The sequence below is a fragment of the Platalea leucorodia genome (genome assembly GCF_965183815.1).
Source record: "Platalea leucorodia genome assembly, chromosome: 4".
NCBI classification, from domain to species: Eukaryota; Metazoa; Chordata; class Aves; order Pelecaniformes; family Threskiornithidae; genus Platalea; species Platalea leucorodia.
The window spans coordinates 28857269-28968985 of record NC_138826.1 but is presented as its reverse complement, the minus strand read 5'-3'; the positions used below and the strand labels follow the sequence as shown (position 1 = coordinate 28968985).

Genomic DNA, 111717 nt, shown 5'->3' with positions numbered 1-111717 from the left:
CGTGATGGCCACTGCCCCGCACGTAACGCGCCGCGGCGGGAGGCGGCCGCCCTGCTGAGGGCCCTGCTGAGGGCCCTGCTTGCCTTGCGCTGCCTTGGCCCTGCCACCCTCCGCCTCGTCCAGCTGCTCGGCCCGGCCGGCTGCGCCTTACCCTCTGGCGCGGCCTGCTTCTGCTCCTCTCTGGGCACGACCACGCCACTACGCAAGTACGGGCGGGAGACGCTGCTGTGCCAGCCGTGGAGACCGACGGCTAGCAGGGGTCCCGCAGCAGCACAGCGATGCCGAGGTTCCCAGCGTTAACAAAACCATAGATGTGTGATGTAGCCTTTATGCTGGAGATGCAGGGTCTACAACAAGTAGAATTCACTAATAATTATTTTCTACTTACCCAAATATTTATTTACAGTTCTGTGTTTCCAGAACAACGTTTCATTATATTTTTTTTTTTTTTTCTGCAGGGCTTGACTTGAAAGGAAGCCCGGCTTAGCATCTCGTGCACTTTCCAGCCATCTGCATGAAGGGTGGCCTATACCTGCTGAAAAGGGTAAGGCCAAGAACAGCTCAGGAAGCGGGTGAGGTAGTAATGTTCTTTCGTAACTATATATCAAACATTTCTGGCCCCGCTCATCAAAACCGGAGTCGTATGCACTCAAAAGCAAGTGAAGGCTTATTCTGTAAAGACCTGCACTCCCGACTTGACGTCACTCTGCTGGTTTGCCCGTGACTGCTCCCCTGCCTGAAAGGTAGGCACTAAGTGCTTTCCAGAGTGGAGCCCCCCGATGGTCTCAGCAACAGAGGCTGCCTCCTCTGTCACAATACTGCTCTGTCAAGGTCTGCACCCCATTTAGCACAGAGCAGCGCTTTGTCTTCAGGCAGATGGAAACCCGTTTGTTCATAAATGGCTGCACTGCACAGCCTGGGAGGGAGCTGGGTGTCCAAGGACCTGGTCCGTTCAGTCTAGATTTCAAGCCCTCAGACAACAAAGGTCTTTCCAGGGAATACCTTAAATAAAGAGTGATTTTTAAACAGACAGGGTTTTTCCAGATGGACTGGGAACCCTCTTTGCTGTCAGGCTCCACTTCCCTGCTCTGGTCCATTAACAAACAGGGAAAGCACACTTGGCTGGTGTGACCAGCCATCCATGCGGGCACTTTCCCATTCTTTGAAGCTTGTCATGAGGCTGGATCGTCAAAGTTAGGTGCCCATCAAAAATATATTTGAAGAGGCTCATGGAGAAGAGAGTTATCAGAAGGTTTTAGATTTTCACGTATGCGCTTCTGAAACTAGATAAACGTGGGTTCATTCTTTTTTTTAAACATTATGTAAATATGCTACTATTTTAAACCTGACCTCACTCGAAGTTTCAGTGTTGCATATTACAGATGACTGTTGAGTACCCCTCAGCTCCTGCTTGTATTCTGTGTTCTGGTAAATGGGTAGAAGTTTACTAGACACCCATGTTATTTTACTGATACTGGAGACTGCAGTGTTCTGTAGACATAATATTATTTGGAAGTAGAAGATAACAGAATAGAAATAACTGAAATTACTGATTTCAGTAACTAATGCTACAATGTAGATCTCAAACGAACTCTGACAACCCTGCATCACCTACTGGTTCATCTACAGAGAGCAACCAGACTCTGAATATTGTCCTTCAGGCTTCCCAGGTACCGCCTTTCTGCACAAGAGCTAGCTGCCACTATGTGGGGAGACCTCTACAGTGCCTTACAGGAGATGGTACACAGAATACTTTTTCTTCTTCTTTAAGTGCCAGTTTCCTCTATTTCCCAGAGTTCCTTCCCTTCAAGAAATATTATTTTCTTTTTTTCAGATTGAGAGAAGGAAAGAAGAATGGGTTTCTTAAACTCTAGTAATAACAGCTTGGGTATTCATAGTCATCTCTGTATAAGAGGTCTACCACGACAGGAAAAACGATGTTTTTGCAGTGATGATGTGTGTCACTTCCTGACTCTTCTATCAGAATGAGCTATTCCAAGATCAGACATGCCTTCGTAACTCAGACCTATACTTATGCTGACAGATGTTGTAGTTCCTATTTAGTGTTAGTCTTACAGGCCTACAGAGGAATTCCTGGTTTGTTTGTGAATAAAGCAGGCAATAAAACATTTAGCAAATGTCTGTGTTTTAAGACACAATTCATCTTTGCAGACCTCCTAGCATCTGAAAGCAGTAAGTGTGTGTATATATATATAGGTGACACAGCTTTGAATTTTATTAAAATATTATGATAGGATGATTATTTTAGAGACATAGAAACAGACTGTAAAAATATTTTGCTAAACTTTGGTAAATGCTGTTCTCAAATTGGTACAGTTAGGGGAAAGGAAGTAGCTGGCAAAAGCTGATTTGAAAAAGAAGAGTTTTCCAGAACTGCATTAGCTCCAGCCTCTAGTGGTTTTTGGTTTTTTTCTTGCCCTTTTTTTTTCTTGCCCTTTTTTTTTAAGCATATGTGTGGGCTGGAAGGGAGGAAACAATAGAAAAAAAGAGAGAGGAGCTGATCTGAGAACATGATGCCGAAGTGAAGGAGTAATGTAAATGAGACCAAAGGAGAAAAGAAAAAAAAGCAATCCTTCAACAGTGGATATTTTTGTTCTCTTATCCTCTCGAGCCGAAATGAAATGTGTATGTGGAATAAGAAAAATGGTCTGTTATTTTGCCTGAAAATTCAGAGCTTTAATTGCCAAACAATAGTCATTAGTTTGCCTTGACACAGGGCTTTTTGTCAAATACCACAGCTCAGCCTTACTGATGGCACAATTCCAACACAATCCCATGTGAAGCTGCTTTCTTTATCCTTGTTTTAATTGTTGCAAATTATTCATAACAGATATCGAACAACACAACCAAAAGTATAAAGAATTTTTAATAGCTTGAAATAAACCATCCTACAGTATTTTAATCATCTTGATTTATATCTTCTTCCCTTAAAATCCTCATTTTGAGCTTTTATTGTAAATTATATTCCGTAACCCTTTGTCACTGGTCCTGTCCAAATACATCTTGTTGCTTTGGGCTGTGAAATAAGGGATCATGGGAGAGGTGGTGCGCTACAGTAGAATTAACTTATGTCTGGCTTGGGGAATGCTGACCTCGACCTCAGGCTCTGCTGACGACACTGTAGCGTGAGCATCAGCCGGGTCACCGGAAGGCTAACCTAGGGCTCGCTTTGTGTGTACCTCCCAACGTAAAAAGGACACCATTACTGTCTTATCATTACCGTGGGGTATCTGCGATGAGTATTAAAGGTACTTGGAAGGTCTGGAATTTTACTTCGCTGCTTTAGAGGCTCAAATAACCTCTTGACTTATGATAGGTTTAGGAGAGACAGTGCATATATAAACTTACTTTTTATCAACACACCAGGGCAACTCTACCACGCAGTAATCTTCCTATATTTATTGTTACGGTTCCCTTTATTTTGCATTGTAGCAACATTTTGATTTTGGCAATGCTTAGACTTTTGGCCTCTACGTCTTTGAATGTTGAAGGACTGCATTTATTTACGTAGTGGTTTGGTATCAAATAAATGCTAGTTCTTTGGTATTATAACGTACTAAATTTTGGACCCAGAAGCATATAATTTATATAATGTTTGGGAAATTAACTGCTATAGATTGTTTTTTCCTGCTGTTTTGGGATCACAGTTGCTAAATTACTTCCTTTCAGAAATTCCTGTTAGAAAACAGTCTGTACAGACTGTATCAACCACAGTATCAACCGACTTTAAATTTATATGGAGTCCTTTCTTACATTAAAGCAGACTCAGTGATTTTTATACTCATTCATGAAAACAGAAGATGCTCCTTATCGGAAAAGATAATCAATACAATCACAGCTGTAAGTGAATGTAAATAAGATTTAATTTTATCTACTATCTGAAAAAGCTTTCTTCTGGTAACAAAAATGCTTAGTCCACTTGTTTTTTCTTTGACTAGTGATCATTTAGTTTAACTTTATCAATGGTATTGGCATCTGGAAAAGTGTATGGAAGGATATATCAGAATTGTTTGGATGCAGTCTCTTAAAATAACTTTTCCTCTTTGAAATCAATATATAGTCGCCGTTAGCAACAAGTGTTTGCTGAGCTCTTTGATGGTAGCAGATGGATCCCAGAAACACTACTGTACAAGAAGTACGGGCGTCACTTTGGTTTGTGCCGCAGAGGAACAGGAACGCAGAAGGGGAATTGCAGGGAGCTGCGTTAAGTGCCTGGGCTCTGCTCCCTCCTCCAGCTGGGAGCAGCAGGCAATATTCTGCAGTGGTAGCTGATCATTTTTCCTGGCCACATGGCCTTATTTTTTCTGGCAGGCACAATGGGTTGTATGCCCAGGGGCTCCACCGCTCACTTGCAACTGCACCAGGGTATCACACCAGACTAACCAGTAACAACATGGATGGAAAGTAACCCACTTATTTAGTGCTGGAATTCTGTATTGGTTTATTTCTGACTATTCCAAGATACCTTTACTATATAGCACTTCTGTCTAATGACACCAAGAAGTGCTTTAGGCATTTTTCTAAAAAGAGAAGACAATTTTGTCACAAATATGTTGACTATAAAGCAGCTCTGAAATAAAAGCCAAGCAGCTGTACCCTGTACCTAGAATGGAAAACAAATTAGGAGGACTTTGACTAGAAGACTCAATGTTATGCAAAACATACCAAAAATGACACATTCCATTTTTTTTTCCTTCTCCAGTATTGCAGAGCAGTAACCTGTTAAAACTGTACAGTAATATATTTAAAATCAATCCTATTAAATTACTTTTTAAACTGTAGATTTCACTGTCTAGGATGCAGAAAGACAAATAAGTTAGATCATTCTATATACGAGATTTAAGCCAAACAATCTTTCATGAGCATTCCTTGTCTGAGAAGATAACAGTATAAATTATCAAGGTCTTTTGGTTGGTTATCTGTTTGGGTTTCCTTTTTGTACTTGAAAACCTCATGCACCAAAGCTCAAGTTATTCAGATAAATATCTACATTAAATACAGTATCTTTATAGAGCGAAATATTTGGGCTTCCTTAATCTGAGATGCTTCATGTTTTATACAACATATTCAGTATATCAGTATTTAATATGCCTTCCTGCATAACCTGTTGTACCCACTGGGCCTGTCCAGCAGTCAAAAAAACCACCACCACCTTCCACACAAAATAAAGACAAAGCTGTAGTACAGAGATGATCATCCGTACTGACAGATTAGCAAACAGTTAGTACAGAGTTGGTGGTCATTTCTTCGTACAACAGACAGGACAAGAGACAAAGAAACTTCTCGTGTTCATTTTCTGTACTGTGCTGGCCCATTTTTGGCAATATCTGTCTACTCCGCTCCAGTTTGGGGGTTTTTGTCGCCAGTGTTAGCTATGGGCTTGTCTCTCACTGCCCAAAAAACATCTCTCTCCCTTTGAGTCCAAACTCTAGTCAGGTCATGTTTGTTTCTGTTATTTCTGGTACCACTCGTTGCATATACATCATTAAAACGTTTTTTAAGTGCAACATTTTCCATATTTGTAAACTATTCCTCCCATAAAATGACATGGAAATAATAATAAAATCACATTATGACTTTGATTTTATTAGTAGTACTTTACTGTCACAGACTGAAAAATTCTCACAGTGTTGAAACAGTCTAAGACAGGGCTAAAGGAAGGTAGGAGGTACACTGTTCCCTCCTCAAGAGGGAACCCTCCTGGGTACCATAAAATATCAACAGACAACCAGAAAAAAATACCACACCTCAGTTGAGCAGTTGAAAATGCAGTGTTTAGATTTTCATGGAAATTGGCATCTGTTCCTGTGGTGCATAAAAACAGCAGCTGATTTTTGAGAAATGTGTTAAAGCGTGCTGTTGAGACTTCACTATTGTCATTGTAAAACCGATTGGTAAAGATGAACTGATTTGCAAAGTCAGGATCGAACGTCACTGCACTACCTTCCTAACGGTCTCACAAGCTCCTCTTTAATTTTTGACTAACAATTGTTTTGTCTTTGTTAAGAAAAAGCTTTACTAATAAGAATCTTGCAATGGCTCACATCTGTAGTAAAATGGAGCTCCAAATCAAATTATTTCAAAGCAAAATTTTACATTAGAAATGCAATCATAGGACAGCTGAATAGCAAGATGCTTTAAAATTCACTTGAATTTATTCCCACTTCTCAAGAGCAAGGAAAATTTGTTCCTGCTTCTCCTTTCCTGCTCCTATTTTTAGAACTAGAATGACAAAGACCTGATCTGGCAGTCTGTGCCCCATTTAAATTAAGGAATATCAGGTTCAGAAGTATTTACTAGAAGGAATTGAATGGTTTTATACATATATACATATATATATATATTCCATTTTTTTTCCCTCTGGAATTTAAATTTCAAGAATGTCAGTTACCAGTTCTTTGGCTGTGCTAGACAAGCAACAATTTGCACTATTTTAAAAAAACAAATCGTGTTTATGACAGGATAAGGACAGAGATAAAAAGTTATTAAAATTGACTGTTTCTGCAACGCAAGCATCTTAGAAACTGTGTGCAGGCTGTGTTAAGGTTACTGAAGCAGACTCAAAACATGAGGATCGTCATTACAAATGCAGACTGGCTTATAAAATTCGGCCATGTATAACAGGCGAAAAAAATGCCTTAACCTATGAATGCTAACAGGCCACTGATTATTTTGTGTATGTTTGTGTGGGGCAAATGTCTACACTGTTGATCTCTCAGTCACAAGCCTGCTGCTTGATAGCTGCAACTGGTACAGGCTGGCTGTAAGGTTTGGTAAGACGCGGGCTAAACACAAGCAGCATGCCCTGAATCCTCCAGCTAATAACGAGACGCGAGGCAGAACTGGCCGTTAGGGTGGTGCTTGCTTGTGCATCTGCGCGTAGGCCATTTACATGGGGAAAACCCGGGTGGTGCCAAAAGGAAGGGGTCCTTGGCCGTCCCTTGCCTGAGCTGGGTATCTGCCCGCAGCAGCCCGGCATGAACCGGCACAACTTTCTGCCCCAGCTTCCCAGGCCAGCAGCAATCTCCCTGCTGCAGAGGGAGGTCGGGGCACAGCGAATGTAACACTGGGGACGGGGAGCCACCAAGGCACTGCGTGCAATAAGCAAGTAGGCTAAGGGCTCTAATCTCAGTTTTTAATTTAACAACTCCAGTATCTAGATTAACTAGGGACTCTTGTTTACCTATGACACGTAAGGAGGTGCTGCTTAATTGCTGAGGGGGTGCCATATTTCTGTGCGCTTTCTGTTGTAATGTGGATGATAGGGTCGGTGTGCAAGGTACAGTGCTGTACCTTCTCCCTCTGCTCCCCTGAGCTGTCTTCAAATCTTGTATGACAAGGTCTTTGCTGTATGTTTGATGCCTTTTATAGCAATAAAGAGAACATGTGCTATTCATCTTACTGCATTTCAAGGTCTAATACCATGAATGGTATTCTGGTGTGCGTTGCCTAAGAAATATATGGTTATCATTTGAAATGGTAACTATTATAAGTAATCTCTAGTTTAAGGCCTGGCGTTTCAAAACATTCATTTCACATTTTGTAACATTAGTAAACCATAATGGAGGCTCAGTTAAGCAAGTCAAAATGATTCAATAAACATGATTTCTGTTTGGTTAAAAAGTTGTCTCTGATGACAACTTGTTGCAATTCAATTTGATTGCTTACTTTATCTTTGTGCATGTAAAAATGGTGATAAATGTCTTTCAGTATAAATTAAAATATTCTCAGCAGTGTTTTTAAAAAAAACTCGCATCATCTGTTTCTGCTCAGTATTTAACAAATTGTCACAGTTCATTTTAACAAATGATCCTGGAAGAGCAACACCGGGTGAGACTTCCAACTGTCATGTTTTAAAATAAAAATCCTTATAATGAGCATAAACTTAATGCCTTTCTATTTGCTGTGTCTGGACCAGGCCACTGTTCAGAAAGCCTCTCTGCACAGGAAAACCAATTAAGTGTTTGAATGATTTCCTGACTCAAGGCTAAAATCTTTCTCAATTATTTATACTCTGTAGCAGAAAGAATCATTATTGTCTTCTGCTATCAAATCAATCACAGACAGTCCTGACCAGACAAAAACTGTCTTGGAGAGCAGTGGACTCTGCTTGCTTCTTGCTGGCTGATTCTTGAAGCTGCATACACATTTAAAAAAATATACCATAAATCTGGTATTTATCTCCTGGATATTTTCATAGGCTTTTCCCACATCTCAGTCTTTACAATGCTCTTCCAAACTTTTCAACCATCCTAAGAAGATGAACCCATTAGCAGCTTTCTCAAGGAACGAGAGCAGCCCTCTTGAGCAGCCTCCTCGTCTGTCATATCAGCTACCGCTTACTTGGGATTCCACCCTTTTGACATTTTCCTTCCCAACAGGTGTAAGGTTGTAATGAAGTTACTCCAAATCTCTTCCTTTTCTGCAAAACACTCTTGAATAAATGGATAACATTCTTGTTATTGGTAGCAATTTGGTAAACAAGTAGGATCAGTGTATCCTGCTGTTTCATTGACTTGCATTGGGCTATAGCTTACTTCTTCACAAAATCTGAGAGAGGAAGTGGAATTGTTATTTTTTTCCCCAAAATAACCTTAAATATAGGCAAGCAAGATTCTTAGCAAACCAAATGCTTATAATACAGGTTCATTTGATTTAGTTTTATTAAAAAATTTAAAATACTTCCATCCTTAAGCACAGTAAATTCAGACAGGAAATTACATTGGCAGCTAGCTATGAAAACGGCACACGTTGCAAATGAAAATCAGTGCTCACATCAAACCCTTTCAACTATGATTATGTCAGGGGGCAAAGCCCTGAACAGCTGAAAAATTATATAAGGGCTTGAACAAGTACTTATGTGACCTGCGGAATGCAGAAAAATCAGACTAGAAATTGCAACATTTGATTGATATCCAGATCTAGGCTGAGTTTCTACAGGAATTCAAATCTGTGCCATATCATGGGCTGAAAAATTCAAGTTTGGCAGTCCAAAGCTTCTTGAGTTGTTCTAAATGAGATATCTACCAGCATAAGGGAAAAACTTAGGGAAATGCCTATGTGCTCCAAACTTGCTTTGTTTGCATCTGAACACACATCTCCGAAGCCCCTAAAGATGCAGGTTTATTTTGGCATTTCTAAACCTTCCTTTTGTTGCTGGGAATTTGTTGAAACTGAAAATCCCAATGTTTTTGGCTAGTGATAATTGCACATTTAGAGAGAATCATATGAACAGATTGGTTAATAGTGAGAACCCAGCGTTAGAAGTGTCAAGGGGTTTTAACAGCTACAGCTTTCTGTGGGAGGAGATGTGTTAGCTACAACCCCACGGATGTAAGGGTAACTTTCTCTTTTCGTAACAACCTCACAGCTCTGGGTGTATACAATCACAAACCACCCTATGTTTATTAGGTGCCAGCCCTCTCCTAATGTCAGGGGGTACACGTACATTAACTTCGCAGTTCACATCAGGACTATACTTTTAAAGTGAACCTCCGTTCTTTAACTTCAGATTGCTTTTGTTACATTGCAGGGTTTATGAACGTGAATGTGAGACTAGACCTGCGCTTCCCGGCGAGCCTCCCTGCGAGCCCGCATGTGATACCTTCTGCGTGGCCTGTGCCTGGGAGACATTTGTCTTCTGCCAATTCTGTCTGGTCGGCAGCTTGTCCGTTCACAAGCTTCCAGAGTGAGAAGGTAGGGAATCCCATCCTGCAGAATATGAATAGAAGGGGTCCCTGTCTCCTCACCATCTCAAATCCTTCTGTCCCTCCTGCAGACTTCAGCACATGGAAAAGTCTCCTGTGGGCAAATCCATGTTCCTACCCAATCAGATCAAATGGGGAGTAAGGGAATAGTGGGGTTATAGCAGAGAAGAAAGAGACCACACATATCTGCTCTTTGCAGTCATCTGTTGATTCCTTGTCCAACAGATGTAGTGCTAGTGTGGTATGTAGTAACTCCACAACTACTTTTGGCACCAGTGTTGTGAAAGATTAAAATCATATGTCCCTGCAGTGTTCAATAATAAATCATTTTGCAAGCATAATTCTAAAACTAAGGCCCTAGATGTGTTGGTTTACATTCTCTTCTGTCCTCCACTTAGAGGAGATGATGAAATACATAAAAACCTAGTCCCGCTAAAATGGACACGCTTTCCAGCAGGGGACCTCTATTTCTCTTTTGGGACATGCCAACAAATTTCTGAAGTTAAGAAATAACCATAATATCTGGTTCTGTTAATAACAATCTCTTACAGGGAGGGTGAGAAAATGAAGCTGATATATCAGCTTCCCACCCCCCCAGCCCCCCCCCAAGTCTCTAACTGTATGCTTTACTTGCATGTTTTGTCTTGTAAATTATAAGAGGAAATTTACACAAAATGCTGGGCTAACCTAACTTCCCATGGGGACTTCTGCATGTACCAGGCTGATTAGACCTGCCCCTTAACTACACACTAGGCAGGAACAGTGACTGCTTTTACCTTCATACCCTACTCACATTTTAAAACACTGTATCTATGCAGACATATTCAGTAATTCTGACCATGCAACTAGTGGTCCTTTCCACTACATCAATATTGTGGTAAAATAAGCATCTTTTTATATTGATATTTTGGGTCAAGATTTGCCCATTGGCTATACTTTCTCTCCATTAAAATCAGCAGAGGTTTATCAGGGAGGTGACCTAGGTCAAAGCTGAGTGCCTTGTGAAAACCCAATCCATTTTTATATTTGGGAGCCAATAAAAAAACCCAAAACAAACAGAAACACCTACTGTAAACATCACTATTTATTCAAAATATGCACATTACTTGCTATCAGTGTAATAGTTTGAACCTCTACAAACATCTGTGCTTAGCTGATTAAATGGAAAGCTTTTTCTTGTGGCAAGGTGAAAATGCACTTAAACCAGTTATCTTGTATGTTAATACACATTTGCTTATATCAGCAAGGATAGAATCAGACTCTCGGTCTGATACCTTACAACAACAATCGTTACATTGTCATTGATTTCAAAACTTACTTTTTTAACTACCTTGGAGATGAACACGCTTTCCTTTCATTCTCTTTTCTAATAGAGAAGCTTGGAAAGTTATTTCTTGACATGTAAAGTACAACTGCAGCGCTCTTAAATTGTTCATACCATTTCAGATTGGCCTGTAATCGATATGAAACAGCTTCCAGATGAGATGAAGTTGGATTATTATGAAATGCACCTTATTAGTCCAAAGCACGGAGTGAATTATTTCAGATGAGCTTAAGGGAAGGTGTACTTGTCTGTACTCAGGCAAAACTTTTTTACTTAATTTCAGAACGTTATCAGCAAAATGAACTTTCATAACAGCTCAAAGAAATACATTTTTAGCAAGAAATTTGTTGTGTTAAGATACCACGCAACCCTGCATAAAGCCAGGTAAAACCAGAAAACACACCATGAAAAGAGAGGAACTATTCTCAAAACATCTTCTCAAAATGCATTAAGAGCATATATATCTCTGTCATAGCTGGAAGACGCAGGTTGCTGTCCCAAAGAATTAGAAATGAGAAACAAATATGAAATGCAGCTTACGTGAACAACTCATCTTTACTGAAGAACTTGATAAATACCAAAAAATATTTCATTCACTGTCTCTTCTAGATATACATTAGAGATATATTTGTGTTTACCTGTCTTCTAGTGTCTAGCACCTGCTTCTAAGTACTGCTTCTAGATAGACATTTACAATATTGTGCTAGGGATGGGTAGACCTAGGCTATTGCTACTTTGTCCACATTTTGATAATATCTTTTGTACTTTTGCTAGCAGACTATTGGGATATTTGATTTTAGACCAGCAAATGTTTATGAATAATTTATTCATGAATGATCCCCCTAACTTCAGAGTGGCTACTTAAATTAGATCAAGTTAGATGCAGTGGACCTGAACAGCTTAGGTTTTCCTATTAAGATTTTACATACTTTTAATACATCTTTAGGGAATCATAGGGTTCCTTTTTCAGAAAGATAGCTTAGGCTGAAAAAGTCAAACCATTCATCTCACTGTGGACAATGTGCACCTTGTTTATGGGGAACATTGCCAGGTGCTACCTAGGAGCTGGTGCTGCTGAACGTCATCTCTAGTATTCTGTTACAAATTTACCATTGTAGCTGCAGAGAGAGACACAGGGCTTTTAGGTGGGCTGGGTTTTGAAACAAAGCACTTCAAAATTCTAAGTAATTTGTTTTGAACTTTCAAAAGTTACAGTAGAAATATCCTTTTTAGATATATTTTGGGGCTTGTATTATTCATATAAGATTGATTATAAAACATTAAGGAATAGAAACTTGCTTTTAGTATACATTTTTGAGAATTACTTCAAACAGGTCCAGTTGAGTGTACCATAGAGATTCATGCACATTTTGCATGACAAATTGTAGATAAAACCACAATTTAAATATTATGTACCTCATATTCACGGGACAAGATTTTTAAAAATTTCTATTATAGGAAATAGGCTAATGTGTGCAGATTAAAATCTGCAACCTCACAGTAGATTTTCTGAGTATCATACCTCGGAAGTTTGTAGAAATGAATATTACAGTAACTTCTTTGTGCTGCTGTAATGACTACAAGGACACATGAGATTCACCCTCTCCCCGATCCGTCACAACTCAAAGCACAGACCAGGTAAACCATGTCATCTCTGCAGATATTTAGAAAATGCTGGCAGAAATTTTTAGAAAGTTATTCCCTCCAACCTGTACATTTAGGTGAGTCATTTGTTCCCTTCAGATTCACTTTCCTCAGGGCAGCCAAGTGCGTAAGTATTTCTGGCACTGGTGGAAATAATCATCTGCAGTATTACTTTTTTCCCACATGGGAAGTACATTTACTCTCTAATGGGGAACTGAAACAAGCTTGTCACCATTCTGACTAATGGCAACACAGAACAAGCAGGAAACACTTCAAGGGAAATATTTACAAAAATAGCGTACACAGAAGACATAAGAAGCTTTCATATTATGAATGAATACTTGAAAGTAATAATCTATTTCTTACCAACATTCATGAGCAGGAAGGGAGTCAAAATTAGCTGGATTAGGAAACGCTTGTTAAAAATTATTAATTAAGCTGCACTTAATGCAGGTAATTGTGTTTGGTGACTATAATTATGAACTGTGTTTGCGTTTTATATGCAAAATCTATGCCCGGTAACATAGGTGACAATAACTATTAGTGAAATTCTTCACAGGAATTAATGGTTGAAACAACATTGACTCACGCTGGAAGTCTAAAATATACAGTGCTTTCTGCATCCACTCATTATTTCAGCATCACTTACTATCTCACTCACCTACTGTACAGCAATGTTGTCGCAGGGCTTTTCAGGTTAGAAACTGGGCACTTCACATCTCCCAGTTGAACACTGTTGCTGAAGATAGCTGATAAAAAGAAATTCTTAATTTAAGGAAGAATAAAAAAAAATAAACAAAAATCTTGATGCCTTGATTGCTCATGGCAAATAAAGAATTCCCATTTACAGACATAAAATACAGGGAAAGGACTGGACAAAGCAAAAAGTTACCACAAGTTCCATTTTTCTCTCCTTTTTTCATAGATGTCTCAGTGGAAAAAAAAGCCCATATAATGGGCTTAATTTTCAGTGCCATTTATTTTAAAAGTATGCATTCTGACAGTTGTGTCATGCCAGTGAAGCTCACCATTGTATCACACCTGGACGCCTTCTGTATACGTAGCTATATCTGTTTACTGTACATAAGCATTACACAACACAGCAAATGTTTGTACAAAGAAAAAGTCACTCTGCTTCGTGCTTGTCCAAAACCAGGACAGGATCAAGTATGATATCCAACAGTGAAGGTGGTCAAATTCCAACACAGGACTTTATATCCCACTTTTTGTAAAATGAAAATCTGTGTTCGGGTTTTGCCAGTCTGACTCTCTTGTTTCTGAAATCACAGACTTTAATGGAAACATAAAGCTGATACACAAAACAACATCTGAGAACAGCTAAATTGGATTGTAAGTGACAGGAGCAAGCTTTGGTAGAATTGGATTATTTAGAATAACCGTCACAACGCTAACAACGAGTCACTTGGGATTTACATCCCAACACTTGTAGCAAACAAAAAGTTATCTTTAACCATAATAGATTACAAATAAAGGCAAAAGTAGTGCTGATCATTTACTCTTCCACATAGAACACATGACCTACAGTCAGATCATTCTCCCAAGTATCAATTCAGTGCTGTAAGCACAACATTTTTATATTTCACCTTAACAAATTCTGATGACATTTTCCTTGTATAGTTTCATTAACAGTAGAGTTTTAGATGAATTTTGCTGTGCAAGTGTTGTTTACTCATGACTTTCAAGGTAATGGGTTTATTTGGAGCTATGTCATGGCAGTGTCCTGTGCACGGCAGTGCATCCAATTTGGAGCTGACAGGAGGACTCCAACTCATTGAACATGACTGCAAACAAAATCTCTTTACTGGAATTCAATCTAAAAATCCTCTACAGTCTATTCTGAACTCATAAGAGGAATTATGATTGTACAGGATTGTACGTTTTAACATTAGTAAGATGTAGGTGATGGAAAGTAAATTGTGTCAGATGAACACCCTTGATTGCCATCAGTCTATACAGCTTATCTTGTATCAAATTTATCTCCATTGTGCTAAAGGTAAGAGAAGTTAAGACGAATAAAACAAGCTCTCTTCTCATTAAAACAAGACAATACATTTTACAAGACTTCAAATGTTGAATCTCAAGTCCTCTATTGAGTTACTTAATGTTTGCTTCCAAACCAAGATACAGGCTTTGTTAGTGCCAACATCATCGTAACACTTCTCATTTGATAGCAAGCTCAGTAATTTGGGAGCATATTTCCCCCCTCCCTTCCATATATTGTTTGTGCTTCCTGCTCAGATCAAGTGGTCGTATGCTAACAGCCACTATAAAAGTAGCAGTTCAAGTACATTTTCCCATCCAAGAAAGTTGTAACACAGGATGGTTAGTCTAAAAAACAGTGAGAATGAAGTGCAGGGCCATTTGCAGTAAGAAGTTGCCAAATGGAACCGTATGCAAAATGGCAATCTAGAAAGAAGTACTGGAACTACAACTCTTACCCAGCTTGATATGTTTTCTGAAAGGGGAAATCACCAATTATAGTCTTCAGCATGAATAACACACTTTAGAAACTACCAATAAAAGGGTTTGCCAATTTAAAAGTTTGTTGTTGATTGTACAAAGAACGAGCCAATGGACTTTCCATTCTTTGCATCTTTGTTCCCCTCAGGAGTCCATTACCTTTGACAAAGAAAATTTTAGCTATCAAACTTGTCCATAAATTTTGCCGCTGAGTGTGAAACCATCCAGTTAGCATATACACTATCATTTGCATATCTTGAAAACACAGAGTTAGTGCCATCGAATCTTGTGAGTGGAACGGGGCTCTCCTCAGGCCAGTTCGGGTATGACATGCCTAAAAATGAAAACAGATAATTTTTTCTGCACTGAAGAACCATAAGTTCATGTGCAGACAGTAAGGCCCTTGGCAAAACTCCCTTCAATATTTTAAGCCAGTCCACTGGATTTTGTCCCAAATCAATTCATATAAATGATGTTTCGAAAGCCCTGAAGCACAAATTCAGATGTAGGCAAAAACCCTGAAAAAATAAAGTGCTTACTTGATAAAAAATTGTGTGCGTGCACACACGTGCATAATAAAAAGCTAATAATTTTTCTTCTGATGAGCCTCCAACTTTCCATAATTTTCTCTTTAAACAATCATGTAGCAATATATTGCTTTGCAAGAGGAAGTTCTTGCTGTACAGGAAGTGCTCCCAAGAATTCATAAACCTATTTGGGACAGGATCCAAAGTCCATTCCAATGACTGAGAGTAGTTCCATTTATTTAAATGGGCGCCTTTCCTTTGGCTTCAGTGAGGTTTTGGGGACACTCTCACACCCTCACCAGGGATCCCCTACTTAATTTTAGGAAATCCCAGGAGCACAACTGAATAAAGTCCAACAAAGTCCTGAGCACTCTTGTCTTGATTCAGCATTTAAAAGTGTATTTCAGGCATGTAATTATTTGCATTGAGTCCAGTAATTGCTTCTCAGTTTAGGCGCAAGTGATCACTAAAATGGAAGCAGAGTGCTTAGCACCATGTTGATCCAGCTGTACAAGCAGAGAACCATACCAGGGTCAAGATTTTCAAAAACAGAAATCTGATTTTTTTGCTCATTAAGCATTCAGCATCTGCCATCAACTTTGGTGGCAACTTTTTCTGTTACTGCATTCTTTTAACAATCTGGCCACTAAATGCCCCAAAGTGAACGTGAGTAGGGGGAACCCATTAAAGAAAATTATAGCTAGGGTATAGATCAAAAATAGACCCAAAGCCATGTATTAATGGCAACTTTTAAGCTAAAAGATCCAACTTTTCAAAAGTCATACTGCTTGAAGAATGAAAAAAAATATCTGTGATGTTAGTAAATATCTAAAAGCATGTAGAATATTTAATCAGGAGACAAAATGTAGGAGTTTTGGCAAGAACCGTTTTTACTGTCCATCTCACCATCACAATATGAAAGCATATGTTCTTTTTAAAAACACTTGCTACATCATTCAATCAAGGTTTAGTACTGACATTTTCATAGTAAATCAAAGGACGTGAAAACAGCTGAGTGTATTTTCAAAATGCCCATTGTTAATTCAATTTTCAAAGGACTTCACATGTTGATTTAATCTGTGTATAATACTTATATACAGTATTTCTACCTTCTGTATATAATACTCTGGTTTCATTCTATGATACATTAAATAGACATTTCAGCTTATGGATCCAGAATGCATTAACAGCAGCTGAAATTTAGAAATCCATCTTGAGAAACGAAAAATGTTGCAGATGGGTCCTATCATTGAACTATGGCAAAAAACAGTATTTTAAAAAAAAGTCTATTGCTTAAATTAGAGGTGCAGAATCTAACATACTTTAAATGTTCCTAGGCCCCCCCAACAGGATAGTTGAATTAGATACTCATTAGCATTTTATATTTCCCCTGAGAATACTTCCCTGATCTTTTTCTTTTTCTTTTACTGTATGATATCTAGTCATTTTACTTATTTTCACATCCTTTTAAAAACGTTTATTTTAAACACAGCTGCAAAATGACTAAAGGATGATCCTGATGCAAACTTTGACATTTACCAAAAGAAAAAACAAACAAACAAAAAAACCCAAAAGAAGCTTCCAAGCAAATTTTGATTGGCTTCATTCAGACAAGAAACACTGTAATGGGGTTACAGAGTCTGAGAACAGTGCAGAAGAAAAATCTTTTTTTTTTGTGTTGCTAGAATCTAGTAAATGCATGTGAAATTCTACCATAGAGTTTGTTTTCAATCCATGTGGAAGGGAGGGTTCGAGGGAGGGGAGCATTATTACAGTCCACGAGTGGTGTCTCCTCTTCTGAGAGCCCATCATCATAAAGTAAGGAATCGGAAGGTGTGGAAGCTGCAAGATCTAAGTAGTCCTAAGAAGCGAACACAGAAAAAGCTGTGTTAACGTATGTGGCAGTGTTGCTGGTTGGGTATAAAGGCTAAATGTGCATCTGGTTTCTTTAAAACAAGTAACTACAGACCCCTCTGCATTTGTCTTTTGACAGTATCTCTAGCACCTGAGTAGGCTCTCGATTTCTGCAACCATAGCATCTTTGGAAGTATCTGATTTGCCAGAACACTAGACGTGCTAGAGACAGAATAATACTTCCCTTACTTAATTTTGCACATCAGTAAAATAACCAAGAAGTTAAAGGGCTGTGCTGATTAGTTTGACATTCAGTTTCTGTCATGCCTGAAATACATAAATGTATGCCTGAAATATATATAGATAGATACATATGCATGCTTAAAGGAGAAGGTACTCGGATCTCATCATTTTACAAAAGGTATTACGTAGTCATGTATAAAATTAGCTGTGTAAATATTGCCAAATAAAGCTTTTCCTGCTGTTGTTCTAAAACTAAATACTTAGGTCAACCATAAGAATTCATAGGTTTTCATCTATGCTGCTGAATTGCTTCAATGCAAAAAACAAATGTGAAGCATTTTCAGCTAATCTATTTTTTCCTTTTAAAATGGCTTTTCCTTTGGAAATTTACTGAAATTAAATTTTAAAAAGGCAAAGTTGCCCACTTTTATAAATAGAAAGATCTTCAGAATTCTTCATTCAGAAAGGCAAGAAGAAAAATGACTAATTTGTCGAGCTCTATTTTGGATTGGCTTTGGTTTTAATTATGATGAAAATTTCAGAAAACTTGCCAGCCTCTGTGTTACAAGTCTGTCACTGGACATGCAGATCATTTGTATACTGATTCTCAGCAGCTATAAGTTAGTGGCTGACAAGTCAGAGTGATTTAATGTACAGTCTAGAACCTTCACTTTGCCATTTTTAATTTAGAACTTACTTTTACATTCACATTCTGAACAAAATTGTTCGTATTTGTTTATTAATTCTTTTTGCACCCAATGTAAATGCCATCATATTCTCAAATCTGATAATGGTCACTGTATTTTCTCTGTTTTTCATTTGTAACTGCCCCCCTTCCCATAACTAGTAGATTTTTTTAAAGAAAAATTATGTGTTTACGTGCAAGTAGGTATGTATACGTTTTATAAACACATGCAACTTGGACTTATTTTTAGACCTCAGCATCCATTCATTCAAAGAAAGTCTAGTTTTAAAGTAACTCATAATGGTGGAATCATACAGCTTTTGTATCTCTGTTGCTATCATCATATAACTAGTTCAGATTCAAGGAAATACTACATTCTTGTAGTTCTAGGCTTCCTAGGGTTATTTACTCAGGAGTGCAATTTAGGAGTAACTTTTCACGGTAATTTTTCTAATTTTTTTTTTTTTATTTAAGGAAGCTAGACAGATTAAGGATAACTCCTCTGCATTTAGGGATGAAGTCACCAAAGCCACTATATGAAGTAGTACTGCTTTCAAAAAGCTGGATGCATTTGGAAGAAACTAGATATTTAAATGCTTCAAAATTTGATTAAAAGTAAATGACTTTTCTTTAAAAAAAAAAAAATATCATTATTTCTGTATATTCAAACTCAGATGATCACAAAAACTTTCAAAAACTCATGCTTTCTCACACTTACCCTACTCTTTACCATCATTTTCTCTAGTTCCTTGCTGATCTCAGCAAATGTTGGTCTTTTATCGGGTTCTTGCTTCCAGCAGCGCAACATCAGGTTGTACCTGTGACCCGCCACAAGGTGAAAAAGAAAAAAAAATGTTAGAAGTGGGTCATGCTTCTGCTCAAATAATTTATAGTACTGAAGTTGAACTGTGGCATGAAGGCCATCCACAAGTACATCAATCTTTTTGTCGTGTGTTCTGTTAAATATTCCCTTGAATCAACAACTGACATTCACAAGAATGGGCTTTTATTTTCATGAGTCTTTATGAGTTTAAATGATGATGCACTTGGCTGTCCTTCAAGGACCGTAGTCTTAGGTTTCTTTCATTATTTTCACTTTCTCAGAGGACCACCTCATGTGTAGGCATCATGCCAGATTTCTAATTGATTTTGTTTGCATATGACTTGAAGAAATTTGTATATCACTGATGTGCATCTCTCAACCTGGAAAACTCTGCTGTTATATCACAAAGTAGAATTTTTTCTTAATTTGTTTAAATTCTGAAAAGTTTCTGTAAACTTTTCTTCAAAGTGAAGCCTAACCTAAGACTATTTGCACAAACTAACATTCTTTTGATTACTTCTGTTACTGTTATTTTGATTATGTCTATTCTTATTCCGTCTTTAACTGCCTTCCTTAGCATACAGTGTGGAAACAAAAGGCAGCAGAATTAAAGTTTTATAGTTGAGCGACTATCAGACAGACATTGGCCAAGTTCTGGATGTGTAACTCTCCAACCTGTGCAGTTCATGTTGTTTTTCTAGCTCAAGTGTTTTCAGGGCTAAGTGATCTAGTCACAAAAGTGTTCTAATTGTGGAAATAGTTGGCTACAAGAACTACATGCATTGCATTTTTTGCCCTCATCCATGATCTCTCTCTTACTTGACTGGATAAAGTGGAGAAAAATGGTCCTTAAAAAGTGGGCTCTCAAAGGCTGTCAGAAGAATTTCTGAGTAAAACAGAAAAAATCTAAACCAGTCAGAAAACCATGATGTGGCTTGAATAAAAAAAAGAAACTCAGACATGGTCAGCTTGCCTAATGTAATAATTATCAATGATATAGCATGGTTGAGGAAAGAAGTCTTATTCCCTGTTGAGATGAAACAAACAAAAAAAGATTAAAGTATTTGCTAGAGGATATCTGCCAGTGACAGTTGTAAACTTCTACCCTGCCCTAAATTCAGAAGCCCTTAATGTTTTTTCTCTGTATATGGTATTAAAAAAAAATAATTATATTATTTATAATGTATTTTCTCAGCCCGGATGTGGCCAAAGCATCCTTCATATTGAAAATCAGTCAAAAGAGATGTCATAGTGATTACAGCCTAAAAAAACCTGAGCAAGACCAGATTTGCAGGCTGAATGTAAAATCATGCCTCATCTCAAAATGCCGTGGAAGAACCTCATAGAGAAGATAGTTCACATTGAGAATGTTTTAATAAATCAGCCAATAAAATATGAACTGTCTCCAAATAGAAAAGAAACTGCCATGGATTTATCAAGTCACAGAAAATTTGTGTCTTCTAGGGTATAGATTCCCTGGGTCAAGATATCCGTTCTCCTATGTAATGCCAGCACAACTAATAGACAATGACTGTGGTTGGAACATCTATTTCATTTGCAGAAAAGTACTGAAACATTTTCTTGAATATTTCAGCTAGCACTGTGTTTTATGAAATTCTCCTCCTCACTCCACCCTCAAAAGTTTTGAATATTCAAACTCTTTTAATTGTTTGGCAAGTGTGTTATTCGATATCCTACAAATATTTTGGATGTAGCTGCAAGCATTCAGTTGGCAATTCTTTTCCTGCACTTTACTGTTCACTAATTTTGTTACATTCTTTTGAACGCTACATATTTTGATTATACCTCTGAGATATACAGAATAGTATTTCTGTGGTATTTATTTAACCTTTTTTTTAATGTATTTATTCAAGAGATGTTTTATGAATCTAATCAGATCAAGAGCTACTTACATTTCTTCACTGCAGTTTTCTGGTCTCTCCATTCTATAGCCTGTTTTTAGGAGGTTAAAGAGTCTTTCAGGAGCAATACCTGGGTAGGGATTGCCTCCCAAAGTTACAATCTCCCATAGCAGAACTCCAAATGACCATCTGAAAAAGAGCAAGTGAGCTTTTATTTAGAGTGGTAGATTCAAGAGCTTAGTATGGCTTTCACCCAACAAATCTCTGTCTGTCTAGTGTTTTGAGAACCCAAGCAAATTTAAGACATTGCTGAGCCAGAGCAGCCATACAGATGCATATAGGGCCATCCTTGTTCCCAAATACTGTTCATTAAAAAGATTAGCAACCAAGACAGTAGAGATAAGGGGTGGCCCTCTTCTATCCATTGACAAAAGCTAACTGTATTCCGGGAAGGTCCATCTTCTCTAGACAGCAGAAAGAGAAAGTCCTTCCCATGGTGGCCAAGCCCAAAGGCTTGTTCCTCTTCTGTACAGTGCTCCTGGAGGTGCCTCTCTTTTTCCTCTGGCTACAGAGGGAGTCTAACCTCCCTAATTAGCCCTTGTAGTCCTATTCAAAAATAATTGTCTAAATGTACACAGGCTGGCTCAACCAGTTACCAAGGGACTGGTTTGCTGTCTTGAGTACGAGGTTGTCTTTCTTTATATGCACAATGTGTTTATTTCAATCGTAAGCAACACCTTTGATTTCAGCTGGTCTGTTGGGTCGTTTCAGTGATTCAGGACTTAATTTTCTTCTTAGAGTTGATGAAAGAAGAGGAAAGAATTTATTCTGGAAATACCAAATGCCTAAAATATAGTTTAACATAGAAAAGAAGACAGAAGAAATTGTTTTCTGAAATGAACAGAAGAAATGGTGACTTTTTTAACCTACTTTATTGAAGAGCTCAAACAAAAAGACCTTGCTCAATGGGCTGGAAATACTTAGATAGATTAAATGAGTCCATTTTTGGAGGGCAGACCAGGAGAATAGAGGCAAAAATTTTTTTTCTTTCCTTAGTGGAAGGCTTTTTCGAGACACAAAGAAGCTACAGATTACTCTGAATCTGCTCAACTGATAGAACTGCCAATATTTGGATGTTCAAAATGAAGGAAACCAGCCAGCACTGTTTCACTCAAAAGGGATACTCAATGGGATGCATCTGGAAGCAAAACTACATACAATTTATGACAAATGTTAGCTTTTGTGCTCTCATTATTGAGTAATCTCTGTGAAAACTCCACTTTTAAGAAGATTTTAGGAATTGTTACACACCTAATGCCAAACTAAACGGCAGTGTCTAATTCCCTTTGAAAATTCCATCTCAAAACGTTAGCCACAAACCTCACCTCTTGTCTGACTACATTCCACCTGTGCTTCTCACATTTTAAAGAACAATGGTAACCCCAAAATTACAGCAATAAAACTTCCAAGATGGACAGAGAAGCCAGTGTCACGCAGTCCTAAGTGGTATGCTGCAGTTTTTCTCCCTGATGCCATTCACTGAATTAATTTTTAATCACTCCACACATCCTTGAAAGCTAATGAATATTTATAGCATTTCATATACTTTATTAATATACCTCCTCATACCCTTTTTGAAGCCAATTATGCTCTGCCATCAGGTTATAATTCTGTCCATGATTAATTCAAATAAACTTTGTAGCGTGGCAGGTTTTATTTTTAAAATCCACCTCTTCTGCTCGAGAGGAATTTTACTGAATATGGAAGGAGGGATCAGATGAGTAATTTCTTAATTAAAGTTGTTTAGTAAATGGGCATACTAGAACAGAATGCTGTAGAAATGCTGCAATGCTTTCAAATCATTATACAAATTAAGTACTATGGGAGTAGAAATGGGAGATGAAAAATTTCCCATTGTGCTATGTTTATTGCTGAATAAAAATGTGATCAGAAAAAGCCAGGAAAGAAAAATATAATGTGAAGAGGAAGACAGTAGGCTAGCTTTCCACTGATGTCATCGACCTCTAAAGCAAAAAGGGATTTTGTAAACGCTGGCAAGGGGTACTGCTATTAAGCACTGCTAACCACTAACTATATGGAAAGGCTTTAGAAGGAAGAGGCTGGAAAATAGAAACACAGAGTATCAGAAAAAAAGAACATATTGGAATGGCTGTTGAGTATATTAATATATATGTTCACCTAAAAATATAATTGCATCACCACAAACAACAAAGAATATTCATAAAATAATATTTTCAGTGAGTGTAATTATGTCAAACAACAATCAGTGCTGCAAAAAAGTACTTCATTTATCAGTCTGCTGCTGTTGGAATGGCATTGGTGGAACCTGGCACTGGGGAGGATTTGCTCTGCAACTCTCTATGTGTGTCTCAGTACTGTTCTGTAGGGACTTGGCTAAATTAGGAGCTGCTATATAACACTCTTGGAATACTTCATGTATAATGACGTGAATAGTGAAGGTGACCTCACCAGTGAGTCAAAGGCACTGTGTAAGTGTGGCAGATATTTAGACCTCTTATGCTGTTGTATTGAAGCAGACCTACAAAGCACAATGCAATGCTCTGTTGAGACTACCTGATGCATCTCCAAGAAAGCTGGTAAATCAGTGTGGCTTTACACGGAGATGCTAATCCAGATCTGGGAAGCAATAAAGCTACACAGCACCAGCATGCTGCCCAGGTCTCTGAGCTAGCTTGTTTGGGGCCAGCTGGGCAATCTCTGCGTGGCATTGTATCCCATGTACAAGAGATGGGCTCCTGGGCGTAACAGCAGCTCATCAGGAAAACAAACAGGGAGGGATGGTATTGATCCAGAAGATCAATCAACAATCAAAGAAGAGGCAGTTACATGACAACGCAATCTGTTCTGGCCCCAAACCATAGTGACAAATCTGTTTTGCAGAAAATGAAGAAATTGAAAATATGCTAAGAAGTTTTCAAAACCATTTTAGCAATTCTCTGGGAAAAGTCATTGTAGAGAAGCAGGTCAGCACAACGGATACTCTGAGGAGGATAAAAAGAGACCCAGAGAAACCTGCAAGCAGACCTAAGTAAAAGTGACATTCTCCTGAGAATTACACGAATCTTTTTTCTTTTCTTATTCCAACTGAAACAAAGTAAATGAAAATATTTTGGAAATGCATTTTGTAAGGAATTTCCAAGGCAAGCAAAATATTTTATTTCACTAAAACTGCTCTGACCTGCAGAGAGAATGCAAATAATTTTAGAAGTACAAATCAAAAGGTTCCTATTTGCACATACTGCTGTTTTCAAAGTTTTCCCCCAAAGTGAAATGTCATTGAGGTTGGTATGTTTTAGTCCATTTGAGTTTAATGACAACATTACTTTAGTCAGCTTCTCCTTCAAGGATAACTTGGAAGGTATTAAAATGCTACCCAAAATGCTACCTAGCAGAAAATCAGGCATAAGTACTGCTGTTTTTGCAGTCCCTTAGAGATTTTTCTCCTGAATAAATAATAGTTAGTTTTACAGCGTCTGCCTGGTGACTAGTCACAAGCATCATTCATCCCAGAGAGAAAGAAATGAAAGTATCTGATCCTGAGTTAAATGTATACAAACACTCCTCTGCCTGGCTCCTTGCTTATCAGATGTGAAAACAGCTTAGCTGTGGTTGCTTTGCCACCTAATCATCACAGGTGGAGATAGGAGCATATCCATCTTCAGGATCTTTGTTTCCCTAATCATGCAAATGAACTTGCATCTTGGCACTGGAACTGGACTATTCCCCTAAGGTCTGAGCTGGCTGTCATTAAAATTAATTGGAGTTTGTCATTGATTTCAATAGGAGCGAGGCCAGGCGTTAAATTCTTCTTCCATTCTTCCCACCCCATCCCTCATCTGCCAACAAATGTTACAAAGTGCTGAACAGGAACTGGGAAGTTTGGGTATGACCATTATCTTTAGCAAAGACTAATAATTTGTGTCTATATATTCAAAGGCAACCATGGCACATGAACAGATCCAACCCATGTTGATTTCAACAGGAATTATGTACCTAAATACCTCTGATAATCTTTTCTTCAGAATTAATTCAACAGCAAAAGTCTTATGTATCATTGCCAGCTGATGCTGCCATCCAGGCTGTGTTCTTCATGTCTCTTTGTAAGAGTAACAGCTTTGGCTACTATGTACCTTGTTGTGCTTTCTCCCTCATCTCCTTAAACAAATACATGAACCATAAAGAATGCAAGAATTTACACTTACACATCACTTTGTGTTGTATAGATATGATCAAATAGGGACTCTATGGCCATCCATTTGACAGGTATCCGACCCTAGGAGGAAAAAAATCAACAATGCAATTACTGGTCAGAAAATTAAGTTTCCAAGTGGAAAAACAAGGTATTTATCTTCAAAACTGTAAGAGAGACTCTATCCATACTCTAATTAATTTTCCAATGGACTGAATGATTTGGCATTTCATAAGAAAACCAGTGAGGAGAACAATTGTAAGAGTTTTTAAAATCACTCATTCATTTCATTCCACACACTCCAGTAATCTAATTATGTACAAGGTCGTGTGGTTTTTTTTCCAGATGGTCACCAGTTTAAGTCAGATAAACTCAACTCTTAACAAAGAGCTTCATCCAAAGAGTTATATTCTTCAAACACGAAAGTCTGTCTTCTAACAGGATATACCCCATTGCTTTTGGGAAATGTGCAAATGCGAATATGATGGGGAATGATGAACTATCTCATTTATATCGGCGATGACGCATAAGTGGAAACACCTAGATGTCAAGACACCATAAGTTTCAGAACTGTACCTGGACAGTCATATTCTGTTACTGGTTACTAAATTGAATCTACAAGTTGCTACTTTCCACTGGCAGAAATTCACTGATAAAATCTGAGAAATCTACCCCAGATATTCATGAAAATCTAGCTTTGCAAAATTTCCAAGATGTTTCATAACCTTCACAATATCACTAGCATTCATATGCCTTACTTCTTGTTGTCATGAAATTTTTATATATATATATATATATGCAACAACTGTTTCAGTAGGATTTGAAACTTATCCTTCTTCCTTCCTCTCAATTTTTTCTTTTCCCTGTTTCCCTATGCAAGCAGACGGATGCTTGTTAGGCTCTGAAGAATACTACAATGATGAATGTCTCAGAACTAAAGAGAAAATATCCATTCAGTACATCAACACCCTGCCAAATAAAATCAAACTCCCTTTATGTAAATGCATCATTCTTAAAATACAGAGCAACTGGTATAGATCAATGTAAAACACATACATCAGAAGACAGCTAAATGAATGTGGCAAAGCCTGTTTACATATGATCATGTCTTCCAAAAGTTTTTTTTTTTTCTTCGCAACTTATTTTGACTTATGAAACATTCACACAAACTGGCCTGAAAATTCACAGTATCTTTTCATAATCTTTTTCATAAAATTCTAAAATTTTCATATGCAAAAAATTCTGTTGGCAACTCTTTCATATTAAGTCATAGAGAGAACTGAACCAACACTACTCTATCTCAGAAAAAGTCAACAGAAATTAGTGTTAGTGCACCTCACAGTCTGGCCTGGCATTGACTTGTAAAAGTTCTGCTCATGTCAGTGACAGGTGGGTGCAAACAGGCAGAAAGCAGGATTTGCTTTGCTGTATTTGACAGTATTTTTTACAAGAATAAACACATGACGACCCTTAACTTATCTTTTTAGTCTCGAAGTAATTATGCTCAAGCGTTTCTTTTCAGGAAAGTAGTGATGTGACTCAACATTTCATCTTTCTATGAAATTTCCTTTGCACAGTCCTACAGGTGAAACGTTACTGTATGCTGAACCCTGCTATGAGCACTGCCAGCAAACAGAACTGTATCTGAGCACCTGACAATAATTTACTGTAGCAGGCAAAACAGAATTGTTTTAAATAACCTCTGGCAGGTAGCATTAGCTCCTTAATCTACCCTGAGCTGTGATGTACCATTTTGGTTAAGATTTGGTATCTTTCATACATTTGGAAGTATTTGTAGGAGGGCTTTGCTTCAAGTCTTCTTCACAGATGTAATAATTCCTGAAATTAGGATCTTTATAGACGTTGTCTGCGTTTTTTTCAACTCCTTGGGATTTTTCTGTTTATATTTTTAATTATAAATAGGAAAAGAGACAGAGAAAAATGATGGGGTTTTTTGTTTGTGTTTTCAAGCAGTGTGATGAGGAACTGGATAAATGAGAGGGCCCCCCTCCTTTAAAAATGGGCTGCCCTCTACCCGTAGAAAGGTTAATAGTTAAAAGCTCCTGCAGTGAAAAAAGGTGTCATTCTTATGTATGTACATTAACAAAACACATGCTATTTTGAAGCATCCTCTGTGAACTCTCTAGCCTCAAGAAAAAGAAATAATTTATTACAGACTATTTGGCACATTGCTTTTAAAAACCAGCAGATCTCATCCTACTCTTTACATATTGTCTTGCAACTTTTCACAGGATCGCAGAACCGCTGAGGTGGGCAGGGACCTCACCCCTCTGCTGAGAGCAAGGTCAGCCACAGCAGGTTTCTTGTGACCATTTCCAGCCAGGTTTTGAATATCTTCAGGGACAGAGATTCTCTGGACAGCCTGTCCCAGTATTCGATCACTGTTACGGTAGAAAAGTTTTTTCTTTTCTTTAAATGGAATTTCTCATATTTAAAGTAGCACCCATTGCCTCTTGTCCTGTCACTGGGCCACACTGAGAAGAGCCTGGCTCCGTTGGCTTTATTCCCTCCCATCAGGTATTTATATACATCAGTAAGATCCCCCTGAGCCCTCTTTTTTCCAGGCTAAACAAACCCAGCTCTATCAGCCTCTCCCTGCATGTCAGATGCTGCAAGGCCTTAATCATCATAGTGACCCTACTTTTACTTTTATTAACTTTTAGATATTAGAAATAAATCGGTTTTGTTCACGAGTCAACAAAAAGAGGTAGAGGAGGTAATGGTGACTTAAATATGATACATTTTTTACACACACATATATATTACTGTCCCACTGATTAAAGCTCATAATTTTGTTTCATGTTTATTTCTTTAAAATAGAGAATTATTCTAAGTTAATAAAGAATAGCTATTATCTTTTTCTTCTGTGCTCAAGTCCTGCAGTATAAGTTCATTCTCTTGATTAGGTAGTAATTCCCACTATTGTTTTTAATATGCACCATACCTTGCTCCTCTTGACATATGAATCTTCTTCATATACATCACGGGAGAGGCCAAAATCAGAAATCTTCATTTTTCGCCCTTCTGCCACCAGTACATTTCTGGCTGCTAAATCACGATGGACAAGCTTTTGGAAGAAACCAACAATAGTGTTTATGCCTCTTGAGGAGGAACTGACTGCTGACATATCCATCTATCACAAGGACATGCTCAGATCAGTATTACGCTGCCCTACCTTCATTTCTGCAAGGTACTGCATTCCTCGTGATATCTGCCATGCAAATGAGATCAGATCTCCCATTGTTAAGGCTCTCTCATCAGGGTTATCCAAATAACTTGAATTTCTGTTGCCATCGCTACCCACGTAGCTTGGTCCTACTTTTCGACTTTCCCTGAGAAAACTGCGCAAGGAGCCGTATTTAGCATATTCCACAATTAAATACAGCGGGCCTGAAATAAACAAACACACTGATAAGTAAACAATTAATAGATAACCATTTTGTTTTTTTTTCAAAAAAGTCTCTTCTAATCAACGTGTTGTTTTGAACAGTCAGAGGCTTCAGACACCTTTGGCCTTTATGTAAAAGGCACTGAATCAGCCATGGAATCACAGAATATTTTAGCCTACATCCTCTATGCAAAGTGAGTGAGTTTCAGCCTAAATCAAAGCAGAATTCGGGCTCTTGCCTATATTCCCTCATCTAGATAATCTGAGACTAAAAAAGAGACAACCTTCTTACAAATCAAATCTGTGAAACAGCCCAACTTAGAGAAACTTTAAAAAAAAATTAAAATCAAAATACTTTTCTGGAGTGTGTGATACTGAGCTCACAAATCATCTGCTAATTCCAGTGTTGTATTTAAGGTGCCTTTTCAGAGCACTTAGAAACATTCTGACATTTCAATCCATTAGTTTCTCCTCCCCATTACCCACATGAATAATATCCACTCAGCGCTTTAATGCTAAATACATTTGTCTGCTGTATCAAAGCCCTCCCACCCCATACGCTAATGAATTAACTTGGTATTTATTAAAAGCCTGTGACTCAGAAACAATTCACTTCCTTTGGGATGAAAAAATACATTGTACTGAAAAGACAAAAAAAAAAAAAATAACCCACCCTGCTGGTTCATTACCTTACTAAGAATGAGAGATGACTCAGTCCTGAATTATATTCTCTGTCTACAACTAAAAGTGCCACTTGCAGCAGAACTGGGTGGGCAAAGGTGGCAGGCCTTTGCCCAAGGTTGCAACATGCGTAACTGTGATTTTCGGCTGCATAATTACAGATGCAAAAGTAAGAGGATGTTGCGATGCAACTTCATTTAACATGAACGGAAATTATTCAGATCAATTCCTATGCACAACAATGAAAATCTGCTTCATTGGCAGTTTATAATACATGTTTCTGAAAATTTTCCCCCTTGAAATATACCTTTCAGTGACTGGCTTTTAGCAAGTATTTCACAACAAGAGGGAGACAATAGTTTTGTGACAGGGGAGGAAAACTGAGTATCAATCTAACTATCCAGCTATATTTTAACAAAAGGATCTGTAGTTGTCTTATTTTTTTTTGTTTTTTGTTTTTTGTTTTTTTTTTTTAAAGGGAGATCTCACTCCCTGGCTCAGGCCTCAAAGCATTGTTTTAATATGAATAATAACAACAATAATGAAAACCCCATTAAACTTTAATTATGACCCATATTTGAAAACACTTACTGAGCATCAACATAATATAAAAATATATACTGATTAGAAGAGAACTAGTAGTGGATTGGTTAAATTTAAAATAGCTCCAGAATCAAAATGTGTATTGAAAAAAACACACAGCAAGAATGCTTAGTTACACTGAATTAGTATTTCCCCTTCCCTTCAAACATTGCTTTTCTTATATGTCCCTCATTTTTTAAGCTAGCAGCAAATTTAAAAGATGCTCAGCAATTATTAAGCAGTGGTCCGAACACATCAAACAACTGCTCTTTATTTCCTTGCTTGACGTTTTCATCTTAATAATGAGCTTCTAATATTTACCGTCTTGACTGCAGGCTCCATAAAGTTTGATGACATGAGGATGGTTCACCTGTTTCAAAAGGTTGAACTCTGAAAGTAGATCTCGCAGCTCACTCTGGGAAGCATTTTCTGCAGAAAGTATCCAAACACACACTTGTGGTTAGGAAAGCATTACTCAAGAGTTCTCTATGTACCGTCTGAAGTATGAGATCAACCCGTTCTCCTGGAATTAGCAAGAGGTTGGAAGGCTCCGTACTTCCCCACAGGAGAGAAATTTCCCCATCTCCACTGTCCTGCAGTCATTCATATCGGAACCAAGTGAATGGGACTGCTGCTGTTCTGGCTTGGTAACCTGCTATAACCGTCACGCTGCCCTGATACAAATGACTACAGAAAGAGGTCAGCCAAGAATCAGGACCAGAGTCTGTAATGTCTTGCAGATGCCCTGAAATTATTACAGATCTTTTCTAGTGTTTGAAAGCAACTTTTTAGGGTGAGTCAGTGCAGTCAAAGCTTCAGAAGCATATGGAAGCCAAGATTTTGTGTTGATCAAACAAAAAAGACTCGCTCAGTTAACTTCCATGATATAGCCCTCCTCCTCCTCCTCAATACATTTTCTGATGGAATAAAAATCCACTAATCTACTGGCTTACACTTGTAGCACACATCCAGATTTAGAGTTCAGAAGCTAAACGTACAGTTCAGGTTGATTTTACTGGGAGACATGTTTGCAGACTTTGCTTATGTCAGTGGGAATGGTATGACAATATATAGCCCCTAGAGGCTTTCTTAGCCTTTCAAGCATTTTGTTTTTTGCAGAATTCTGACTAACAAACATCCTCTTTGAATGCACCGGGGCTTGAAGGAGATCATTAGCCACAAAGACACCATAGGTCAGAGATAACCTCATCCTTCTCTACCTCATCCTTCATCTCTCTGACACACAGAACCTCCCCGGATAGTTCCTACAGAGTGTTATTACTGGGCAGTTGACAAGTACGTGGTCACCTTTACTTAAGACTAATAAAAAACAAGCTCAGCTTCTGATCTTTGGTACTGTACTGTATGTTTTTCCATAAAGGCTGTAAGCATCAAAGGTTTTACTTACATATCCATTTAAAATACATGTGCTAATAGTTTGCCCTGGTCATGATAATTTTTTATTCTGTTCTACTGTATGTTTGTATCAGTGCTATATGTTTATATCTGCCATACATTATATTATAGTCTGAACCTCCAGTCAGACTTCAGTCTTCTACCCCAGGGAGTGCAAGATCAGATGGTCTCTCACTACTGATAGGGACTACAAAAATATGCATTTATGTCAAACAAAAATGAACAACATCAACTTAATGCCTTGAGAAAGTCTTGTTTTTCTAGCTCTGGAACTGTGTACAACGTACAGGAACAGAACAAAGTTCCCCATGTACTATGCCTGTTTGTCTGCTGGAAAAACAACCTCTGATAGTGTACAAATAGAGACAATTTGCTCTGAAGCTTTATGCCCCTTGTTTCCACAACTTGTGAATAATGTCTATTTATTTATTGGTTGGTGTTTTCCCCTTTAATGTTATTATAATGAGAGCATTCGTATCATGCAGGAAGTCAGATTTAATTCATATGAGAAAAGTGGTAATAATGGACTGAAAAAATTATCCCTCTGTTCCTGTAATCCTCCATCCGTAGCTCCAAGACTACTTTGGCTCAGCTCGTTACTTACTGCTCCTTGTTCCCTCCCCGGTAGGTAATGCCAACTTGACAAAGTAGGGACAGTCCTACCCTGGTCTGTTCTTAACCACACAGATTGTGCCCACCTACACAGCTCAGGCAGGAGATACGTTTTATGCGATAAGCAGGAGGCTTTCTCCATTAACATGCTGGTATACATACCATTCCCTTTTAAAGATCAAGCAGTGTAGACTCCCCAATACTTGGACAAATTACCCCCTTTGCATCTGTTACAGGGAAAGAATGGGTGATGTTGGCCTGATCCAAAATAACTGTCCTTTATACTTCCTGACAGCGTTATAAAGACCACTGTGGACTAATGCAACGTCTCTTATACTTGAGTTGTCATGTGTTAACAGTAAAGCTAAACTGATAACAACAGATAAATATTTGAAGAATGACAAGCGTTCTCCACAGTCAAGTTGGAAAATGGAATTTCAGGTGACTATCTGCAATTTAATCTACATTACAAAGGGATTCATTAGAGCCTGAAGTATTACTGTAAATGTCAGATCAATTTATTAAAATAAGGTGCTTAAAATAAAGGGTTACTCCTTCACATTATCAATTCTGTCAATTCTTTCCTTTATAATAGCTAGGGAAAGTTGAATGTTAAATTATCTGCAAGTAGAAGCAACATTTTTACCACTTTTTCTTGGAATCTTAACTCAGTCATATGCTGTTGATGAAACTGTGCTAGAAAATCAGTAATATTAAGTGCACAAACAAATATGAAATGAAACGATTACTAAGACTATTCTATTGATAATGATACACGTCGTTACTTGAGTATTACAAGTAATGGTTAACTAGTCTTCACTTCTGAAAAGACTTAGTTCCTAGATTTCCTCCATATGACCTGTTCTCCACTGAACCTCTTGCAATGCAGGCATGCACTTCATAATGCATTTATTTCTTTGGTAAAATAATGGGATATGCAGCATCTTTGCTCTCAAGCAGCAGATGACATGTTTGGTTTTGTGGGTTTTTTTTTGTTTTTTTTTTTTTTTTTTTTTAAAACCAATCTTGCATATAGCAGAAATAGTAGGAAGTAGTACAACATTTTCCTATAATTACATGTTTTTATGTAAAAGCAGCAGTGAATGGTTGAGGTCATTCAGCTAAAGCTAGCAGCCCAGCTAAAGAAATCTTCTCGCATCCATAAGGCTTTCTGAAGGTTGTTTGCCCTCTTTGTCTCGTATATTCCTAGGTGCCTGATATGTAGGGACTATATCCACATACGAATTAGTACACAAGACTTAGAGAGGGACACAATTTTCTTTTTGTATCTGTTTAATCTTTCAGGCTGTAGTGAATAAATAGCCTTCTGAAGGAAGTGGTTTGAGCATTTCCACTGACCTCCTTCACTATCAATGCATGTCTAGCGAAGTCCTTATTAGAAACCAGGCTCAGACAGTAGATATGTAAAATCTATACTCATATACATAACTGTAAAGGTGGCAAAAGCCATGCATTATAACAGCTTCCACCTGAAATGTACAGTAATACTGGAGACTTTCTACTTCAGAGACCAAACAGAAACATTAATTTTTTCATGTTTTTCTCTCAGTACAATTTATTTTTCTGTATGGGAAAGAAGCAGGTATATTTGGGGCTGAAAACTACTGAACAGAGACGTGGACAAGAGCTCAAGGTCTCACGTTATCATCTCAACATTATCTAGGCATACTTTTTTTTTTCCCAGCTTTAAAGTCTTAGGGAAAACTGAAGACACCAGGAGACAGCACTGGGCTATTCAAGCTGGTTTGGCAGAGCTCCTAGTAATTGAAAAGCAGGTCAGAAAGTATGAAAGTAGATGGAATTCTCAATCAGAAAAGTAACTTAATAGGTCTGTTATGTCTCTTGACACAATTTTAACAGGTTTTATTTAAAAAGGTTTGTCAAAGAAAACTGGGTAGAGGGGAAAAAAAAAAATCAGAAAGCTTTAACGAGCCCTTGCATATTTCCATCAATGCCGAACAACATTAAATACATTTGCTATGTTAAGTCAGAGGCTCCTTGCACATCATGAATTAGAATTTGTGGAAATTGCTTATTTGGATCAATGTGATGCTAGCTCCTAAAGTAAGAAACCTGTCAGAATATAAAAGAATGCTAGACAAAATGGAGGCTGTAACAATGGTTGGTTTTAGCTGGCCTTTTGTTTTCATGCTAGCCCCTCTTAAAATCCATTCAGAGGTTACAACAAATAGTTTTCAAATCATTTCAGACCCGGATATGAATGTACCTTTTAGCATTTTCACTGCCACAGTGGTATAGCCAGCTCTTCCCTTGAGTCGGAATGCTGTTGCCTTGACAACCTTTCCAAATTCTCCTTCTCCAAGAGTCTTGCCCAGAACCAGGTTCTTCCGAGGGAATTCCCACTTTGGATCTTCCTGCAGGAGAAAAAAAGGAACCCTATAAGATGAAGCAAGAAAAGGAGTGGCTAGCTGCACCCAAAGCATTAAGGTTCAATAGGAGACCGTTCTTCAGGAACAGGGACACTTTGGTGTACAATGTTTGGTTGCTCTTACTATCAATATCAGTGTCTTCCTATAAAAGCTTCTGAATCTCTAGGTATTTTGAAAGTGTTTTTCCATTACCCTGAAATCACCTACTTCAAAACAGCTGTACATGTAGTCTATGGATAATGGATTATATTTACAGGTCTGGGAAATCGGATACAAATGAAACATGAAGTGGTACAGGATAAATGCTTGCTTTCAGAATAACTATCAATATGTGACCTTGGACTTCACAGAGAAGTAAATCAGTTTTACTCATGGAATAAGGCTTTCCCTTAAGAGTTCATCAGAGACAACAAACTTCCTCTTACGAAATCAGTGTTATTAAGCCTTACGGTTGCAAAATGATGACAGATGTACAAACCACACAAGAAATTAAAGCAAAGGGAGCACAAGGCCTGTGAAGACCTCAGTATCTGACATCCACATAGATTTGATGTTGCCCCATACGTCGCATAAAGTGGCAGTCTTTCTCTACCGTGTTGGTCCATGAAAATGCACCAGCTGGCAGGCATCCCGGATAGTATGCGATTCAACACAGAAGAAACTAGATTAAAGGTACGATAGCATAACTGGGCAAAAATCCTTAAACTGCGGGTAAAACTCACGCTCCAACTGACGTCTACAGTCTATTTTGTTTTAAACTTACCCTTGTTGTGATACTATGGATCATCACAGAGACTACAAACCTACTGATTATTTGTATTTAATCGGACAAAGTAAAACCACACTACTGTCAAATGTAGAGTTGCATTTAGAAAAAAACATTACCCCAAATTAGGCCTAAGATGTTACATTATATTAAAACATAACAAAAATAGAAGAATATATGGTTTATCCAGTTACTCATTAAGTATCTTCAGTTCCCTGCTTGTACACATGATTTCTGTTTTAGTTATTTGAGTTGGATATTTCTATGAATAGATTGCATTTCCGTAACATTTTCTGCATGCATAAACAACATTCTTTAGAAACAATTCAGATGAAGAAAAAGAGCATGCAAAATGACGTCAGGCTTACTGGTATTTTAAAGGTGTCTACGGACACCTGGTTCTCCATGGAATCTAAAGAAGGCCGGCGGACGTTAGTGGAAGAATAACTGATGGGGTAGGACTGGGCTGGGCGCCGGAACGTCATTTCCGCGGAGGCAATAGGTGGCTTTGGAGAATTCTTGTGGTAACGATGGATGAAATAGGAAGAAAGCAGCACAGAGATGATGAAGGACAGCAGCACTGCCCCCGCTATCACAGTCTTGCACACATCATCACATAGTTGCTCTGTGGACCAAGAAGAGCTTCTCAGAACTTTGCTTGTTGTCTCCTACTTCCGATTTCACAGTGCACATGACACACATAGGTGTGACAGAAACAACTCCAAATCATTTAAAAACCTAGAGGAAAGCCTAATGGCCAATTCTCAATGAAATTTGATAATTTGCAAATATGCCCACTGCACCTACCACTTCTTTTTTTACTTTGGACACCAGGAGGTAATTGTTTGCCTAACTGCCTGCGTAAATGTAAGGGTAGATAGCTTGACCCCATATTCCTTACCTTTATAGACATAGGCTACTTCTGACACTCTTCTTCAAGAGCCAGCCTACCATATATTGATCTTCTGATACCACTTATCTCTCTGGAGACATATGACTGAATTTTGCTTGTGGACAACAGTTCATGTTAGAGCCATTCAACCCATCAAATAAAATCATCTTCAAATGTGAATTTAATTCATTATGTCAATTGTTAGACATTAAAGAATATTTCTCTTCAACTTTTTAGATTATAAGGAGACTTAGAATATTTCTGCTTTATATTTAAGAAAATAATTATTTCTGAAAACATTGCCTAATGCTGCAACTGCTTCTAAAGTGATATGCCTTTTTTCCTCCCCATTTACTGCTTTCCCCTTTTGCAGAAGCCCTTTGAGTGTCTGTCTTTGGAAACTAAGTTGCTTTAAGCCTGTGTGCCCCTAGACAGCATTCCTAGCAAGTCGCTTCCAGAAGAAGCTGAGATTCAAAATACAGTCCTTGCACTGTTGTTCATCAGATACTCCTAACTTCAGATATATAGTTAACTTAGCTACATCTGCAACCCATACCCCAGAAATAAGTGGAAACAGCACAATATCTTTATAGAATTTAAAAAAAAAAAAAAAGGCAAGAAGCTTTATGCTTCCTCTTTTTCTTCGTATGCCTACAGAAAATTTACTCAAAAGAGTAAATTCAGATACATTCCAAACAGTTTAGTTTTAAAGATGCAAAATATTTTGTGTTATATTTATTATTAGCAATTGGGGGGGGGGGGGGGGGGGAGAGGATCAAACAGTATTTAATCCTCATCAGTCTTTTTCTAACAACTGTGTGGTGCTTTTCTGTTTAAACAAAGGTCAATGAAAAAAGTAATCCACTCCGCCTAACACAATGGATGCTGGCTAACTCTGACATTCTGAAGCTGAGATTTTCAGAAATGATTAGGAGGCTGGAATTACTTGAAAGTAATAGAAGGTGTTATTCTAATTCTCCTAGCTGTCTTTGCAAATATCAGGGGAGTCTCACTGAAATGCAAATGCTGCTGGAAATCAAAGGACAACCAACCTGTTTGTCACGTAGTAATGGATAAAAAAAGAACTTAGCCTTTAGCCAAGGAGAGAAAAAGAAACCCTCTGGAGATTGTCAGGCTCCATAGAAGAAGTCAAGGTGCCAGTTCTTAATTAATTTTATATTAGCAGTCCCTGACCAAAGATATTGCTTATTAACATGCCCAGAAGTTTAGATCATTGTATATATACAGATGGTAGGTACAAACAGGGGAAAACATTAATATGAGAACAGCAGATAATGTTTAGACTTACCCTTGATATCATCTTTCTCACAGTAACAGTTCTGTCTTGGGAAGCAGTAACAAATCCCATGTCCTGACTTAATTCCAAGATTTCCAATGCCTTTCCCATGACCACCAATAATGTTCCCACCTAATCAAATACAGACACAAGCTAAGATTCTCACATGCAGTTAAAGGAAAAAAAAATAAGAGTCAGAGTTTTCCATGGGTTTATCCTAGTATGCATCTGAAATTTGACAGGGCAGCACAGTGCAGCGATAAAGACAGGGATTCCTGAGAATTAGGGGAGAGTCCAAAATCTGAAATTTCTGAAATCCTGAAATGAGAGGACCTTGGACTGCTTGAACATTAGCCCTGATTAGCAGTTATTCCCATTATGGAAGACTCTGGATTAAAATTTATTTGTAATAAAAATATAATAGTTCTCTTTGCATTGCATAGTTGGGATACTTTCCTAATTTCACGTACCCCTTAAAACTTTATATAGAATCCCATTATTTAATGCCAAACATCTACCTCAAATGATCATCTCATGGATGTCCTGACTCAGTTTCCTCATAAAGCATTACAGTTCTGTATCAGTGAGGTCATTATACATTTTAAAATTCTCCCTAAAGTATCTTCTCTAGTCTACTTGTTTTAGTTTCTCTCCATTATTGTCTTAGGTATTTTTTTTTTACGCATGAGATGATGTATAGTCCAGCAGTATAGACCAGCAGCCTACAGACTTGAGTTCCGTTCCTGGTTCCGATGCCAATTTCCTCTTACCTTGGACAAGTCAGCATACTGTTCTAGATACCCTTTGTTCCATTGTCAAATGGAGATAACGATACTTAATCACATCTGTAAAATGCCATGGGATAGTCTAGTAAAAGCACAAAGAGTAAGTGCCAAGTGTAGGTGATAAAAAATTAATCTTTCGTTATCTAAAAGTGCATTGTTTAATATTAGGAAAAAAGTGCAGCAACTCATAAAGAACTACTCTTGATTTCAAGCAGGAGTTCTTCATGCAGAGTAATTGCAACTGTATTTCCAAGTAAATAACTTTTTTTCTGCATATATTATAAAAATGACCATGAGTTGTGACATTTTTGATCTATAAACTGCCTTTAATCACAAACAGCATTGTATAGACAGAAACCAATCAAGTTCTGCAAGTTTAGCTGCCTTTCAGAAAAATCGCCTAAACCATAAAGGGATTCAAAAGATAAGTTTTTTTCGATATAGTCTTCTTTTTATTTCAACTCATTTTCCTCCATCCCATCTAAGTCGACAGTACAGTTAATGACTGTTTCTTTTACATTTCTTTGGGTGTGTAACACAAATTGAGGAAGAGGGTATTTTTTGGCAACATAAAGGCAAACATCCTTTTTTAGAAGAAGTGAAAGAAGGACTTGAGTATTTAAGCAAAGTAAACAGATTTTGACCATCTTTCTAGAGAGGCCACACCTACTAAATTATATCCAGCTCAGCTGGTTAATTTTGGAAGAGACTGTGCTGAGTCATTGCTCTGAGCTGACACTTGCTGTTTGAAGAAGCATGGGTGATCCCAAAAATTCTTTATTATCCCCCCACGCGCCAGCTTTCTCTATTCTGAAGAGGTGATGAAATAAAGTTTCCATTAGCCTCAGAAAAATCATATGTATTTATCTCTATCTGCCCACATTTGAAGACCTGGTAGAAGGGGGAAGCAGGGGATGACCAGGTCCTATCTAAACTGTTCTCGAGCGAGGGATTTGAAGACAAAGGGTTTTTACACAGCAGGGAAAGAAGGAGTACATTTTCACTGCAGGTGTACACTGGAAGAATGGAGCTTCCTATATGCATTCCAGAGACCCAAGAATGTATTTTTCACCAATGCATTGCTGGTAGGGAAATTCCAAGAATTATCAATATTGTTTTGAATTGTGTGGTGTTTCACATGCTCCAGTTTTAAATCATCAGCTGTTTCCATTGCTCTGTGGTGGGAAAGAGCCTTCCCTTCTTCAAGATCATTTGGAAAAAGGAAGAACTGTGGCCCTGTCCCACATACCGCGTAGAAACTCCAGAAATTCAGAAAGTAAAAACACTGGTTCTTGGACAAAACCAGAGCCGATGTCCAACTACTGCTGAAAACAGAGATGGAAAGCAAGGTAGAGGCCTAAGCACTATATTTTTTTTCCATTATCAGAAAGCCAAAGTTCAGAGGAACCTACAAAGATAAGCCATTTACAAATGTTTAGCCAGATTCACACACTACAACCAGCCCTGAAGCAGTTACTTACTACAAGAAAGTCTCTTGCTTGTAATACAATTAGGTTGCCTCTATTTCATAGGCACGGCCACAGCACCAATCGTTTCAGCTGAGTGCCCTTGAATGTAATATTCATAGTGCTAGTGTGAGAAAGCAATTCTGGGACTCAAGTACATAGCCATCATAATGATAGATGAATTACAAAAATAAGTATTTTAGCAACTGTCTGTACTTAAAGAACATCCTTGATCTTAAAGCATCTGGAGCTTTCTATTTATTGCTTGCCATTCCCAAAGAAATGTCCTCTGCCAGTAAAAGCTGATATAATATACTCCTGCACCTCTGAGCTCCCAAAACACACTCATTTCTTTGTCTGTAAATATACTGCTTTTGGGCACCGGCCCAGGTTCTGAATTGCGTCAAATCAAGTATAAAATTACCCAATTCAGGCATTAAAAAGGCATACATAACAAGTAAGACAAGCTTTCTATTATCTAATAAGACAGTATTTCTTTCAGGCTTCTGTTGAGCAAAACATCTGATGCTGCATATGTTGCACGTTACATGTTTTAGCATTGCAGCCTCTGGCACAAATATTTCCACTTCTAGAATGACAACTGATTGTGGTTATTACCAATAAAGAATTCTTTTCAGATTATTAGAAAAGTTACTTGCATTCACTTCAAACATTTCTGCCACTTTAAGGATTGTTTTTATGCACTCTAATGAAATAATTATCTTTGTGGTATAAGTAATTTACAATACACAATCACATTCTTGCATGTAAGAAATACAAAGATGCCTCTTTATTCATGCATTTTATAGAACCTAAGTCCTAGCCTGTAAAAAAATACTAGTTCCTCTACGACTCCATTTAAAAAAATGTAAACTTGGATATACAATGTCAGAGCCAGAAGAATTATTCAAGAAACATTTATGTCTTTATTCCTGAATTAGGCACTGATAGATAAAAAGATTAACTTAAAAATTATCATCTCATAGAAGACTAAAATTGCTCAAGTGCAATACATTGTTTTTCTAACCTTGGTACCTTCAGGGTGATTGTGAACTTGCATGTATATGAGTGGAATGTAGAAAGATGTGTTCAAGAAAAAACACAAATGCATTTCAATTCTTCTTTCATAAATGCTGTTCCTATGAATCTCTGCCTGCATCTTCAAATAGGTAAGGCATTGGATCATTTTGATGGTCACCTGTCAGATAAGGCCAGGTGCACTTCCCCAAATGATCCTCTGTAAGCACGTTTATTTTAAATTGAAATTTTTTTCTTCTTACTTATTTAAATTGGAGTTGAAATAGGCATGGTTTCTATCATAATGTGCTAAAGTTTGGAAATAGGGCATTAACTTGCCTAAAACCTATACCTGTTTCAGCAAATACCTTCACTGAAAAACACTACCTGCAAATTCGCAGAGGGAGCAGAATGAGAATTACTGAGAAAACCTTATCTTTTCATCACTGTCAGCCAACAGGTGTTGGCTGACTGTCTTAAAAAACAACAAGATTAGTCCCCATAACCTTAACTCTCTTGTACGATTCAAATACAGGTAGGACAATGCAGAGATGCTAAATATGTTGAGCCTGTAAAGGTATCTGGGATTAAGAAAGTGGATCAGCGGTGACACAGAAAAGCCCATCCTAAAACACTTCCATACTTGTGCAGTCTTGGGGGCACACAGCCGGATCTTTGCTCTCAATCACATCGCAGGTGCCATCCGGACAAGTCTTGATACTCGGGGTGCACGTGGAGTAGTTTGTGGTGATCCCTGTTAACACAGAAACAGACAGCTGCACAAATACCTCGAGGCTTTGAAGGAACGCACATTCCATCTTCTCAGTGCACGTTGACACACCAAACCACAGGTTACTTTTCTTTTTAAAATAAACATCTATGAATATAAATACCATCTCCCAAAGTAACAGGCAAGACAACAGCTAAAAGCAACTGGAAGAAATATATTTTTCACTATGTTTTCTGCTTTTGACAGCCCTTTGGGCATGTCACTTGCAGTTACAGTGAGTATTACTTGAAAAAGAGCTAGTTGACCATTTTGAGACTGAAGAGTGGCTTTCACAACTAAGGATGTCTCTACACAATTTCACACATACTTGAATATGAAGCTTACAAGCAGTCAAAGAGAACTGGTGATACTCATGCAGCTTGAAGGGATAAAGCATCAGCGTAAAAGCATTGTTCTGGAAGAGTCAAGAGTACTGTCACCCATCAGATCTGTGCTACAGACCACAGAAAACAGAGACACAGCTTCTGTGCTCACTAAGTGTCTGCTGGGGCATACCTCCTCAGAGGCTCATTGCTATGTTCCAAACTCAACTCCTGGTTGCGGAGATTATCTTGCAAGCCGTAAGTCACCCATTCCAGTTACACTGCTGCAAACCCAGTTCACTACCTGGTGTTTTACGTAGCGTGTTCAGCATCACCAGGGACAAGATCAAGAATGACCATTCCAACTTAACCTCATTTTCCTTCCTAACACATGTTTCATTTGGGTACTATGATTGATTTTTTAGCCCCAGCTTCTGTGTAGTTTACTATACCATGTTGTCCAGCCAGAATAAATCAGTTTGTATCTATGGAAGTCAAATGCACAATTATGACTAAACAGATTTCACACAACAGAAATGTACCTTTTCCACTCCCCTGTCTCCACTGGCACCTTCCTGTTAGCACTCCCAGACCACCACACTCTTCACATTCAGCATGGTGCTTACTCACAGCACAAGAGTCAGGGCAGTCCTCCTCTTTTTTTAAAACTGTTGGGAAGAGTGTTTGCTGTCAGTGCAGGACAAGGGAGATGAACACACAAGCAAGTCAGCTCCAATCAGAAGGAAAACTCTGTTCTTAGGGGTAGATAGGAAGGAAAGAAAGGTGAAAAAAGGAGAGAAAGGCTGAACACTGACTGACCTAACTGTCAGTAAACTTAGATGAGAATTAAAGAAATGTCCAGGTGTTTCTCTTCTCTGAAATAAAGGACAAACATGATGGCATGGTTATCTTTGCTTGATAGCACACTGTCAATGCCTAGAAATGTAGAAATGTGCTAACACACTAATAAGAGAAAAATGGAGACCATAAGCACTTGAGCTTCATACAAAACTTTTAATTAAGGGAAAACACTTGGTACTTGGGCTAATGCAGCAGTAGCCCAAAGAGCAACAGCTAGGAGTGTGTGACTTCAGACAGCACAAGGCTCTTTCAAAAAGAAAAGTCCACTGCAGGCTTTTGTTTCTTCTTCCTCAACCCGTTCGCCCTTGGCATAGGAGTTGTGATATGATACAAGGGAATGGAGGCAACTGTCAGGTAGAATTGTAAGGTTCTGCACAAAGTGCGATATGGTTTGGAGAGAAATGATTACATTTCCAGTGTAATCCTCCTCTGCTGTGGCTGTTGTAGAATCTTTCTAACATTCTGCCCTTATGAACTGTTCAGTAAAATGAAGTCAATGCAATTGCTACGTGAATGTTAAGCACAAAAATTTAAAAAAAACGGAAAAATTGGAGTGAGCAGTGAGGAGAAAGATCATTGAATAAATATAATTAGGCCAGAGCTTTGTGGTTTCATTTATATATATACATATTTATATACACACACATATTTTTTTTCTTCCATAGGAATATGTGAAATACAAAATAAAGGTCACACAGACACACAAAAAAGATGCTTCTAAATCAAATTTCATCATGAACATTAGGAATTGCATATGATACACCACCTTTCTGTGTATTAGTTCTTCAAACAACTATCTGCTACAGGCAGGTCTGATTCAGAACTCGAAATGCAAACTTTGCTATCTGTATCTTCTAACTCAGACTCATTTTCATTGTTAATGCCATCAGTTTATAGATACCCTGCTAATGCATCACCTAATACTCGTAACTCTTGTAAACAGTAAATAGTTCCAATTGACTCGGGTACTTACGAGTTCCTTCCAATACAACAGTGAGGAGGGTTTTGGCATGTTTCCTGCTCTGCTTGTCTGTAGCTTGAATAGTGTATTGTATTTCCTTGCATTCAGGTCTGTGTAGCACTGAGGAATCATTCACATAAAGGCTTCCCCATTTGTCTTCTCGGCCCTGAAGTATGCTGACAGGATAGCAGCTTGCGTTGGGGGACAGTAACTTGTAGGTGATGTTGACACCACGGAATTTCATACAGTTTTCGATGCAGATTTTTCCTATCTAGGCTCAAACACCAACAAAGAAATCACAGACAACTGAAACAAAACTATACACCAAAAATATTCTGTGCTTCCCAAAAATTTTCTGAAAGAAAATTGAGCATATTACATCTTGCAGGGTTCAGCATTTATCTTGGGTTTACAGATTTAATATTTTATTACCAACGCGGTACGTGACTGCTTCAAAGGTGATTTATTCTCAGTAAAAATGAGAGGTAAAGCATTACCATTGTCTTCAGGCTAACAGTGGAAATGCAAAAAAGCAAAAGCGATATTTGGTGCCTGCTGCTGCCAGGCAGCAGTGTTCAGTGAGAACAAGACCCTGTGATTTGGGAAAGTCTGAGTTCAGTCCCTGCTCTGTCCCAGGCTGATCAGTGAGAAAAACTTTGGTTTTGCTTGAGAAAGCAAACAGCTCAGTGTGAACAAAGCTGAGACTCTTTTCAAATAAGACAGAAATAGAAATTGCTAATACATAATTTTCGTAATATTACAGTTGAAAAGTTTCTGGCCAGCAGAGTTCTCTGAAAGCCTTAAAAGGAATAAGAACCTCATTGTTTCTCATTTGAAATTTTTTAAACATTTTTATCTAAAAATGAAAATATGTTGGTTTGCCATATTTGAACTTCTGCCTGCCAGAATATCTGTGCTAGAGCACTCTTCAGTCTGAAACAATTTATCTAAGAAGTACAGGAATGTAAAGCCCCGTCTCCCGTCCAGCTCCTATAGGAACTGATCCAAAGCTCACTTTGGTTTTTCCATTTACAAGAGTGGGATTCGGATCAGGTCCAGAAGCATTGGCTTTCCTTTCAGGGAAAACCACAATGTGAAGGGTGGGGTGTTATTTAAGGGAAGTTGGTGATGGATTCTTTTCAAATGCTGCAGTTAAGATGTGTTTTCAAGTAACACCACTGCTGGCAAAAGCATATCTGTACATCTTGGTTTTAGCATTCTTATTAAAGAATGTAAAAAAAAAAAAAAAAAATTTTTTTGTACTAAGACCTCTTCCTATGAACCTGGACTATTTAAAGTCAGAGAGGAAGCTTTTGCAGTCCTAGAAGCATACTTTGTCATAGGACAGTCCCACTTCATCTAACTTATTCCCATTCACATCACTGACTGGTCACTTGGCACCATTTGCTGGGGTTTTTTGTTGGGTTTTTTTTGGTGGCAGGATAGCATACAAAGACTATTAAAGCAATCAGAAGCTAGGCCATTTCTTCCACGCCGACTCCTCTCCACAGCATGCTGGGACTGGCAGGAAGAAAAAAGAAGTAAAGACAAGACTTCAGCTGTTCATAAACTCTGTCTAGACACAAGGTCTAGACAGGTCCCTTCCAGAACCACGTCATCTTAGCTTTGGTGCTGCATTGCAACTGGCAGTGTTTTGCAACTGCTTAGGTGGTGTTTCTTTGAGGCAGTAGGAGAACATAATGATATTCCATGGCATTAACCTTTATATAGACTAGATTAAACTGTCCTTTCTGCCTGCTCTGTCATAACTGCTTTTTCCAGGCACCTTTTTGATCAACAGAAATTTCCTGCAAAGGGATAGAGAAGACCCCATAAATTCAGGGTCCCTGAAGAGCACGTTATCCTTACAGTAGTGCATGGGCCAGTTTTGCTTTCTCTGTATAATTTGAGAAGCTAAAAATGACCCCCTCAAGAAGTTTTTACAAGAAAGATGGGCTTTCTCTTTTTGCCTGATTCCACAAGATAAAGCCCAAGCTTGTAACTTTGCCCTGCACTGCAGGTTCTGGAGTCGGCACAGCACTCAGATGCAGCAGAGCACAGCACCAGGGAAAGGAGGTAGAAGCAGCCAGTTCCTCTTTCTCATGAGGAGGGTGAAAAAGAGCCTGGTAATCAGGATTAACATCAACATACAGGGGAGAAACCTACAAAGGTGCATTTTACAAGACACGCAATAGTTAACACAGAAATACCATTATCAGAAATAGGAATGGAAAAATCCACCTTTTGAGCTCCAGAGTTTAATAAAGTCTGGATAATGATAATGACAACGTTCCTCTTCACTGAATTCCAGGGACATTTGGACATATAACCTCTCTAAAAATCTCAGCCGATGTTATTCATCATTTGTCTCAGTAAATGTCAATAGAGCTTTAAGTCCTTTGACAAGTTAAATGCCACTGGGCAAGCCTGTACTGTCAGGCCATGCTTCTGTTATTCAATTCATTTAGCTGCTCAAATAGACAAATGGCATCAGCCCAGCAGTTAATCATTTCTTCACGCTCTTGTGTTTTCCTTAGGGCAAGAGACAGTTCAGCCTTCATATTGATTTGGCCCAGTACTTTTCCTTACTGCTCTGGCACATCACAGCTAATTATGCAGACGACTTTAATAATGTGAAGTGCTGGGGACTCGGCTGCTGCCATTGACTTGTGCTCCAACCTGAGCACACTGTGAATTCAAACCAGCCTCAGCAGCAAGTGGGTGACAGTAACTGATCGAGACCATCTCCAGAGCCAGGACAAGTTTGCATTTTTCTGGTCAAGAATCAGAACAAAATCTCTTTGCGAATTTGTGTTTAGGCAGCAGAGAGAGAGATCTCCTCCCACAGACCTGCAGTCCTTCTTGCCAGAAAAAGTTTTCCCTGCTACTACTGCCACCCAGTGAAACTGCACAGCTAGTGGGAAGCGCCATTATTTCCAGAAACCCTGAAATTCCCTTTCAGATATTTGACTGCCCTGACAACATACAAACCCAGCAGTTTTAAAAGTTAACTGGTTTTTTTTTTTTTGTTTTGCATTCTGGAACTACAAAACTATATACTCCCAGACTTCAACCAAATGTGTTCAGGCAATATAGGGTACGCACAGATAAACATGGTGTAACCAAATTTAATCTGGAATTAATTAATTCATAATATTTTTTATGCATACACCTATATGTAAAATCTGTGTGTATATCTATACATATATATACACACACATAAAAATCAATTAATTCATATATATTCATACATGCCTAACAGTTATGTTTCCACACTTTTAAAAATTACAGTCATGTTGTGACATACATACAGTTGGGGCCCATTTCTAGATGCTATGAGTATCTTACACACCTATGCTGTTTTCACCGATCTCCCGGCAAGAGTTTTTTATGCTGCTGAGAATAAAGCTTTCACAATCTGGTGCTACAAAAAAAACCACATCAAACCTAACATCAAAAATATTGTGATCTGCACGAAAAGAACAGAAAATGCTCTGAAGTTTCTAATGGACTGCAAATTTAAAAATGGCAGCAACAAGGCATCACAAAATGTCATAAAGAAGTAGCTTTTTGTAGGGAGCCCACTGTGTGAGCACACTTGGTATCTTTTTCTTATTTAGGATATTCAGTGCAGACTACGGGTAAAATGTCCCTTGATTAAACAGTAGCATTTTTATTGGTTGTGTAAGGCCTCTTCCGTATTCTGAAGAGCTATCAGGCCATACTGCACTTCATCAGATTAAATATAAGAACACGCAATATATGTAACTTTCCTTTTTCTTTCTTTTTACAGTTAGCCAGAGGCTTAAAGATTAATAAAAATGAATTCTTCCTTAGAAGTCTTCTAATGAATTGGTTTTCTCTGCAATTGGGATGATCGTATTTTAGTCTCAATCCTCCTCTCTGCTACAAATACAGCAGCAGTTTTATAGCTTTATTTAGTTATGAGGTATACTTTCCAGCAGCTCCCCCAAAATGGCTCATCACTGATGTTTTTAATATTCACTACCATAACATTAATTATATTGAACTAGTTCCTTATTAATGTACATGTTCCATAGGAATTACATTGTAATTTTTATCTGATTAATGTCAACCTGTTAGAAAGCGTTTCTGGAAGGCATTATTAATGGCAATGGTGGTGATTAAGCTAAAATTAGGGTTAAATTAGGAAATACATTAATTACTAACTAGCCATTATCTAGAGAAAAGCCATTAACATACTGCAATATGTAGAGCTAAGACTCCAGTAGCTGGGACAAATTTATTTTTTTGCCCTTGATATTTTTCCCGTTATTTATGCCTAAGCCACTCATGGTTACAAGTCCTTCTGTCTCTATTTCTTTCTATTTATACTTCCATGTGTAGCCCCTCTTCTGTTATTATGTGATGAGAGAGCTATGTCCAGTCTACCTCCTATCCACCGCATCCAGCAAGAGTCAAACTGAGATCACATATTTCACTGATTCCACTTAAAACAGCTACAACCAATGCTTTAACACATCTCACCCCAGTGATCTATCTACTAAGCTCTGTCTCTAACGGAGAGTGAAAGTATAATTAACACAGTTCTTACTTGTGCAAAACGTTCAGCATTTCTGTTCACTGTGAACTGGTAAGTCACGTTTGGAAACTGAATGCTGACAGGGAGGATGGAGACATTGAAATGAAGCATCACCGATCTTTCTGGGCCGTGAAATTCTGTGTCATTCACCAAAACATCCAACTGGAAGGAACGATGCTCTGTGACTGAAATACTTTTATTCAGTACCAGTTCTGCAAAAGAAAAAATTAGTCTATTACCGACGCACATTATTTGCAAGTGTGTATTTTGATACTGCAATCCCGACAAAATTGTCTCAAAATTATACATATTAAAGTGAATCCTAACAGAAAACAGAAGGTGAGTTAAATACGAAAATATGCTGCTATGGAGTTATGCTCTGTGCTATTCAAGATGTTCAGAGAGGTCCTCTTCCCTTCTAACTGCCATGCTGAGAAACCTGCAATCAGAACCTCTTGCTTATCAATATACACACCATCCTCCCATGCACTACCTGTCCCAAAGATGCACAAACTCGATGTTTTCAGTACATGTTTAAAACTCAGCATTTGCTTAACTTGAAATTTCTCAGCTTTCTTTAGCTCGATATTTACAAAATGCTTGGAAGCGTTCAAGAGCTTATTGGTCAATTACTAACAAGCAACTTCTCCTTTATTTGAAGAAAAAGACCTTACTGTACTCATGTTGAGTTCCCCTCACTTGGCTGCCATTTGGGCTGAAGTGGATTTCATCAAAGATGTGCTCTACCCGAAATGTTTCACTTATCCAGGGATCATCGGTAATGATGGTTCCTGTGTATTTCTTTCTGCTGCTTTCAAGGGGATAAATAGGTGTGGTGTCTGCATCATATACAGTTAGCGTTGCAAGGACAGTCCCCTAGAAAGAAATAATAAATGACACTGCTGAATGACCTTGAAGCTTTCTTCCCCTAATACATGTTAGGAGATTGAAATATTGGCCAAATAAAACCTTACAACTTTCACTGAAACCTACTTTCATTCAAATTCATTTTAAGCTTCAAGTCACCGCTATTTCACACCTATTTGGCTCTGAGTTAGAAGCTCAAAAGAAGATGGTAGTGAAAAAGAACTTGTCATATAATCATTTGAGTCTATGTCTAAATACAGTGCTAAACTTTTAAGGTAGGAAATGAGTGCACATGCACAGCTTGAATTTTTTTTTTTTTTTATATCAATGTTATTCTACAATACTACTAAAAAAGCAGGTAATATGTGCACTTAAAAGACAAGGAAATACATTCAGACAGGTCAAACTCATTACCTGAAATGACAGAAGTGGTCTGGGTTGGCTGTCTTCTGCTTAGTCTACTAGATTGCTGTTCTCTACCTGGACACTGAAGCCACAAGGCCTTTAAAATTTTTATTAGTAATTTTATTAGTAATTGTGTTGTTGCAAGGTCGTTTAGTTACTAGAAAAGATTGAAAGTTTCCAAATATAATGCTTTTTTTCCCACTGCAAAATGGCAGTGAAATTCACTATGTTCTGAACACTTTGCAGGCATGTAATTGCAAAGAGAATATTTTACTTTATAAAACAGTTTTATGAGACCTTCACTTTCTATCATCCAGAGCTAAATCAAACTCCCAAATCTCAAAATGTTCAGAAGTAAAAAGGAATTACTTTATGACCAGGCAAATGTGTTGTGTTCATGTGTCTTGTCAACACTTGTTCTAGTCGGGAGGTGGCAGCAAACTCCCGAAAGCATTCTTTTCCCGTCCGGACACAAACATGAGCAAAATACACTTTGAAGGGAAATTTGACTGCAAAAAAAAAATGACGCTGTTGTGAAACAGAAGTCCTCTCATGAAAAATGCATCATTTAGGTCCCAAAAGAAGTGCCTTCTCTGTACCACTGACTTATAAAGGGTTGTCGCTCCGGTGGGAAGAGCCAAAGTATACTTCTCTACTGAAGCAAGGCGTGTACGTGTGCAGGGGGCAGACAGAAAGACATCCAGGGGTTTAGACCTCTTGAAAGATCACCTTAGGGTCGTAAGGGAAAAGTGGGAGGGCACCATTAAAGCAAGATCCTGGAGCTCTCCCTAACAGCCTGACACTGGAAACTTTAACACCTTTGCATGTGCAATGTTTGTCTGCAGCAGACAACCACTCCTCCTAATTTTCTGTTAACTGGTACAGCATCCTAATAAATATTCTGCACGTAGTCCTGATAGCTTATGTAGATTTGCATATATGGGAAGGATACACACATACACCTGTTGTAACAACTCTCAATTTTAGTCACCTGGGGGAAGCAACCCTGTAACAAATAGGGAGAAGAGCTCAGTATGGAGAGATACAGCGATACTGACCACAGTCCTAGCAATGGTCCATCCTGACCTCAGGAACTGCTAACGCTTCTTTACACTGTTTAAATCCTGACCTAAGTTCTTCTTACTTTGGAGTCTGAATAAAATATAACTCAGGGGAGAGGAATTCTACAGACTCAGCATTTTACAATCGCAGCTCTGAAGAGCATGGTGCGGTCCCATGCTTGATGCTGAGCTCCATTACCCAGAGCATGGCATTTCCGAGTCATCATGCCTCCCACCACTGCGCTCCTACTTCAGGGACTAGATAAAGGAGAACATTACCTCTTTCCTGTTGAACTCCACGACAGCATCTGCAGTATCAGTGCCATTGGGAAGGAAGGGAGGAGAGTCATCTTCATCTAACACATTCACCAGGAAGGGCACCTCAACCTGCATTTCCCTGAAGCCCTCTCTCACGGTGCATTTGGCAATCAGCTCATATCTCTCTCTCTCTTCTCGATCTAGGCGCTGCGTCACACTCACGCCGGTGGTGTTCTCGTTGTATCGAAAGGGCATACCTTCAGCTGAAAAACATAGCCACAGTATAAATAGGAACAATCACTTCCCATTATAGGACTCTGACAGTTTTCTTCTTTAATACTCTTTTGCAATCCAGTAAATCCATTTGGACATCATGACTGCATGATAAAAGGCAGACTCAGAAGAGAAACAGAAGGAAGCTGTGGGGCTGTATTAGGGTAGGCAGAAAACATGGAATAGATGGGAAGATCCTACAGTCTAGAAGAAGCACAATTTAAAGCTCAGGATATTCCCAGTCTGCTCTTAGCAGGTGCAAACTTCTAAAACCAATCTTTTTTCCTCAGCAAAGGAGATAGTCCTCCTTCCCGTCCTCTCTGTATATCTCAAAGGCAAAATCTTCAGGCTCAGTTCACGTTTGCAACAGAACTTCCTTTACAGGATCAATCTAGAGGATTTACCACAAAAGAGATCTTAACAGTGCAGCTGTTTACATCTATTTCTGGTACGTGACTGGCTCAGTTCCGGTTTTACCTGCCAGGAGTTTGTAGGAAATGCTGAGATTCTGACACAGATGATGAACTGAGGGTAACTGGAGCTGATGAAATGTGCCAGGTGGTTTATTCTCTTTGATGTGAAAGGAGAGATCCATTTCTGTGAAGCAAAGCTGCCTTGCTGTCAGGGAACTGCAAGCTGGTGCAGTAGCATTGATCAAGGAGAGAAAAACAGTGGTGCGCGTAGCAGAGTCGCATTCCTTCTCTTGGAAAGGGTGGGATGAAAGAAAGACGTACAGCATCACCTTTGATAACGGCATCCAGCTTCCTACAGCTTCAGAAAAAAACAAGAAATATTTTATAGAAGACAAGCCAACATTTCTTTTACCCGTTTTGTGCTCTAGTCCATTATTCCACAAACCACCCTATAGTCCTATTATGTAATAAAACAATTCTTGAATATATCATCTGCTGGTTGGAAGACTTTAAATCTTAATAACCCCAATAAGCCAAAAAACTAGAGATGTTACCACCAATTTTACATTGTAGAACCTCACAGAACGATGTCAGCATTCTGTCTTTAAGATACTGACATAAAACAGGTCACCATCAGTAATCAGCTTTTTGCTAGGACTGTTTTTTGGAGGGACTAGAGCAGAGTGGGGTGGCAGAGGGAAAAAGTGTGCACAGAATGGCAATAAGTATTCCGGAGAGACACACAACTGCTAACTGTCATTTAAGTCACAGTGTTCTGACAGTTTATACCAGTTGAGGATATGCCCAAATTGTTTATGCTTAGAGGACAAATAGCTTCATCATTTTGAAATATAAAGAGCTGGTCAAGAGATAACATAAAAGTTAAAATCAACCTGTGGCATCTACTAATACAGCCTCAAGCCTTAATTATTTTGATTACCTTGCTTCGACTACAGACGGAATGATAGCATCTCTGTAACAGATCTAATTCACTTGAAAAGATGATCTAGGTCACTTTGATCCATATGAACAAAACAAGACTCTCAAGTTCTGGATAGCTGTTCTTCCTTTGTGCAGTTACAAATAGCTATCTGATATTCATGAATACCGAGTACCAAAAATGCAGCGAAAATGGGTGAAGTATCAAGCACTCGGCACTTAAAAAATAAAGCAGTAAGTGTCTGAAGTTGAACATTTAAACATCAAGGCACCTAAGTCAAAGGGTAGCGTTGATATATAGCTCTTACAAACTCAAGCCAGTTACTACAGACTCTCTCCAACAGCAGAATTTCTGCAACTGATCACAGTGGTATGCCATTAACTCCTCACCCATTTCCTCCTCCACCATCTAATGATAGCCAATTTCCTCATAGATCAAAATCACCAAAACCAATTTACTGCTAGAGCATAAAAGAAGGGGAAAAAACTGAGATAATTCATTTCTGTAGTTCAATAGTAAGCTTCTCTAACAAAGCCAAATCTCAAGAGAGGGAGAGAAGTATACTTAACCATTTCTTCCAAGAGGTGTTTGGTGTTACAGACAAATGTACTTTGTGAATCCACATTACCAGAGTTCGAGGACTGTTTGCATAAGAGTTTGAACTCATTCAACCGCATTGGTCTGGGCACTAAGCGCCCAGCATTAACACCGTGGAATTGGCTTAATTTGCATCAGTAGATGAACAAACTGCAAATCTCAATGTAAAGCTGTGACTTATACAGCTGTGAAATGCAGGAAAAAAATATTACAAGTAATGCAACTTTCCCACCATATTGGAGTCCACAGTGTAAGCAACTGGATCTGTCCCAGATCAGTGCCTGCTTTGGCATATGGTTCCCTGCATTTGCTGTGGGTTTCGTTGGATCTGGTTCCTCATTTTAAAAGGGCAGATGTGTTTTTTCCAAATTTGATGCTCATATGCTGATGGATAAATTTTGTGATCTGAATGCACTTTCCCTTAACAACAGATACTTCTAGAAGAAAAGCTGGTCTTCTCATACTTACACAGCATGTTAAAGTCTTCTCTATCCAGGCTTTTGCTGAGGTAGAGAAGTCCTGTTTTTTCTCTGATTTGAAACCAATGATTTTCATGAGATCTCGCTCGAGAAATGATGAGATTCTGGCACAGATGAAAGTGGGCCACTTCCCCATGTGAATCCCTCAAGGCATGGATGCGCAGGAGCGGCGTACCTCCTGCCTGATCAATGTAGACATTCTCCGAGTACTCTTTCCTGGGGAAGTAGAGACCAAAGGCAGCTGCAAAGGAAGGCACACAAGAGGAGAGTTGCTCCCAGTTAAAAGATTTTTGCGCTGGCATTTTCTTAAGAGATGCATTTCCCAAGAACCAAAGACTTCATCCTCTAAGGACTAAAGAAGCATTAAAAAAAGATGTGGAAAAAGGCAGATCCTCATCTGGTGTAAATAAATATAGTTTTACTGCACTCAAGCCAGGGACATAGCCACCAAAAATTTGGCCTATAGTTTATGTTCAAGTTACAAAATCATCTGCTTTTTGAAAGCAAAACTGTTTCGCTGTAAACATGGCCCAGTTTAAGCAGAATGCTTAATGAAGCTCTGCTTGCCAAATTTTACTTAAGTTCATATCTGGAGCTCTCAGCTGTAATTCCATTATCTCACAGATGATATTCAAAGAAGGAAAAACCCTTTGACGAAATCGCACACTTCAGAAGCCTAAACACACTCTCTGTTGAGAGAAAACAGAAACGTATCAATGGCTCGCACACTTTTCCTTGGATTACATAAAACCCCTCTTACACAGGAGTCCTTTTGTGGCTCCCTCCCTTTCTAAAGGGGCCAGCACGATACTTTTGGTACAGAAAATGGGAGTTGTTTAAATAAAATTGATATGAAAGTCTTAGAAGTATTTTAAATATGACAGATGGGAAAGCTGAGAACTGACTTGCCTGAAGTGGGGAGGGGAACATACATTATTTTGAATACAATGGTTGCTGACTGACCCATTGTTCTTCCCTCCGCCTCTGACACTGCAGACATTTACATTTAGTAGGGCTCAACTGCCCCTTGATGCCTGTTTCTTCAGCTGATCTCATCTTACCAGCTCACTTTGCAATTGCCTCTCTACCCCTTTCCCTTCCAATGGCCTCTCTACCCCTTCCCTTCCAATTCTACTGCTTGCAGATATGATCACAGTGGAGCGCTTGACAAGCAAGGAAGGTACAAAGCGATGCTCGGTGCACTCGTGCGCACTGAAACACTGGAACTCTCACTCCTGCACTTCACCTGCACTGACAGTCAGTACTTGCTCCCATACAGAAGAATACTTGTGTATTGCAGAATTTTGCATCATTTAATCTGATTTGATAAGGAGTAAGGCATATAAAAGGCTCATACATCTGCTGAACAAATGAAAATAGTAACAATTTCCATATGTTACTAATACAAGACTATCTTAGCTTAAACCAAACCAGATACAACTGGAAACTATGGTAATGCAGCAGTAAAATTAGGGATATAAGGCCAAAACATCTTCAAAATAGCATCAGGCTATAGCACGTATTTATTTTTTATTATTATTGGATCCATACACTGTTCTACTGAATGGAGGGGACCGCAAACAAACTCTAAACAAGAGACCTCTAATTTCATTTGGAAATACCACAGAAACCTCTGTACCTTGCAATGATTCATGACATCATCGGTATCCCTGGATGCAATTACATCCATGAGATTTACAGAGGCCCATTATTTTTTCTACATATACTTTGCAATATATGAATAAAGTGGTAAAGTAATATGGTAGGTGAATTCGCTCCAAAGTAATTAATTCAAAGGGAAGCCAACAATAATCTTTTTGAGAGTTTTAGAAAAGCATTAACTCCTGACATCCCCTGCCTGGAAGAAAACTATTACTTCTGATTCTGGTGCTATCACCATCTTTTTTCTAAGTTGGACTCCTGAACATTGGTAATAAATTTCAAATATTTTTCCAGTCCCTCTGTCTGCCTTCTTTGGAGTGCAGGAAAACCTGGTGAATACGCACCACTAGAAGTCCTAACAAACTGGTTCATTAACAAGAAGGATAAGGTGATATCCAAATAGCAAGTCCAGTCCCAGTGCAGGCAAATAGACTTCCCTGAGGTATTTTCCATAAAATCTTGATTCTAGAATTATGAAAACTTCCTCACGAGAAATTCAACACTGAAAATTCACTGCTCAAGACTAAAAAAATGACTTTTAGCCCACTGATGCATACAAACGAGGCTTATACAACATTAGCAACAGGATAGAGAAATATTTACTTATTTCCTTATTTCTAAGACTGAGGTGAACAGTTCTTATGTGAGTGATGCTGTGTGCTCAGCATCACAAACACATCACGCGGTGCAAGAACTGGCACCGTAGCAGAGACATGAAATCACCTCCAGTAAAAGGAGCATATAGAAAGAATATATATAAACAGTATGGATGTGTAAAGTGTGAAATTGGAAAAGGGAAAAATGGGGTATTTTGAGTTGTATTTATTTCTTTCCTCATCTTAAACACGTGTGTTAATCTTTATATGCTTTGCTCTATGAATCTGGGCCCACGCTGCATGCTAGTATGTACACAGTCATGTTTACCAAAGCACATGAATAATTATGACAGACATTGCCACTTAAATGTCTGAAACTTTGCATGCAACTACACCTCAGCAGAAGTCAGCATCCTGACTGCTCTGCATTTGAAAGAAAAAGTTGGTATTTATGCTGCAGAATCTCTGAAATTCTTTGGCGTGAGCTCACAGGAGCAGTCTTCTCCATTCTCAGAAAAAAAGGGGGAAAAAATCCTGCAACATAAAATTTTGATTTCTGTAGATAACAGAAATACAAAACAATGCTTTGTATTTTGGAAAGAGAGGAGGATTCCTTCATAAAATAATTGAGAATTTGCATCAATAATTAACCAGAAATGTTTTTCACAAATGTAAAGGCCACTTAAAGAAATTACGAAAAGCCACTCTAAGAAATTTAAGTAGAAGCAAGATCTTTTTCTCCCTGATTCAAATGTAAAAGCTGACGAAACTAAATTCTGTCCATCAAAAGTGTTAGGTTTTAGTACAAAGCATACTTCTATATTAAGGACAGCACCTAAGGATAGTTTTAAGTGACACCAGTGGATCTGACATACTTTCATGTTTTACTTAGGAAACAAGTATTTCAAGTGAAGAGACTTTACAACACTGTAGAAACATAGATGGTAAAATAATAATAAAAAAAAAAGTATAAATTTGATTTAGCCATGTAACAAGATTCACCCAATGCTGCTGATCTTGAAATTACTGGGGATTTTGTAAAGTGGTTTGTGTCACACACTAGCTCCATTTCAAGCACTGAAAGAGATGAGAGGTACGCAACAGACTGCCCAGGTCACAACCACACTCTGCATATAAATCTTTGGAGGCTGATTTTGAAGGAGACCTTTGAAGTAGAAACATAGCACCCACTTCTCTGAGCTGTGTTCATTCCTTTAAGCCCTAGTAAGTTAAAACCAGATTCAATAAACTTGCCATCTGGCAAGTATGCTGCAGGAGTAAGAGGTTCTAATCCTGGCCACAGTTCCTTGTGTCCTGGGGAAAAGAAAAAAAAAAAAAAAAAAACAAACCAACAACAACAAAAAAATCAATTTCCAAGGACTTGTGCAAGCTTCCTATGGAAGCCAGATGGAGTTTTTATTGAATCTGCCATTTAAATAGAGAGGAATTGAGATGGTTACGCTCAAAACTGATGGTTAAAGTGCTTTTGCTTAGGAATTAAAAGCAGAGAAACATTTCACATTACAACATTGAAATACACCCTGAGAAGGTTGTGCTTTGTAACATACATGAGTAACATAATATATGTAGAGAGAGGAAGAGAGTTACTGAAATATTTTGTAATCTCTCAACTTTTTTTTTTTAGAGTGTGCTTCAGCTCTCCTCTCTTCTACAACCAGCGCAGAAAACATGGCAACCTCTGATGGATGAGCAATATTACGTGATAATAGCATATCAGTAACATACAGAAGAGAAAAGTGATCACGTTTAAGCGGATGCAATGCTACTGACTAATAGCTCCTACAGGAAATAGATACAGCCATGCCAGCAGTTTTCCAGTTCAGGGAGAGAAAACAGATAAAATGAGAGCGGAGAAATGAGATTATATATATTTTGAAGCCTTGATGATTGCCTTTTGAAATAAGGCAATTTTTCATGTGGCTTTTTTCAGTTATGAATGATTAGGTAAATAATGCTTTTTTTGATACAAATTGATTTTTTGTACAAAATTTGTTGTAGAAAACTTAACACGTTTTTAGTGCTTTTTATGCTTGCCACTATAGACTTGAGTAGCATAGGTGGACTACGCTTGATGAAAACTATTAAACTGGCTATAGCAACATTATACTCTTACCATCAACCGCGATGAGGAAAAACATAATTTAACTTTTTAGTCACAGAATGAAGCGGTGTGAAATTTTTTACGAGTAAAGAGAAAGACTTCACTGTGAAAGACAGTCTCCCAAACAATGTTTGCAACCATCTTTCAAGGTGAAATTGCAGACGTCAGAAAACATGTTTTGAAGCAAATTATCGCAGTCCCAAGATTTGCTCTGGGAAAGGACATGCTTAGATAACTGGGAAACCATCTCAGCTCTACGTGGATCACGTGCAGAGTCTCAAAGCACACTGGAGACGGTGAGAAGAGAGGACAACCAGCACAGAGTGGGGCCACTGCTCAGGAGCATCCTGACCTCTGGTCCACAAGGCCAAGCACCCGTCCACAACACCCTCTTCTAAAGAGAAGCCGGTGCAGGTTGTAGCAGCCAGTGAAGTGCCTGTCAGTGAAACGCAGCAGCTAGCTTGCTCTTGAACCTGGGACTGAGAACCTAAGAGCTACACCCACAGAAACAGTGAAACCAGTGCACTGTTCAAATTCAAGGCCCACCACCTAGCCAAACCATTTGCCCCAAGCTAAGCAAGCAGGTATCTTACGTAGCTCATAGTGAAAATTCAGAGCTTAAATGACCGCTGCTTGGTTTAAGTTACACCATGTATTTGAACTAAAGGCCCAGTCTTGATTTAAAGTCTTCAAATGACTAAAATCTAACATACCTCTTTAAAGTTATTTTGGGTTTCATTACTCATGTCATCCAAAAAATGTCTCTCTAGCCTAAATGTTTGCCACCGTCCAGCTTCTTTTCACCAGATCATGTTTTAAGTTACACTTTTTTCCACTAGATGAAAACCTTCGCAAATTTCATAGGGTTGCTGGATGAACACGCTTTTAAAAACACAAGTGCTGGGTTGTGTTTTTAAGGAAACATTAAAAAAAAAAAAATCAGCAAAACAGAAATCGAATGGGGGTTGTTTTTCATTCAGCAAGTAATATACATGTATATAATCCATGTCTCACAGAAGCTCCTCAGAGCTCCCCAGCATTTTGGAGGACAACACGACAATTTATTAAGAATAGAACAGACCTCATGCAATCAAAATCCTTAATCAAGAATTGACATGCATCTCCAAGAAAAGGGGTATGCTTTCAATGCAATGATAGCCCTATCATTGTAACATACAGGATTTAATGATATAACAGATGAACATGGGAGTCTGCTGTTAATAATCCCCCATTTGTTGCACAGCATCAGATTTCAACAAGCAATTATCTGGCAAGGTTAGTTTTGTGTTCCTGAAATAATTATGTCTACTTTTGATGAGTAGCCATTATGTTCCATTACTAGTATTAATATACCCAATGTTTGATTCTTCAGAGCACAAGAGCAGCAATGCATTTGTATATTTTAAATTAAAGGACTTAGCCCACTTAATGCCCTTCTAGCCCCTACAGAATTAAGAAATAAACTCACCCTCATAGACCAAAAAGTCAGTAATTTAGAAAAAACACCATCACTTAATGGAAAGGTAGCATAAAACAGCATAGCTGGAAACGCTATGTGGATGGAACACCCTGCAAGGTATTCAAGACAACGTCCACCATTTAACACAGGCTAATCTATCCCATAAGAATAAAAATGTTTTTGCCAGCATTTAGATGAATGTCTCTTCAGTCAGAGACAGTTTAAGAGAGAACAATCTCCACATTATGCAGGGAATCACTCCAACCTTTCCTTCGGTTCAGCAGCAGGATTTTAAATGAAGAACTCCTCGCTGCACTATCCATCATTGCACTGGGACTCATTTAAAAGATAATCACAGAAGAAGAACTATTTCCAATAGACCTGGCTGCACATCACCAGAGATGACCACTCAGAGAGCTAATATTCACCAGGGCAAAACACAACGAAAACAAAGCACCCGGGAAAGCTACCTGAACACCTCTGAAAGGGACTCATCAACAAGGGATGGCTCTGGAGCTCAGCTCATACCTGCAGCTCATGGCAGAGCACAAGCCGACAGTTTCCTTTTTTAAGCAAGGGTGAGGGCTTCAGCGTGCGAAGCCGCGGGCTGGGGAAGAGCTCGTGCCGGGCAGCACCGCTCGCTCATCGCCTCTCTCTGAGGTCCTCAGCTGACTGCGTGGTCATGGCACGAGACAGCCTGTGCCAGATGGGGACATGGCGCTGGTGGTGGAGGGACCCCAGGTCCCCTCTGCTCCCCTCTCTGTGCCTGCACAGCCAGGCATCAGGGTAAGCCAGCCTCCCCGACCCTGCTAGGTGTATAACCACTGCTCGGGGGAGACTGTTTCTTGCACAAACACAATTACTAAAAATTTCTCCTGGTTTTATACAGAGAAGTCCAGCGAAATTCTGCCATCAGCTCATCGAGTCCAGGCTGCAGCGTTAGTGCCCTAGGTATAACTCCTAGTGCATTTGAGAGTCAACAGAACAACAACAAATAGAAAAACTGGCATACGCTTCATTAACTAGCAAGCCATTAATGCGGCTCAGCAGCATGACGTTATTTATTTTTAGGTGTGTTATTTTTAAGCTGATCATGACAGAAATTGTCACAGATGTGAGATGAACCAGAGAACATAAGACACTGTATTAAAGCGAAAATGAAATTAATTCCTTTCTCATAAAGCTGCTCCTCTGGACCCTAGGTTAGAGTAGACTGGGGAAAGATCCCTGTTAGAGCTTCGTACCAGAATTTTCTGAAAGCATGCTCAAACTTCATGGAGCTGGGTAATTGCTAAGTTTCACCTGTTGCATACATTTAAATGTAGCACAATTGTTACGGAATGATAGAATTAATTTCAATAGCAGCAGTATCAGTGGAATACATGTGTTTTACAGAATATGATACTTCCAGAGGGAACAGGTCCTTACAAAGTGATGGTAAGCAGAAACAATACTTAACTGGAATATATTCCAGACCTGTTAAACTGGTCTGCTTTAAGTTAATTGCCTCTCTTGTGATTTTCCTCACCAGATTCCCATGCTCAAATTGAAAACAACCCTGAATTTTAGACTGAAAACATAGAAATTAAGTAGATAAAATATTAGACAAAAAAGCTCAGTCAACCACCTGTGTTAACCTGCTAGTAAGGAAAATGAGAACGAATTCCACAAGGCATTAATAAGATAGACCTGGTAAAGCCAAACGATGGATCAGACAAAAAGTTTGCTTCCTGTATCAGGCATTTTGAACATAAATTTTAAAAAAGTCAAGATCAAAGGCAGACCCTAAATTTGTCAAGAAGAAAATATTCCAGTTGGATTTGTGAGAACTATCAACATTTTCATTTTTGTCTCAATTCAAGAATGGAAAACCTGTGCAGCATGGTATCTACCACAAAACGGGACAATGCTTCTACTAAAGCTCTACTACTAGTTCACTAATGCCCAGCGCCTACAGCTTCCTTTCAGAGCCTGTACTTCTAGGTAAGTTTTAGAAACTCACTTTTGAACTTCTGTAAGTGAAAAAAAGGCTAGAAGCTTCCTTTCTCTTGCTTGCTTGCCTTTTTTTTTTTTTTTTTACTTTAGCAAGAAGGCAAGTTTTTGATACTTCTTTGTTCTAAATACCAGCGTTACTAAAACTTAAAGCATCCCTCACAGAAATTAACGTGCAGGGAAAGCTTCTGTAAGAGATCGCAGGGGGTTCTACAAATTCTTCAGATCCTGATTCTGTCACTCCTCCTTATTTGTGTGATTAAATACTCCTTCATTTTTAAAATATGGCTTAATTGCTTGAGAATAACTGGATATAATTTTGCTCTGTATGAGTACAGAGCTGAAATGTAAGACAAGGAAACCGACTGACTATTCTATTGCAGCACAAATTACATTATTAAATGTTTAATAGAATTTTTTTACATCTGGGTCAAATTTAGGGTGTTTACAAGACAGCATGAAAAAAAATGAAGATGACATAATGTTTCATTTTTATACCACTCCAATTCAGCTCTGTACAGACACGATTTATCATGTTCCATACTTCTGTATTTCCAATGACCTCTCTGTATCTTGCTTTGACAACTAATTCTGAGTTTACAAGCATCAGAGAAATGATCTTACAAAGAGAGCCCATGCTAAAAGCTGCAAAGCTTGAAGTTTGTTTGGGCTTGCTTACAGCAGGTGACAGGTAAAAACCTTCACTTAAAACTTGTGAAGATAGAGAGAGAGTGTGCGTGTGTGCACGCGTACATACTTACGTATGTATCAAGATTAAAACAATCAAGATTAAAACAAAATCCTAAAAAAAAAAAACCAAACCATTCATGGATTATGAATTTGTGAAAACATACACACATACACACAGAGAGCTCTATTTTCAGCCATTTCTTTTCTTTAAGTAGTTCAGCTAGAACAACCATCAGGACTACCTGGAGGTGACTCATTCTGTTTATATAGAAGCAAAAGGAAACAGTTACACTACAACGTCCGTATATAAGAGCTTTTCCATACATCTTAGCTCAACAGTCATCTGCAGGATCGTAAAGCCCATGGTTCTAAACATGAAAGAAATATCGATCCACAAATCCATAACGTCAAGATGTTATTTCTTGTATTACCCGATCCTGAAGTAGCATCTATGTAAGCGTCTAACAATTACACAAACAATAAAAGAAACAGGATTAACGATAGATTCAGATTGTGTTCCCATGCATAAACTATGTAGCCTTTTCCAACTTTAATATGGAAGGTTAATTGGAAATATTTTACACAATGATTTTTCATTTTTGTATGAGATAATGCAAATCACATTTTTGTAACTAAATAGCACCTCATTCAGTATGAATCTGCCTAAACCAAAAGGAACACTAAAAATAAAAGAAATTTATTTTTTTAAAAAGTAGCTCAATCTTTGGAGAGAGACAAAGGTTTCAGCAGTTTCAGCATCAGAAACCAGGAAGCATCTCTAAAGAGATTGCTATAAGTACTTCCCTGTCACTAGAAACATCTTGTACAATCCTATGTACCATTTTTATTATTTTTTTAAAGGCAGATTGGAATAATAATGGTTCATAACATGTACTCTCTCGACATATTCCCCCGCAGCAGGAACTGGATAGGGCTAGGGGCTAACCTAGCACTGCTGAAGACATCCAGATAAGAGATTCAAGTAATCAAAGGTTCATTCTACATTTTAAATGGTCCTCTCTTTTCTGCATTATATAGGTTTGTAGAAAGGGGATGAGATTATCAAGAAGAAAGGCAAAACTGAGAGTGAGTGTTGCAATGCTATCTTTATAAAACGCCCAGCTCTGTTTTAGACAGGCTCTGCAACCACTGGGTCAGCCTAACCTACCATTCCTTTTTAGCCACTTTCTTTTGCTTTCACTAGTTTCAATGAATCCCGACAACCCAACGCATTCGAGGTTCGTTCAGGTTGCTTGTATTTCTGGCAAGTGGAATTGTTCTGCATTATATGACAAGAGGTGCTGAGGCAAGAAGATGGACTCAGTCTGCTGATTTACTTCCAATTTTAAAATAAAGACCTATTGTACTATTCACTCTCCACGTGCACTATCTATGTGCCTTCTAGAATGTGTTTATGTATTATGTATATGCAGAAACTGTGATACATGAGAAGCTAGAGGAGACCAGCGATGTATGTATCGCGGTTCTGTGCTAAAACTGACACACTAGTTGTAAATCTCAAACCCATAAAATCCTCAATTAATAATGCAGTGACATACAAGTGCTCTAAACTATTGTTATACTTCAATTAGCTTTCACATATTTACACCAAAAATGCCAAGCTGATATGCAGGGTAAACATTATAGCAGTGATTTGGAGAACAAGGTACTGACAACTAAATATATTTAAATTTCACAAAAAATAAAATCACAAGATACTCTCATCTGCGGGAATTGTTCAGCATACTTGATGAGATGACAGGATCCTTGAAGGCAAAGACAAATAAGCTTAAATTCGTTATCTCGGTCGAAAGGATATCAGTATCACAATGCATTTCCTACATTAAGATAAGGATTTAGATCGCTGTGCTGCTTCCTTAATAAAAATAAAGTACTAAATTTTCACAATCCCAAGTCATTAAAATGAATGAAAAAAACCTGTTGATTTATGACACAGATTTGTATATGCACAAACTCCTGCGTTCCATCACTACTTTAGCTCAAGTTTCCCCATTTCCTTTCCTCCAGCTGCACTTGATTCTGCATCATCCGAATGAACACGAGCCTTCCTGCCAATTATAAGTAAGCAGTCAGACAGCAGGGATCACTCTCTGACAGGTCAGTGCAATTCTGATGCTAACGACCACAAACACCTCCATCTATTTCCTATGCCTACGCCATCGTCATAGGGGAAATACACTCAAGTGAAATACGTACCAATATTTCTCACAAATAGCTTTTTGTCCCGCTGATCGTCACTGGATTGCAACAATTAACAAAACGGTAACCCTTGGCCAAATGGCAAACAGTATCGGTTTTGGATAATTGCACAATGTCTAATTCTTCTTGATCAACAACAGTGGCTCCTCTACCCGAGCCATGGTAAGAGGGGTCTGATTTTCAGGGAAAAGCTGCATGCGGTAGCACCTTCTCATTTTCTGGGGAGTGGATGACTTCACAGCATCTTGATCGATTTTTACTTTGGATTCTCCACTGTTGCCTTGGAAAACCCATTTTCTATATTTAGCGCAGATGTGTAAAAATTAGCCTGCTAGACCTTACATAGTGACATAGGAAATAGCCCGGCCTGAATTGTGTCTTATCCATATCTAACATCTCTAGCTTCCCTCATTTTCTCCAATTCCTGCAGTTCATGAAAGAGAGAGAGAGCAGTATCATTACTGCCTTGCAGTAGGAGGCAATCAATGAAAACTTTTGCTGCTGGTGGCTGAAAATTTGCCAGAAAAATGGTAATGACATGAACGCCCACCTCTCACAGGGAAGTGCTCTGTTATTAAGAGCTGCTATTCTCTTTCCAAACACTCAAGGGAGCTATGAGCCCGCAATTCAATTTTTCAATCCAGGAAGTGAAATCTCGGTGTAATTGTGAACTTATTTATTTATTTAAAGTTTTGTCATTATTAATAGAGCGTTTTGGTTTAGATTATTGTATTTTAGGTGATCTGTGAAATAAAGCACAGGCGATAAGGTCATTTTGTTATTTTTTTCATTTTTAGTTTATATTATTTCCTTCTAAGAAATATAAATATATGCTTCAAACAAAAATATATGAGAGGACCTAAAATACTGTTATGACACATCTGCATTTGAACCTCTAATTCCTTAAGACACCCTGGCAGAGAATACATTTTCTTAAGTACTCCGACAACACAGACCTGCTTTTAAAACAGCTTAATAAAAATCTATATTACACCTGCCATCATTAAAAAAAAAAAAAAAAAAAGACAAGAAACCCCCCTGTCCCATCTGTGAACATCACTGTTTAATAAAACTGAAGAACTTTTCCTTTGGGGACTTTTAGTCATTACCACACAGTAGTTAGTCATTATGCTGTTGTCTTAAAGCATAAGTGTTGTCAGCAAAAGGGCAGAAATTGTATTGACAAGGCTCGGAAACGGGCTGACATAACACTAACGATATGCATTTGACACTGCCAGCTTCTCTGGACAGCTCTTATCAACTAGCTTTAAGACAGACGTGAACTACATTGTATTCTTGACAAGTTACAGGAGTGAACTAGAGAAGTCTAAAAGAAAGAGTAATAAAAGAAGCAATAAAACCTGGAATAGCAGGGGCCTTTACAAGAGTTTACAAAAGCTTTATTTTCCTTTAAGGAACTTCTGGGTTCTAGCCCAGTCCCTTGCTACAGGGCATGCCAAACAACCACCGATACCAAACAATCCTCTGCTGATCATTAAAGACTGAATTTGCTTAACATATTTATAGCTATTTCAATGCCTTTTTTCACTATAGATTTTTACTCTAAAGTTAAATCTTTGCCCAATGTTTATATCTTCCATTGCCAAAACAAGAGAAGGCAACTCCCTTATCTCTCTCACATAATCACTTTTGACAAAGGTTTCACTAATCAGAAAGCAGCAGCATTTCTGTTGGGTAACTTCTGATCACTTACTGTCTTTAATTATTAGCATTTTCTACTACATCGAGGTCTGAACCGAGTCCTGGGTTGCACTGATGCATACAGATAGTCCTTGATGTTGACATTTATTCTGAACTGTAAGACTACCAGAGTAGTCATTCCAATCACACGTTTTTGATGTATCAACAAAGTGTAAGTGACAGTCCCAGAGTCAAAGAAGTACTGCCGTCGTTCAGCGACTAGCCCCTGGGCAACCCGACCCAAAAAGAATACTGAGGCACAAAGCTTTTACATTTCTCTCAGATGGTGAAAACGATGCTTTCTCTCTGATGCTTTCTGCTCTGTTTCTGAGCTGAAAACACCTCCAGTGCCATCTCCAGTCGCAAAGAAGTAATCGGGTCTTGTTCCAGCACAGTATCTCCATGAGCACTTTATCAAGGCATTTTGATTTTTCAGCTCCTCTGCAAAGGTGCTTGCTGCACCATTTCATCAAGAGCTCACGTTTTAAATGTAAGTGTCAGCAAAAAACCTCATTTCCTCTGCTTCCCCTCTTTCCTTATTGAGGCAGTAATATTCACAGGCTAAAAGACTATAATGCTTAATGAAAATAGAAGTTCAGATTTCAATTGAGTACCACAGAAATATAAATTCAAAATTGCACAGTTAGCCTGTCTGCTCAGAAACTCTTACCTGTGCTCTAAAAAAATCCCACCACCACAAACGCAGTGGCATCAACAAACCAAGGGGGGTTTTATGTCATGGCTAAGGCTCAAGTGCATTGACTTTTCCATGAATGCTTTTCATGAAATAGAGTTTCCCTGGAGCAGGAATAAATTGCTGCCTGGCTTGATGCTTTTTGTTGTAAAAACTTAACAGAGCTTAAACTTAAGGCATACACTTATTTATTCCCATTTTATCATTAATGATAACTATTACATTTCATGCCAAAAAGAGACCACAACATACAAACCTTTATAACGTTCAGATTTCTTTCTATGCTACAGCTACCAATAAAATACTCACAGTAGGATGTGCTCTTCCTTGCATAAATCTTCTCTGCTGACACATTCAGGACTCAAGACTGAAGCTTGAATTTGTGAAGTCAGTGTGACAGAAAGAAATGGAAAAAACCAACCTGCTGGACTAAACTCCTAGGATTCTCATGCTACTCGGGATTAAGAAATACTGGATTGGGAAATTTCAGATCAAAGTTCCAATTTGCAGTTGCAATTAAAAAAAATGGAGAAATGGAGAAGGGAAATACAACATGATCTCTGTAACATAATGAAATGTCCATAACAAAATGTTATATCTTTGTGTTCAAAACTCGAGCAGAACTCCAGAGATGATTCTTCTGGAAAAAAAGCGACCTAAAGAATTGTTTGGTAACCTGAGCCTTACTGAAAATAAGAAACTCGGTTTCAATTTTGAAGTGGATCAGCATTGACTCTGAACACTGCCACCGTATGTATGGTGCAAAATACATATAACAATCGACTAAGCCAGGTACCCAAGAACTTTCTTGAATAATATTCTTCTAGTTTGAGGCTGCAGTTTAAAAAGTCCAGTGTATAAATCAATCTTTATTTCTCAGAGGTTCTCTGGTGAGCACTAACGCTATCGCCCAGAGCATTAACCAACCACAGGTGTCAGTTTTTACGTGTATTTGGTACGCATCTCTTTTGCTGACCCACTAATATTTTTCTGAGTGAAGGACAGCAAAATGTACCGGACAGCTGCTCACTTTTCTAATGAGACTTCAGTGCGAGAAAAGTGATGGCAGAGTTGCTTAAAAGTGTTTTGTGGCTTTCCTGTTGCTCTGCTCTGGAATGAGCATTGACAAGTTCTGCTGGCACTTGCTGGGAGTTCCCACACACCGGCTGGCAAAGATGAAAGCGGTCGGAAGGGAAAAAAATAAGTAACTGTCAGTCCCTTGCATATTTCTCCACTTTTAAAGCAATTACCAATTTAATAAACATTGATTTCAAGGAAAGAGATAAGATTCTGGCTTTAGGCTTGCATGAATCAGTCCGGAGGCACTGCTGCTTCCAGTGACTATTCCCTAGTATTTGTATGTTATTAGAAAGGGTCTGACCTCCCATATTTTCCCATGCACTGGAGAAGACTTTGCTCATCTAGCTAATCCAATTGATTTACGCATTTGCAACACAACATAGAATTACAAAACCCCTTGGTTTCTGATACAAAGGACCTGCCAGTGAAGCCTGGCACCCTCACGCCATGCTGCCCACTCCTCTGGAGGTACTCTACGGAGGTCTGCCTCCAAGTACTTCAGCACATCAGTTCCATTTAATGCTGCAGATACAATAGTCCACTGACAGAGGAGACAATTGTGGGAAGCAATTTAGGTGAAGGCTACCTGATCTGCTCCAAAGGTATCCTCCTTACTAACTTTTTTAGGGATAGCATCACACATACAACATTTTTATACTATAAAGAGCACTGGAAGCACTGAGCCTGTAGCCCCAATTCCTGCAATGCAAACACAAGATACCTCCCTTATTGACTCCGTGGCCTTCCACATGCACTTATATACTTGCACATAAAACTGAGTGCTTCAGAAAGATGGAAAACAGCTAATAGGCATCAGATGCTTAGTTACATGGATTATAGTTAGCGTTGAATCGAGGACGGAAATTTGGGTAACGATATGTAAGAGTAATAATCATAGGAGTAGACCTGCTATTTGCCAACATTTTTCGCTAATTTTCAAGCCCAGCATCTCACCAGTCTTGCTGGATGAGGAGAACCTTGAAAACCACAGACTGACAACCGTCTCATTAAAGGATGCACAGTGGGCTCAAAAGTTTCCTTAAATGCTTAAAGCTTTAAGGATCAGGTGTTTTTCATCAGCAGTCTTGGCTCTTAGATTGGAAATAGTTTGGGAAGAGCTGGGTGGAAGGTATAGGCTGATTGGCTGGGAAATATCACAGCTGGCACTGCTGTGCCAAGCCTGTCCAAACTTACCAAAGGAGAGCCTGGACACAGAGCCCTTCAGTTCTCCTCAGAGACCGCAGGTTAAATGCACACGTGAGTTCATGCTTCTGTGTAAATAACGCTGAGCCTGTACCAGACTACAGACCTCGATCAACCGACAGTGCAGGCACGCCTTACGACAGTATCTATTTTTAATACAGTCACTGGTCTCATCCAAACTTGCTGAGGTCAAGAACCCTATAGACTTCACCAGGTTTGAGACTACAGCCAACACTTTGCAAATGCTTGCAGACAGGGTAAGACGACAAATTTTAGCGTATCCACAATGACATAAATATGTGAGAGTATGGGTTACACCTAAGGAAAGAAAGATGTATGCTTGGGGACTGTTGCCTAAAAGTGTTTAGTCAATGAGAAAATGAAGAATGAGAAAGTGCTACATTTTAAGAACTTATGCTAAGGAAAACATATTTAAAAGTCTGAGCTCCTACTCCCTAGATAATGATATATGTTGTTTTAAACTTCTTCATCCAGAATTTAGGTTCAAAATGGTATTTGGACTGTTAGCACTACTCTAAGAGTTTAATGTGTTTAATGTGTTTCTCCGTAGTTGTAATTCAGGAATATTTTGTTTTTAAGGTTGGACAACATTCCCTTTTAAACGAAAATTAATGTAGCACATCGATTGTAATTCTTCAATGATCCTCATCCATTTGAATGAACGCTACTTTACCAAAAAGCCCAGTGGAGTCAGTCAGTCTACATATCTTTAAAACCACTATTTTTTATTGGATGCCATAAGGACTTTGTGAACCTACCCAACTCAAAGCTCTTTGGCTGACCCAATTTTGCTAAAATACCACTTTTTACAAAGATCACATCGCTCTGACTCTCAAAACGGGAATGCCTAGCTGCATATATTTTATTTTGTATTGTACTTTACACATTTGATTGGTGAACCTCAGAAAGGATCTCGCATGTTGCTGCAGTGATGATCAACAATGTAATTTTAAAATTAGATTTATTCATTACAGGTTTAATTCACTTTTCTCTGAATAAAGGCAGAGTAAATCAACTTATATAGCTGTATGAGCAAAATATAACTCTCTTCTGGAGCAAGAGACAGAGAGTAGAGTTATACAGCAGACCTCCATGGTCATAAGGCTGAGGTCCAAAATGGAATGGGCAACCTCCGTGGACGTACGGCTCAGACCAAAGTAAAGTGGCTTGCTCACCTGCAGACTCTATCTCTGTTTCCTCAGCATTTCCCTAGTCATGGCAGGTCGGTTCATTTTTGAGACACCTTGTCCATCTCTCAAGCATATTCAGTTATCAGTATATTTTCCACTCTTAAAGGAAAATTGAGAAGGCACAGATGCCACTTGTTCAGAAACCGTTGTCTTGCGCTATAGATTTTTTAAAAACAGCGCATCACAGAATCACAGAATGCTTGAGGTTGGCAGGGACCTCTGGAGATCATCTGGTCCAAAGCCCCTACTCAAGCAAGGCCACCTAGAGCCACTTGCCCTATTACTTAAGATAATCTCTTTTACACTGAGCCCAAAAGAACGCTAAGCCAAAAGACATTTTGATCACACAGAAACATTTACAGCCCCAATATTATTTCCTAGATTTTACCTTTGATTCAAGAAAATTTTAAAAGTTCTACACAAGTGAAAGATGACCTTCCTAAAAATGTTTCATTTTACAAAATGACAACCATCTGCCAAAGATGTAGCATCATGCTAAAAGACCAAAAGTAGCAACTTTTTAATGCAGCTATGGATCTGATATTTATAAAAGCAAACATATATAAATAAAATCCACATTTAATAAATATATATGCTAATACAAACGGCACTGCATTGGTCTCAATTATAATCAGAAAAAAAATTAAATTGCTTCTTTAAACTCTAATCATGTTTCTTCTGGAGCAATTTGGATTACATCTGTCTCTTCTTAAGTATGCAGAATACCCTGTTTTCTAAAACAATTAATTTATCCTGGAAAGCTCGTAAGTGAAGTTGCTAGCTAACATTCAGCATATCAATCATTACAGAGTCCAATGTTTAAAACAGGGAAACAAAGCAAGGACAAGATTAATACTGCTCATATTTCTATTCCGATTTAAACAATTTACATCTCAATACTTAAATTTCATATTGGTTACCCACAAACTAGACTATGTACTAGTACATGCTCATTCATAAGCATGAATACATATCTGGGAAAATCAAACAAAAGTAGTAATAGAGATATACACAAACAGACTTTGAACCCTAATCTTTTAGCTACAATCAAGAACTGTTTAGCATAACTGCTCATATGCTGTTTTCTAGATAGAGTATCCATTTAGCATGTACAGATTTTATATCTGAATACATGGATGGCCACATCCAGTGGTGGACCTCATAAAATCTTGATTAGTTTTTCCAATGTTAACTTTATAGAAGCCTTGTTTTTCTTACAGTTTCACACCCCTCCTAACCTCCTGCGCAGCTTTGTTTCCCAAGTTTTCTCTGAGTTGTCACAAGATTGGCACCTGCGGCGCGCCAGAGCTCAGGCAAACAGTAAGCCTTCTATTTGCATCTGAAACGGGCTTCTAGTTATCGACAGATAAAAGCGAGTGAAACTGGATTGTTTCCTAAAATAATGCACCATAACAAAGTTTCCAGTCCTAGAAACACGGTTCATGTGGCTAAATATACGCGCATGATTGGTTCCCCTGAAGCAAAGGAAGTTACTCATACGCTCTGCGTCGAGCTTGTGCCTCGAGGCTCTGTGACCTTAGCGCCACAGACCTTTGCCTCTATCGGCAATACCAGCAAGAGCAGTTCTCGCCCACGTCTAGTCTTTTCCCCTCCTGCACCAGGGCCTCAGCTGTGCCAACGCATTGCAGAACTGCACATGACTCTGCCCAGCAGAAAGGCTGGATGGACAACCCAGATCTGCGGTGCCCAGCCCCGTACAAAGGCGCTCCACTGCAAGTGAGAAGGGCGGTTACCCAGCCTTTCTCTTCTCCCTCTCTCTCTGACAGAGGTTACCAGCCAAAGCTAGGAAAACTTCACTGTTCTTTACAAGCTGCTGCTTACAACCCAGCCTATTACAATAAGCCAAGGCATCCTGAGTTGAAGATGATCATGGTTCAAGTGGATTTTCTGGCAGTTTTTCACTTGCCCTCAGTGCCACATGTTCCCTGGGACAGGAAGGGCCCGCAGCTGGGGCAAGCATGCGAAGCGCTACGAGGCACTGCCACCTGCGAGTTAAAGCCTTATGGTTTCACTAGATCCAGCTCTCTGGGTAGTACTTCACCGAGGCTGCAACCAAGAGACTCCAGTTCATTGGCACAACTGACAGGACTGATGAGATAGCAGCACTGAGTTATTTGTTTGGGAGATACATGTGACTTGTCCATCTGCATGAAAAACGTATGCTAAGGTCTTTTAATGAGGACTACATGCAATGTCTGATAAGAGAACAGATTGCTGTATTACCTCTTCCACGATAATCCAGACAGATTGTCGAGCACAGACTGGGTCAATTGCATGTATTTTTATTTTTAGTTTTTGCAATGCCTCTGAAAATTGACAAAAGAAACGCAGCAAAACCCCAATGAAAGAGTTGATGGCTTTTGTAATTTGACATTAGCTTATTGTGCCTTTGGGATGATGAACTTTCTCACACATTTGATTGATGTAACTAGCTTAACTGATTAATCACTTTGCCTCCTAGCAGTTCCTTCCTGCTTATATCCAAGGAAACAGTCAATTAGGACTATAATTAATTCTTCCTCTCATGATGGGGTAAATTTGGAAGGTTGTGACCACATGAATGCAGGCAGTGCAGCTGGTTAATCTGCAACCCCGAGCCCCATGCTCCTAATGAACAAACTACAGCTCTTGTACTTCAAACAACAGACAACACACCCAAATCCTCTACAGTCTGTTTGGATACCTATAAAATAGCACATGGAGGAAATTCAACATTTAATCGGGCAGTTGCACTGAAAACCTATGCATGTGCTTTTATGTCAAAGATGTACTAATGGATAACTCAACAGAAACCACCAGAAACTACAAAACAAAACAAAATACTGGAAACTAGTAAACCAAGATTAAGCACATCCAACAACTGGGTGCGCACAGCTAGAGAAATAGGATTCAAATTTTTAGCACAAAGATAACAATGGAAAACCTTATCCGGAGATAACGCAGATTGTCCATCATGACTTTTTTAAAATCTAAGCAGCAATTCATTCAGGGAAACTGCAACCACAGGCTGTTCAAAAGTCAGGCTACATAGCTACCACGCGCCTTTCTCACCTTCAAGTTCAGCAAACATCTAAGGAGGAATTCAGACAATATTTTAGTAGGTTGACTGCGCTCCTATGATTTCCAATGATTTACCTGCATTACAGTTCCATAACATTGACTCCAGAAAATACAGAGACCTCCTCCTCCAAGGTATCGTGAGTTTGGAGATTGTTAGGTTATTTTTGTGAAGTAGTTTTTGAAGACATGTTCCAAGCATCTAAAAATTATTCTGGTTGGTCAGATCATGTGAAATTTATAATATTTCAAATGATTCAATGTATTTTTATATCGAGCCTAATTTGCTACGTAAATCTGGTAAATGCAAGAGACAGGCAGATTAGCAAACTATTGGGAATAAGCTTCTGAAATTACAAGTGAGCTAAAAAAGATGCCTTAATTACAAATTTTTGGAATGAGTGAAAAGGTGATACTGAGTTTCATGTATACAAATTTGCTCTCAGAGTTACAGATCTGGATCAGACTTCGGACTGCGAGGTTTGGTTTCCTGCCCAGATCAGCTGCAGAACAATTTCATGAAATTACCACAATTCAAGAGAGAGACATGAAAAATCTTAACCCCTGTTTTGCTTCAGCCTTAAAAAAGGCTGAATTTACATACAGTTTAATTTGGGTCTGCACTTCACTCCTCGGAATATTCCAAATGGAAATATCATTATTAACTTAATCCAAGTCAGCATTACCTCCAGACACTCAGCTCCACCCCCCTCCTTTTTTAAAATTTTTTTTTAAGTCCCAGCAAAAGGAAAAATTGCTAACAAACGTGCTAAGCAACGTAGCAGTTCCCTATTGCTCATCATTATTTACATGGAAACAGCAAATGGGTACTTAAAATAATGATAATAGCGGGCTGGTAATTTGATCACAGATTCCAGATGATTTCCAATGTTTAAGGCTTTAACCACAATAAAGTTTGATTTATTATTACATTTTCTCTGTTGATTCTCCCATGAATGGAATAAAACTGTGTCACAAAGGAGCAGCTAAGTAAGACAACAGTGACCTTTTATTACCCTGCATGTGTATAAACACGTGCACCCAGAAAAGCACTGGATGTACTTTTAATTAAAATCCAAAATATTTATTTTCAATCAAATAATATTTTAAATAACCACTCTGAAAAAAAATCAAGTTAACTTAATGCCAATTTTTTTTTTTTTTTTCAAATAACCAAACAGATGTCCCAATGAAATTTGCCATTATTCTTTCCAGAAGGAGAGCAGCCATGATTTTTCCAATAACTTTAACAGAATTAATTCCAATTCTGTTTTCCTGGACAACATACTAGGAAAAAATGGGAAATTGCTTTCCTGAACATTTCTTATGAGGAAAACACCATTAAATCAATCCTCATTGATACTACACCACCAGATTGAGCAGGCAAGCTCCACATTCTGCATACTATTCTACTCAATGAATTTGTTCTTTACTTTTCTTAAAACTTTTAGGTGATTGCAAAGATTACAGTTCTAGTAGAGTATTATACAAAAGATACTGTTGTACAGTTAGGTGGCCACAAATACAAATCATCAATTAGTATGCCTAAATAGAGAAGTGTCTCTATGTCTAATCAGTACATACTACTTCAATATAACTGTCCCCCAATTTTGCTGTCTGTGTTTTCCTATACATTTTTACAAACATGGGAAGCATACTGCTGAACTCTTCCTCTTTTTTAGGTTTTGATCTCTGAACTAAATTTGTAATGACTACAAATTTGCCAGCTTTCCATGTAGGGACAACTACTACAGCTGTTCACAGAACTGGGGGGGGGGAACACGCCAAAACAAAACAACAAAACCAACCAACAGTGAAAGTGAAGCATTAAGATAATTTGTTGCTACTGATTAGATATTATTAATGGGAAAAAAGAGGGTCAAAGTAAATGAATAGTTTATCAGAATTTTTGTCAAGAAGATACGTGAGCTGTACTGGAGACATTCAAGTATCAGCCTAAATACCTTAGAAAATGAAGGTATCCTGCCAATACATGGCTGACACAGATGTAGGGCTGAGAGACTAGCAATTGAGTTCCGATTTTATCGGCATTTAGAAATAAAGGAAGTCTACCTCCTGTCAGGAAACCACGCAAACGAGAAGCCCGCTGCACTGATCGCTGTTCCAAGTCACTGATCTAACAGAGAAGGCTTCAATAGCTTGGGAAGCAAAGCCGGGACTGGGAGGTCTAACAACTGGTTGAAAAAACACCCACTTAAAGTGGCCTCCTGGACCATCCCGCATTGTCAGCTAGATCATTTCAGTTTCCTTTGGTTGTGTACATTGTCAGGGGGTTGGAAAAAAGGCAAATCTGAACTTAATGTCGTTCCTGCCCCAAGAATCCCCTGTAAGCATTCAGTATGTTACTTCTGTTCTCAAAGAAGTAGCATTCATTGAAAGATGGCTTTAAGGTTACTGAAAAAATAAGGTTTCTGACAAGTGTCTGATGGGGTACTGCCACTACGAGGACCAAAATATGCACAAAGAATCACACTGTCCAAGGTCTCCCAGTCCACATTTCCTCCTGCCTGAACGCCAAGAGCATAAAATCATCAACTACTTTTCATGCCAACTGGATGAGTACTCCTGTGGTATAGTAACATATGAACAGTAAGAAAAAAAAGTAGTCATGTTTGTTTATGCATTCATATTTCTTTGGTAGTGTAAAAGCTTTTAAATCCCCAGCATATTTCTTTCGTCCCTTTTCACAGACCTTATGCTCTTTTCACAACATCTGACTTAGGACAAGAAAAAGCATTTCCAACACTAGGCTGATAAATATTTACTTGCCCAATCAGAAAAGCACAGGACAGTTTGAATGTGCAGTTCTATAACAGCTATAAGCTATTCCAAGATGCAAAAAGTTTCTTCCTTGCAAAAGGTTTTCATAGAATAATGAACACAAATTACGTGGTGTGGTTTCTGCATGGATTAGTGTTCCCTACCTAGCCCTTAAAAACATAAACATGAAATAACATCTCCTTGTTACAGAATCCCACCCCATCACTGTAGCACTAAGTGCTCTCAACATGTTGTGATGTATTCCCACTTCCTCCTTGAGTTGTCAAGAATCTTATCCCCCTTTCACACCTGGAGAACTGGGGCGCAGAAAGGTTAAGGACCATATCTAAATGGGTTTTGCTGGCAAAACTACGTCCATCAGGTAAAATCTTTAACGCAGATGTGTCTTCAGTACAGACCTAATCCATCTACAATCTGTGCCTTAAACATATAATTTCCTTTGCAAAGAGGAGCCAGAGTAGTAAGGGGTTATGATCCAAATACAAAGTTCCTCTCTAAGAGTGCTTTGCATTGACAGTCCTAATACACTGCATACCAGCGGACCCAGGGGACTTAACCAAAACCACACACCCTGCTTTGTCACAGGCACCTCATTTAACTGAGGTCTAATAAATAATAGATTAAAGCCCTGGCCGCGGTATCATCTCTTCTCTTGCTGTGATTCTTGTAAAATTGTACAAAAAGGATTTTCAAAAAAAAATTTTTAAAAAAGGTCTCTTTACAAAAGCAGATACAAAGATTTAAAAATAACAACAAAAAAATCAAATCATTAGAGCAGGGCTTTGCTCAGATGATATCTGTTAATGGCCAAGGCACGCTCCACAGTGAGCACTGCAGGCATCTCCTGAGCAGCTGGAGGAGATGTGGGCACCCTGCTCCCACGCAGCACATGGAAGTAACCCGGGGTCTGCAGGGTGCTGAGGGGCCCCAGGCTCCTCTGGTCTAAGTGACTTGAGACCAGGGCTGCAGCAGCGGATACTCAAGGACAAGGACAGGGCATATGCAGGGCATATTGCACAGCTCCCTGTCAACTACTGCTGGCTTAAATTTCATGGATTAAGGCAATGCAACAGTGGTGTTACTGAAATAGTTTTGAATTTGGCTCTTAGGTGTCCTTGAGTTCCAAGATTTTAACTCATGTTTTTGATGCTTATCCACCAAAATAAGAAGGGTCTGATACGAAATGATCATCGCAAACATCAGCAGCTGCTATGCATAGATGCTACTGATACAGAGACAGCTGGGTACACATTTCTGCAGTCATTTCCTTGATGAATAGAGAGTGCACTGTTGCACATAAAAATGGCATTGTCAGCCTCTCTGAAAATGCTATAGGTTCAATGAATGACTAGGACTTGTCTTTAAGAGACAGAAAGACTCCAAAATCTGTCAATCCTTGACCTACCGGCATTCCACTCCTAGGAAGACAATAGCTTTCATCAGCAACTCTTCAAACCTGTAAGACATGTATGTGATTCTGCAGAAGGTCCCAACTGACATGTCACTTCAGTGCACAGAGAACAGAGGTTTTGTTCCACAAAAGCAACAATCCAAGCTACAAAAATTTTGGAAGAAGATACCACCTGCATTAACCAACTACAAGCTTTTAAAGGTTGTAAAAACACAAGAGCAGATACACAAGGAAACGTGTAAGCACATGCAAAACCAAGACCAAAACCTAGGAAAATAGTTTTCCCAGCTTCCTTCTAGTGAGATGAATTAGACCGTGGAACAGCCCCCATTGCTTGGGACAGGTTGAACCAAGTTGGACAGAACACTGGAAACGCATACTGCCGGGAAACTTTGAAACCAGACACTTTCAAAGGTCCTTTCCATCTTTAACATTTATTATTCTACAACTAACAGGTCTAAATTTAATTATAATTGTTACACAATTATACAGTTTCCACATTTGCCCTAAAACAAGGATGAAATATTTGTCGTTGCAAAGCTGCTTCTAACAGGCAAGCCACAGTAGCTCAATGAAATAAGATAAAATAGTCACATGTCAGAGCTCTCCAGCCGAGTGCTTTAGTCTGAGCGCCCAGTTTAGCAACACGAAGATGTTTATGCTGCCTGCAAGAGGACTTCAAATGGCTTGTCTACAGAAATTACTTCAGAGGAATATTATACATGACATCATCCAACTACATTAAGTCAGTTCAATTACTGCTAATCAACTTAGAATATATCTGTGTAGTTATTTTTAGAGGTTTTACTGAGGTTTATTAGGAGATCATATCCTAGCACTCCCTTTATTAAGATGCCATGATGTTCAGCTATTTTGAAAAAAGACAATTTGATTTTTATGCCTTTTGTGTAACATTTAGATTTATCAACAGTTTTATCCTTTCTTACACTCCCCAGGGTTAGTTTCTTCTGAGGACAAATGTCCATTGATTAACAATGAAAACACACTGGTTGCAGAGAATTTAATTAGGGGATAGACTACAGATTGCCAGGTCTAACTATCCAGGAATTTGCTTCTCCCTTCTCATTTGGAGCCCGAAGTAAATGCTCAAAATCCTGACAGCATCCATTGCAGTTATATTTCTTGTTTTCAGAGCTCACAATAACATCTATTGTACAAAGGACAGTAAAGTTGCCAATAGATACACTGGTATAGACAGTTTTACCTTTTGGATGCTGAACGGTACTGGGATGCGGGACTGCTGGTTCATTTTGCTGAAGAGAAGCTTTAAGCTTTCATTTGTGACTTACACAGGCAGAGCAGTGCCCTGGTCTGGAGCAAGGCACAAAGCCCCGTCCCTGGGCGCCGCAATGGCCCAGGAGGCTCAAGCTCTCTGCCCGCAGTCAGCGTGCCACACGCCGGCGGCAGCAGCTCGGTTGCACGGGGGCTCTCTGCACCCCAGCCAGGACTGCGGGGAGGGCAGCTGTGCACAGAGCCTTGGCAGTACAGACTCAGCGCTACTATTTGCTACTGTGCAAAATATATTTAGCAGCACACCAGTATGGCAGACTTTTCTACCGTACAACCGCTACATGGGAAAACTTCTCTTCTAATTCTTTTGGGAGCAGGGAAGGAGAAACCTTTTCCAGCTTCTTCAGTTTTCTCTCTCATTCTCTTTAGAGTAAGTATATTTTAAAGTCATCTTCTGCTTACCTATTCCACATGGATCTCGTCTTACCTCTCATGCCACAATAAATCAGAAGCAAATCCATAAAAATAATATTAAGCTAACATTAGTGGAGTGAGGATAAGTTAAAAAAAAAAAAAAAAAAGAGTCACCCTCCCACTCCCTACTTCCACACTCTCTTTGGACCAGCCTTTATTACTTGACCAACATTTTTTAAGGGTCTGTTTTGCTTTCTATACACATGTAACTCCCATTACTGTCAGTGGAAATTATGTATGCACATCAGTAGCAAACCAGACTGCAGGATATTTAGCTCTCTAAGGTATCCGTGTCCCTGTTACAGTCATGTTTCAGGCGAAAAGCCAACAAATGTATTTGGAATTCTGCCTTTAAATAAACACCATATTACAACAGGCACAATACTGCCTGATTCTTCTGGAATAAGTACCCAAGAGAGAAGCCTACTTAAACCAACTCAAGAGCGAATTAACAGCATTTATCTTTTTCCACCATTCCCACAATGCTGCAGTGTCTCACATGATGAAATTGATAAGAAATATTTCTATTAGAGAACAAATAAAGACAAGGTTTTCCATTAAGCTGTATACCAAAATGGTTAAAAATTTACAGCAATGCTTGAAAATAGCAAACAAGAAAACTGTAATATGTTGTTACCAGAACTAAGAGTACTTTTCCATTCACAGACCACAAAGCTTTTACAATATTGGATCTCTATCGCCATAAATTGGAGGAGGAAATAAAGGGTGAAATGGAAGAGATTTGGCCAAGAACTGAAATGACAAGGAAACCATTTTTCCCAACTCCTCATCTGACATATGGTCCTCTGCAGCCTGTCAAGCAGTTCTTGACAAGCCAGTGTGATGCCCTCTCAGCAGCCAGAATCCCATGAGATCACGTAGGTTATGCTTTTCCACATAAAGACTCCTAATATGCAAAAGCTCTGACAATAACCTGTTCATTCAAGTTCTTATTATTTTCCAAAGTATGAACAAACCTCCCTTCAGATACCTACAGTAGTTTTCTTTCTAAGGCATTTATATTCACGTGGCTTTTAAGTGTTCCTCTACTTCTAAGGCTAAGAGTGAAAAATGCACATTAGCAGCATCATATTCATCATTGTATGCCTTAAAATCAGAGGAAAGCGCTTGATTTCCAGTAAGAGCACATCTTTTCATTCCACCGCTAATCATCTGACACTGCAGTGTTTTCCCTAAACCACACCTAATGTTTTTATTAAGAAATTAAATCTAATCATGAATGCAGGGATATGAACTACAGCGTCTTTGGGCACAGACACTTGTCCTGCCAGGTTACACATCACAGGACTATAAAAGCAATCATGCTTTCTAAAACTCGGTATTTCCTCAGTGAACTTACTGCTCTCTCTGTGCCAAATGAAATTCTGAAGGGTCTCAAAACCAACACAAAAGGTGAAATTGAACTTAATGAGAGTTTTGCAGCTGAAATCCACAAAACTTGATCCTATCCAAAGTCACTCCACTTCTATCACAAGGGGAAAACTCCTAATAAACCTTAAGCGCCCTTTGAACACCTCGGTTTGAAAAAACAGGCCCATATTAGCAGTGTATCAGAAGTCGCAAATGCTAGTCTAGACATTACAGCTACAGCCTCCTTCTTTAATCTTCTCTGACTCATATATATCTGCATGCACCAGGTTGTGTTTGTCCACATGGTTTTCTTGGTAATTTGAATATCTCAAAGACCCTGGCCTGAAAATTGCTCTATAAATATCCAGTGCATCAGTTTTACTTATAAAAGTGATTAATTGAAGAATCTGAGCTGTTACTACCTTGAATAGGAAATAAAATGTCACTCAGCAAGCCATAAATCATGAAAGCTGCCAATAAAACACGCCTGAACCATACTACAAGTCAAAAGCATTCAAGCGTACTATCTGGAAAAAACAAGTACATCCTTGCAACAAAAATATACCAATTACTTGTTTTATTAAACAGCTATAAAGTTTTCAGACAATAGCCACCTTTGTGCAAAATATCCTTCCCTGATTTATCATGGATAAGTTGTTTGTGGATGAAAACATTCAGGGATTTTTTAATTTTTTTTTTTTTTTTTTTTTTTTTTTAAGGGGGTGAGTCATAAGGATTGATCCAAGCCTTCTGAAGGCAGCAGAGCTTGTCATAACGTTTGGACAAAACTTAAACTCTTTTCGGTGGATGGCTATCTTATTTCCTACTAGTTCATTTATTTTTTTTTTTTTTTCCTTAATCATTTAACATACTGGCATCAAAGAACTGCTTGATTCTCAAGTAACATATTGACTTTGTAAGGAATAAGTGAAACAAATTAATTCATTCAGTAAAAGTTACTTGTAATGGAAATACATCTATCATAACAAGATTAATTTTATCAAGCATACTGTCGATTAGCTTGTAAAGAAATACGGGAAAATAAAAGCAGCCTTGCTGGCATATTGTGTTGTTTTCCATAAGGTGTTTGTTAAACAGCGTAGCTATACTGTGATAATGGTTTTCACTGTAAACCTGTTTATTTCATTAGTGTTTTTTTCTCCATTTTCAATAAATCTCTTTCACATGTGGCAGCATAGGAAAAAAACCCACTTTAATAAGGCAACTCCTACTCTGCTTTACAATGACTGTGGAGGGATAGCATTGAATATTTGCTTGACAGAGCTTATATAGAGATGTATAGCATGTTAAAATGTATGTTCACATTTTAATACACAGAAGCTACCATGTTTCTCGCTTTTTCCACAGTAGGAATGATGCATAACAATCATTAACAGAGTTTTCGATACATGGATCTAGCAGTTTTCTAATAAATTAAACAGCCTGATGAAGAAAGATATCTTAAGTTGTATTGTTCTCAGGAAATTAAAAATGGTTCACGGTGCATGATACATATCAAGAGTTGTGAGTAATTATAATCATAGGCTAGCAAAAACAATCTACTTCATAATTTTTTATAGCGTTCGTGACTGTCATACCTAAATGCGGCCTAAGCAAATTACTTCTATACTCCAAGATTAAAAGCAGCTGTAACAGAAGAATCTGGTCTTTGCCCCTGTCTTCAGAGCCTCTCAGAACAGGTGGCTCTCTTTACATTTGTCTTGGACAGTGTCTTCTAAGGTTTTTAGGAGCGTTTAGAGTGGTTTTCTCCAGTCTAAAGCAGTGTTTTTACCACTAAGCTTCCCCATGAGCAAGCAGTCTGATCCTGAATTTTCATGTGCCTCACTCTAGGTGTTACAAGATGCCTTGCTCCAGAAGAACATAGTAAATGGAGAGGTAATGCTCTTCATCTAGACCGCGTCCAGACTTAGCAGGAATGTTCTCTTGATCCTACCCCCACATCCCCAGTAAATAATGACATTTCTCTGAAGCAGCTAATGACAACAGCAACAATCTGGCTGTCAAACAGAACAACTAGCTTTTGCTTTTGCGTATCAGAAGCAACCCCAGGTGATGAATAAGGAAGTATGGATGGAACTGTCACATGAAGAGAGCTAGATACAGCTTGTTTCTAAAAAAATTACCTCTCTGAAATATCCTTTTATGGTTTGTTATTACATTAGATTTTCTTGTTCCTTTGCTGCAGCTGTCTTTAAAAAGAAAATTTAAAAAAAAGCAAACACGGGTGTTTACTCAGGGATCAATTCACCTGCTGTTCCACTGCGCCACCTGCCCCTGTCGCCTCACTACCTGGTCCAGCCATGCAGCTGGGATGACTCATCTCTGCGTGAGTACATTTTTAAGTGATGTATTTTCAGGGGTTTGTTTCTGTAAAAGGAGAAGGAAGGATAAAGACCTTTCTTTAATACCACATCACTTATCTACTTTGCATCTCTATCTTACCTTTTTTGAAGCAGCAAAAGCACAGTGGTTGAATCCTTCAGGCTTCTGAATGCCAGGCTAATGTGCAATTCACCCCTTCGTAATGAAAGGCATCATAATTCAAGGGCATCTGCATCATCCTCCCCCAGATAACAATTTACTGAAGGAGCAAAAGGGAAAGAGCTTTCAAAGTTTGTTGCAAAATTTCAGATCTGTGTTTGAGTGGAATTGATGGATTTCCAGAAGCACAGTGGAGTGATCTGCTTTGAATTAGCCATTATCTTTTACATCCCTCCATGTTTCCTGTCATCACAAAAGAAGATGAGTTACCCTTTAACTTACTGTAGAATAATCTCTGACTACCAGCAAAGGGGTAGTTAATGCTATTGGCAAGGATGATTTAGGAGACAATTTCAAAGCTCAGTTAACTATAAAAACAGAATTCATACTAAAGAGCCTCATTCATTCTGCATACCAAGTGTGAGGGAAGCAGGGCTTAATACCACAACTGTGGGGAGATGGGATAGTATGATGAGAAACAGTAGTTTCTTTTCCCACCACTTTCTCACTCAACAAATGGATCCAGCTTTGCTGACAGGAATAGGTGTTAATCAACTGTTGCTAAAATATAATATATAACGTCTGACATCAGTGCCCAGAACTGTCCTGGCCCAGATCTGACAGGCCTAAGCGTACAAAGAGGAAATCCTTACCTTACAGATCAATCAGATTAATCCTTACTTTACAGATTTCTTATTTAAACAAACCACGTAGCCTGACAGCTGCAGACAGACCAGACAAACCTTTAGCATGCAGAAGGCGGCTTGATTCTAAATTTATTTTTAAGCATATTTTTAAGCTTCCTATAATGAAAATGTCCATTGTTTCAGAAAGTTACTCTACAGTCCTTTTTTTGTGCCTAAGGAACAGCAGCAAAAAAATGCCCTCTAGTCATTTAACAGTCAGAAGTTTGCTTTGACTTTTTTCTTCAATTGGCTTGTTAGTCTTACACCATTAAATATGTACACTTGAGTTTTTTCACACAAACACTTCCCCCACCACCACCACCACCCCAAAAAAAAGAGGGGGGGCAGCTGTGTATTCAAAACTGTTTAACAAAAATTTTGTTACGGAATTTCATCATGTACAACAGGGGTTGCCAGCATTTTATATTGCTATATGTCCCTCAATCCTCATCCTCTCTTTTACAACAATATGCATGTTTATCATCAAGGTTTTAATTGCAAGCACTACCAAAGTAGTTGTTTAATACAGCTTCTCAGATCTTTACTACAGTTGACAGGCCATCAGTAGCATGAAGCCCACAGTTCAGGAACCAGTGATCAAAATATAACACATTTTCCCATGGATATTCAGCTGCCAGAGGCACAATACAGAAACACTGACATCAAGAGAAAGACCACCAACATCTCTGAATCATGTATTGAACTAAACCAAAATTTAAGTACCACCACTCCAGAGAGTAAAACCAAATAAAACTGCACATATTTATCTGTGTACTTGACAAGTTGACTCTTAATTTTATAATGAGAAATCCAGACTCCTGCAAATACAAAGCACCTTAAATGCACCTGATTCTTCTCCAGCATTTTCAAAATAACAATAACGTTATTTAGTGAGATAAAATCAGCAAAACAATCCCTGTGGTGTATTTAATTTCTAGTATACTCATTTTATGTCAGTCTGCAACCTCCCACTTCATATATTACCACACAACATCTTGTTTCTGAAAAACAAGCATAGATATTTAAAATAGCCACTGCAAAATTTCTGTGCCTTACTCCATCGGTAGGATTGCTAGATGGTCTTTGCCAAGAGCTTGAAGACCCTATTAAATAGTCACCTAACTCTGGCAGGGATCATGATACCCATCACCAGCCATTTGTTTCCCACAAAAATCCAAATGGGTAACTTGTTATCCAAACAGCTCTACTGAAATGATCAGCAATGAGAGAGTTGCCAATGACCACATTTAAATGACTTTTTAAGACTTCAGTGTTAGTGTCTCATCGAGATAATTGGAGCAATCCCTCCTTTTTACAGCTTTTATCCCAAAGTAATTTGCAAACTCTGGAAGTTGTCACCAAATTTGCCTTTCATTACTTGATGTTGGGAAAAGTTACCATGGCAGAAGGAATGGAAACTAATCTCAATGTGCTCTCCAGAAGCAAGTATAGTATCTTCAAAAGAAAAAAACTTGCTATTAGTAATAGTGGTAATTTAATTCTTGTCTTAATTATTTCACAGTCTACAGGTTACCTGAAATCTAGGGGAAAAAAAACAATCTTCATTAAGTGATGCTAGAAAAGACTCTGACCCCATTAAATGCACTGGTGAACCATTACATGAAAATCTTGCCCGTTCTGCTTTTGACAGTGCTTTCTGCATTGACAGTTTCCTGATCTCCCCTACACTTCGGTCTGTTTTCCCTCATTAAGTAGATCTGACATTAGCAACAGAAAAGAAACATGCATTTTAACACCAACTTTGCTGGAATTTCCCCAAACAAGTAAGATAGGTACAAAAGCTGGAGTCTACTACCTGGATTAATTTGTTATTTTTTTTAATTTTTAATTGCTTCTCTCATTGACAACTTTTTTTTAAGCTCATTCTTTCGAAGCAGGGCTACATTTGGGGGCTTTGGTCAACCCTAGCTACGTACAGGCTTCCAACAAAAAAAGGTACAGGCAGATCTTTGCATAAAAAACTTCAGTGTTGTTAACAGTTTAGGCAACATACTCCACAATACATGGGTGTATCTGCATCTACTATCTAGTGATATCTAAGGGCAGTCATAATTAAAGTTGCTAAAAGAAGGTATCTGTTGTGAGAAGGGAAAGATGAGGTGTTCTGCAGTTTCTTCAAGTCCACTCTCTGATAATAATGCACCTTCCTATCTTTTTAATTAGTGAAAAAAGAGTTAAGGTTTTCATTCTATTGCAAGACTGATGGCACTCGCAAGCTATTCAAAAGCTAGATGTAAAAAAAAAAAAAAAAAAAAAAAAAACACCAAAACCAAACAAAACGTTCTTCCCAGACAGAAATCACATGTCTAAAAAATCACAGATGCTGTGACAGTGTCTGCACTCTTTATCAGGACATTTGGAAAGGTAATCACATAGCCCAGTGCAATTTCATTTTCAACCACAGTTCCATGAATTTGTAGGTTTCTGTCCAAATGCCAGAAAAGGTGACAGGGTAACGATTCTGCTTTAAATCAAGACTAACTAGGATTGAATTCAGTCCTTGGAAAGGAGGAATAATAGTCTCTTCCTTCTTCATAGTGATTTCCTGCCTCTATCTTGCATTCAGAACGGGATACAACCTATTATTATGCCATGCTGGCACATATAGGGTAAATCAAAAGCTTCTCAGAAGGGGAAATAGGATAACGTTATAGGATTGCACCATATTCCCCCGTAGCTTTATTTTGTAAAACACCTTATCAATTCCTTCTATGAGACCAGTACTGCCAACCAGCAGCAGTTGAGTAGCTCATGCCCCAAACCCCATTAGAAATTAAGCACATTTAAACATAAACACTTAATTTGAAAATGATGTGGAATTACAATGAATGCATTATTGCAGTGAAAGATACTGTGAAACAGAACCAACAATGAAAAAATACAAGCTGCAGTTCTTCAAAGACTAAAACACAGCAAAGTATTGCATTGATAAAAGGGAAAACTAGAGAAGAGTTCTCAGCAGCAGAAGTCAAAGACAGATAAATAGTCCTGGCAATTGCAATTTAGGATTCAGGGTGGAAAATATTGACAGTAGAGTTATAATCCCAGCACTGATTTTTTCATGGTCTTTCTGCTATCATTAAATTCTCATTTAATAAGAACTGCCTACCCAAACCATAAATCCAGTTTAACTCTTAAGAAAATGGATCCTCAAATCCTGTGTCTACTTCAACAAATATTGTCACTCCAATGCATTTCCCTTTCTGTCTGAAGAAAACAGCACTCCCTCTATTCTTCTGGGTGACAAGGTCAGGCCATACGCATACAGACTTTTTCAAGGCCCTAATTGGAAATGCTCAGTGCCAGTGTGAGGTCCCCAACTCATTGCCTGGGATTTGACAATGCTGAGCATAGTATTAGAACTTGATTTTTAAAAAGACAAAGACTACCACATAGCAAATATATCCCTGGGGATATTCTGGAAACCAGAAACTCCAGCAGCTCATTTTGACATCAAAGGCATCTAGCTCCTGTCTATTCAGCTGTTGATGATTAACAATATAAGTATTTTGATATCAACTCTCAAGCTGCATTGACCACAGACTCAAGTTATCATGATCTCTTAAAGAGCCCTGATTGATCAAACACCAGGCATTAACTTCAGCAGATATACAAAGGCTGCATTTGTCCTATTCCTTACACCCTAAGCACAAAACCATAAGATTAACTCAAACGTTTCCAACAAAGGTCATCTAACTTACTCAAGATAGGACCGATTATACGTAAACAACATCAGCCATCGCTGTCCCACCTGTTCTTAAGATACTCCCAGCGACAGAAATCCCACGGTGACGGCAGACAACTGATTCCTCTAGCTCCCTATTACCAAAACGCTTCCTGAATCTTACTTGCTATAACGTAAGCTCCACGTGTCTTGTTTCCACCATTACTCCATTTTCACCATTACATCCATCTTTATAATACTTCTGCATAAACTGAAAAATTTGAACTCTGTGCTTTCTCAGTTGTCTTGTCTTTGTGCATAAATATTACCAATCATTTCTATTTTTCTTCAAAACCAGCATTTCCTAAACTTCTTGTTATTATCCTTTGCATTCCAAGAAGTATGAAGGTCAAAACTGGATACTGCCAGTCATCATCAGGAAATAGGTCACTGGACCAGATGGACTTTTCGTGTGACTCCATGTGGTAATTCTTACATTATCACCACTACCAAGCATTAACAGAGGAAGGAAGAAAAAAAAAAAAAAAACCAACTTTTGTCAGAGGGATTTTTTTAGCAACAGAACATTTTAAAATACGTAAAAGTCCTTGTTACCAGTCTCCTTATTACTCTGACACATGTAATACTATATTCAAAACAATCTGAGATTGAGATTACCCACCTAAATACTTAAATAACGTGCCTTTCCCTTATTGTCTCCTAGAAGTTGTGGACAAACAAATTCTGAAAGACTAAAGTAGAGACTTGCGTAGTTTCGTCTAATTTGCTTTCTAATTGTCAGGTACTTCGTATGTCTATGCCATGATGCCAAGATTTCCTGTGCAGAGGCAAAGGACAGAATTTTTCAATAAAGTGAAAAATTCCCACCTAACTGCATGATGCCAGGAGACAAGGCTTTAATAAATTACTGGAAAACTTATAAAAATACAAACAAAAATAGAGGCTGTGGCAGCCAGATTTAAGGGGGGAGGCAGCAAAAAAAAGGCAAGTAGTAAAACCTTGGGCCTTCTATTATTACTTATTGTCTTTAGGCATTGATTACCCTGAAACTTTTAGTCCAATTTTAATTTCAAATTTTATTAAACTAAAATCTAAGAAGAGAAAGAGTTAAATAAAGATCCTTTCTCCAACAATAACAAGCTCACTGAAATGCCTCAATATTATAAGAAAAAAGTCATTTTATAAGTGTTTTCCTTTTTTACAGAGGTTTTATGGGTGATCTATCACAGTCTCTTAAGATGATCCTGCTTGTTGTTGAATTTACAGAAACTAAGTTTTAAATGTTCGGGTTATTTTCTCTCTTTCTCTCTCTCTTTTTTTAAATACAAAAGAATCTGGAAAATGTATGTTATAAACTTTCTTACTATCCAAAAAGTCCTTAGCAAAGCAATTTAGGACAACTCTTCCAATCTTCACAAAGGCAAAAGTTTATCAAAGCAATAAAACTGTTTATAACACTTTCTCATTCAGAGCATGTCAGCAATACTGAATTGAAATGTGCAATAAAATTTATATTACAGCCATATTGTTCCCCCTCATTACTTTAAAACTTACACGTTCAAACCCAAAATTTAAACACTCCCATTGCTTTGCTTGTTTCATAATTGGGATTGGGATGAGTCATTGCACAGAAATCATCTTCCTCAGTCCTTTTTATTTCAATAACATCCACAGGCTGAACTAGAGAAACCTCTACCCTGAATTGCTCAAAAGCAGTAACAGGCAATCATAATTTCTTTATATTTCTTTCTGTATTTCTTTCCAAAGACACTGTGACTACCAAAATACGAATGGGGTACCTAGTATGTAACTCACAGTTCAAAAGCAGCGCAAGTGATCCAAGGTAGCAGAGCACCAGAAACCGTTGCCAAACGTTTACATTTCAAGGAAACAACAGGCCTATAGAAGAGTTTAAGGGCAGATCTTACCTGGTCTAACTCAGGCAAGTTAGTTAGACTATTAAGAAGGCTACCCAGTAAAACTATCCATTTAAATAAATAAATATATGCACATACACACGAGAAATTTGTTCATGCTGCCAGTGAACAGTATCTCAAACGTGTATCTCTAGTCACATTGAGAAAGCAGTCAGCAGCGTTGTATCTAACCCTCAAATGACAAAGTAGAACAAAGCAATTCCAGTTAGCTCCAGACCTACCAGCCTAGGTACTGTAAACTACGGCAACATGGAGCTCAGTGCAAGCTAACCTCACCTACGCTCCTGAGTAATAAAACGTGCTGCTTCCAAACTAGCTGGATCTTTGTATTCTGCAAGTGGGCAAAAGAAGTTTGAGATGTTACACTTCCCTGTAATGTGTTATTCTCACAACAGAAAAACCTGCATTTCGGAGACAGGACAGTCTAGGTACACGCCAGGAAAGGCAAACTTTATAGCAAAAGGTAGCAAAGAGAAATTTGGCACCTGAATGTACTGCCACAGTTTTAACTTTGGGAAATTCTGTGCCGTTCTTTACAGGGCTTTCATTCAGCAGTCCCAGTCTAACATGCTTTGCTGATACGGGATAAACCTAAGTATGTGCCTAAATACCTAAGTACTTCAGAGATGTGAGAAGGCTCCTTTAAAGTGCTTTACAAAGTGATGTTCTTAATACTGAAGGTGCCAAAGCAGCACTTTGTTGTTGTTAATAATGAGCATAGGATACTTTCTCCAAAGGTCCTGTCAGAACTTCCCAGTTATCACGGTGCAATTTCACATGACAGTATCAAAACAGCCAATGTCCTCTACCCAAATCCACTCTCATTCCCCTACTCCCAATTTGAATTTTTAATATTTTTTTCCTGGAAAATAAACTTTTCCTTTTCCTAGTAAAATCTAAACCGTAGGCCTTTTTCTGATGAGAGTTTTTGTATCCTCTCTTTTCCCCTCCCTGTTATTTAGATTTCATTAACAGCACCTTTTTATCTTACAGACCACAAAGCAATGGCAATGTAATTTAGAAATATTTTCATATAAATTTGCCAGTGTCTGTTTTTATTCTTTGTAAAAGAAAGCCTGATTACAGCCCTAGAGTACATGCACATTTCAAACCCTCTCCTACTTTGAGATGACCAACTGTCATAAATGTATGTATTAATCATTCTATACTGGGCATTCCCATCCAAATAGACATAGTTCATTTAATTAAAAAAAAAAAAAAATCAGCTGTTTAAAGCCACAGGTTAATGTTACGGGATAAATTTCAGTAAGCCATAGCTTTTCTTTGACTTTATGTTCCATTTTATTTATATTAATCTGAATTCTTCTTCCCCTCCCCCCGTTCTGTGCAAAACCGCAGGAGCGCTGGTGGTCAGCGTCTTCCTCCCGAACACACAGCAGCAACACAAAGAGCTACTTTCAACCGGAGAGGTGATTTTTGAGGCATACAGTGGCAGGGCGTGGTGGTGATAACCGAGAGAATCAAATCCATTCTCACCAACATTTTGTAAACCATTCATATTTCTTACATCCTCACCTCTCTTTGCAAAGAAATACTTTTCAATGTCTGCTTTTAGATAATAGGGTACGGAAGGCCACCATACCAACAAAGGCAAAAAACTCCAGTGTAGAAGTATCCTCTAAAGGCAGCCAAAAGGAGCTGCTCTGCAACATCCTTGGTAGGGACCAATCTGAAAGGCTCAGCTCTTGATGTAGGAATGGTGTGGCAAAGAACTACCAGAATTTATGCATCTACTCTTGGCAAAAACAGAGAAACTTCTCTGTGTGTTTAAGCCACTGGGAAATTTAAGTCTCATCTCAGCTTTGGAATAGCACTGACAGGACTAATGGATGCCTGCTCTAATTCAGTAGCAAAACTAGCCTTTAAGGGGCTTCAGAGGTATGTGAAATTCCGGTCGACTGATGTCAAGATGAGTTTTGCCATTTTGCAAGTGAAAAGAACAGATAATGGAATTGTCCATACCGGAAAACTTGGTGTCTCTGAATTAGGAGAAAAACCTAGATTTAATTTTATTATCTGAGAGTGAAATTTGTCTCACTTAGAAGAAAGCCATAATGGACACTATAAAAAACACCCATTACAGCAACACAGGCAACTTTGTTATGTGAGTTAAATATAATGTTTAATTAGTTTTCTAAATGCATACACTGAAAAGCCATTAGACAACCATTAGGAGTAATATATCCATTTTCTTTTTACAATCACCTGATTTAGTTAGGCAAATTTCTAAAGTAATTCAGTCAAACAACACTTTTGGCACTCTTACCCCAGTAAAGTTTCCAATTCCCCTTTTTGACTGCAATCTTCCCTTAGGCACTGATGATCATCTTCATTTCAGCAGATTTACAGAGCATCTCTTTTGGGTAAAAACGTGCCTGGTAGGTTTATGGTCCCATTTCAAGACCCAGAAATCTGAAACTATTCAGCTATTTTTATGAAGTAATCTTTAAGAAAACAGTTTTGTGTTCTCCTTTTGTGGGGGGAAAAAAGACAAAACATCTGAAGAATAAGATGGCTTTAGATACCTTTGTGGTCCTTTTGAAAACAACTGAGCTCCAAAAGGAGCAAAATCCATCTGGCTATTCGCACCTCAGCTGGCTTACTAGTTTATTAACAAAAATTTTCTTAATAATGTTATTAACTAGCAACATATCGACATGAAACTTGTCAAAAGGCTCATGATGACTTTGCCAAAACATTGTGGAAGTGCCCAATGTATCTCACTAATGGACAAGATCCCATTGTAAAAATAAAGCCTCTGAACAGATTTTATTCCACAGCTACTTCAGCTTCTCTGATGCTGTTTTTTCTTGATGCATCATCACTCTAGAGATTCTGTAAAGTTTTCCAGTGTATTTTCCCCACTTTGTGTCAGCTCCTGTATGCCCCATTATGGGGTTATGTGATATGCAATCAAAAATGCTTATGACATGTAAAGGAGAATGTTACTGATGGTGGTATTTTACAGAAAATGAAGAGAGAGTGTGAGACAATGAACAAATCTGTTGCACAGCTGTTAACTGAACTTGAATCCTGATCTAATGAAACTAATATGCAAACCTCAAATCTATCCTTCTCCTATGGTAATTGCTTTATTTATCCTTGCAATGCTTCAGTTGTTTGCTCTCCAAAATGTAGCAGAGAGTTTAAAAGAAAAAAAAAAATCTGGAGAATAAACAATTCCAAAGTTTCTTTTGAATAATTTGGTGAATTTTTCAGCTCTGCTTCTGCCAAACCAAACGGAAGTAGAAAGTAAGAGCTAAGAACAGACTCCGCACCATGAACGCGCCTCAATCCTGAAAGAGCACGCCCTTAACATACAACTTGTTCAGGTAGGGAATCAGCATCTGTGTTAAAGTAAGTTTTGCAACGTTACTAATACAAATGCACACACCCAATAAGCAGTGTTGGGCAACTTGTTGCATTTCAAAACCAAGAGACAATTCCAGTCAATCACCAGCCGGCACCGCTCCCAGTTCTGCCAGAAAGCTGAAGGATGCCAACCTATGAATAAAGCAAACCCTCTCCTCACCGCAGACGGACTCTAAGTGACCTTTACACAAAAAGGCTCCCTAGAAAACACCAAGCTCCTATAATACGGATTTTTTTCCAACCCATGGCATATTTGTGTTTGCTGCTTTGCATCACTGGGGAGACAGCAGCCCAGGAGGAGCAGGAACTATGAATTCTTGTTTACTGTTAGTATATCTCCTTTAAATATGCAGTATGCGTAAAACAGTACAGTTGCCAAATGAGATACTGAAGAGAAAGCTACTATTTGGTTTCCCTCACACCAGTTACCTCAGTTCAAATCCTAAAAAGACTAGAATTAGTACTCGCCTCGTTACCAGCCTGAGCAGCGGTGCCAAGAATGCAAGTACAGCAACAAGCGAACAAATCCTTTCCCTCCTGCCAGGGGCCAAAGTGGGGGAGAGGGGCAGAAACGGAGATGAACAAAATACATGTTTTCTCACCAGTCGTGTCTATCATTTTAGTAAAAAAGAAAAAGAAAAAAAATTAAAAGACTATAATATGAACATACAGATGGAAAACTGATCGTGGGCATGCTACTGAATGTGCATCTTGTATTCAAGTGCTGAACCAACACTGTCATACAAACTGACTGCTTATGTTAATACTACAAGAAATCTTGTCTGTTAATCAAAGCCTAATGAAGGAGTTTCTTAGCGTCAAAATGCTGGCTTTTTGTAATCTTCATATTAATTTCCTCTACACTGTCTTGATAATAGTAACAAAACCCATGAATGAAGCCAAAGACCAAGACTCCAACAGACTGACTGGCAGAACTAATCAAGCCAATACTGCATGTTGCCCTGACACCCACAAGCAGACAGGCAAATACAGGGATCCGAGGGACAGAAGGTACAGCAAAAATAGCAATGAGAAGTAAAGAGAATTAAATGTAACACAAATATGGATCCCATTAGCATAAGTTAAAAAACCCCAACACAGTACATTACTTTTTGTGAAATGGAAAATGCTGCAGGTTAGGAACTTCAGCACAAAAGTTTGCTTGTGGAGGAGCGGGAAGGTGAAGGACCTGGGAATAGGAATTAAGTGAGTAGAGACATTAAGCCTGGAGGACCAGAGAGGGCCCAGGCACCTTCCCTGGAAATTAGGAAGGCTGGGATGAACCCTGCCATCAGCCCTGTGCGAGTGAAGCAGCAGTTTTGGGGTCCCTGCAGGCGGCAGCAGGTGACGGGAGCGAGGGGAAGCGCTGGCACCACCAGCAGGCTGTGAGGTGCCTGGGGAAGAGCCAGCGCATAAGATGCTGAATCTCAGAGAAAAATAACAAAGTAGGAAAGAACCAGAGTGTCATAATTAATACTCTTTTTCCTACCAAAAAGAGCAATGAGGTTGAAAATTTCCTCATAACTCTTAGACCCTCTCCAAATAAGACACATAAGATCTAATGAAGTGCCTCTCACTTTTCTCCACAGATTCCCTTGGCCCTTGCTCTACAGTCAGGGTTATAATCTAAACAAAGTAAAATGAAAAATCACATATTGTCTCACCAGATCACTGCCAAAATGACAGGCACACAAACAAATTTATGTCTGTCTTTAGCTTGGTCCACGATTCAAGTCGATGGCCTGTGCTCCATCATTTGATCTGATTAGCACTGTTTTGATCTAAAGATGTTAGCGTACAGGCGACCCTTTTTTGGAAGAATCACATAGGTGTTCTTTTCCTAGGGAAAACATCCGTTTTCTATCATGAAATACAAATATTACACAAAACATCTAAACTTTGGGGAGAAACATGTCAATATTTGCACAGTTGGTTTCTAAAGTCTGTCCTTGATCTGGATACATGAGTTGAGCCAGGACTCGTTGTAAATTGCAACCAGTCAAAATAAAACATTAACAGTAACCCTAGCAGCATGAAAATGCCCTATAAGAATCGATCCCATACAGTGCTTAAATAAATATCAGAACTAATACATTCATCAGTAGTTTCATATCACAGTCAATAAAATAGAAAAAAGTTTAAATCGCCTGCATTCAAGAGCACATTTGTTGAAGTAGCATTTCTAGTATTTCCATGTAGAAGCATGTTTCCCTTCCGATTTTACAAAATATGCAGAGCGTAATGGTTACAAAACTTTATTCACTGAAAATAGATTACCTCTTCGGAAGTATTCCCTTCAATAACAAAAATTACTTTCCAGAGAAGCCAACCTTACCAGGTCTTTCCCACAAGCACTCTTTTCGACATTTAACTGAACAAGGTCCTTCTCTTATATCAATGAGCTTTCACAAATGAATCAAAACTCCAGTGCCAAACAGCCATGCAGTGCAGTGTGCAAGTAAACACCCTGAAGCCCTACAACTAAAGATACGTAAAACTTTGGAAAAATACATGTGCACACTCTGTAACAAAAAACTGCATTTCTTTTAATTGATATTGATGAGAGAGACAGAAGTCTTGAGAAAAAGCATTCCTTTTATTTTCTCTATTTCTAGGCTACCACACGTAAATACCAGCGCCTGCAGGAGACTCACACATTGCTTATGGTGCAAAAGCAGCAAGGCTGCTGCCTTTCTGCTTCAGAACAAACAGCCCAGTGTGCTTTTCGAAGCCTGCCAATACAAAAGAACCAGATCTAATCCTTTCAACTAACAGCACGCTCACCAGATTGATTAACCCAGTTCACTTGGTAAAATGCAGTCTCATTCCACGTTAGAGAAAACCTTTGGGTTAGTTGTGAGCACGTTTTAGAAACTACTGCAGTTCTAAGCTGTCCAAAACCCTACAGAATTAGATAAGCCAAGGATACACCAGCAGGAGGTGAGTGCAAGGGTATCGCTGCGCGTTAACCTTGGGTGGGAATCCTCTATGGTGAGGTCTTGCTCAGGTGAGAGACGTTCCTTCACAACACCCAGCAAGAGCACAACATAGTTAGCCCAGAAGAATCTCTGGCTTTCCCCTAGGATGGAGCCCGCTGAAGTTTCACTACGTTCCTCCCCCTGCCAGGGGAATGCAGCATCACACATGAGACAGCTCTGTTTCTAAACTGGAACTCTATCAATGCAGGGCTTTTGTTAATACCTCCAAAACATAACAACTCATCTTACCCCTGTCGTCAACTCAGCTTTTATTACATAAATAGGAATTAGTGTCACACATCTAAACAACGTGAAACAGTGCTTCTCCAGCAACAGACACCCATACAACATTGCTAATATGCTAGACTTCTTGAAATAACTATGAATACAATTACCCTCAAGTGTGATCCTAAATGCATTCAACTTTTCTTTCCCACAGTTTTTGTAAAAATTAAGGGGAATCAACTATTAAGCCTCACCAGTCAAAGCTGAGAGAGTAAACAAAATTAATATCAGAAATTACAAGTATAAGCAAGTGGTATTTAAAAAAAAAAGTCTACTTGGCAGTGTATCCTACTTGAATAAATTAACTCCTATAATATTCCTCCAAGCTATGGACAGATCCAAGAGGTAACAATTTATGGTCACATTTAATAATAAAAAGTCTTTCAAACCAATTTCCAGCTGCTTAGGTCTGGTACTTAAAGAAGAAAGGTTTAGATATCTATCTCGAGTGGGGAAAACACACAGAGGCAACTCCCTCTCCCACCCGTGACTTTCAGAGTGAAATTTGTATAATAATGGTCCAACTGAACGGGAAACAATGAAGAAAAAAAAAATGTATGAGAAAGCAGCTCGGGAGTTCCAAGCACCAGTTAGTTCCGTACATACAATATTCTGGGGCATCGCAGCGTGAATAGGAGTAAGTTCATCTGTCCAGCTTAAACAGAAATCACCAAAAATCATTTTGAAGCAAATGCATGTGACTCATTTTGGCTAATGAAAACATACCCCGCAAACTGAAGAACTTAGGTAAATTACATTTCTCCTAATTCTGCCAAAAACATTAAAGAAAATGGATTTGCCAGAGATAAAAGCAAAGTAAGCGTGACAGATCATCCATTAGCAATACACGTATGGGTAATTCTTCCTGACGGTGAAATGACTTAGGATACAACCCATTCTGTTTTTTTAAATAAGTGTTTAGATGTAGTATATCCCACATATTTTATTCTAAGACATCCTAGGTTTGAGTACCAGGGAGTTTTTATGAAGATCAGGCCTTAACAATAACATACTAGGAAGAGAGAGAATAAGGGCAACTTGATGTATTTTAGCATACTAAAGAAAAAATGAAATAAAATAGAGGCTTTATAATCCCTGCAAGCTACAGAGAGTAGTTTAAGATGGTATGAAGTAATACAATGAATTTGAAACAATAACGAGAAGGAACAAGCTGCACATTTTACAGAGAATCACGAGTACAGAACTAATATATTGCACTTCACTCTCTGTTATACCAACTAGTTAACTACTGGGCTAGTTTGGGGTTTGCTTTTTTTCATAAATGCATTTTTGGTGTGCAAGGTCGTACTGCATCCTCTAGCAAACAACAACTTTGATTTATTCATGTAAACATCAGAAATGCATTGGCAAACAAAGCCATATGGAAGAAAGACAGATATAATGGATTTTCTGTTTGCTTTAGAAACTTGACATCTGTGGATAGCATCATCTAAGTTATGATCCAATAACTTTTCGTATTTTGGTCATTTTCATTCATCAATTCAAAGCCAATTTCATTTGATGATGCAAAAAGCTCCGAGAGGTGGATAACAGAAAAAGAATAATGTTTTAGAAACTTAACACAGGAATATACTTGAATATTCTTCCCTTTCACATCATAAATTTAAAGAACAAGAAAACTCACATCTGTTCTAACTTAGCCTTAGAGCTTAAAAAGCAAAGAAAAAGTATTAGGATTATCTTGTTGGTATTTTGGGAAGGATTCTCGGAGCCGGACCCAGCCGCCGGTGGCACCGATCACCTACGCCCCGCAAACTTCCCGCGGGGCCGGGCCCGGCGGTACTCACCCCCGCAGAGGAGGAGGAAGCCCGCCGTCCGCCCCGCCGAGGGCATCTTCCCCCGCGCCAGGGCTCCCGCGGCCCCGCCTCGGCCGCCGGCGCTCCGGGCCGGTCCCCGCGGGCTCTCAGTCGGGCCGGCCCATAGCCCGGGCCGCCGGCGGCGGGCCGCGATGGGACGCACCGAGCCGGGCCGGGCCGGGATGGACGGCGCCGGGATGCCTCTCCGCCGGCTCCTTCCGTCGGTCCTCCTGGGTCCCGCCCCGCTGCCACCGGCCGGGAAAAAGCGCCCTCGTCCTCTCAGCGGTGCCGGCGCCTCTCGGGCTCTGCGGGGAGAAGCCGAAGTCACAGGCGAAGCCCCGCTCCGCCGCGCCGCGCCTGCCGCCGAGCCCCCCGCGCTGCCCGGGCGGCGGCACCGCCCGGCTCGGTCCAGCCCCCGGCCCCTCCTCCGCGCCCGGACGAGGCCGCCGGTCCGCGCTCCCCGGCCCGCTCGGGGCCGCCCCCGGCCGCCCCGCAAACGCCGCCCCGCCCGGCGGGCAGCCCCCGCCCCGCCCCGCCCGCGGAGCCGCCGCGGAGGGGAGCGGAGCGGAGCGGAGGGGGCGCGGCGGCGGCTCCGGCCCGAGCATCCCCGCGGGCGGCGGGCAAGGTGCGGGGGGCCGGGGCGGCTCGGAGCGGGAGCCGCCTCCCGCGGGGTCCCGGTGCAGCGGTCCGCGTCCCCCGGCCCCCGCAGGGAGGCAGCGGGCGGGAGGAGGAGGAGGAGGAGGAAGCTGGGGGGAGGAAGACACGCGAGCCGCGCAAACACACCAGGTGCGAGACAAAGCAGGGACCGGCGCTGCGGCACCAGGATGTATCCAGTGGCCGCCTCCCCCCCGCCCCAAACACATTAAACGTGTTGAATAATTAATCCTTGGGAGAGGAGACAATTTTTGCTTGATGGGAGGAGGATGCTGTAAGAGATGAGCTCTACCTGGCAGGCAACCAAAGTAACCCGGAACGCGAGCATCCCGCTCAGCGGCGAAACGCCACTTTTAAACCGCAAGCGGGAAAAAAGAAAAGGAAAATAAATAGAGAAAAAATAATCTAATCAAGCCCAACCAAAAAGACGCTGTAACGACGGGTCGGGGTCGCTGAGGAAAGCGGTCCGAAAAAGCCGCCGCTAGCAAACCCCGCCCGGCGCACCCGGCGCGCCGCGGCCCGACCTGCCTCCGCCCGGGACCCCCCCCCGTGCCCCCGCGGCCGGACCTGCCTCCGCCCGGGAACCCCCCCCCGTGCCCCGGCCTGGCCGCAGCCCCCGGCTGCCGCAGCCGGCCCGGGTCGGGACGGGGCGGGGAGGGCACGGCACAGCCCCGCCGCGCAGGCTCCGCGCTCCCCAGCGCCGGGCAGCGGCCCCCGCTCGGCCGGAGGGGCCACATCGCCCCCCCGGCTGAAGGACAGCCCTGCCCCTCTCCTCCCAGGTCACTGCAACCTGCTGGGGAAATACGTGCTTCCCCTCCCCAAAGCTGATGTTGCCTCGACAGAGCCGCGCTGCTCCCGGGATCAGGACGTCAGGATCCAGGCACAGATCAGCAGCTACAGCTCTGATCGTTCCCAGCCTTCGCACTTCGAAACGCCCAAGCCAGAGCGAGGAGCCGCCGGTAGCAGAATGATACTCAGTGTAATTTCACCTAGCAAGAACGGCTATAGATTACTTAAATACAAACCGAAGAGGAAATTCTCTCTCTAGTCTAGTAAGGACTCTGCTTAAGTAAGAGGCAAAATAAAAGGAATTGCCCCCTATAGAACTGATAAAAGAGCTAGCCTATTTTAACTTTTCTGTTAGATCTCCATCAAGCATTCCCATGTTCTTTTATCAGGCTTGGGAAAACAATAAGCCAAGTGCAAGCACCTGAAGGGGAAGTAATGAATTTGAGGTGAACACTAGCGACCACCATAAATTAATTGCATTTGAAGCTGCCTGGCAGATAGCATAAATTAAACTTTTGAATACTTACTCACGTGCACAAGTGTTTGTGGGGCTTTCACAGATGACTGATAATAGAGGGAACTGAGAAGCATATTTGGGATGTCTGCGTAAACCAAGGGAAAGGCTATAGCAAAGAAAGGAACATATAAAACATTAACATTAAATCAATGCTTAGCGGAGAAATGTCTTACGTTAAGCTGAGCTTTATCTTAAATCATATTTAAAAGCTCACACAGTATACAAATCAATATTGATGCCATCTAAAATACACCACTATCATCTACACTGATAAATGCCAGTTTCCATCCAGGACAAAGTGACTTCTTGGAAGAATTTCAAGGACTTCCAATCTCTTCTGGCATCTCAGCAACTGAAGCCAAAGCTGTACTCTTTTGCCAACTTCAGGCTCTGCTCCAGCGCATTAAAACTGGTTTTAGATGCCATCGTGTTCGTCATACAAGGAGCAGAAGTAAGGTCACCAGAATAGTTTTTTCATTTGATTTCCAGGCTTTTAAGTTAAGCAGATTTATATGTTTTCAGAGGATCATAGCTTACGCACAGCACGCATGGGAAAAAGTTGCCAACTTGGATGAGAAAGGGACTAAATCCCGGTGTCTTCAGTGTTCCAGCTACTGTGATCATCACTCTAATGTTAATGTAGTCACCATCCTTCCTGGAGCTGTTCTCCTTTATGGTCTCCAGTACGCTGCAAGCCTTCAAACAAGGAAAAGTGATGGTATATAGAGGAAACATAGTTCATCCAGGAAACATAGCCTGCCATACGGAAGACAAAAATAACTTCACTGCAGCATCTCATGAAACCCTGCAAAAGCCTATCAAAATGGAGGCATTTTGAGTTTTCGCTCAGAATTCAAACTTCAGGGGGAAAAACCGAAACACTTCTTGCCCAGCCTTGTTTCTACACCCCTAAAGAGGCCCAACAGACTGCGAAGCATCTGCCCTTGAGTTACTAGAGGAATACAAGCCTACAACCACCTCCTCCTTCCAACAGCTAACTTCTGCTCCGATATGCATAAAATACACATTCATGTCATTCACTTGGTTTCTTTGTCTGAAGGCCTTTTGAAAACTGAATGAAAATCAGTGCTAGTAAATGGGAAATAAAAAGCTAGGTGTTCTTAACTCTCCAGACAAGCTCAAGCTTTATGGTCATCTCCCATCACTCTCCTGGCAAAAATACTTTGGAAATAAATTGACGCTTTCCTGCAGGCTGGTGCAATTGTGAAACTATGGCTCATACTCTTTTTTTTTTTTTTTTTTTTTTTCCTGCTTTGAGTCATTCATTTGGCACAGCAGACTGAGCTATTAAATTATTGTATTTTTTTCTTTTATAAAGGCACCCTGAGATGTCTTGATATGATAATGCTTCCTGAAACTGATGCTAATTGATAACTGCGTCTTGGTTTCATCAGAAGTCTTAGGTCATGCTCATTTAGCATCAGGGCAGGACACTTGAGGACTGTTCCACCTGTCCATGTTTTCCAAACATTCAACGCATGAAAATATTTTCATAGACAAAACTCCTCCTAGAACATTGTGTTTGAAATCTGATTCTTGATCGGTTTGGGACTTAAACAATTTTTTCCCCATGCTATGAGGTTGGTTGTTGTAAAGTCTCAGAGTCTGAAGTGCTGTTGTTGATCATGTTAGGAAAAAGTTATTTTAAAATGATAAAAATTGCTTCTTGACACTACTTTGCGATCAAGCCATCAAGTCTTTCATATTTGCAACCAAGATGGCACTGAACAGATATTCTTCCTGAGGAAGATCTAATGATAAAAGGACAGATCAAATTTTGATCCTGACAATGACAAAGAATTTATCTGCATGGCATACTTAATTCAAATTGTTATATACATGTTTTTCCACAATCCATGGGCTTTATTTTCTTATCCTGACATCTACTCCTTTCTTCCCCACTTGTAACATACAGCTAACATTTAAACTGTGCAATATCCACGCCATCTATTTAATTTTTGTCCATTTGAGATCACTGAAAGAGCTAAGAGCGGTGTGTTTTCCCGGAGTACTCATGCAAAAGTGCTATGAAATGATCAGAGACACCTGTTACTATGAGGAAGCAGCAAACCTATGCTAAGGGATGTCTCCATCACAGCACCTGCAGAAGGGAACAAAGAAGATATTTCTTTCATATCAGGAGGAAATAAATCATTCTTGTGGAGAAAGCATGCTGCCAACTGGCCTGATCACAAGAAGTTTAAGTAAGGGCTCAGCATTGTCCAATACATAGAGTTCATGACAAAAACAGGATTCTTGCAAAAACAGGGACAAGGCACTGGCATAAGATGCTGTGCAAGGGAAAGCAGAGCAGCAGATCAGGAGCCTGGGCTAGACCAGGAAGAACCAAAATCCTCTGGTGAACTGACAAAGCTATCCCTCCTGTGAGCTGGTTGCCACAGGGACTGCCCTCAGCAGACCTCACTGCTGCTTCTTGGCAATAAGATTGTAAGTTCCTCCAACAAAGGGTAGTTTGTGTCACTGTAAATATAATACAGAACTTTTGAAAATACATTAATCTGCAACAATGCCTGATTTCTGGCCATCAGATTGTTTCACTGAAAGCATAAACTTAAGTATCAAAATTATCATGACATCATAAATCATAGCCAGCTGTTTTCTTGGGCAAAACGGACCTCCATGTCTGATGCCATCAGAAATCAGTAATAAAATAGTTCTCAGACGACTGATTTATGTGAAGTTTTCACCTGCTTGACTTTATTGCTGCAGGTTTGTGTGAAGCACAGGATGACGATGCTAGAATGTGTCCGTGCAAAGAGGAAACAAGTTCTCCCAATACTTGGGAACAACAGGTGTTTTCTTGTTTCATTTCCACTAAGAAGCTCATGTCTTGCACCTGTCTGATTACTTTAGCCCTCAAAACTGACACAAAACTATAGCTCAGTTTTTGTATCACTGTTCTAAGGATAGTCCTGGGAGTGCCATGAATGCTATCTATTATATCATTGAAAGGCATATGGAGTGTGTGCTCACCATGATGCACACTGACGCTCAACTGTTGTACTTTCAGTAGCATGAGTTTCAAAACTCAGAGTCAAATCCAGATCTGCATTTTGTAGACTATTACGGACCAGCAGGATTACAGGACTGTGATTAAAAGAGGAGGTAAAGCTCTCGCTGCGATGATGCGCGCTGCCCCATGCGAGAGAGCCCGCAACGTCGCAAGGCTGGTGTGCACGTTGCAGGGCACCCAGCAGAGCTGCGCTGGCAGCTGCCATTCCATCGCCGCAGGAATATTCTCCGGCTAGTTTCAGGGACAGCAACAGGGCTGATGACTCATGGTTATCTCATTTGTACAGACAATCCTTTTTGCCTGGAACCATACTATAACATAATCCCAACAGTTGTAACCCACAGGCACCTTGGCATTGAGGCTCAACATTTATTCCATTACTCAAGAGGCATTAATTTCCCTGAGGCATTAACAGACATTAGTATGATAAATCTCTCTACATCAGTATGAGCAGTGAAGTTCTTCCGAACTTTGAAGACCGGATTTTTCTAGCTTTTAAACAAACATTTTGAATCTGCCTGGAAACATTACGAACACGCACAAGCACATTCACACATCCCCCATCAGAATTTGAATGGTAGGGGGTAGATATTTTTCCAGAAGTTACAGTACAACTAGTTAGAGAGATATATTGAAACTGGCAGCTGATAAATTAAAACCAGCTAACAAAATATAACACATCCTTTGTTGACTCTTCTCCAGGTTCGTTTCCAATAGATAATGTACTACTATGATCATGACAATAAAGAGGTTATTTTTATCCTTGTTTCTTAGAATTTGGTGTCAAACATAATAGCCCACCTGAGAGATGTGAAAGCTCAATTCCCTTCTTATTCATAAAGAACTTACAGCCCGGGTTATGGCCAAGGCAAGCTTCCTGCTCACTGCCCAGCCGCTAAAGTACCCCTACAGCGACCTGGAGAGGTGAATGTGTTAGAGAGGGATTCTGTTCAACGTACAGTCAGATCTACCTACCGTGTTTTACAACTCACCAAAACCATTTCTGAAGTATGTAGACGACCCTAAAAAATACTCCATTACCAAGTCTAATAAAAATAGTAACAGTCAGATAAAGCTGTGATACTTTCTAAATGCCCAGTAAATATTTGTGAACCTCAGCTTTCATTTCATTTCTTCCTTAAATAGTACACTTGGCTGCAGACAACTTGAAAACATGACCACAGCATACCCTAGAGGTTTCAAACCTGAGGAGCAAATCTGAGGAGTTTCAAATAGAATAATTTCAAAAATAACTAATAATGTAGAGAAACTAACTAAAAATATACAAATGCTTGGGGTTCAATATGAAATGTAGTTAAATGGGACTGACAAAACCATATCTTCCTTGAGCAGTATAAAATCCAAGTTGCTTTAAGTTCAACAACTAAGCTCTGAAATCTTTTCAGCTTTACCTTTGCCACATTGCTACTGGGAAGAGGCCTCACTCTCCTTGCACAGACATCTCTGTGTGGGTGAGCTAAGAGACTTTCAAGCCATGCTACTCTTCCTGCAACCCACAGTACAGTTCGATACATGCCATAGTGCAACTGGCAACATCACCCACAATCACAGATGGCGTTCTGCCAGAGTCAGCAGCCTTCAGTCCTAACGGGATACCGTGGCGGGAACCAGGTGGCTGGAGAAGCATGGTATGTGCTGACTCACCACCTTACAGAGTTCCCATACAGATCAGACAAAATCCATGACAGAGCTTCTACAGAGCCCAGGGTGCGAGGCACGAACTCTCAAATCATTCTGTCTCCCACAAGAGATGCCACCGGCAGCAGAAGTGCTAGACCCTGCTACTCCTATGTATGATCTAGTACCAGAAGCGGGGCGGGGGGGAAGTGCATCTTCTGTGTCTTCTTTGTAACACAACAGCTTTATGGTAATAGCAGGTAAGGCTCTTGGTTGTTGTAAGCTTTCATAGGTTCAGAATAGAGCTACAATAACTTATATTACTGGGGGATTTGCCCCAATACCATAAGGGGAAACAGTGACCTGATAATTTTCAGTCTCCTAAATCATCAGGTCAAATTCTGTCAGGGAAGAGCTGACAAAATCATGACCGTTATTCAGTAATGAACATAAGCATGGAGGCACGCTAAAGTTAATGAAGAGAGGATCACATTCAATGGAATAACAATTAATTTTGTCACTATAGGAATTAGTATAAAAACATCAGATTCAGGACTTACAAGGGACTTCACCTCTAAGTTAACCTGTATTGGGTTAAATGATCTACATAATCTGATTTACTTTCAGCACCTTATGTTACTAAATTGTAATCATTAGAAACCAGGAAATATGATCCTAGGCTAATTCAAGAGATCTGGATTAATACTAAAATGTATCTTTAAATATATGGTATCATGGTCATAAAAGAAAGCACTCTGATAGTCAGGTCACACATCTTCATTTGTGCCATGGTTTAGAGAGGCACGTTTGCCCCTGCATTCTATCGATCTAACAGGATGTGTTTTTCTATTACACATGCACACAGTCTTTACATTTAAAGAACATTACATTAAAAATGAAATCAAGAGCTTGCCTGTGAGGAAATGTGAGAAGGGAGATTACCCCATACATTTTTTATTTGCTCACTAATATGCCTTCTAAGTCTCATTCACGAACAGCTAGAAGTCAGTGTCAGAAGTACTGCCGGAACTTGTAAATTCCCAGGGTCCAACCCAAAGATTTAACCTCAAAATAACATACCTGTGACAAACAGAGGACCCTGCTTTGTTCTTCCTGTGCATTCAGTAAGGCCCGAGTCCTGTAAATGCAAGAATATACAATTACATATACTCTAACAAACACTCTGCACAAAGGGAGTGAACTCAGATTGAAAAGTTAAACTTTGTTCCTATTTTGAGTGCTTAATATTATAACACTGTCCTTGAATGTAAGCTTTTCTGGTATGTCATTTCCTAAAATCTTTTTTAAAATCAAAATTTCAGGATTGCATCTTATAGAGCCACACTGAGTGCTGCATAAGTTACCACAAGAGTTTAAATGGCTGACAGCAATAATGAAAACAGCAGTCTGTTGGACCAGTTACTGTAGGTAGACGTGATATATTATAAATATACAAGATGCCAAGCATATTAGTATAACCTGGTTTTCCTTCAAAACAACAACCACCACCATAAAATGAACAAAAAAGTACCGTGATTCATGTCTGCCCCTTAACTTTGGAATTTGATCATAATTTGAGCTTAAAAAGGACTAAAAAGTTCTCAAAATCATCATGACCGATAAAAGGAGAAACGGATGCTAAGTCATGGCCAACCCAGTAGAGATTCACCCCCAGACAAGAGGTCCCTGACCCTCTAACATCCTGCGCAGCCCTAAGGCTCTGTAGAGCGGAGAACACATTACAGACAAATGGACCACTCTGGGATTTTAGCAGAAAGTCTTCAGAAAGTGCTGGGCGGTGCAAGTTCCTTTAGTTAGAGGCTTAACACACAAGGAGATGTGGGTTGATTTTCAAGGACATGGGAAAAATCCAGTCCTCTCTTCCCTTAGGTCCCTGTTCAAAATGCCAGGTCATGACAGGTTTTCAAAGAATACACCAAAAGATCAGTTCCTACCATTTCTTTTAGAAAAGACGTGCCTACCTATATACAAGTGCAAAATACTGTATAAGCTGTATTTTGGGGCGAGGAAGCAGGGTCTCTGTTGCAGTTACCTGTTATCTAGCACAAGGCTCTGACCGCAGTTTCTCTAGTACAAACAGCAACAACAGCATGAGATAACTTAAACTAGACTCTGCCTGTAATACACATATTATAAAAATGTTATAAAATGATAAGTATTTTTTGCCTTGGTGTTGCAAATCAAATCACCAAGGGCAGTTTCATACTTATCCTTCCTGTTTTCAGATAGAAGAAACTATTTCTGTTTCAGTGAAATTACACCTACCTTTACACACATACATAGAAATAATGTAAGCCCTTAGAAGTTCATTCTACTATTCCTTTGTGTCTTGACTTCCATGAACTTAAAGGGTAGGAATCGGAGCCCAGGGGAGAAAGACAAGAGGAACTTTAAACGCCTAAAGCAGACAACTAAAAGTAGGTTACCGTCATATTTTTAATTTATGCATATTACAAGACGAGATGACAGTCATATATATGTCTCCTATTATCAATGACTAGGCAGTTTTAAGTTAGCACAGTCAGTTCAGCTACTTAAAGTCTATTTCTATTTGGGCTGTGGACCATCCTGTATTTTTAGCTCAGAGAAATTTGCCTTGCTTGGAATTTCTCGGAAGCAGCATATATGAAGGAAACAGTTTCTTGTTTCTACCTCCCAACTACATGGTAACTCAGAACAATTCAACACAGCTGTTTCAGTTATGTTAGCAGGTACAGCAACATTTAACTAAAACGAAGACCTCAGTGAATACAAGCCAGGCCACACAGGTGGTGTTTGATGCGGGGCAATAGTTATGGAGCAGGCACACCACTCATTAATTGGAAGAGAAAATTTTGGAATATTGGCTATTGTCCCTTAGACTCTAACAAAATTTATGAGATACGATCTGAAATTATCTTTTTTTCCATTACACTTACTACACTGGAACATTACTCAGTCAACACCTGGGAGAAACTGGTTTGACTGACCCAGGTAAACAGAAACCAGGTAAATCAATGCTCTATCAACTTGCAATCAACATTTTTCCAGCTCCAATATTTCTAAGTTAAACCAGACCTTTTCAGCCCTCCTATAATACATCTCATGTAAACTAGGCACAGCTGGTCTCTCCACCAATAAATCAACTGTTGAAGGAGTAACAAAATATATACAACTAAGGCACAGACAGGACAAAAGATTGTGATTGAAAGAGAAACCGTGCAGTGAACCTAAGAAGTCAATTTAGAGAGTCTTGACACATTTCATCAACATGTACCGAGGAAGTGCTCCCGTGGGGAAGGTGGTTTTGTCTTAATTTTTTGATGTTGGTTCCTCAGAAAATGCTTTGCATAAGGCATCTCTGAATGAAAGGGATGTCTGGTTTATAAAAAAGCTGCAATCCCTTTAATTACTGATGATGGAGATTGTAAGAAATAAAATCCTAGAGCAGAGAGTTGTAGGGATGTTGACTTCTGCAGCCAGGGCATGCAGTCCCCCGTCACACTGGCAGGCTGGTTCTCCTGAAGGTGCCCCAAGTTGCAGTGGGGCCACGGAAGCAGCCTGAACTGATAAGGCCTCCCTGTATAATACAGTTTGACTCCCTATATAATAATAACTATTTATATATATTGTTTTGGAGGGAATTTTAATTGCCATCTGCTGACCAGAATCCCAGCTCTATTAGGAAAATATGGTAGAGGTGTTGTACTTGCTTTTTTTCAAGGGATGCTGTGTGTCTACATTGAAAAGATGCTTAATGTCAAACCAAATTAAACAAAAAGTTATATATTTGATGGCAAGCAAAAAATTACCTGTCTGAAACAAAGCATACATATCTTTCTACACTACGGGCCAGAAAACACAGAAAAGCAGTGGCTAAGTGCACCTGAGACTGGTTTGATGGAGTCTTCTAAGAAGCTAGATGGGAAACTGCCTGTGGTGAATCTACTTTTGTTATTTTGCATGCCTAACACAATAATTCTTAACAAAATTCCACAGATAAGAAGACATGAAATTAAGCAGTTTGCACTGAAGTACAATGTTAGACATTAAGCTGACAGTCCTCAATACCCACCACCTAAGAGGCTAGTAGGAAACAGTGTCAGAGTAATAACACATTCACATGAAAGGACTGTAGATTAAGACTCTTTAACCTTGTTAACTACACTAAGGAAACACTGGTTGTCACCTGCTGACATTTTGTTCAGCAGAAAACTGAAAACAAGAATGCCTGCTCTGTCAGAACTGATTTCCAAGTCACTGGGGACTTGAAGAAGTTTAAATAGACAGAAAATTATAAGACGCTCTAGCACAAGCCAACAGGAACCACGCTATCAGAGCATGAAGGTCATAATATTCAGAGCTGATGAGTTTCTGTTTAATAGCTTCTTCTAAACTGTTAAACAAAAATCCCAAATCATAATCCAGAAATCATCTTAAAGGACCTACTGCCTTCAACATCTTCCATCTTGGATTTCAAGGCTCTAACATCACCTAACAGTGTCCCACAGATCTTGAATTTGTTGGTGTTAGCTTAGGAGTCTTGCTCTAGAATATGAATCAAACTATTTGCTGGGTGTTTTCAGACAAAATTATTTTGCTCTGTGCATTCATTGTGAATCCAATCCAGCCTTTCTAAATACATCCTGAAATGCCATTGTACACGGGCCAGCAACACGTCTATCCCTTTAAACTTCCTGTGATTACCCATGAGATAGAACTCCTGAGAAAAGTTTTCCCTCCTGGAAATGCTTGAAATAAGACTAAAAAGAAGTTTCTATTGATTATTGCGATAAGAAACCTGCAGTGACTTCATAAAGATGATTCAGAGCTTAGCTTAGGCAGGGTGACTTAATGTTGCTACAAAATCCTACACGAATAGGAATTCAAAATATCTCCGCTGTATGATCACACTAAAAATTTGTCCTCTGAACTTTTCTTTTTTGTACTTCCAGCTCTCTCCCTAAACTTTGAGGTACGCTTTCTGCTTGTCTGCATCTTATTGTACTTCTCTATATAATTCCTCTCTCCGCTATGAGTCTTCTGCTAACAACTGTTTAAGTGCTTCCCTGAAGACTGTATACTACAAACACAAAGCCACTAAGGCTAACATGAGGCACAGTGAGGGGACCTGAACTAAGAACATGCATCGTTGCATAATGGAGCAGTGAATGCCATCCAGGAGGACACCCTCAGGCAGGACAAGCTCAGTCTTTGTCCATGTCCTGTCCAACAGCCATCTTCCAAGCACCAATGTTGAATAAAACGTCATGACTGACTTAAGGCTTCTTACCTGTATAGGGCCCACCAGGATCAGCTTCCTGATGAAGTTAGGGTCCCAGGTCCAAGTCATCTCCTGGACTTTAGTACTGGGTGGCTACAGACTGGCTGCAAGTCACAGAGCAGTGACAGAGTGGCCCAGTGCCTGCTGACAGAGCCCACAAGAGTGGCCTTGTTGCTCCAAGCTGCTCAGCAAGCCTGGGAAAGTGGCTTTGCTGCCACCCCTGACCCGGTACAAATCGGCAAGCAGCTCACATATGGCTCACATCAGCCTGCAGTCAACACAGTCAGCATCTAAAGCTAGCCCCAGGTGTTAATGCCTGCAGCATGTGGGACAGGAGTGATAGTTGTGTTTAAAGACAAAGGGAACAGAGGAAATTTCTTTCCCAAATGGAATTTTTCACCTGTTCAAATGTTTATCCCACACACCGCACAGAGACCTCGACTCCACAGCTAGGAGTAGAAGGGCTTCATCAGCTGCACGGGGCTCCAGTGAATAAACCCAGTGAGTTTGTTGCCAGCCAGTTGAGACCCAGATCCTGGGTAGAGGCAGCTGCGCTGCGTCTCCACTGTATGAGTGGACATGCTCTGAAATAATGGATCTGGCAGTGACAGTTTTCCCTTTTGCACATCATCTGCTTCACTGCTCTTGCATAAGGATGATCTAAAGCTTAGCAAATACTTGTAGCTGGAAATATTGCACACACAAAGTAATTACAGTAGTAGTCTTCATTTGCAGAAAGCAGATTATTCATTAATACCCAAAATAGCTGAATGGCTCGAGAAACTAGAGCTAACAATAGGCATTTAAACTATCAGGCAGCAAAGAGCAGAGGTACGGTGCCTTAGCAGGGGTGGAGTATTTCTCATTCACATAGTTGCTGTGGCAAAAACATTTCTACTACTTCCTGTCTAGATACCAGAAAAAGAGCTCACTACAAGTATTAGAACAACGTATTTTGCTTTTGTTGCTACTATGTGAAAAAGCTTATAATTTATCTTTCTGGAATACAAATACAATATTGTTCATGGAAATAACAGACATATCCATTGCTTTTAGTGTTGCATGAACATTAACCACATGCTCTCTGTTCTCAGAATTCTATTTTCCATCTCGAAAGGGACTCAGTGAAAAACACATTTACTATTAGAGACCACAAAGGTGAACTGTGATATAAAGTGAGTTGCCCAGAGTTAGTAGCACAGCTGGGAACAGAACTCGGAGTCAATATCTACAGACTTGTTCAGTGGACCACAGTATTTGGTGGGCAGGAGAAGACAAAGGGAGGTTTCATCTTATGGTTGGAAGTCGGCAGGGAGCCCCAGGTAAACTTTGCTACGTACATTCCTCATTCTCTGTGACTTACAGTCCTGACAAAGCACCCAATCCTTGACATGGTTGAAAATAAGTTATCAGGCTGCTTCATCTTGAGTCAGTTTGATGTTTTCTTCTAAGCCTCCACCCCTTGAAAATCATAAAGGTGTAATTCATTCTGATCCTGCAGGGGTTAATCAGATTACTAGGCCTGTGGATGAACTGATGATAGTCTTTGGAGGACTTCAATCACATTACTGTGTTAATATTCTGGGTCACTAGTCTAATAAAGTGCATGTCTCAAGATGGAAACAAGTAAGCATGAACATTTTCTCAATCAAGAGAAACAGCCAATGTGGTCAGTGGCAGCCACTGGAACATTAAAAAAAAAAAAAAAAAGGGTATTCAATGCTAGAACAATATAAGCCACTGAGATGAAGAAAAATAAAATTGAATCCTAGTCCATATGCCAGGAGAAATTGCTTTGCTTATCTGATTTTCTTAGACTCTTTTATTCAAGGCTCACTCTTTAAAGCCTAGTATCCAAAAGTGCTACAACCCTACGTGTAGTACAGCTCAGTCCATTGCCCCGGAAGACTTAGTTTAACAGCTTACTTTCTAAGTATGCATTTAGATTGCTA

General features: G+C 39.2%; 1 protein-coding gene across 1 annotated transcript; it reads right to left on the bottom strand.

Annotated features, from left to right (window-relative positions):
• Nucleotides 1-15353: 15353 nt before the first annotated feature.
• On the bottom strand, nt 15354-97865 carry RET (ret proto-oncogene; the record flags this gene model as incomplete). The annotated part of the gene is made up of 20 exons (XM_082308056.1): nt 15354-15511; nt 17418-17565; nt 19205-19304; nt 21223-21360; nt 25416-25486; nt 28368-28490; nt 28599-28813; nt 30396-30503; nt 34351-34498; nt 35648-35904; nt 37481-37600; nt 41380-41490; nt 42371-42496; nt 43663-43921; nt 48227-48426; nt 48889-49090; nt 50827-51068; nt 51556-51849; nt 53497-53748; nt 97820-97865. 20 exons carry the CDS (start codon nt 97863-97865, stop codon nt 15354-15356), a joined length of 3318 nt encoding a protein of 1105 aa, XP_082164182.1.
• Nucleotides 97866-111717: the final 13852 nt, after the last annotated feature.